The sequence below is a fragment of the Macrobrachium nipponense genome, chromosome 8, assembly GCF_015104395.2.
Source record: "Macrobrachium nipponense isolate FS-2020 chromosome 8, ASM1510439v2, whole genome shotgun sequence".
Classification (NCBI taxonomy): domain Eukaryota; kingdom Metazoa; phylum Arthropoda; class Malacostraca; order Decapoda; family Palaemonidae; genus Macrobrachium; species Macrobrachium nipponense.
This window is the reverse complement of record NC_087203.1, coordinates 44,576,310-44,720,488: the sequence shown is the minus strand read 5'-3', so window position 1 is coordinate 44,720,488 and position 144,179 is coordinate 44,576,310. Positions and strand designations below refer to the sequence as shown.

Sequence of the window (144,179 nt, the reverse complement as noted above, 5' to 3'; positions counted from 1 at the left end):
TGCCCTTTAATTAATTTAATTACTTACAAGATTACCTCACACCTGTTTTGATGAACTTAGTCTGATTTTCTGCAATACTGGTAAGTGTTAAGGGATCACTGTTGCCTTTAGAGTATTCAGTCATTTAAACGTGTTATGAGGGTTCAGGTGTCTGGCTTTTGGTGAGGTAATAATTGATAAATGGTAACCAGATACTTGGCACTTAGTACCTCTTGTTTAATGGTGCCCAGAGACCCGGGAAAGCAGATTTCATTATCACTCTAGAATATACTGGTGGTGTTAGGGATATATTTTGCTAGGAGAGTGACCATATAGTTTTTGTTTTGCATTTATTGTATTGAATTGTAAGTTGATAACTTAGAGGAAAATGGCTCAGTTCAATGTTCAGGAATTTTTAGCAGCCCCTTCCATCCAAGTTTTGTCTGAAACCACTCTGACTAGAGCACAGTGGAGCGCTTTAGCAGAGGCATGTGGTGGTTATGTGTCTACTAGTATGGTAAAGGCACAAATAAGATGTATTGCTATGGAATCATTGATAAACTCTGGTAGAATAACTGATGAAGATGAGTTAGAATTGGCTCAAGAGTTGTTGAACGTAGCACGTGCTGATCTCATAAATAAGCAAGCAGAAAAGAAAGAGAAAAATGATGCAGAGTTAGAGCTTAGATGCATTGAAGCAGAAGAGAATTTGATTAAGCTAAAAATGCTTGCTGAAAGAGAGAGAATGCAAGCTGAAAGAGTAAGAATAGACAGGGAAAAACAAGAAAGAAGAGAAAGAGAAGAAGAAAAAGCAGCAGAAGAGGAAAGAGAAAGGATAAAAGAGGAAAGAGAAATCGCAAGACATGAAAGGGAAATGGAATTAATAAAAGCTAGATCCACATTACCTGTAACACCGTTTAACCCTAACCAAGGTAATCAAGACCCTGTATTTGATGTAGTGAGAGTACAGAAGTTAATCCCTAAGTTTACTGAAGAAGCTCCAGATGAGTTTTTTTATCACTTTGAGAAAGTGGCTTCAGGTATGGGATGGCCAGAGGATAAATGGTCAGTTTTGCTACAAAGTGTCTTAATTGGTAAAGGGAGAAGTGCTTATCTAGCCTTAATAGCTGATCAGTGTAAAGATTACAAGGTACTTAAACACAGTGTGCTACAAGTTTACCAGATGACCCCAGAGTACTACAATGAAAGATTCAGAAATTTAAGAAAAGATGAGAAGGGAACATTCTTAGATTATGCTTACAAAGTGAGAAGGTGTTTCAAACGTTGGGTAGAAGCTGCTAAAGTAAAAACCTTTGATGAGTTAGAAGAGTTACTTGTTCTTGAACAGTATCTTAAGGGAATTCCTGAACATATAAGAGCCTATTTAAGAGAGAGAGAAGTGAAGAAACTTGACAAAGCTGCTACACTAAGTGAAGATTACAATATAATCAGTAGTAAACGTAATTACAATGTCAAGTACCAGAGTCAACAACGCCCAGGTTTTAAGTCTTATCCAAATAATAGGAACAAATTTAATGGGAAACCTTCAAGTGATAATACCAGAGTACAAGGTAATACACCTCAGCAAACTAATGTGAAATCCTCATCCAGTTTTTCAAGACAGTTACAGAAACCTAATGTTGTCTCTTTCAAGTGTGGAAGAGTAGGACACTACAGTCAAGAGTGTTACCGGAATCAACAGCAGTCAAAACCAGTTGGTCAAGTTGTAAAAGGCGACCAGGTGAAACAAACTACGAAGAGCAGTGTGGGAAAGAATCAGACTCCAGAGAAGAATGAAACTAAACAAGCTGAATGTTTAGCAACCAGTGGAAATGTTACCTCAAGCAGTGAGTGGCTTAGCAGTGTGGAGGCTTTTAAGCCATATATCTATGAGGGTATGCTGTCAACTCAAGAAGGAAGTATGCAGGTACCAGTCAAGATATTACGTGATACAGGGAGTAACCATAGTGTCGTAGTACGTGGTTCTCACCCTCAGTTGGAGAAGAGTCTCACAAGAGATTCAGTTATTTTGAAGGGTATAGGAGGAGAGGAAGTAACTCCTATATGCCGCTTACACCTGTCATGTGAATTGGTGACAGGGAATGTTGATTTTGCTGTAAAGGACTCACTGGCTGTGGAAGGTGTACATGTTCTGTTGGGGAATGAAGTTGGTGGTGTGCCATTTATTCCTTGTCCTGTAGTGACAGACAAACCATTGAGGATTACTCTACAGTAGAGTTGGAGAAGAATAACCAACCACCTGTTTCCTAGTTGTGTAAAACTACCAGAAGTATGAAGAGGACTACGACTGCAAGTGAAGAAACTGAGGATTTACACACCAAAGAAGGATCAAGTGAAGGATCTTTGCGCTTAGAAGAATTGTTCCAGGGAAGTGAAGTTTCCCATAGTGCTGACCAAGAAGAGATTTCCCAAGAAGATGAAGAATACGACGACGATGAAGAAGAAGAACCTGATGTTCCTGAAGAAACTCCGAGTAGTCAAAGTGTTACTGAAGACAGTAGTGAAACTACAGTAGCTGAGTTAGCAGATATTGAGAATTCAACCTTTGAAGTTGGTCAAGTGACAAGAGAGAAGCTGATGGACTTGCAGAAGAAGGATGCATCGTTAACTGATTTGTTCTTCAGAGTTGTTGATCGAGAAGAGATGCAACAAACTCCTACCTGTTACTATCTGAAGGAAGGTTTGCTGATGAGGAAGTATAGACCTACAGATATACCAGGAGATGCTGAATGGGGTGAATATCATCAAATTTTGATTCCATATCCATTGAGAAAGCAAGTGGTTGCAGTAGCTCATGAGTCTGGACATATGGGAATCAGGAAGACTGTGGAGAAGATCATGAAATATTTTTTCTGGCCTGGACTTCACAAAGATGTTAGCAGGTTCTGTCGTGAGTGTCATACCTGCCAGATAGCTGGAAAACTGAATGAAACCATCAAGAAAGCCCCCCTACAACCTATAGAAGTTAGAGGAGAACCCTTTAGCAAAGTGATTATAGATATGGTTGGACCATTGCCGAAGACAAAGAAGGGAAATGAGTATTTGTTAACATTAATGTGTCCTGTGACAAGGTATCCAGAAGCAATCCCTATTAGAAATATATCTGCCAAGATAGTTGCTGAAAAACTTGTGGAGTTTTTCTCAAAGTTTGGTATACCAGAGATAGTACAAAGTGACAGAGGAACAAACTTTACTTCAAAGTTATTCCAGGATGTGATGAATTTGTTAGGAGTGAAACAACAGTTATCCACTGCCTATCATCCAGAAACTCAAGGTGCCTTGGAAAGGTTCCACCAGACATTGAAAAGTATGCTGACAAAGTATTGTTCTGAGTCAGGAAGAGAATGGGATGTTGGTTTACCATTAATGTTGTTTGAGGTTAGGAATGCTTATCAAGAAAGTATGGGATGTTCACCTAATGAGATGATTTTTGGAAGAGAAGTGAGAGGACCGTTGAAGATTCTTGCAGAAAATTGGGAAGAAAATCAAGAGGAAAGCCAAGGAGAGTATGTGAAGAACTTAAGGAAAAGGTTGAAAGAGATTAGAAAATTCTCTTTAGAAAACTTGAAAATGAGTCAAGAGAAAATGAAAAGGAGATTTGATGCTAAGGCTAAGCTAAGAAATTTTAGTGTTGGTCAACAAGTGTTAGTGTTCTTACCTGTCAAGAGATTTCCCCTCACTAATAAATTTCAAGGTCCTTACAAGATAATTCAGAAGTTAAGTGATAGAACTTATGTGACTGAAACACCAGAAAGAAGAAGAAAACAAAGGAAGATACATGTGAACCTCTTGAAACCTTATTTCTCAGAAACTAAAACTGAAACTGTGTCAGTAACCCAAACAACTTTATCTACAGAAGACGATGATGGCTACGAATTGGGAGCTGCAAGCAAGATGAATAATTCTTCAATTTTGGAAAATTTGGAGGATAAACTGAAACATCTGAGTGTTGAACAAGGTGAAGACTTAAGTGAAGTAATTAGAAGTTTTCCAGAAATTTTTTCAGATGTGCCTAGACGTACTGATCTGACCAAGCATGAAATCAAGATTCAAGAAGATGGAAAACCTTTCAAGCAAAGAGCCTATCGCTTATCACCGTATTGTAAGGACAACGCTTATTCATAATTTTCTCTGTACATAATTCATCATTCGCGTTGTTCTTACTTCCCCCTGAGAGAGCATTCAGCGGGCTTTCCGTCAGTGTATAAAGCTTGTATAACCACATATTGTGTACTTTTTATATTTTGTATTTTATGTCTAAAGAAACACAAATCGGGTCTCGCCGACCCACTTTTACTCTCTCGCGGGCGGTCGACCACATTTCCGTCCGCATGCTGTATATTATATTTCCCTTGACTGTAATAAAAAATCAGTACAACTTCTACCTGCCTCTTTGTCCACCTCTCACAACTGGTGACTTGGGGGCGAGCATTCAGCGGGCTTCCGTCAGTGTATAAAGCTTGTATAACCACATATTGTGTACTTTTATATTTTGTATTTTATGTCTCTAAAGAAACACAAATCGGGTCTCGCCGACCCACTTTTACTCTCTCGCGGGTCGGTGACCACATTTCCGTCCGCATGCTGTATATTTATATTTCCCTTGACTGTAATAAAAATCAGTACACTTCTACCTGGCCTCTTTGTCCACCCTCTCACAACTGGTGACTTGGGGGCGAGCATTCAGCGGGCTTTCCGTCAGTGTATAAAGCTTGTATAACCAACCCATATTGTGTACTTTTATATTTTGTATTTTATGTCTCTAAAGAACACAAATCGGGGTCTCGCCGACCCACTTTTACTCTCTCGTCGGGTCGGTGACCACATTTCCGTCCGCATGCTGTATATTTATATTTCCCTTGACTGTAATAAAAATCAGTACACTTCTACCTGCCTCTTTGTCCACCTCTCACAACTGGTGACCCCGGAGTGACGGTGACCCAAGCGGTTTTGGCTCAGCCATTAAGGGACTCACTACCGCCGCTCACCTTCAGAGATCTTTAACGGACTCATACGGCGCCTCAGTATAGATCTCTGAAAGCTCCTACCGTGGAAATAACCAACGCCTCTAACGGACTAAATACGGCATACCTGCCCAAGGTGTGTTCAGGCGTTTCCTCAAACGGTTTGGCCCGCCATTCACGACTCTGTCGACCGTTTTTTGTGAGAGAGGACAATGGGCGCAAACAGTACCTCGCGGGAAACCTCGCGGGAAACCCGGGCCTCCCCCGCCCCAGCGACGGACTCTGACACAGCGGCCGCTCAAGCTGTCAAATTGCCCCCCTTCACAACGGCTGACCCGTCTTCCTGGTTCTTCCGAGCCGAAGGGCAATTCCGGATCGCGGGGCTCACAAACAAAGTGCTGCAGGCTGACCTCGTCGCAGTGGCTCTCCCGGACAGAGGTGCTCGGCCGAAGATCTAAACTGGACTGACCGGTTCGAGCACGAATCGGACTTGTCACGCTCGACGAGATAAAAGAAAGGCTCTTGACAGCCTATTCCGTGCCTATCGCTGAAAGGGCCGCCCGCGCCCTCGACCTAGTCGCGAACCCCATGCGCGGCGCCGACACCCAAGATGCCTGGGACACTGTGATGGGCCTCGTCCGTCTGCCCGAAATAGGCCCCGACGGAAAAAAGGTAGAGATCAGCCTGAGCCGCGAAATATTCCTGCGGCAACTCGAGCCGGACGTCCGAAAGCAGCTGACCGACGCGCACACCCTAGAGGACGACGAACTACTAGAGAAGGCAAAGAAGCTGACGTTGTCAAACAATGCCGCGAAGCTCGCCGCCCCCCCCCGATCCTCCGTGTGCCTGGCCGCAGAGAAGGAAGAAGACGACGACGACCCAACGCAAGAGATCGGCGCCGTATCCCAAGGGAAGTCCTCCCACACGCAGCGAGGTGAAAACTCCTGGTGCCGCTTCCACCGGAGGTTCGGGAGATTCGCCAGGAGGTGCGAAAGCCCTTGCACCTTCCAACAGTCAAAAAACGACGACGGCAAACAAAACCAAGGCCGCCCGTGGCAACGGCCGCGTCGGAACTACACACCGTAGGGTTCTACGTCCGCGACGCGATCTCCGGCCGGAGGATGTTGGTGGATACGGGGGCAATGCACTCGATATTCCCGCCGTCAGGAAAAGACCGTAGCTGCGAGCCCGACAAAACAACCTCCCTCGTCGCCGCAAACGGGACCCCCATCCGTTCCTACGGCACGAAGCCCCTCGAGATATCCATCTTGGGGCGAAACTACGTCTGGGAATTCACAATCGCGGACGTCAGGATCCCGCTACTGGGGGCAGACTTCCTGGCGCAGAACGGCCTCCTGGTGGACGTGGGCCGCAAACGCCTCCTCGACATGGGGACATGCCTTTCCCTTCCACTAGCAGCAGGCCCGGGCGCCCCTACAATTTGTACCATCGCCCCCCACAAATACGGCAACCTCCTGCAGGAGTTTCCCGAAGTCTTCAAGCCGGAACTTCGTCAGGCGGCAGGGACGCCGCCCAAGCACGGGATATTCCACCACATAGCCACCACAGGCCCCCCGACACACGCGAAGTTCCGACGACTCCCTCCAGGCCGCCTCCAGGAGGCGAAGCAGGCGTTCTCGGAGATGGAACTAATGGGCATCTGCAAGAAAGCATCGAGCCCTTGGGCGTCGCCCCTGCACATGGTACAGAAACCTGACGGCACCTGGAGGCCCTGCGGAGACTACAGAAGACTCAACCTCGCTACAATCCCCGACCAATACCCCTGTTGCCAAACATGCAGGATTTGACAGGGGCCCTTCATGGGGCGAAGGTCTTCACAAAAATGGACCTCTTAAAATCCTATTTCCAGGTTCCAGTGCACCCCGAGGATGTCCCCAAGACTGCCATCATCACGCCGTTTGGCTCCTTCGTTTTCCATTACTCAACCTTCGGCCTGAGGAATGCAGGGGCCACCTTCCAGCGCCTGATGGACAGCATCCTGGGGGACCTGCCCTTCTGCGTCTGCTACGTCGACGATATCTTGATTTTTTCCAGGTCCTTGGAGGAGCACCTACATCACGTCCGAGCGGTCCTGAAGCGCCTGCAGGAAAACGGGCTGGTCGTCCGTTTCGACAAATGCACCTTCGGCGCCGAGAAGGTGGACTTCCTCGGACACGAGATCTCCGCGACGGGCGTGCGCCCCATGGCCTCGAAGGTAGGCGTGGTGCAGAAGTTCCCAACACCAACCACGGTCAAGTCCCCCCTGCAGGAGTTCATCGGAATGGTCAATTACTACCGCCGATTCATCCCCGCCGCCGCCCGCACCATGTCTCCTCTAACACAGGTCCTGAAGGGGAAACCAAAGGCCCTAACGTGGGAGGCCGAACAAGAGAAGGCTTTCAACGAGACGAAGAGGGCCCTCGCCAGAGCGGTGACATTATGCCACCAAGACCCTGCTGCACCTTTACGCCTCACCACCGACGCCAGCAACGTCGCCTGCGGGGCTGTCCTCGAGAGGTGGTCCAGGGCGAGCCCCAGCCACTCGCCTTCTACAGCAAAAAACTATCAGCCGCCGAGACGAGGTACAGCACGTTCGACCGCGAACTCCTGGCAGTGTACCAAGCAGTGCGACATTTCCGCTACCTCCTCGAGGGCTCCCCCTTTACGATCAGGACGGACCACCTCCCTTTGGTACACGCCTTCACCAAGGCGGGCGACGCTTGGTCAGCGAGACAACAGAGGCACCTAGCAGCCATCGCAGAGTTCGGTTGCACCATCCAGTACGTGCCTGGCGAGAAGAAACCCCGTGGCAGACGCCCTATCGAGGATAGAAATCAACGCCGTGCGTCTCGGGGTCGACTACGAAGACCTCGCCCGGGAACAGGCTGCCGACCCGGAGACTGCCGCATACCGTACTGCTATCACCGCCCTCAAGTGGGAAGACGTGCCTTTCGGACCCGCAGGCATGACGCTCCTCTGCGACATCAGCACGGGCGCCCGCGCGCGTGATCCCAGCCTCCCGAAGGAAAGCCGTGTTCGACGTCATACACGGACTCTCGCACCCCTCGGGCCGGACGACGGTGCGCCTCCTGACGGAGAAGTTCGTCTGGCATGGAATTCGGAAGGACTCCCTCGAGTGGGCCAGGACCTGCGTGCCTTGCCAAACTAGCAAAATCAGTCGGCACACGGAATCAGGCGTGGGGAAATTTCCGCAGCCGAAACGAAGATTCGGCCACATCCACATAGACGTCGTTGGCCCCCTGCCCCCGTCGGAAGGCGCCAGGTACCTCCTGACGGTAATCGATCGCTCCACCAGATGGCCCGAGGCAACGCCGATGTCGGAGGCGACCACGAAAGCATGTGCCGAAGCACTCCTCGCCAGCTGGATCAGTCGATTCGGAACCAGTTTTCCTGTCGGAGTTGTGGACTGCCTTGGCCCGCCTAATGGGAACGTCGCTACATGCCACCACCGCCTACAACCCAGCAGCTAACGGCATGGTGGAGAGAGTCCACCGTTCGATCAAGGCTTCCCTGATGGCGCGCTGCACCGACGAAAATTGGAAGAGCCAACTACCGTGGGTCCTCCTCGGTCTCAGGACTGCCCCGCGGGCAAACGGCGAGGCATCACCCGCGGAGAAGGTATACGGGGAGCCATTAACAGTCCCTGGCGAGTTCTTCCCGACCAATGCCGACGACGCTGACGTCTCCATCGCCAGACTTCGGGAATCCGCCGGGAAGTTCACGCCCTGCGTCAAAACCTTCTCCGACAGAACCAAACGTTTCCTCCCGAAGGCCCTATCATCGTGCAAGCACGTCTTCGTCAGGGACGACGCCCGCCGCCCGCCTCTAACGAGACCCTACCGCGTCCTACGACGCACTGACAAGGCATATCTCTTATCCATCAACGGTCGCGAGGACTGGGTCACAATCGATCGCCTGAAACCAGCCTTCATCATGGACGAGGACCTCACAGACGCGGATTCCACAGGGCGCCTCAATCTTCCTCGGAAAAAAGCGACTCCTTCGATCGCCAAACCTCCTAGCCGTAGCCGCGGCCGCCCTCGAAAGACGGTCGAACCCCCCGAGGATCATCACCTCAGGGGAGGCATCCCGTCCCCGGAAAACCCCGAGGATCTAACACAACAACTAATATCACGCACCCGAGGGCGCCTCCGCCGTCCAGCTCGCTTCCGCGAGTGACTACCCGAAGTACAAAGAAGTCAGCCAACAATCATACCTAATTATTGTCTTAGGGGGGGAGTATTTGTAAGGACAACGCTTATTCATAATTTTCTCTGTACATAATTCATCATTCGCGTTGTTCTTACTTCCCCCTGAGAGAGCATTCAGCGGGCTTTCCGTCAGTGTATAAAGCTTGTATAACCACATATTGTGTACTTTTATATTTTGTATTTTATGTCTCTAAAGAAACACAAATCGGGTCTCGCCGACCCACTTTTACTCTCTCGCGGGTCGGTGACCACATTTCCGTCCGCATGCTGTATATTTATATTTCCCTTGACTGTAATAAAAATCAGTACACTTCTACCTGCCTCTTTGTCCACCTCTCACAGTATCATCGAGATGTTTTGAAGAAAGAAGTTGAGTATTTGCTGCAACATGGATTAGCAGAACCCAGTTCAAGTCACTTCAGTTCTCCGTGTGTGTTAGTGAAGAAACCGGATGGTTCATTTAGGATGTGTACTGATAATAGGAAACTGAATTCTATCAGTGTGGCTGATAATTATCCTTTGCCTCTTATAGATCAGTTACTTGATAATATTGGGCAAGCCAAGTTTGTTTCCAAGATAGACTTGTTGAAAGGATATTATCAAATTCCCTTAGATGAGAATGCAAAGTTGCTGTCAGCTTTTATTACTCCATTTGGACTATATCAGTATACTGTTCTGCCGTTTGGTCTGATGAATGCACCCGCAACATTTCAATGAGTGATGGATCAACTGCTAGGATCAATAGAAGGAGTAGTTGTATACCTAGATGACATCGTGATTCACTCTACAACGTGGGAAGAACATCTGAAGATTCTGAGGAAAGTTTTCAAGAAACTACAAGAAGCAGGATTAACAGTCAACTTAGAGAAGAGTGAGTTTGGCAAGGCAACTGTACAGTATCTTGGGTTTGAAGTTGGAAAGGCCTTCTTGCTCCAGTAAATGCTAATGTAGAAGGTATCCGTAAGGCTACCCCACCTACTACCAGGAAACAGCTACAGAGATTTTTGGGGATGGCTGGATTCTATCGTCGTTTTTGCCCAAATTTCTCAGCCGTAGTAGCTCCCTTGAACCCAGTTCAAGTCACTTCAGTTCTCCGTGTGTGTTAGTGAAGAAACCGGATGGTTCATTTAGGATGTGTACTGATAATAGGAAACTGAATTCTATCAGTGTGGCTGATAATTATCCTTTGCCTCTTATAGATCAGTTACTTGATAATATTGGGCAAGCCAAGTTTGTTTCCAAGATAGACTTGTTGAAAGGATATTATCAAATTCCCTTAGATGAGAATGCAAAGTTGCTGTCAGCTTTTATTACTCCATTTGGACTATATCAGTATACTGTTCTGCCGTTTGGTCTGATGAATGCACCCGCAACATTTCAATGAGTGATGGATCAACTGCTAGGATCAATAGAAGGAGTAGTTGTATACCTAGATGACATCGTGATTCACTCTACAACGTGGGAAGAACATCTGAAGATTCTGAGGAAAGTTTTCAAGAAACTACAAGAAGCAGGATTAACAGTCAACTTAGAGAAGAGTGAGTTTGGCAAGGCAACTGTACAGTATCTTGGGTTTGAAGTTGGGAAAGGCCTTCTTGCTCCAGTAAATGCTAATGTAGAAGGTATCCGTAAGGCTACCCCACCTACTACCAGGAAACAGCTACAGAGATTTTTGGGGATGGCTGGATTCTATCGTCCTTTTTGCCCAAATTTCTCAGCCGTAGTAGCTCCCTTGACAGACTTGACTAGTCCCAAAGCTAAGTTTATTTGGACTCCAGAGTGTCAAGAATCCTTTGAGAAGGTAAAAGCCATTTTAACTTCAAGACCAGTACTTCAAGCTCCAGACTTCGACAAGAAATTTGTGATACAAGTTGATGCGTCAGACTGTGGTGTTGGAGCTGTTCTACTTCAAGAAGATGAAAATAATATCTACCATCCTATGTGCTTCATGTCTACAAAACTGAAAAAACATCAGAAAGTATATTCAACAATCGAGAAGGAAACATTAGCCTTAATCACCGCATTGAAAAAATTTGAAGTGTATGTGAATAGACCTAGGAATGAAGAAATTTTACTGTTGTCTGATCACAATCCACTATCATTTATCCAGAGAATGAAAAACCATAATCAAAGACTGACCAGGTGGTCTTTGAGCCTGCAACAGTATAACTTAAGAGTGCAGCACATCAATGGCAAAAACAATGTAGTTGCTGATTATTTATCTCGTTGCGAATTGTTGGATTCAACACCGTGATAAAGAATCTACTGGGGGGAGGTATATTATATATTGCTACTTTCAAAATGCATATTTCCCCTCTTTGAAGTGTCATGTAGATTGTGTAACATTTTTTCAGATTCCTAGATAGTTTAGAATAGGATGTTTTAAAATGTGTGTTCAGATTTTGCATTACATAATGTAAAAGAATATATATATATATATTAACGTAGAATGTAAAAAGAGAGAGATTTACTTTGTCTTTTCGAAACTATGAATGTTTAACTTTTATGTCAACACTGTAAGATTAGAGGGTCTGCGAGATCCGTTTGCTTTCCTAAATCTGTCAACGCATGTAATAGCGAGAGAATTGAGTCTTGCGTTGTTATCAAAACATGTCAATCTTAATTGTCGCTCAGCCTCCGTTTCGATCGAGTAGAGTACGTCTTTTTTTTAACAGACTGGACTCGTACGCGTATTTCTTTGATCAAAACCACGTGCATGTTACACATTTCTTTATGAAGATTGCATCAGATTTCGAAGCTACTGGAAGCATTCGTGCCAAATACGTTTTTTGTCATCTCAGTCCAGTTTTTGCAAGGGAAGAAGATTTCATTAGATCATAGAACCTCAAGGTGGTTAGATCTCTCTCTCTCTCTCTCTCTCTCTCACTCGACATCATTGAGATTATATTAACGTAACGTAAATTGGTCACTTGTAACTTAGAATTTCATATTTGGTATTTCTTAGAGTTTATTTAGTGTTATTCAGTTTCTTTTGTGGAATCTGAACAAACATTATTTCGTAATGGCGCCTGGTTTCTGTGAAAGTGTGTAAGACAATACTGCAGCAGAGAAAGAAGTTGGTATACCAAAAAGATAAAGTGTTATATTTTTATTAGTTGCAACTAATAACGGTTAGGTAATAACTAATAACTAATAATTGATAGGAACTGTGGTTAACTAATAACAGGTGGTTGTGAAAGTTTGGTAAAAACTGTTGGTTACAGTGTTTTGAGTGAAAAAGATTTACACTTTTACACATTGCGTATTTTTTGTGTTTTGTGTTTGTTCCATTGTTTGTGCACTATTCGTTTTCTTGTTGAAGTGTGTCTTTTTATTTTATATTTTCATTTGCATTCACAATTTAATTGACTTAGTTATTTTCATTGCTTAATCATTGCACATTTAATTAAATTTAACATTTGTGAATTAATTTGCATTAACTTAAATTCTTTTCAAGTTTTGTTGTTGTTTAGCACTTGTGAATTAACTTCAAATTTTCAATTATTGCCTAACACTTTTGAATTTTGATTGAATTAGTTTTCTTGAATTTTGTGATAAATTAATTTTTATTTAATTTTACTTAATTTGATTCAAGAATTAATTAAACTTTACTTTGTTTTCAAGTAACAGTAATTTTCCCTGATATTGTGAATTTCACTTATAAATTTTGAGTTTAATAATAAATTTTTGTATTTAAAATTTTTATAAGTGTTTTCATTTATACCAATATATTTGATTTTGATTATATTTATGTTAGGTAGAAACATAGAGTGGTAATTGATTTGCTTTCCTTCAATTTACTTGAAGTGACTTAGAACCAGGGAAGTACTTAGACTTCTGAAATCAGGGAAATACTTAGACTTTTAAAGTTGTTGATGGAGTGATGCCCTTTAATTAATTTAATTACTTACAAGATTACCTCACACCTGTTTTGATGAACTTAGTCTGATTTTCTGCAATACTGGTAAGTGTTAAGGGATCACTGTTGCCTTTAGAGTATTCAGTCGTTTAAACGTGTTATGAGGGTTCAGGTGTCTGGCTTTTGGTGAGGTAATAATTGATAAATGGTAACCAGATACTTGCCACTTCATAACAAAAATATTTATATATATATATATATATATATATATATATAGAGATAGATATATATAATATGTTTATATATTATATATATCTATATATATATTATATATAACGATATGAGATGCAATTATCTCGTTATTCTAAAAGGTAGCGATAGGCCAAGAGCGGCAGGCAACCGGTATTGGCAATACATATCTCTCTCTCTTTCTCTCTCTCTCCTGATACCCAAAAACTTCTTTCCTCTCTCTCTCTCTCTCTCTATACTTCCCCTCCATTATCTAGGTCATCAAATCAGAGTCGAAGCTTACAAAAATATGCATTTATTTAAAAGCAAAATATTAACTGAATAATTCAGATTCTTAACAGAATGATTAAATGGAATGTTAGCTCAAAGTCCAAATAACTCAGATAACCCTCAGTAATTAACCTAACACCAATATTAGTTTAGCCATAACAGATAGGCATAGTCAATACAGTAATTAGTCAACACCATTTCTTTAATGAATAATCCTCACTCTTCTCCAGGAAATAGTTCCCTCTGCTAGAATCGCCTGTTAGGAGACAGGAGAACACTCTGATAAGCCCAAGAACATAATCAAAAGATCACATAAACAGGTTATCTCTGAAATAAATATTCAAATACAATCCAGCCGCACTTTGGCTAAAACAGGTATAATAACACTCACCCATTCCGGCACAATTTCACTTTTCACTAAACAGAAATACGTTGGCAGAGCCATCCCGGCTCTGCCTTCTCTCCCCGTAACAGTCTCTTCATGATAAGTCTACATTTCCTTAATATGTAGGAAAGAGGCTCACACGTACACACAAACTCACACCCATTGCCCAGAATATTCACACCCTCAAACTGCTTTAATCCGGTTTCAAAGTCACCTCTGCATGACTCTCATGGTGACAGGACGAAAGCACTGATTTGCTAAGCCAGCACTCTTGATCATACCACCTCGAAGAAAGCTGTGTAAGCATTCCTAAGCTGTCGCTCGGACCACTCTGCATCTAAGGAAGTTAAATTGCTGATTCTCCACATTCTACGAAACGTCACAGCATATCCATTATATTATTTAAAATATCTCATAGCAACTTCTCCCTTTTTATGTTACAGATATATATATATATATATATATATATATATCTATATATATATATATATATATATTATATATATATATATATATATATATGTGTGTGTGTGTGTGTGTGTGTGTGTGTGTGTGTAGAGAGCGAGAGAGAGAGAGAGAGAGAGAGAGAGAGAGAGAGAGACTAATGAAATCAATTGGGTTTCACTATTATTATGATGATGATGATTATTTTTTTTTTGCTCTATCACAGTCCTCCAATCCCATTGGGTGGTATTTATAGTGTGGGGTTCCTGGTTGCATCCTGCCTCCTTAGGAGTCCATCACTTTTCTTACTATGTGCGCCGTTTCTAGGATCACACTCTTCTGCATGAGTCCTGGAGCCACTTCAGCCTCTAGTTTTTCCAGATTCCTTTTCAGAGATCTTGGGATTGTGCCTAGTGCTCCTATGATTATGGGTACGATTTCCACTGGCATATCCCATATCCTTCTTATTTCTATTTTCAGATCTTGATACTTATCCATTTTTTCTCTCACTTTCTCTTCAACTCTGGTGTCCCATGGTATTGCGACATCAATGAGTGATACTTTCTTCTTGATTTTGTCAATCAACGTCACGTCTGGTCTATTTGCACGTATCACCCTATCTGTTCTGATATCATAGTCCCAGAGGATCTTAACCTGATCGTTTTCTATCACGCCTTCAGGTTGGTGCTCGTACCACTTATGACTGCAAGGTAGCTGGTGTTTCTTGCACAGACTCCAGTGGAGGGCTTTTGCTACTGAATCATGCCTCTTTTTGTACTGGTTCTGCGCAAGTGCCGGAATTTCACTTGCTATGTGGTTTATGGTTTCATTTTTCGTATTGCACTTCCTACATATCGGAGAGATGTAGTTTCCATCTATCGTTCTTTGAACATATCTGGTTTTAGGGCCTGATCTTTTGCCGCTGTTATCATTCCTTCAGTTTCCTTCTTGAGCTCTCCCCTTAGTAGCCATTGCCATGTGTCATTGCTGGCTAGTTCTTTAGTCTGTCTCATGCATTCTCCATGCATTGGATTGTTGTGCCAGTCCTCTGTTCTGTTTGTCATTCTCCTGTCTCTGTATATTTCTGGGTCTTCGACTGCTTTTATCTGTCATTCTTCCTATGCACTCTTGAGCCACTCGTCTTCACTGGTTTTCAGATATTGCCCCAGTGCTCTGTTCTCGATGTTGACGCAGTCCTCTATACTTAGCAGTCCTCTCCCTCCTTCCTTTCGTTTTATGTATAGTTTGTCCGTACGTGCTCTTGGGTTTAGTGCTTTGGGTATTGTCATAATGTTTCCTCGTTTTCTGGTCTATGCTGCGAAGTTCAGTCTTCGTCCATTCCACTATTCCTGCGCTATATCTGATTACTGGCACTGCCCATGTATTTATGGCTTTTATCACATTTCCGGCGTTGAGTTTTGACTTGAGTATCGCCTTGAGTCTCTGTATATATTCTTTCCTGATCGTGTCCTTCATCTCTTGGTGTTTTATATCCCCTCCTTCCATTATTCCCAGGTATTTGTATCCCGTCTCATCTATGTGTTTGATGTTGTTCCCATCTGGTAGCCTTATCCCTTCAGTTCTTGTTACTTTGCCCTTTTGTATGTTGACTAAGGCACATTTTTCTAATCCAAACTCCATCCTGATGTCCCCAGATACAATCCTTACAGTCTGGATTAGGGTATCTATTTCCTTGAGTCTCTTACCATACAGCTTGATGTCGTCCATGAACATCAGATGGTTAATTCTGTTGCCTCTTTCCTTGAGTTGGTACCCAGCATCCATCTTCTGTAGTACTTTTGTCATGGGAATCATGGCTACTAAGAAGAGTAGTGGGGACGGTGAGTCGCCCTGGAAGATCCCTCTCCTGATATTAACCTCTGCTAGTCTTATTCCAGAGCTTGTAAGTATTGTATTCCAGTTAAGCATTGTATTTTTTAGGAAGCTGGTGGTGTTTTCCTCTGCCCCATATATTTTCAGGCATTCTATTAGCCATGTGTGTGGTATCATGTCGAAGGCTTTCTTATAGTCTATCCATGCCATGCTTTGGTTGGTTTTCCTTCTCCTACTGTTCTTCATTACCATTTTGTCTATCAGGAGCCGGTCTTTTGTGCCCCTACACTTCCTTTTGCAGCCTTTCTGTTGGTGGAGGATGGTGTTTGTATCTTCTAGGTAGTTGTATAGCCTTTCACTGATGATACCTGTTAGTAACTTCCACATTATTTGTCATGGGAATCATGGTTACTATGAAGAGTAGTGGGGACAGTGAGTCGCCCTGGAAGATCCCTCTCCTGATATTAACCTCTGCTAGTCTTATTCCAGAGCTTGTAAGTTGCCCTGTTTCTTCTTCCTTAACTTCCTGGAGCCATGTTGTGTGATACCAGATTGCTCCATATGTTTTCCCAGAGTCTCTTACTTGGTACGTCTTCAGGAGTTTCTTGGTGGTTATCTTCCCCTCTTAGTTGGCTTTTCTTGTTGGTTTTACATCTTCTATTGTGTTGTTTAGTCCCCTCTCCTGTACTTTGTATTGCTTTTCCAAGGCGGTTGCTGTTTTCGTTTCTGTTGGGTTGGTTGTGCTGGTGGTGTTGGTGTTCGTATCTCCATCAGTTCTGCTACTAATCTGTGTTACTGGTGGTGTGTATTCTTCCCATTATTTAATTGACCTCACTTGTTTTTCCCTTAATTTTTTGGTGTTGTAGGCTTTCATGGAGGGGATCTTTGTTCTTTTCTGTATCTGGCTCCATCCATTGTCTGATCTTTTCTACCCATTCTGTCCTCTCTGTTACTTCGTCGGTGTTTCTTCGCATGTCGTTGTTTGATACCTCATCATCCCTGTCGTCTTCTGTGGCATCGTCTCTCAGTTCGTCTTCTTGTAATTCGTTGCCGTGTGTCATTTCCCTTTCCAGTTCTTCTCTTTCTGTTGGGGAGAGCCAATTCTTTTTCTTTAAGTTCCTTACTTGGTCTGCCAGCCTCTGCTCTGTTTGGGGGTGTTATTCCTCTCATTCCAGATGTTGACCAACCTTCTCCTATATCCTTCCTCCGTCAGGTTGCTTCTAATGTAGCATCTCCATATTTCCTTATTTTCTTCTCTTGTCCATTTCTTCCTTTGGTTTGCTTCTGTAGCTCCAGTCTCTGGATGTTGGTTACTGTCGTTGTGGTGGTCAGTTGCTGTATGACGACCTCCAAGTACCTGACCGTCTTCCCCTTCAATTAGGCTAAATACCTGGCTGCCGGACAAAGCTCCTCTGTTGCTAGAGGTTCCATTTACGTCGTTGTCGTTTAATTCTTCATTTCTTTCCATCACTGCAGAGTTTTGTTATTTAACCCATAGCTGGACCCTACCCGATCCAACGACTGACCAGCCCCAATGTTGCTTAACCAGTCCAGTGACGACCTAACCCACTCTGCCACGGCGCCACAATATTATTATTATTTTTTTTTTTTTTAACTCTATCTCAGTCCTCCAATTCGACTGGGTGGTATTTATAGTGTGGGGTTCCGGGTTGCATCCTGCCTCCGTAGGAGTCCATCACTTTTCTTACTATATGCGCCATTTCTAGGATCACACTCTTCTGCATGAGTCCTGGAGCTACTTCAGCCTCTAGTTTTTCTAGATTCCTTTTCAGGGATCTTGGGATTGTGCCTAATGCTCCTATGATTATGGGTACGATTTCCACTGGCATATCCCATATCCTTCTTATTTCTATTTTCAGATCTTGATACTTATCCATTTTTTCCTTTTCTTCTTTCTCTTCAGCTTGGTGTCCCATGGTATTGCGACATCAATGAGTGATACTTTCTTCTTGATTTTGTCAATCAACGTCACGTCTGGTCTATTTGCACGTATCACCCTATCTGTTCTGATACCATAGTCCCAGAAGATCTTTGCCTGATCGTTTTCTATCACGCCTTCAGGTTGGTGTTCGTACCACTTATTACTGCAAGGTAGCTGATGTTTCTTGCACAGGCTCCAGTGGAGGGCTTTTGCCACTGAATCATGTCTCTTTTTGTACTGGTTCTGTGCAAGTGCCGGACATTCGCTTGCTATGTGGTTTATGGTTTCATTTTTCGTATTGCACTTCCTACATATGGGAGTGATGTTATTTCCGTCTATCGTTCTTTGAACATATCTGGTTCTTAGGGCCTGATCTTTTGCCACTGTTATCATTCCTTCAGTTTCCTTCTTTAGCTCTCCCCTCTGTTGCCATTGCCACGTGTCATCGCTGGCTAGTTCTTTATTCTGTCTCATATATTGTCCGTGCATTGGTTTGTTGTGCCAGTCCTCTGTTCTGTTTGTCATTCTCCTGTCTCTGTATATTTCTGGGTCTTCGTCTACTTTTATTAGTCCTTCTTCCCATGCATTCTTTAGCCATTCGTCTTCACTGGTTTTCAGAAAATTGCCCCAGTGCTATGTTCTCAATGTTGACGCAGTCCTCTATGCTTAGTAGTCCTCTCCCTCCTTCCTTTCGTGTTATGTATAGTCTGTCCGTATTTTCTCTTGGGTGTAGTGCTTTGTGTATTGTCATATGTTTCCTGGTTTTCTGATCTCTGCTGCAGAGTTCTGCCTTCGTCCATTCCATTATTCCAGCGCTGTATCTGATTACTGGCACTGCCCATGTATTTATGGTTTTTATCATATTTCCGGCGTTGAATTTTGACTTGAGTATCGCCTTGAGTCTCTGCATATATTCTTTCCTGATCGTGTCCTTCATCTCTTGGTGTTTTATATCCCCTCCTTCCATTATTCCTAGGTATTTGTATCCAGTCTCATCTACGTGTTTGATGTAGCTCCCATCTGGTAGCTTTATCCCTTCAGTTCTCGTTACTTTGCCCTTTTGTATGTTGACTAAGGCGCATTTTTCTATTCCAAACTCCATCCTGATGTCCCCAGATACAATTCTTACAGTCTGGATTAGGGTATCTATTTCCTTGAGTCTCTTACCATACAGCTTGATGTCGTCCATGAACATCAGATGGTTAATTCTGTTGCCTCTTTTCTTGAGTTGGTACCCGGCATCCATCTTCTGTAGTACTTTTGTCATGGGAATCATGGCTACTACGAAGAGTAGTGGGGACAGTGTCTCCCTGGAAGTTCCCTCTCCTGATATTAACCTCTGCTAGTCTTATTCCAGAGCTTGTAAGTATTGTATTCCAGTTGCGCATTGTATTTTTAAGGAAGCTGATGTGTTTTCCTCTGCCCCATATATTTTCAGGCATCCTATTAGCCATGTGTGTGGTATCATGTCGAAGGCTTTCTTATAGTCTATCCATGCCATGCTCAGGTTGGTTTTCCTTCTCCTACTGTTCTTCATTACCATTTTGTTTATCAGGAGCTGGTCTTTTGTGCCCGTACACTTCCTTTTGCAGCCTTTCTGTTGGTGGGGGATGGTGTTTGTCTCCTCTAGGTAGTTGTATAGCCTTTCACTGATGATACCTGTTAGTAACTTCCACATTATTGGTAGGCAGGTGATAGGCCTGTAGTTACTGGCTATATTTCCCTTACTCTTGTCTTTTTGTACTAAGGATGTCCTTCCTGTGGTCATCCATTTGGGTGCATGGTGATTTGAGATACAATGCTGGAGTTGTTCTGCTATTCGTGGGTGTAGGGCTTGAAGTTTTGGCCAGATCCATGGCCGTCATCGGGACATGGGGACTTTACAGTTTGGCAGTTCTTTAGTTGGTGTCTGACTGTGTTTGTCGTGATCTCTGTGAATCTTTGTTTTATTCTCCCTGTTTCTTCTTCCTTGACTTCCTGGAGCCGTGTTGCATGTTTGTTGTGTGATACCGGATTGCTCCATATGTTTTCCCAGAGTCTCTTACTTGGTTCGGCTTCAGGAATTTCTTGGTGGTTGTCTTCCCCTCTTAGTTGGCTGTATAGTCTTTTCTGGTTAGTTCCGAATAGTTTCTTCTGTTGGTATCCCTTATTCCTGTTCATGTACCGTTGGATCTTATGTGCTTTGGCCTTAAGCCTCTGTTTTACATCTTCTATTGTGTTGTTTAGTCCCCTCTCTTGTACTTTGTATTTCTCGTTGAGTTCCTCCCTTGTTTTCTTGCTTCTTAGCCTTTTTTCTGCCATCTCTTTCAGTTTACTCAAGTCAGATCTCATCACCATGATTTGCTTTTCCAGGCGCCTTTTCCAAGGAGGTTGCTGTTTTGGTTTCTGTTGGGTTGGTTGTGCTGGTGGTGTTGGTGTTCGTATCCCCATCAGTTCTGCCACTAATCTTGCTCCTGCATATGCCAAGTTATTTGTTTTTGTGATACTGGTTGTGTGTATTATGCCCATTATTTCATTGACCTCACTTGTTTTCTCCCTTAATTTCTTGGCGTTGTAGGCTTTCATGGAGGGGATCTTTGTTCTCTCTGTATCTGGTTCCATCCATTGTCTAATCTTTTCTACCCATTCCGTCCTCTCTGTTACTTCGTCGGTGTTTCTTCGTGTGTCGTTGTTTGATACCTCATCATCCCTGTCGTCTTCTGTGGCATCGTCTCTCAGTTCGTCTTCGTGTAATTCGTTGTCGTGTGACATTCCCTTTCCAGTTCTTCTCTTTCTGTTGGGGAGAGCCAGTTCTTTTTCTTTATGTTTCTTACTTGGTCTGGCAGCCTCTGTTCTGTTCGGGGGGTGTTATTCCTCTCATTCCAGATGTTGACCAACCTTCTTCTATATCCTCTCAATATTATTATTATTATTATTATTATTATTATTATTATTTTGTTAAAAATAACTGCTGCTTCAGCACTATTAATCTTATAAAGAGTCTTCTCTATCTTTCTGATGACGGCTTTCTCGTTGTTGCTTAGACTGGCGAGCAACGCACCTAAGGGCATGGTAAAATTTGGTTGAGTCATTTGATTTATTATTGCTTATACAATTCTCTCTCTCTCTCTCTCTCTCTCTCTCTAACGCGACGTTTCCTCCTGATCGACAGGACATTATCAAGCGATAACTGCTGAGGGACTGAATTCCAGTGGCGAGTCCTTCTCCTTTTATCGTGGTGTTGCGAGCTCTCCAGTACGGTCAGAGCACTTCTCCGGTAGGTCGAGTTTTTATTGGTTCCCGGGAAGGTGACTCACTCATACGGCGGGCGTTGACTAGTCTTGCAGACCTTCTCAGGTGGGGGGTATCACCGGGAGCCTCTTGATTGGCTTCTACCTGCGTGACGTCACCCCTGGTATTATTCTCATGTCCGGTGTTCGTTCCATGCGAGCTGGTACTTTCGTTAGGGTAGAGGGGTGTGGTCCTCCTCACACACGTCGGTATCAGGAACGCTTCTTGGGTGGTATTGAGGGAGGCTTTTCTTCGAGGATGAGCAGCGCTTCTAGGAGACGCAGACGTCGTGGGTCAGGTGCTCTCCCGATTATCTTAGTATTCCTGACGATGTCGTCTCTCGTGATGTTTCTGCGGTGTACTGCAAGGGCGTGCTGCCTAATGGTGCCCTCCTGGGCGTGGCAGGAAATCCTTTTCGACAGGCGCATCGTCGTCATGCCGATGTAAGATTCGGTTGAGTCATTTGATTTATTATTGCTTATACAATTCTCTCTCTCTCTCTCTCTCTCTCTCTCTAACGCGACGTTTCCTCCTGATCGACAGGACATTATCAAGCGATAACTGCTGAGGGACTGAATTCCAGTGGCGAGTCCTTCTCCTTTTATCTTGGTGTTGAGAGCTCTCCAGTACGGTCAGGAATACTAAGATCATCGGGAGAGCACCTGACCCACGACGTCTGCGTCTCCTAGAAGCGCTGCTCATCCTCGAAGAAAAGCCTCCCCTCAATACCACCCAAGAAGCGTTCCTGATACCGACGTGTGTGAGGAGGACCACACCCCTCTACCCTAACGAAAGTACCAGCGCGCATGGAACGAACACCGGACATGAGAACAATACCAGGGGTGACGTCACGCAGGTAGAAGCCAATCAAGAGGCTCCCGGTGATACCCCCTACCTGAGAAGGTCTGCAAGACTAGTCAACGCCCGCCGTATGAGTCACCTTCCGGGAACCAATAAAAAACTCGACCTACCGGAGAAGTGCTCTGACCGTACTGGAGAGCTCGCAACACCCACGATAAAAGGAGAAGGACTCGCCACTGGAATTGGCACCATAAGAGCCAATGTCAGGCAAAGCAAGAGACCTGTGCAATATGCAGCAGGAAACATCCAACTGAAGACTGCATTGCCAAAAGGAAAGCAGGGGAGACCACAACACCGAAGTGCCCCAACTGCGGCAAAGCACACATCGCCATGGCCTGGGGATGCCCGGAGAGACTGGCAAGAGTAAAGGCCGCTCTGCCCAAAGAAACCAGAAGAGAGAGGAGCTTGTCAAGAGGAAGGGCGGCACCAAAACCTCAGCCCAGAAGAAGGTTCTATACCAGGGAGGAGCTGGAGGAATCCAGGAGGGAAGCAGGATTCAGCAGGAAACGGAACAGCTCCAGGTCTGCATCAAGAAGACCTTCCCCCCAGCAAACAAATCCACAGGCACCTAAGCCATTGCCAAGGTCTATATACATCAAAACAGTCGATCTCAGGGACAGATTGACAGACTTCTCCAAACGCATCATAAAGGGAGACATCAATGCAGAAACTATCCAAGAGTGCATAGATGTACTTCTTAAGAGCTTCATCAAAGGAGCTTCCAAGTCCCCCTCCCCCTCTACCACTATGCAGGAGGCAGCGACCCAAGCTGCACCAAAACCCACTCCTCAAACAAACCCCTCACCTCTACCTTCCACATCCGCCCTCAACCCCTCACCTTCCACATCCTTTGACCAAATAAACCACACCCTCAACTCATCCAACTCACCCTCATCATCACCATCAACCACTGAAGGCATGACAGAGGAAACTGGAATAACATTCGCACCAAGGGACCCCAGACAGTTCTCCTCAACGTACCAATCATGCTGAAAATCATCAATTGGAACGCTGGTGGAATAAGGACAAAGGCAGCTACACTAATTGCAGTCTGCAAAACAGAAAATGTGGACATCATTCTACTGCAAAATTCAGAATAACTGGATATAATGTCTACACAACCCCATGCGTAGGCACAGACAGAGGATTGGCAATTCTCGTCAAGAATTCAATCCCAACAGCAAGAACACACAACCCAATCCCCTGTGGCAACAATGTGGAAACCCTAGCCGTGAGAATCACACTGCTAAACCAGAGGATAGATATATACAACATATATAGAAAAATACATAGAGAAGAACCAGGAGAACTGCAGCTCACACAGCTCTTCGCACATGCAGCAGAATCACCAACAATTATATGTGGGGACTTCAACGCGCATCACCCTCTGCTATCATCCCCATCGGCCACAAACCAACCTGGAGAGCACATAGCCTTCTCTCTAGATGAGTTTGAAGGAGTCTCACTACTCAACTCAGGGCAACCTACACACATAAGAGGAGGCAGATTAGATTTGACATTTGCCACAACAACAATCAGACACCTAACAAGGTGGCAAGTACACACGACATTAGTGAGCGACCACTTTGCCACAGTAACAGAGCTGGAGATGCAGCAACTACCGCCAATACCGCCACCCCCTCCGACATGGAACCAAGACCTAGCAGATTGGGTTGTGTTTCGTCTAGCCCTCGAAGAGTGGGCAGCACAATACACACCTCCAGAAGACATAGATCAGCTAGAAAAAGATCTAGTTGAGGCTATACACAATGCTGCAAACAGGGCAATGCCCATGAGAGTAGGAAGAAGAGACCACACCTACAAAGACTCCTGGTACTACTGCCCAGAAGTAAGAAGACTGAAAACCCTACTGAACAGGGTAACAAAATTTATAGGAAAAGAAGGACAACAGAAAACAGGGAACTACTACAAGCAGTCAAAAATGATGTTCAACAGCAGCTGCAAGAGATAAGAATTGAAAAGTGGATGGAATGGTGTACAAAACTATCACAGTACACATCTCTCTCGGAGCTATGGAAGTGGCTGAACAGAGTAGCCGGAAAGAAGAGAACACCCGTAGCAACTCACCCTCACCCACTAGAAGAAGCGGAAAGACTGGCAACATCCTTCGCCAATAGGACTAGCTCAGGTAACCTCTCCCCTGAAACAAGAAGAATTCAGGATCAACTAGCACCGATTCGATGGGAGGAGATCGATGCGGCCTGCCACAGACCAGACGATACTGACATCCCTTACACAGTAGAGGAACTGAAAGCAGTTTTTAAAGTTGGCAGAGACACAGCACCAGGAGCAGACAGGATAACATACACCATGATCAGCAAAATGGGTCCTGCAGGAGAAACAGCCTTTCTGAGAATCCTGAACAAAACACACATCGAGCACACAAGACCACAAACCTGGCGGCAGCAAGACACGCAGCCAATCCCCAAACCTAAAGATCCAGAGAACCCAAGACCAATCGCATTGGTGTCATGCATTGAGAAAACTGGAGAAAAAATGGTACTAAATAGAATGAAGTACAAGATTGGTCCACTGCACAAGCAGCTATATGCATATCAGGAAGGAGTCGGAACTACAGAGTGCATAACAGATGTTCTCAGCTATATAAATCAGAAGAAGGCCACAGTAGTCTTCATAGATTTTGAAAAGGCTTTTGAACTAGCCAGTCCAGCAGCAATACTACAATCAGTAGTAAGGAAGGGAGTCCAAGGACACTTACTAGCCTGGACAAAAAACTACGTGCTGAGAAGGCAGGCCAGAGTAAAATTCCAAGGAGTGATGTCTACATTCCACGACTTGGAAAATGGCACCCCTCAGGGAGGAATTCTGAGTCCATTTTTATTTAATATACTAATGGAGAATATAGCCTCCCTGCAGCTTCCAGAAGGCGTAGAAATCTTCATCTATGCCGATGATGTGTGTGTAGTAGCAAGGGGAGCTGTTAGAGTACCCAGAATGCAAAGGGCACTCAATGACATCAACAATAAATCAAATGAGCTAGGCCTAAAAATAAACATAAATAAAACAAAGGCCATGACAATAAAAGCCCACAGACCGCTGCAACCACTAACAATAGGAGCTGAGCCCATAGAATGGGTAGACAGCTACATGTACCTAGGAGTTGTCATAGATCAGCAGCTAACTTTCAAGGAAGAAATCAAGTACTTGAGAGAAAGAGCAAATGCAAGACTTGCTGCCATGAGATACATGTCATCCCTGAAGGAGGGAGCAAATGAACACATACAAAGGAAGTACTACCTAGCCTGCACCAGAACATTGGTGACTATGCTGCCCCCACTCTGATAAGGCTGACAGAGGCTCAGAAAGAATCACTGGAGGTCATTCAAAACAATGCAATGAGACTCATGCTAGGAGCACCTACATGGACAAGGCTGTGCAACCTCAGGCTTGAAACTAACCTGCCAAAGCTAGAGGATAGGATTGCACAGCGAAATGTAAGCACAATGGCCAAGATGTTCCTCTCAGAAAGAGACTCCATCTCTAAGAAAAGAGCAAGAGAGGAACTTGCCAAACACCCACAGATTCAAACTTCGAGTTCCTATGGTAAGGACCAAAGTGACAACATCAAAAGTCTAGGCATGGCAGAAACACTGCTGCAACTAGGTCCAGACACACACAGGGCACACAACAACTACCACCCTGGAAGAAGGACACTACAATATACAAATACACAAGCCTGCCAAGAGCAAAAGAGGACTGCACAGGAGAAGAGCTAAGAGCGGCAGCCTATGAAGCAATCAGAAACACTGAGACCATAGGGGCACAAACATACTACACTGATGGCACTGTAGATCCTGAGAATCAAACTACGGGAGCTGCAGTATATTCAAGAAACTTCACAGCCTGCTGGAGGACCTCCAACCACGCCTCCACTATGCAGACAGAGTTAACAGCAATAAGACAGGCACTGCTGTACTCACTGGAGAATGAAGTAGGGCCTGTAATCATCCACACAGACTCAAAGTCCTCAATGCAAGCCCTGCAACAACAGAAAATTAAAGAAAATAAGGCACTGCTGGCTGGAATTAAAACACTGCTACTCCAGCACAGCGAAAGAGGAAGACCTGTCACCTTAAACTGGATACCCAGTCACATAGGAATTCCAGGCAATGAGAGGGCTGATGAGCTAGCCAAAAGTACAAAACACATTGACAGAGTGCAAGTACATATACAACCTCCACTGCAACAAGTCAAAAATGCAATGAAACCACTCTGCAAAGAAAAATTGATAAATGACCATCGTGAGTGGGTAGAAAAGAACTCACCGTCTGCCAGATGGTATAAGAAATCGACTGGTCTAGTGCCTCCTCCCATAGACAGGCACATACCAAGAAAACTTGCTGTGATCATCCACAGACTCAGGCTAGGATATAAAGCCTGCTGGGAAATTGTGGAAAACAGTGTCCGCCATCATGAACACTGTCAAGAAGAAACACAGCAACCACTCCTTCACTACCTGCTGGAATGCAGAGAAACAGCACAGCTAAGAGGTGCAGCACAAAATGCAATACCTGCACAAGATGCTGAGCATGCAGCTGCCACAGTCACAAAGACAATCATTGAAAACTTAGAAGAGCATGCCCAGGTGCTCTACAACCTACCTCCACCAAGGTAATCAAACTAATAAAATCAATCACCCTCATCACATCCCCTCATTGTAAGGCTCTATCCACATCATCCACTATCATTCTTTTAAACAACTTTACCTACAACTAAAATCCTCCCGCAGGGACCCAAGGGAGTAAAGGGTTGGACAACCCCACCTGCACCGCTTCTCCGATTTTCGAAAGCCTTACACTCATTCAAACTTCTTCTATAATATGACATGATGGCCCTCTCTTACTGACACCATCATCCTTCCCCTGTCCACTCCTATCTCTACAACTAAAGATATTTCCAATTTCAAAAAAAACTAACCATGTACCTAAAGAATCTTTTCAGATCACCTACGGGCCGAACAAGGGAAAGGCCCGTGCCAACAAGAAGTGTTGGCTTAATACAACAACAACAACAACCACTGGAATTCAGTCCCTCAGCAGTTATCGCTTGATAATGTCCTGTCGATCTGGAGGAAACGTCGCGTTAGAGAGAGAGAGAGAGAGAGAGAGAGAGAGAGAGAGAGAGAGAGAGAGAGAGAATTGTATAAGCAATAATAAATCAAATGACTCAACCGAATTTTACCATGCCCTTTGGTGCGTTGCTCGCCAGTCTAAGCAACAACGAGAAAGCCGTCATCAGAAAGATAGAGAAGACTCTTTATAAGATTAATAGTGCTGAAGCAGCAGTCATTTTTAACAAAACATGTCTACGAGAGGGTCTCCTTCCGAAATATTATTATTATTATTATTATTATTATTATTATTGTGAAGACCTTCTCTAAAGGCTGTAGCATTAAGAATAATGCTTTTTTGTACGGCATTCAATGAATACATTATGTGAGCATTTTCATAATTAAATCGTGCATTCTCATCTATGTTTCTTATAGGTAATCTAAGTATAGGCCCCTACCTAGACATTACTTAAGGGTCTTTGCAGCGTCCTTTTCTGCCCCTAGCTGCAACCTATAAAGTTCATATTCTCTTGCTTCCATCTGACTTTTCACCTTCTCCAACAATTGTTTCCTTGTGTAACTGCTCTGAGGATTTCCTCCTGTCACGCCTTTCAAACCTCCTCACTGTCAATGCCCCTTTCATCTTATTTTCTGGGTCCTCTGTTTTTCTGTCCAACCATTGCAGTTCCCTCTATTCACTTATTTCTAGCCGTAGAAGGCTCAAGAATGTCATTGCCGTTAGGGAATATCGACCCCTGGTCTATCTTCTCTTGTGTTTTTTTATACTCTTGACGCAATCATTGGTCTAGCGGCTCTAGCCAGTAAGATAGCAGTGTGCAGGGGTGATGTTTTACTCTCATTTCAGTTATTCCCTATTGTTTCTCTCCAGATCCTTTGCCAATTAATGGAAACTTAATTAGGCTTGCCTTGTGTGATTATATCTAACGCTGAGTAAATAATAAGTAGAAGGGAAAATGGTTCAGCGGGATATGCAAATCACGACAGACGCATCAATCGACACCAACATCTTAACATTTGTAAGATGTTTGTAGGAGCTAAAAATAGGGGGAGACAAAAAATCGATGAAATTGTTTAGAAAACTTTACGTTTTGCATACATACATATTTCAAAATAAACTAGAATTGCGTCGATCCTGAACACCTGTCCTTCAGGAAATTTGTTGCAAGGCCGTTTTTTTCTTCACAACATTGGCTTTTAGCAGCGTTACCATAAGCAGGTCTTCTGATTTTTTTACGCCGTATATGATTTAATGGTTAGAATGCTTATTTCCCGATGAATTATTTTCCGTGACTAAAAAAAACCACGTCACTAGCTTAACAAAAGTATTTTTGACGAAGAAAAATAAGGGATTTCAATAAAATTCATTTCTATAAATAAGCAGGATATGTTTTATAACTTTAATTTCATAATAAAAAATAAAAAGGCATAGTGAAGAATTATATTCCTCTACTGTGGCCTTTGGTCGGAAAAGCCACGGAAGGTTGCCAGATGTCACCAGAATGTCACACAAGTAGACGAAATTCCTCTAAACCGCAACCCTGCCGTGTGTACTTGCCGTTGGAGAAGTGAATATTGCTTCCTCACAAGCGAGTTTTTACGGTTGTATAGACTCGTCATACAGCTGCTGGAGGTATTCGATACTGTTGGACGTTAGTTTGAACATGAGTTTCTTTTCGATGAAAGGGGTGAAATATTTACCATACCAGTACCTGCCGAAGCGAGTTGTAAGAGAAATTAATGAGACGTAATAAAAATATAGCTTTTGCGGAGAGGTGGACAGTGGCTGTGTGTGTGTTCATCTGCCATCATCCAAAAAAAAAAAAAAGTTTGATTTACATTCACATACACACACACACACACCATTTACCAAATGTTCATTTATGGTTATACAGGAAATAAATTTTATTCACATTCAGAGAGAGAAATTAATGAGACGCATTAAAAATTGAGCTTTTTGTAGAGAGGTGAATAGTGGCTGTGTGTGTGCGTGTTTATCTGCCACCATCCAGAAAAAAAAAAGTTTGATTTACATTCACACACATCATTTACCAAATGTTCATTTATGGTATATACAGGAAATGAATTTTATTCACATTCAGAGAGAGAGAGAGAGAGAGAGAGACGTCTTCCCTGAATGTAACCAGTATAGCGCGACCCAAGGTATAGAATATACCTTGGCGCGACCTATCCCTGAAAAAGCGAGGGACGCCGTATCTTAAACAATCTAACTATAGAACTTTCTTGAAAATAGAGAGAGAGAGAGAAATGGGTCTGGTGCAATACTAGCATACATCTCAGGAATTTGCTCCCTGGCCATAATATGGCGTAACTTTCCATTCATTCATTTCTAAGTGACGTAATGTGTTAGGGGATTAGATGCCTGGTATGGTTCTCTGGTCTCTGCACCCAAACAGAGACCAGAGAGAGGTATAGATTCAACGTTAAATCGTTTCGTCGTCATTTTATGGAATTCTCGTCATAAGAAATAAAATATTTTAACTTCCATCTTTTTTAAAAGCCGATGTAAAACGCATTTTCTCGAAAAACAAGACGCAAAAATATATGAGCAGCTGGGGACCGATGAGACCCTGCAAAGAACCTTTGGTAATGCCTACAGTGCACCCCGTAAGGTGCACTGACGGCACTACCCACCACTTCGGGATGAAAGTCGCCGAGAGGCAAATACTCGAGATGTATAGTACTATAGTACTGCACCAGCCACGGTTTTTTTGCCATGACCCTGGGTACAGGTAACCTGAGGATATTTGAGTTTGGGAAACATAATGAAATTATTTTCAAGAAGATTCTATGGTTAGTTTATAAGATATGGTGTCCCGCTTTTTCTTCTTCTTCTTTTTTTCAGGGAAAGTCTAGGCAGTATTTGGTTACAGTATCGAGGGAGCATCTCGCGCGGAACATTTCCACGACGGAACGTTACAGTTTCTGCGCTTCCACCCCACCTGAGAGACCGAGAGAAGTGGGGGTAACTCAAATTGTCCTTGCCCTGCCGCAGCCCCCATAATTTGGCGATTTGGTAGTGGTCCCGAAAGCATACGATCATCTTGGACGTGTTCTCCATGGACAGCAGCGACGGGTTGCTGTTCGTGTCGGCTAGCAGTCGAAGGAGGAACTCCCAGAAGAAGGGACCGCGAGCTGTAGGAGAAAATGTAAAGATTACTTTAACAACATCTATAACTTTTTAAGGTTTCTCGTTGCAGAGAAGGTTAATGTTCGAGACGATTAAAATTTTAAACAACAAAGGAACTCAGTATTAGTTTAAATACGTGATAATAGTATACGAAAGAGAAAAGCTGTAAAGCGAAATTGTTTATAAAGTTAAATGGCTCTGCAACTATACAAACGAACACTGTAGCTGTGCCCGCAACTGTGTGTATGCACTGAAAGCCTATGAACCACGAACCATATGTGATATTTTCGTATTTCAGTTCGTTTGTTTTCTCTTGATTCCACTCCTCCCGACCCTTCTTTTTTTTTTCATAGATCCTCCACATGCCTTTGTATATTATATTGTTATCGGGATAAGAAGAGAAGTATACTCATACTCTATAGGGCTTTTTCAAAATATTTACATACTGCTCTTTCTCATCGTTATCCCTACATGAGTCGGCTGCCTGATGCGCCCATAGATATAGAGAGGATGCGCTAGTGTGTGTTGAAAGGACTGATTTGCAAATACCTGGCACGGGAAATTATGATTTCTCCCAAAACTTCTTCAAGAGGCGTGTTCTTCAAACGCTTTGAATCTACGTTTCGGAATATTCTAATTTTTTTCATTCCTGCAGGAAACCCGTTACCTAATGTAACTTTTTTTTTTTTTTCCTGACAGAACTTCCCTGTTGCTTTACTTTTCCCTTAGACTAGGCCAGTGCTGGTAATTTTTGTCTTGTAAGGAAGAAATTATGGAAGCAAAGTTAGTACATAATCGAAGTACTGGCTGTTGTTTTCCCTCCAAAACCGGTATTGGTCATTTCTCAAAAAATAAATAAATATATAAATAAATAAATAAAAATAAAATAAATATTTATATAAGGTTATTTAAAATATGCTCCGTAGCTGTTATTTAAATTTTCGATGTCCAAACAATATTTTTTTATCTTTACATGCCATTGTATCAATTTGTATGTTTCTTAAAATATATGGGTCTTCATGCTGACATTCCTCTATTAAACTCTTATTACTCCGTATGTGTATGTGTGAGTGGGTTTTTTTTTATCTATGTATTTATTTCTAAGGTCAGGTCACTCCTTCTTCCCCGAACAGAGCTTGCATTTTGATATGATTTTTTCCTACTGACAGAAGTCCATAGTTAGTGCTTCTTCAGCCTAAAAATAATAATTCTTGCTGTTTCTTTCAATTGCTCTTTGTGCCTTCACAGTTCACCCCCAAAGCAACTTTTACTTGGTGATTTTTTCCCCCTATAAAACTAACCCATTGCAGCTGTTTATTGGCCCTCAAATCGCAAAAAAAAAATAATAATAATAAATAAATAAATAAATAAATAAATAAATATTCCCTGTTTGTCATTACTGTTTATTTCCAAAACTAGACCATTAGATTTTTTTTTTTTCTCAATATGAAGACACCGAGGACTTTTTGTTCCACAAATAAGGTCATTATCATCCTTATCTTAATTACTTACAGTTTCTGCTTCCAGGAGCGTGTACGATTCGCAGAGGATCCATCCCAGTGGTAAAGGGTAAGGCCTTTAGTACCTCTAGAGACGGGAGTATCTCCGGCTCCGGATAGGCGGCGTTTCCTGCCGGATTTTCTAGAAGCGATCCCGTCTCTGTGTCTTGACGGAAAAAAAAAAAAAAAAAAGATTGAACACTAAACCCTAAACATTCACTAAACACGTACTCATAAACATTCACTGGACACTTACTCGCTAAACTCTTAAGATTCATTAAACATCCATAAATAAATAAAAAAAATCACAATCGCACCAATCCCCTGTTCAATTTGCTGGTTACCAGACCTTTATATATATATATATATATATATATATATATATATATATATATATATATATATATATATATATATATATAATGTGTCTGTGTATTTTTTGTACATTTACAATTCAAATTTAATAAATATATAAGGAATTGGAATCTCTGTGGATTTCGTATATATTTAAGGGGATATCGCAAAAGCTGTGGAAACTGGTGAAATCTCTTACCCAGTCTCTCGGGAATGTCGACCACTGCATCCGGCCGAGGATGACTATAAGAACAACTCTCCCTCTTCTTCTTCTTCTTCCCTCTCGTCGCTTTTGCGCCTGGAAACAGCCAGGGGGGAATGAAACAGTTACTGATCCTACCGACTCATTTTTTTAAATATTTCCGTGGGACGTTGGAATGGATTAAAGATCAATGCTAACTTAATCAGCAAAAATTCTTCAGTTTGTAATTTCAGTTATCAGCAAAGTTTCTTTTTTTTTCTTCTTCTTCTTTATAAAGGTGTGTTTTTTATACACGTTCATGCTGTGATCATGGTACGTACTACATTTTTTTCTTACCTTCGTGGCTGGACGTGCACGTGGCTCCCATATCTGGCAACGAGTACACTGTGAATGAACACGAAAGGATTAAACAGAAGAAAACAGAACTTTTTCTAGCAAGAAATGAACTCGAACCAAACGAACTGAATAATCTTGCATGATTTTGATTCGCGCAGGATTGAATTACTCGATCGCAATCGTTATTGTGGGTTTTGTACTTCAGGAAAAGTACAAGTTTCTGTTTAATCTGTCATTTTTTTTAATCGTAGACAATTCTGGTGTATACCTTCCGTAAGCGCTGCTCGGCTGAAGGGCTCGCATAGAGACAATTCGGGTGGCAGCTTATTTTGGTCGACTACATCGGAGTCTTCTACCTCGTCTTCAAACACCATGGGTGGGGTTTCTGTCGGGGCAAAATCGATTGGTATTTAGTAAACAGAGCAAGGAAAAGTGAATACATTAATCAAATCAATTTCGACTTTTAAATATTCCTACCTTCATAGAACAATACAGTATTACAAACTTTCTGTCTCTTTTGCAGGGTGGAATGTGCAGTAGGAGGGGTCTCTTTCAACATCGTATTTGTCACAATTAAAGCTATCGTTCTAAGAGAAGTAAGTGGCAGAACCAGAAGACGATTTCATAGGTAAAGTCATGTAGGCCTATTACTGTGCAGATTGTCCTTTCAAAACTGCGAGAGAGATTCCCTAACCAAGATATATTTTGACATTTAATTTACGGTGATACTACAGTTTATGGGTTCAGATTCACTGCATTAAGTAAAGTCAAGATCACCACACACATTTATCAAATATTTACTGAATCATTGAAAACGATAAAAAAAGAAATGGGCAGTTTATCTACTCACAGAAGCAGAGGCTGTAAAAGGCAAAGTTTCAGAATTAGTTCGGGTCTTACCTAGTGATGTCCCGATGCTTTCAGCGTAATGATCGTCATATTGTGGAATCCATGGACGAGCGGAATTGGTAAAATAATCCCCGCTTGTTCCTGGAATATACGCACCTAAAATGAGAGTAGTGCACTATATAGAAGGCGGGCGAGAGCGTCTGTTAGGAGGCCGTGGTCTAGAGAATTCTCTTAGGCCTTGTGTTATGGGAAAATGTCGTAAGAGCATTGGCCAGGGGGAGGGGGGTGGGAACATTTGTCACCGGGAGAAGCACAATTGAAAATTAAATTACCTCCTGAATAAGCAGCCGTCGTATTTACATCTGACGTTGGTGAGGCGCCGTAGGAAGAGGCCGTGTGTGACCACAGATCGCGAGAAACATTGTTGATCCAATCTTGTACGGATTCGTCTGCTGGACCTGCGACGGGAAGAAACTTAGTTGAAACTTAGGAAGAAATGAAGAAAGAAACACGAATACGTTCCATGAATAATCATCTTCTTCCAAGAAGAAAAGTAAGAAAACGACCAAACTGAAATGAACTAATAGGAAAAGAGAAAAACAAGAAAAATAAACGGTTATAAATGAACCCAACTCAGCTTCGTATCTTAGAAAAATGAAACGAGGTCAACTTTTTCATCATTTTTCATATGCATCTCACACAATGACGAAAATGACGAGCAAATGAGGGATATGTAAAATTCAAAGTATGGGAAACGGTGAACAATGAAGGGAATCAGCGAGACGTGCAAGAAGAAGAGTTTTGAGAGGAATGTCAGATTACTGTTGCATAAAAAGATAATGAACAAGAATTACGATAAACATTTTGAAGTACTATTAAATAAAGTAAGACTAATGACGATTAGAATTGAAAAAACAAAAAACAAAAAAAGGAATAAAACCCCACCTCGTGAGACTAGTGTAGTGTGCCCGCAACTGTGTTATGTGGTGTGAGCGCTTAGGAAACGGGTTAAAAAAAAAAATAAAAATTTAAGTGTTCAATTAGGCCTACTATAACGACTTTTCACACGGGTTTTGGGAACGTGAATCACAGGGGAGGGCTCACCGGTATACGTACGTTGGACTTGATGAAAAGGAACTTACAAATGGACTGCTGCAGATAGGACGTACTCTCAGACCTTTGGCTGCTCTTCTCCTGAGTCACTCTTGAACCCACAAATGTTTATTTGTTACTCTTGCATTTACGTAAGAGTCCGAGAAAACACATCACTGTTGCACATCTTGCAACAGTCCGACAATTTCTGGGCGCCATGATGATATCAGCTGATCAGTTTTGTTTACTTTTCCCTACTGCTCCCCGAAACCACAACTTCCACAAGGTCCTAGTGTGACACAACACTTTTGCTACCGAGCATCGGCTGGATGCTGGCTGTCAGGGTGCACTGTAGGCACTACTTAAGGATCTTTGTAGCTCCCTTCGGCCCGTGGCTGCAACCTCTTTCATTTCTTTATCAACTTAAATGTCCACCCATTTTGTGCTGTGTTTTTTTTATTATTATTCTTCATAAAGCACTGATAGTAGATCTCCATCTAATTGCCACCCCCCCCCCTCCCCCCAACACACAAAGTAGTTTTATTAGGGAATATTTAAGATCCCAGTTATGAGATAGGGTCATGAATCTAGATTATAAGAGAGAGAGGGAGAGAGAATTCAGATAACTTGAAATTAGCTAGACAATACATATCTCAACAAGTACACATACACGTACACATCCATAATTTAATGTATATCCGTATGATGACGTTCATTCAACATACAAGTGGCGCCGTTACAGCTATACTTACGTACCCAACCTATCTTGTGGGTGTCGACGATACTCCATCCTCGGCGTAGTCCAGGACAGCTAAGGGAGGACTTTGAAGTATCTATAAAGAAAGACGTTTTTATTTCACTCCATTTTCCTTGCCTCGGTTGTAATTTACTTCTTTTATTATATTGGTCATTCTTTCTTTTCTCGAACAATATATTTACTGTGAGGTATTGCATGCTGTGATTAACAGTAATGACGGCTCGAAGGTATATACAGGACCATGGGTATATATACATATTCTCGGTGTCGAAAGCTAAATGATCTCGATGACAACTTTACTTAGCGCCTAGGAAATTTAAAACCAAGGGAAACTCTTGCATTTGAGCGACTTCAAAATTGCTTTCAGCATTCGTTCAGATTGTTTTTCCCACGTGAGAATCCAGTTTTAATGGTATATACCTTTACCTTCCGAGATTTCGCCATCACAGAACGGAATCAAGACAGTGGACCAAAGTTGAGACTATACCCGCTTGGGACAGAGCTGATGAGAATAGGTCTAGAGCCAATCTCGAGATACTCATTATTTTTTTTTTTCTCGAAAATTGAACTGCTGGAACGTATTAATAGTTCTAAACCACCTTCGTGGAGTAGAAAGTGACTGAAGCAGGTAAAACAATAGTTGACTATGTGGATCATTTCAGTATCAAATCAGATAACGAAATACGATCGATATTCTTTGGAAGCTTGAATTCCAAATCAATGGCTAATGTGGGCTTGTTCCGTATGAATAGGTTTCATCTTCTGAATAATAATAATAATAATAATCAAGAAAGAATGCTACAATAATGATATACATTCGCCGGGCACTGACGGTAAAACATAAGTTACATCAAATATATTATATGTATTTTTATGACCTGGTCTTTATCTAGACCAGCGGTTACCAACCTTTTATTTGACCATGCCCCACCTAATCAGTTTTTGGGTATCCTCATGCCGCCCTTGTGGTTATATATACTTAATTATTAAAAAAAGTTAACTCTTATTCCCGTGGAGGAAGGATTAAAGACCATTAACTTGGTTTAAACATTCTCGAATTGCACCCCCCCCCCCTGAAAAAAAAGCAAATTGCCCGTACACCCCACATTGAGGACCACTGATTTAGACCAAGGAGGGTGCTTTTGAAGGGAACAATATCATATCGGCCGTTATTTCGGTGGACATTGTCGGAATTTGTCGCAATTGAAGATCTGCCGAAAAAGCTGGCGTTAGTACCACATTTGTCAGTAGCAGTAACCGCGCCAAAACAACGGGAAAGCATTCAAGTAATATGCCATACGGTGGCTGCAGAAAGACCACGCAAGATATTTCTGAGTAAAATTAGTTTGACTAAGAATAAACTTCTACGTTCTGTTAGAAATCGATCGGTAAGACAGCGAAATTATCTAAAAGAATAACGACCGGTAGCGTGTTATCCTCATTTCACTACAAATTTTAATATGGATATCGTTCAAAATAAGTCTCCTCTGTTTTTAAATATACTGGGAGCAAATATCGAGTCACTCATTTATAAACTTCGTAGGATCTTCGAAAGGAAAAAAGAAGAAAAAAAAAAACGGGGGGGGGGGGGGGGGGGGGGGGGGGGGGGGGGGGGGGGGGCGGGGGGGGGGTCGTTGGACTAACTTTCGAGTGCCACACTTCAAAGTTACGGTTGACGTCGGTTGGGTCTGTGTTGTGCTTGAGCCGCCCTTGAAGTTGAGCCTCGTACGTGGGATGCTGTCGTCAGAAGCACTGAACAAACGAAAGTGGACAATCCTCTTTTATTTGGTTAGCTTGCAAGGCGTGACGTAGGTCTTCAAGTGGTCAAGTTTTCAAACGCGAACCCTAATTATGACTGCGTCTCTTTCTGGCAGCCCGTAATGCGATATGGCCAGCTGAATCTAGATTCTAGACCGAGTTGACTTTTTGCATGGAGAGGGTATAAACAACACGGGCGTGTTCCTCTGAATTTCTATTACCCCTATATATTGGTCTAAGCAGTGATTTACCCGGGGAGGGGATACTGTTGGGAACAGAGCATGCCCGAAACGATAATAAGATGATGGTTATGGATTTTCACCACTGGTGTTCTTGTTTCAGAACAGAATTATATGTGTATAATTCTATTCAGAAACATGAACACTAGAGGTAAAGTCCATAACATATTTATTCTTATTATACAACAATACATAAAACATTAGGCAAAAAAAATCCTTTCAATATCGCAATTCGTTCTACCTGGGAAGTCACACGATGGACTTCTTCATCCACCTACGGTAAATATCTGAATTCAGTGACGGATTCCATAAAAGAATCGGAAACTTTCTGAACCAGTTTATTATTTATTTCCAATTTATAGCGCAAGACAAATGCGAAGGAAACATAAAACATGCATATAGTCAAACAGCCACCGGAGCAACTGGTTTGCTTTGTGAGAGTATATCGTATTTTTGTGTAAATTTCTGAAATATATATAGTTTAAGCAAGCTAAATTGCGCGATTTCTAAGCAATGCATTGTCATACATGCTCTTCCATTTTTGACATAGCATTTTTACATTGTATAGCCCACGATATAGTAATTGTTTCTGTATATTGCGGTATAGCCTCCACCTTGATAATTTTGGTCGTACTATACCTCACTTGCGCTACATTCCATTCCATAGGTGCACCGTGCATGTATATCTACCATTAATAATATATATAAAATTATCTATATATATATTATATATACAAAAATATATATATATCTATATATATATATATATATATGTGTGTGTGTGTGTGTGTGTGTGTGTGTGTGTGTGTGTGTGTGTACGTATAGTAGTTTTGTCGTAAAAGGGGGCGCGGGGGGTGGGGGGAGAAAATGACGTACCAGGTCTCGAACCACTTCCATATAATGCTCGCAGGACTCCCATGATCAAATTAACAGTTTATGTATTTGATATAGAAAAGATTTCAAACAGGAACTTCTGGGATTACATATGCCATCAGCAAGAAACAGACTTTTGAAAAGTATGCACTGGAAAAGCACTAGGGACTTCATAAAGCTTGCCATACGATGCAAAAAGATCTAGAAAGCACACAATGAATTTGAGTGAACAAAACAAAATACTGGAGGACAGACAAGAAAGCACTACAAAAACGATGAGTGTATGCAAAAGTAAAAGTCTCTTTGATATGCTAAAAAGTAAATAGAATGTGGCATCCATATTAACATACAGACGTAATCAAGATGGAGTGGAACATTACGTTTGGCTGTTTTAGACAAATGGGAATTTGCTATGATCTGCAGAAAGTGAAATTGTCTCTTCTTGGGGAAGAAATTTCTCTCTTTAGAAATAATTGCAATTCTAGTAATGTATGCCATGATTACAGTATGTCCAAAGGAGTGTTCACTTACATTGCTCAACATCCACTATGGAGATAGTTTAATTAAAACCAGGAAAGTAAGCAGTGTGGTTTTTGGCACTCCATATTGAAAACTAGTAGTACTATCAATCTCTAACTCCTGATGTCACCACATTTTTGTACGGTGTCGCATTTTTCAGAATAAAAGTTCTAAATAATGAAATCAAATATGACAGATCTAAATCAAATAAGATACTTAAATTATCAAAATGATGTTGTAGTCCTAAGTGACAAAAACAGTTTTGTAAAGGATTGGTTCTAACTTTAAAATTATATACTTTTCATGTCCTGTAAACTTTTATTTTTAGGTGTCTAGTAAATAAATGATAAATAGTTTTCTAAAAAAAAAGTGTTCCTTACTTTAAAAAATTACTTTTTGTGTCCTGTAACTTGTTTGTGTTATTCTTTAAACGAATTATGTAATTAGTCTCGTAAATAAATGTTGTAACTTGCAAAATACTGTAATTTTCTGTCTTGTAAACTTTATTAGGTTATGTAGAACGTTCATGAGTATGTAATATACATACATACATACATACATACATACATACATACATACATACATACATACATACATACATACATACATACATACATACATACATACTAAAAACAATAAGAACAAAAGTTAAAGTTTGTGTTTGGGCTGTCAACTAATACACAAAACGACAAAAATGAGTTTTATCCTATATAATGAACGTTATCCTTTTGTGCCATATTCTGTACAAGCATCAGAAACTTTTGTTATTTCAAAATATATTATAAGTCGTAAAGATGTATTCAAATAACATTAAAAAAGTAAAATCTCTATTAGCCATAAGACATCTATGATTTTCAATAAACAACATTTAAAACGCACGAGGTACTGGCGAATGTATTATTTATTAATTTATTTTAAGACGAGGCCAAGACTTTTTCTGATTTTTATTCGTTATTAAGTTTTAGTGATAGTATATAAATATTTTTTTAATTGAATATTTTTATATTTGTCTCCTGAATGCTGACAATAATTAAAAAACAATTGCAGGATGGCAACGACATTGTTGATACTGGTCTGTGCGCGCCAAATCGCTTCTCCAAAACCCAGTGCTATGTAAGTGTAAAATTATCGTTTGTGCGACTTATTATATATCGTTTTAATATCTTTTTCCCTTATTGAATGAGTGAGTGAACCTGTGAGATGAGAAATGAACCCAAACTATCGTCTGGGTCAGTTTAAATAGGCGGAAGATGTAACGGCAATTCCGGACTTAAGTTGGACCGACAAAAAAAGAAAAAAAAAGAAAAAAAAATCCCTTTGTCGATATTTTAATGGAGGACTCTTTATTTAAAGTCGTTTTCAGTAATATGGAGTATAGAATTATCTTTTCAAACCCTGCGTAAGCATGCAGCTTTGGAGGGAACGAGTGCTAGGCTAGATCCCCTGGTTCCCGCCCCCACCCCCATAGTCGCCGACCGGATCATTTAAAGCCTTTTGTTTATGTTATCGTTTATCCTTATTTTATTTTTATTTATATTACTCTCTTTTGCTAATTTTTTACGTTCATTCCCAAAGGGCTGGTGCCAAGCGCTGCCCTGGGCCACTGCGCTTGAACCGGTAGGCTACTTACTCGTAAAAGTATTTACTCGTAAAAGTATTTTAGTATTTGGTTAATTTCCATCAGTTTGCCAATCGGCAATTTTTCTCCAGATCTGTTTCTGACTTTCGGTGTTAATTTTGGGGTTCAGGGACTTGGCAAAAACCCTGGCCAGGTCAGAACACTACCCTAGCCTAAGTCAGGTTAGGAAGGTAAAGTCGGGTTAGGTGAGGAGGAATTAGGGTAATTTTACAGAATATAGTTCTGCACGGACTGCAAGGAACGTAACCGTGGATACGACATCCACTAGGGATTGGGGCATCCAATGTATTTCGCCGTGTTTAGTACTGGCCCCTGAGGGTTAATTACAGTCGTCCGAATAAATATTAATTAAAATTCTTGTTCAGCAGGTAAAACTGCATAGAAAAACTGCAACTGCCATAGTCTAGGCTGCCGTGGAATTGCTAGTACCCTAGATCTACTGGAATTAGCATTCCCGTCTTTTGCTACGGAAAATGTCTGGACGGTTTTCACTGTTGGGTTTCTCACGTCGACCTGTCCCCCTTTTCTTTGCTTCCACTCCATCAAATGTTTATTGCATTCCTGATTAGGGTTAATGACCAAACAGCAGCATAGTGGCCACTTCTCCCGGAACGCAGCCACCTTCCTGAAAAAGTACTTGAATTCACTGCCATGAACACCAGTCAAGAGTTGTGGCCCATCCAGGCAGCACACTGAGACCTTTACGCTCCTCTTGAAGGAAGTGTTTTCTCCTAAATTATAAAATAATGGCATAATTCAAATGCTTTTCTGGGAAGTGGGTGCGTTCCGAGAGAGGTGGCCGATATGTCGCTGCTCGGTTGTTTACCCTAGTCAGAAATGCAATAAACATTGATGGAGGTGGGCACACAAAGATGTCATCTGCTAATTTCTTGACTGAAGAATATAGGACAGGGTGTATAAAATGCAGTACAGAGTACAGGTAAGGATTTGAGAAGCTTCCTGAGATAATAGGAAAGTTGCCGACTGTTCCTGTGTGCTTATATATCCCCAAGGATATAAGTTTTCTATTATATAAGTTACTTTCTACAATTTTTCCATATTGTTCAGTAAAAAAATTATGATAATGAATATCTTTGTGTGGACGTCTGTTACATCTACCCTAATTATTATTTTTTATTTACACCTCTCAGTTACCTACAACAGATATGGTGGCTTGTGGTGTAGGGGAACTCTAAAAACCAGCGAACTGCACGGACAAGAATTATCCAAAATGCCAAAACCACAAGATGAGCAATTGAAATCTACACCATTCATGTTTATTCCATATTTAGTATCAATAAAAAAACACTAGGCTAGGCTATGCAGATGTCTCAAAACTAATTTCACCAGCGTATTCTTACCTTATCTAACCTACCATCTTCAACACTGATTTTGCCCCTTGGTGACTGGTCCTAATTATAGAATAGCTTGCAATGTTCGGTTAAGCTTGAGATCATTAACTTTGCATTAGTAGGATGGTATGGGGCTTTATGTATAATATGACCAATATATACCTCCTTTTGATTGCTTATCAACACAGTATTTTCCTTTTTGAGGTAGTACCACCCAATTTTTTGCTGTAGCTTGACAAAATTATGGTATGATCTTCATTTTGTTAAATCATTGCAAGTGTAATTAGATGCAAGTGCTTTTTTTTCAGTTGGCCCACTTGAGTTGAATTTCATTGTGTATTGTGTGTCATTTGCTTTTTCTTATTTCTCCAGTATAATTTATTTAATAAAAGTTTAATAGATCAATTGCTGTTTTGGTTCGACAGCTTAATAATTAAAGGGACTTCATTTATTTAACAATTAGTAAACACTATCCCGAAGCTTGATGGTTTAAATAGAGACCTTCAAAACAGCAGATGTTTTGTGATATTGCTGACTAGACGTGAAGCTGTCATGCTTAGTGAGTTGGTAATATTAGCATGTAATAAAGTATGATAAGGTGATAAATTGTTTACAACAGTACCTCTTAAGAAGTTGAGTTTGGAAGCCTGTGTAAACAATACATATCCAAAAGATAGTAGCAGCGCCTCACTGGCATGGTTGGTTTGGTGTTTGCTTCTCACCTCAGTGGTTGTGGGTTCGATTCTCGGCCATTCCATTGAGGAGTGAGAAATGTTTATTTCTGGTGATAGAAGTTCACTCTCGAGGTGGTTCAGAAGTCATGTAAAGCGGTTGGTCCCGTTGCTGAATAACCACTGGTTCCATGCAACGTGAAAACACCATACAAACCAAACCAAACCAAAAGATAGTAGCTATAAAATACGTGAGAATTGTTAAGTTAGTTATAATGAGGATAATTTGTTAGTGAGGCTTTTTTTTTCAAATTTTGTATGAACGTTATTTAAAATTAACTCTGTACAAGGTAACCATCTTGTTTTTGGCATAATGAGGGACTACACTTTCCAAGGTTATTTCAATTTGAAATGCATGTATAGTATAAGCTAGACCTTAGAAATTTTATATCAAAACAAGTCTCCATTCCCTAGTGATTTTGCCCCTCAAAGGTGGAAAGGGCCATCAGTGCGCCTCACGGGGTGCATTGTAGGCATAACTAAAGGGTCTTTGCGGTGTCCCTTCGGTCTCTAGCTACAACCCGTTTTGTTCCTTTTATTGTGCGTCCATTCGTATCATCTTTCTTCCATCTTGCTATCCACCCTCTCCTGACAATTATTTCATAGTGGAATTTTGAGGTTTCCTCCTATTACATCTTTCAAACCTAACTACTCAATTTCCATTCCATCCCAAGTGTTTTTGTAGTTGATTGTGTGAACACCACAATCAGCATATGTAACTCCATTTTTTGTACATGAACTTTCCTGTCAGATATATACTTAGCTATACGTCTCTGACGTCACGACAGAATTCAAAACTCGCGGCACACGCGACAGGTAGGTCAGGTGATCTACCTTACTCGCCGCTGGGTGGCGGCTGTAAGAACCAATCTCCCTTTCCAGCCAGAATTTTTCTGTCGCCGGTGACGACTACACCTGTGGTTGTTACCATCCGACAGCTTTATTCGATTCTCGTTGCCGTGGATTTATTTGGACTGACGTTTCGGTGAAGTACCTGATCTTGTTGGCTTGGCATACGCATTTGTGGATTGTTTTTGGATATTGATTTGGATTTTTCTTTGATTTCGAGATGTCTGAGTTAGAGGTTAAGAAATCTTCCATGTTTAGGGTGTGCTCTATGGATGAATGCAAGGTGAGACTACCGAAAGCTACGGTAGATCCTCACACAGTTTGCTTTAAATGTAGAGGGAAAGAATGTTCTTTTTGTTAAACCCGTGTAATGAGTGTGAGAAGTTGGATGAGGGTGAATGGAAGGCTCTTTCTCCTACTTGAGGAAGTTAGAGAAAGACAGGGTGAGAAAGGCTTCGTCTAGGAGTTCTAGTAAGTCTCGTAATTAGCGAGGTAGAAAACAAATCCTGTTGTAGCATTAGAACCTTCTCCAGTTTCAGCTCCTGCGCCCTGCATCGAACCTAAGGATACGACTACGGAAGTGGCAACCATGAGAGCCACGATCCTTAGCATGGAAAGAAGATCGTTCGTTGCAAGGTAAGAGTAGTGAAGGTGAATTGTGCAGTGACCCCAGTGCAGTGGAGGGTGCGTCTGATCGGCTCCTTAATGCTTCCAGGCCTAGACCTCTTCCAGACTCCCAGTCCCAGTGGAGGAGGAAAGTCAACAGCCGCAGGAAGGTTAGGGAGAACTCCCACCGATCAGGCGTCCCCTCGGTAGATCCTGATGCTCGTACCCAGGCTGCCCTTGTTCGCGCGAAGAAGGAGGTATTGCGCCAATGCTTCTCTTCTTCTTCCTCACCTTCGCCTAGAAGAGGATGGAGCTCCTCGGAGTCTTCGCGTCCGCTGAAGAGAGCCTGGAAGGCTCCTGGCGCCTTTCCTTCCAGCCCGGAAGTTTTTCCAGAAGAGCCGGAAGTAGAGATCAAGAAACCCAGGAGGGAGCAGGAGTTCTCACCTCATAGTAGGCTTCGAGCCTCTTCTCCGGTGGAGGATTTTGCAAGATCTCCAGCTCGAATTCTTGCTGGACTGCAAGCGCAGATTTCGGCTCTGGCGGGCTCCTTGGCAGGAGGAACGCGTCGGAAAGACGTCTCTCTCCCTGTCAAGAAGTCTAGGATTCCTTCGCCTGTGTTACCGTCTCAGTCAGAGTCGGTTCTCTCTCCTGTATCAGCGGATGGAAGGAGGCGCTCTTCCCTCGGCAGACGCTTGTCGTCTTCCAGGCGTCAATCGCCCAAGAAGCTTTCTCCTGGTGACTACATCTCTCCAGTAGGAAGGGATCTAGCGCCTAGTAGGCGTTCGTCTAAAGACAGGCGTACAGCCTCGTCTTCTCGCGCATTTCCGAAGATCCTTCATTCTCCGGATAAGAGAGCCTACTCTTTGATGGATTCGTCAAGAGACAGGATCTCGCCTTTTGTTTTTTTTAGGCGCCTTGAGCCTAGTAGGCGCTACTCCCAAGTAGACGCTCTCCCGCTCCCAAGCGTGGTGCGGAGGATAGGCGCTTTTCTCCTGATAGGCGCGGCTCTCCTTTTAGCCGCTCTGTTCAGGACAGGCGTGTAGAGCCTGGAAGATATGTCTCTTCTGGGAGACTACCTTTTGAAGAGACACACAAGTCTGGATCGAAGTTTGTGGAGCATGGTAGACGCCGGTCACCTAGTAGGCGACCTTCTCCAGGGCTTCGCTCTCCTGTAAGTAGGCGCCAAGAGCCTAGTAGGCGTTCGCCTCATGGTAGGCGCAGCTCGCCTAGCAGCCGCTCTCCTTTGAACATGCGCATGGATCCTGAGAAGCGCCTTGAACATAGTAGGCTCTCCTCTCCTAGCAGGCGCTCCCCTTTGGAAGCCCGGCTTTCTAGGAGTAGGATTAAGGATCAAAGAGCACGCACTCATCAGAGTAGGAAGGACTCATTTGAGAGGAGCTCTTCAGAAACTGTGGCTTCCCCTGATAGGCGCCAGTCTGCTACGAGGCACTCTCTGGACAGGCGCACTTCTTTAGAGAAGGCTAACTGCCCTCGTAAAGAAGCGGAGGGTTCTTCAGTGGATGAAGTCGAACCTTCAGAAGAGGACCTTGGTGAAGGACTCGTCAGTTTCGTCCTAGAAGATCCTTACAGATCTCCTTCTTCAAGGAGTTGGAGACTCCCTTACTCCCGTCGCTCCTCCGTCTCCTCTCTTTATTCTCGACTTCGAAGAAGACGAAAGTTTCCTCTTGTGTGAGGATGAAGCCAACCATCTCAATGAAGAAGGCTTTGAGAGGTTTTGGTGATTGGCTGCTTTCTAAAGGAAGAGAAAGGGAAGACGGTGTTTTCTTTTCCCTCCCTTTCCAAAGACTTACGGGCAGACTGGGGTTTTGGTACGAGTCTGGAGAACCCCAGGAGGCCTGGGTCTTCCTTCATCGGCGGATGCGGATTCTCTTCTCTGGTAGATGCAGCACGACGCTCGGCTCTTTTGTCTGCTAAGACTACCTGGGCTATGAACGAGCTTGACCACCTGCTGAAGGGAATGTTTAGAGTCTTGGAAGTCTTCAACTTCCTTGACTGGTCTTTGGGGGTCTTGGCTAAGAAGACTCAGAACCCGGATGCTATTTCGCCAGAAGATCTCAACAGTGTTCTAACGTGCATTGATAAAGCAGTTAGAGATGGATGCGACCGCGAAATAGCCTCCCTGTTTGGAGCAGGGATCCTTAAGAAGAGATCAGTCTTCTGCTCTTTTCTGACTAAGTCTGTTCGCATGCCCAAAGAGCCTCTCTTCTGTATTCGCAGCTCTCACCTCTGCTATTTCCGAAGAAGCTAATACAGGACATCTCAGGATCTATCTCTGCGAAGGCTACTCAGGACATGCTCGCACAGTCGGCACGGAAGCCTAGGACCTCCTTCCAGACGAAGACGAAGAAGGAGACTCCAGCTAGACAGGAGCCCTTTCGAGGGGGCCCTCCTTCTAGAGCCTCTACCTCGAGAGGTAATAGACCTTTCAAGAGAGGTAGATCCTTCTCACGCTCTGCCAGAGCTAAGAAGTAGGGAAGTAGTCCTCCAAACACCAGTAGGTGCCAGACTTCTAAGATTCTCGGAAGCCTGGGCAAAGAGAGGAGCGGACAACTGGTCCCTCTCGATTATCCGGAAAGGATATCTGATTTCCCTTTACGGAAAGACCACCGTTGACAACGACTCCGAGGGAGTTGGTGGCCAGGTACAGGGATCCCATCATGAACCTTGCTTTAACACAAGCAGTGGAACAAATGTTCGAGAAAGAGGCTATAGAGCTAGAGGAGCGACCCTTGCTCAGCGCGGGCTTTTACAACCGACTTTTTCTAGTTCCAAAAGCCTCAGGAGGATGGAGACCGGTTCTGGATGTAAGCGCCCTGAATTTCTGTTGTAGAAAAAAAAGAGGAAAGTTCGCCCATGGAGACGGACATCCTCAGTGTTGGCGGCCCTTCGGCCAGGGGACTGGATGGTGTCCCTAGATCTTCAGGACGCTTACTTCCATGTGCCTATCCATCCTTCTTCAAGGAAATACCTCAGGTTCATGATGGGAGGAAGGATATTCCAGTTCAGGGCTTTGTGCTTCGGCCTTTCAACAGCCCTCAGGTCTTCACAGGCCTAATGAAAAATGTAGCAAGATGGGCTACATTTGGAGGGAGTCAGAGTGTCCCTTTACTTGGACGACTGGCTAATCGAGCCAAGTCGCAGAAAAAATGTTTGGAGGACCTACAAAAGACCCTTTTCATGGCAAGTTCTCTGGGACTTTTGGTGAACTTTCAAAAGTCTCAGTTGATCCCCAGTCAAGATCATATCTATCTGGGGATTCGGATGGCTTCTCTGGATTTTCGGGGGCTTTTCCGTCTCCAGAAAGGATAGCCCGAGGGTCAGAGAAAGTCAAAGCCTTCCTAGAGAAAGAAGTATGCACAGCGAGGGAGTGGATTGAGTTTGTTGGGGACACTCTCCTCGTTGGAGCAATTCCTTTCTCTAGGAAGGTTGCACCTCAGACCTCTCCAGTTCTTTCTACATCGAAACTGGAGGTGTCGTTCGCAAAACCTAGAGTTCTCCTTCGAGATCTCAAGGGAAATCAAGAAGGACCTCTCTTGGTGGGCCAACCCTCTCAGGTTTGCAGAAGGGATGTCCCTTCACATTTCCGAACCCAACCAAGTGTTGTATTCCGACGCCTCGGAACAGGTTGGGGAGCAACGCTCGGCTCCAAGAGAAGTGTCAGGCACCTGGAAGAAGGAACAGGCGACCTGGCACATCAACAAGAAGGAGCTGATGGCGGTTTGGCTAGCTTTGAAAGCTTTCGAGCCCCACGTCCTAGCTTCAGCAGTACAGATCAACTCGGACAACACCACGGCCCTGGCTTACATCAGGAAGCACGGGGGGACTCACTCTTTCTCCCTGTACGAGACAGCAAAAGAACTTCTGCTTTGGGCAGAGCAAAGGAAGATTTGTCTCCTTACCAGGTTCGTACAGGGAGAAAAGAACGTCAGAGCAGACCTCCTAAGCAGGAAAGATCAAGTCCTGCCTGCAGAGTGGACTCTTCACCGAGGATGTTTGCCAGGACCTGTGGAAGCTTTGGGGCAAACCTCATATAGACCTCTTCGCCACAGCCAAGAATGCGAGGATAGCCAACTACTGCTCTCCGATATCGGACCCGAGGGCGCCAGTGTCGATAGACGCGTTTCTACTAGATTGGAAGGGTCTAGACATGTATGCTTTTCCTCCATTCAAGATACTGGGAGAGACTCTAAAGAAATTTGCAGAATCGGAGGCAGCAAGGATGACGCTGGTAGCCCCGTTCTGGCCCGCACAAGTATGGTTCACAGAGGTACTGAATGGTTAGTAGATCTTCCGAGAACATTACCACAGAGGATCGATCTGCTCAGACAACCCCACTTCGAGAGGTATCAACAAAACCTCCCCGCTCTAGATCTGACTGGCTTCAGACTGTCAAAAGTTTGGTCAGAACGAGAGGCTTTTCTGCAAGAGTTGCAACGGCTATCGCAGCAGCAAGAAGGCCTTCTACCCTTAGAGTCTACCAATCGAAGGTGGGAACGTCTTTCGGCGATGGTGTAGGAACCATCACTTTTCCTCTTCCAGTACCTCTGTGACCCCAAATAGCAGACTTCTTACTTTTCCTTATGAAGAAAGTGGATTGGCGGTATCAACCATTAAAGGCTATCGTAGCATGCGATCTGCAGTGGGTTTAGGCACAGAAACTTAAACATTTCAGAAGATAAGGACCTTCATGATCTAATAAGATCGTTTGAAACATCAAGCAAGGTTTCTCCAGGGATTCCGAGTTGGAATCTGGATGTAGTGCTACGTTACCTGAGGTCCAATAAGTTTGAACCGCCTCAGTCTGCCTCGTTTAGAGACCTCACGAAGAAGACAATTTTTTCTCATGGCATTGGCTTCCGCAAAGAGGGTTAGTGAACTCCATGCACTAGAAGGAAATGTGGGATTCAGAGGAGATGCAGCTATCTGTTCGTTCCTTCCTTCATTCTTGGCCAAGAACGAGAACCCTCAAATCCTTCCGGCCTAGGAGCTTTGCAGTACAAGGCTTGTCTGCATTAGTAGGCGAGGAAGCAGAGAGGTCGCTTTGCCCAGTACGAAGTTAAAATTCTATCTACAGAGAAAGAAACAAAAACTTAAGGGCAATGATGTCAACCTTTGGTGCTCTGTAAGAGATCCAAGGAGGACTCTTTCGAAGAATGCGCTTTCTTTCTTTATCAGAAGCCTGGTGAAAGAAGCGCATGCGATATGTGATGAAAGTCAATTCAAAGTTCTTAAGGTCAAAGCTCATGAGGTAAGAGCTATTGCCACGTCATTGGACTTTTAACAAAACATATCCCTGAGTAATATTATGAAGGCAACATTCTGGCGTTGCAACTCAGTCTTTGCAAACCACTATCTGAGAGACGTCAAAATTACGTATGAAAAGTGCTTCGGGTTAGGCCCGTACGTATCGGCGGATTCGGTGCTGTGGGGCAGGGAGCGAGACATATCCTTAGTAGTATATATTTTTCCCCTGTTAGGTTGTAAGTTTTTGGTTGTTTGAAAGAACATGCGGGTAGGCATGTTTTTCATTTCGTAGTCTAACAATGATTAGATTGGTTAGGTGATCGGTTTATGTTTGAGCTCCTTGCAATGATAGTGGTTAGGTTCTGTCATATAAGTGGGCGAATCCCCACCCCGTGACAGATCCTGCTCGGATTCTATCAAGTTAAGCGGATAACCAAATCCCTTTGATAGACCCAAAAGAGGTCTGTCAGCTGTAGGTCACGCCCTCGCTGAAGCTCTTAAGGCAACGCAGACTCATAGACAGTAACTACGAAGTCTTCTGCCTAAACAGGTAAGAACCAAGGTTGTATTTACATCCTACAACTAGTGTTGTTTTCCCCTTTTTTCCATATTTATATTGCTGTCTCTTTCCCTTTCCCCACCAAGGGTGTCAATCAGCTAAGTATATATCTGACAGGAAAGTTCATGTACACAAAAATGTTATTGTTAGTATACAATAAGGTTTTGTACATACTTACCTGGCAGATATATACGATTTGATGGCCCGCCCAGCCTCCCCTCAGGAGACCGGTGGAAGGAAAAATTCTGGCTGGAAAGGGAGATTGGTTCTTACAGCCGCCACCACCCAGCGGCGGGTAAGGTAGATCACCTGACCTACCTGTCGCGTGTGCCGCGAGTTTTTGAATTCTGTCGTGACGTCAGAGACGTATAGCTAAGTATATATCTGCCAGGTAAGTATGTACAAAACCTTATTGTATACTAACAATAACATTTTGTAGTTGTGGTCCCCGACTGTGGATCGGCTCTCTCAGGAGGGGGATTTTGGTGTAGGAGAATTCTAAATGGCAAGAGGTTCGTGGTAGTGGTCTCACTTGCTCCCCAGATACCAGAACCGAACACCCCCTCTTTTACTTTTAGGGGTGAAGACGAGTCAGTTAGATACTGACATCCTCCTGAAGTTTATTTTTTTCTCTGGTATATGTTAGTATCATTTACCTAGAAATAATGAATTTAAGGATTATTTCACTGGGTGACACGAACCCTTGCCCAGAAATAGATTTTTCCTTCGTCAAAATCCCTTTTTATTGCTCATTTGACCCTTAGAATTTCTTGCCTCAAAAAGGTAGAATTTTTAATTAGGCCCAGTGCGTTGTGGCTTTCAGACAGAATTAAACCAAAATGAAATGCATACAATATTCTTATTTTTGATAAAGACTGAAAGTTTATGAGCTTGAACTATGTAAGTAGTACTTAATTTTACTCCCCTGAAAAGTATCCATACTTTTCCTCATTGTCATGAGAAATATCAAGGAGAATAAACTTCCTTCATTTGAAAAGTAAATGGGTTTGTAAAGTTTTTATCAATTGCTTCATGTCTCGTGTTAACTCTACAGGTTTTAGTTGTATTAAACCTACAGGTTCGTTCCCAAAATTTCATATTTTTCTTTTGAAGTACTTTATATACTGTGTGCTGTTTCCTGTTTAAGAAATGGTAATGGTCAATTTTCTCAACAGGATAAATGAAAAGTAATATGCCATCAGAAAAGCAGAGCAAGGAGAAGAAGGAAAGGGGAAAAAGAAGAAGCAGGAATAAGGACAATGAAGACAGTGAAAAGGAAAAGGAAGCTCCACCTTCTGAATCAGAAAAGGATAAGGAAGAGGTAGAGAATGTTGAGTTGCACGACGAAGAGGAGGAAGAGGAAGGGGGAATTCGTATAGGAGATATATATCTCCCTCCTCCACCACCACCCGCTTGCACTTTTGATAGCACTGGCCCACGTTTAGTTATAACACACATTGAGAACGAGTTCTTTAAGAGTTATGCTGGTCGACAGGTGAGTTAAGTGTTGAAGTATTACAATTATGACAGGAAAATGTCAAAAGTTGTTTTTAGTGTATTGTACAGTATATTGTAGGAGATGCATGGTAAATTGTTATATATAACATCATTCAATATTTGGAAATTTATAGTTTATGGCACCAACCTAAAAGGCCAATTACTTGCCAAGCAGCTTTCCAAGTACAGAATGTCCATATATTAAAAAGAACTAAACTGAGAAGCAAGTAAACATTATCATCCAGCAAAGTATGGTAATTTAAGCGGGCCACTTAGTCTCATATCTAAACTCATAGGATTTGCTGTGAGATGAGATGGAGATTGGAGCAAGATGGGTAAAAAGAAATTGAGGTACTTCTTGTGAATGGCCAAGGAAGCGCATATGTATGTAGCAAAAGATAGGTCAGGGAGGAGTAGCCTTCTGTTGAAGTAACTCGACCCTTTCATTTTACCCATGAAGGTTTTATTAATACGTAATCTATAAACTCCAGTCCCTTTATTCAGTGAATGCAGGTAAATTTTAACAGTGGAACTCATTTTATGTGAATGTTCTAACTTCAAATAACACTGAAACTTATCAGTTAAGAAAAATTTGTGAATCCTCACGTTTCAGTGAAGTAATGAACATAAATATCTTCAAGTTTCATCAGAATCTTCAGCACTTACAGAATTTCTTATCAAAGTTTACAAAGCTGCAGCTTAGTAGATATTGTATGATATAGTTGGTGTTGTTCTTTTCATGAAGGCAAACTCATAGGACCAGCCTTGTGAAAGTTGAGATCTTTAATTGAGGCCTGATTAAGCTTACCTTCTGTAATAAATGTGTAAGAATTTTGTTTGATATCTCTTCTACCGTGCCACAAAGTGATTTTAGATGCTTGGAAAATATGATGTAGTGTAAGGTATACTTGGGAGAAACAGTTACTTGTAGACAAATAAAAATGGATCAAACCCAGTGTTGGAATGGGGACTTCATCATATGAAAAGGAAGGACACACTAAAGTAGTACTGGAATTTTTACTCCTTTTAGCATTGTCCCCTTGCCTTAGTGGGGTACATACATAGTGTCATCTTTGCACTTCATGCCGTGTGCTGCAGGCATTACCTAAGGTTCTTTGCAACGTCCCTTCGTCCCCTAGTTGCAATCCCTTCCATTCCTTTTACTGTACCTCCTGCTGGCCTAAATTCTATATTTTATTCTATTCTAGTATTGTTCTCGTTTGTCCCCGGGGTTATTTGACCACATAATAGTCCAATTTTTATGGACTGAATGTAAAGTACGTAAATGTTTTATGTCTGAAAGTCCAAAATATAATCAATAGTGAATGTCAAGTTATGGAAACATCGATAGAAGAGTTTTCAGAATCTATCAGTTGCACTTAAACCAGTAATAGAATTTTTTTTAAAAAGCTGTAATTTAATAGATAAAATATAAACAGTCTTTAATTCAGACAAATCCTTTGGGGCTGCCCATGAGATCTAAATTAATTCACTGTGGTCTGAGTATATTATATAATAATGTAAACAAGTGTCTGATCCAGGTGTCTTAAGTGCTGTATTAGTAGTATTTTCTGAATTTTATTTTATAATTATGGGGCTTTTAAGAACTTGCATCTTCCAACATAACTTAATTTGAAAACACGAGCTTCAGGCAGAGATAATTGTTTTGAATATTTTCTCATATTTCCAGGTTCTTGGACCATTCCACAAGAGTTTCACATCCATTGTTGGACCAAATGGAAGTGGAAAAAGTAACGTTATTGATTCCATGTTATTTGTGTTTGGGTATCGAGCTCAAAAAATTCGTTCGAAGAAGATATCCGTGCTTATACATAATTCTGAAGCACATCCAAATGTTGAGAGCTGCACAGTAGCTGTCCATTTTCAAAAGATTATTGATAAAGGAGATGACTTTGAAGTTGTTCCTGATACTCATTTTGTTGTGTCAAGGACAGCTTTTAGAGATAATTCTTCATTTTATCAAATGAATGGAAAGAGATGTCAATTCAAGCAGGTAGCCAAGGAGTTGCGAGCTTTTGGAATTGACCTTGACCATAACCGTTTTCTTATTCTTCAAGGAGAAGTTGAACAGATTGCTATGATGAGGCCTAAAGCACTCACTGAGCATGACACAGGTATGCTCGAGTTTTTAGAAGACATAGTTGGTTCTTCAAGATTCAAAGAGCCTATTGAAAAACTGTTTAAAAGGGTTGAGGAACTCAATGAAGCCAGGGGAGAAAAACTGAATCGTGTCAAACTTGTTGAAAAGGAAAAGGATGAACTGGAAGGTCCAAAAGATGCTGCAGTAGAGCACATTAAGATGGAAAATGATATGACCCGGAAAGTTCATGTTCTGTACCAGCATAATTCCCTCGATTGTGCTCGCATAAAACAAGAAGCAGAAGAAAAGAAAAAGGCCATTGATGAAGGTATGAGTGATGTGAAGAAAAAACTTGAGGAGATTGAAGCTATAAGAACTGAGAAAGCTGAAGAGATCAAGAAAATTGGTAAGAACTTGGAGAAAATCAGTAAAGTAAAGGAGGAATGCTCTGAAAAATTCAAGGGACTTGAAAGTGAAGATGTGAAGTTACAGGAAGATCTCAAGCATAAGAATCAGAAAAGAAAGAAGACAATTGCTTTGTTGAAAACGGAGAAGGACAAGCTGGAAGAACTGCTCCAAGTACCTGAGAAGAATGAAAAAGATATTACAGAGTGTGAGAAGCTTCGTGAGGATTTAGAAAAGCAAAGGAAGAAGGAAGAGGAGGCGTACCATAAAGCTATGACTACACTTAACTCAGAAACACAGCAGCTTCAGGATGAAAAAGCGAAGTTTGAGACAAAGCTCATCGATTTACGTAAAGTTGTGGATGAAACAAAGAGTGTTGTAGATATTGCGCAATCAGAGTTGGATATTTACTTGAGCACAGAGCGTAATGAGCAGAAGAAACTTGATCAGATCAATACCGGTTTGGAGAAGGCTAAGGAAACAATAGCAAGCAAGAGTGAAGAAATGAAGAGATTGGAGAAAGAAATTCCCCAGAAAGAAAAACAACTCAAAGAAAGTACACAACGACTTCAGCAACTGCTTCCCGAGCAGCAGAGGGTGGAAGAAGAATTGCGAACTCTCCGTTTAAAATTGGATGAAAAGAGAAGTGCGATGCAGTCGTGTCGTTCTCGTGGTAGAGTTTTAGATGCCATAATGGAGCAGAAAAGAAATGGAAACATTCCTGGTATATTTGGACGTCTCGGTGATTTAGGTGGCATCGATGAAAAGTATGATGTTGCAGTTAGTACAGCATGTGGAGCATTGGACAATATTGTTGTAGATTGTGTAGACAGTGCTCAGCAATGTATCAACTTTCTAAAGAAGAATGGTATAGGGACTGCTACTTTTATAGCTTTAGATAAGCAAGAAAGATGGAGGGCTCAGTGTGAAAGACGCATGCAGACTCCAGAAAATGTACCACGTTTATTTGAACTCATAAGAATGAATGATGAGAGAGTTAAAACTGCATTCTACTATGCATTGCGAGACACACTTGTTGCAAATGACATGGACCAGGCTTCTCGCATTGCCTATGGAAAAGTTCGTCACCGTGTAGTCACTTTGAAAGGAGAACTGATTGAAACGTCCGGCACGATGAGTGGTGGCGGCCGCTCGGTGAATCGTGGTCGCATGGGTAAGCAGGCTGCCATAGTTAATATTGATCCAAGAGAAATAGAAGGAGTAGAGACCACAGTTGATCAGCTTACTCAACAGTCTGGGCAGCTCCGGAAAGAAAGGGCTGAACTTGACAACTTGATCAGCCAGCTCTCAAGAGATATAAAGATGATGAAATCTGATCATGAAAGACATAAAATGGCTATTGAGGCTGCTGAACAACAGTTCAAATCTTTCAAAGAACAAATCAAAGTCCAAGAAGAAAAGGTCAAGTCTGTTAAATCAGATCCAGTTCAAGTGAAAAGCATGGAAAAAGATATCGGTGAGAAGGTCAAAGTTTACAAGAAAGCTGCATCATCTGCCCAGGAGGTAGAAACTGAAGTCTCAAAAATCCATGCACAGATTGTTGAAGTAACTGGTGGCAAGATGAAAGGTCTAAAGAAAGCTTTGGATACTGCTACGAAGAAGCTGGAGAAAGTCATTGCCGAAATTACTCGTCTTCAGGTGGGAAACATTTTAATTGTTGTATTTCTCTTTGATTCAGCTTTATTGTGGTATGCATTGTAGCCAGTGTGTTGAAACGTTTGCTCTCTACTACTTAGGGATTTTAGCATGTATATGAAGGAGTATTGTTCTGTCTCATAATTAGCAGCTTTTTGGCATGTAGTTTATTTCCCTATTACAGACACTACCCTACTTATGAACAAGTTACATTCGGAATGGCTGTTCATATCTTGAATTTGTTTGTAAGAGGTGCAGAAATTTTGTTCTTGGTTACATTCAAATTTTGATCTGGGCACCAATTCTGCTAGTAAGAATTTTTGCAAAGAACAGAAGAACATGAAGAAGAAGAACCTGTTCCTTTAACCCCTTCCCTGATTATCCCTAGTATTCTGGTGATTAACTATCGTGTTCTTACAGTCACGAGAATACTCGTTCATACTCTTAAAATATTCTTACTTGTTTCTGTCTTCCTGATTTAAATCGGCCTGTGATAAATATACCCATTTTATACATTCAACTTACCTGCCAGATATATACTTAGCTTTAGACTCCGTCGTCCCGACAGAAATTCAAATTTCGCGGCACACGCTACAGGTAGGTCAGGTGATCTACCGTCCCGCCACTGGGTGGCAGGAATAGGAACCATTCCCGTTTTCTATCAGAATTTTTCTGTCGGCCGTATTGTAAACAACGTTTGCGGTACCTCCTGACTTGATTTTCGTTTTTCATCGCCATCGATCTTCTGGGCTGTCTTTTGCAGGGAAGTACTGGGTCTTTGGTTCGGCATACGCTTTTAGTAACTTTTTAATGTATTTAGCTTCGAGTTTTCGAAGAAAAAATTTACGTGAAACTACCGAATTTGTCGGTAGACACTCACATATTTTGCAATAAAGGAAACTTTAATATCTATTCACTAGTACGTGTAAGAAGTGTTAAAAAAGCTTGGTTGAAGATTTTAAACACTCTAACTTCCTATTCAAGGAAGTCAGAAAGCATATTACTAAAAACGCTTCCTTTAGAAGCGTTAATATGTCTCGTATTAACGAGCAATTAGAGTATTAACAATACTAGTAGTTGTTGCATCCTCATCACCTTCTTACCTCACAGAAACTACAAAAAAAAAAAAAATTCATTTTGTGAAAATTTGAAGAATAAATCTAGAGAGCTCATAATGCGAGCTCTTAAAAAAGGTAAGAAGTGAATATAGTGTTTCCAGTGCAGTGGAGGGTGCGTTCTGTTCGGCTCCATCTCGCTCCCAGGCCTAGTCCTCTTCCAAGCTCCCAAGCCCAGAGGAGAAGGAATGTCGAAAGCCTTACGGAGGTTACGGAGAATCCCCACCGATCAGGCGTCCCCTCGGCAGGATCTGTAGAACGTCCCAGACTGCCAAGTTCGCCATTGGAAAGGCGTCCTAAAAAAAAAATAAAAAAAAATAAAGTGCGTCTCTTCATTCGATTCTTCATCTTGCATCCGAAAAGACAAAGAATGGACATTTTTGGAGTTCGGACGATCTAGCGTGTTCTTGGAAAGTTAAGAGAACACTAAGTGCCATCTGGGCTAGAAGCGGGAGCCGCGTTCCAGCAGTCTAGCGCGAGCCACGTTCCAACAGCGAGCCGCGTTCCTCCCTCCAAGCGAGAACCAGAGTTTGATCTCCTGTTTCGCTTTCTTCCATGAAGCGTGGAGTTGTGTCCGAGCTTCCTGAGAATGTTCCACCTTCTCCCAAGCATCTAGCTCCTATAGATGAGTGGTTTTCTTCAGCCCTAGAAGAACCATCTTAGCGAGAAGCGCCAGGCAGGACAGAAGCCCTTTCCAGGCAGGAGGAACTTTCCGGGAGAGATTAACAGAGAGGAGCTTTCTAGGCGCAAGGCGCCTTCAAAGCGAAAACAAATGTCCAAGAGCAAAGAGCCTTAGAATCAAGTGGACAAACAGAAGGATTTTTCCATGGATCGTTCCGAGCAAGAGGCACCTTCCAAGAGTGAGGAGCCTATTAGGCGCTCGGAACTATCCAGACACACGGAACCTTCCACAATAACAGAACGTTCCAAGCGCAAGTTTCCTTCCAGGCGCTCAGAACATTCCGAACTTTCCAAACAAGCGGAAGAATTTTCCAATCAGAAATCTTTTTCCAGACGCACGGAACCTTCCACAAGAATGGAACGTTCCAAGCGCGAGTTTCCTTCCAAGAGAACGGAAGCTTCTAGATACGAATCGCCTTCCAGGCGCTCGGAATTTTCCAAGCAGGAATCTTTTTCCAAACGCGCAGAACATTCCACACAAGCGGAATTTTGCAAGCGCTCTGAAACTTCCAGACGCACGGAACTTTCCAGGCGCAGATCGCCTTTCATACGCTCGGAACTTTCCAAGCAGGAATCTTTTTCCGGATGCGCGGAACTTTCCAGGCGCGCGGAACCTTCCGCACAAGAGAAACTTTCCAAGCGCGAAGAACTTTCCACCAAAGCGGAACGTTCCAGACATGCGGAATCCTCCAGGCTGGGGTCGCCTTCCAACAGTTCTTCTCCTCGGAAACGATCTTCCTCTTCGGGACTTCAGAAATCGGAAAGATCTGTTGTATCGTGCAAGAGAATAGAAAAGACTTCTAGTTCTCTTCCAAAGGAACAGAGAGAGTCTTTTTCTGCCAGTCTTTCACCGAATAGGGGCTCTTCTACTTCAGTATGTGAGTGACCTACAAAGGCGCAAGAGGTCCCACAGGCGGCCGTCGCGTTTGTCAGAATGATTCTGATACTGAGAGAAGCCCTTCTCCAATATTCAGAAGACTGCTGTAACAGGCAGTTCCTCTCAACGTGGACTCTCTCCTTCATTCATACTCATCGGCGTTAGGGAATGACTGCGGAAAGGGAACATCAATTTTTTCCTTTCGTAAACCCTAGATCTGAACTGGAATCCTGTCCCTTCCGTGATTTCTTTGGAAATCGTGAAGACTTAACGAGTGCCTGGATTTAATTCCCTATACTCTTTGTATCTTAATGGGTTAGTTCTCATTCACAAAGATCTCAATACTTAGCATATAGCTCTCTTGGAAAAGATTCGGAGGAGCTCTCATTTATTGATTAGAGGCTCTTCCAAGTTAGACGCGTAGAATATGTCCTTTTAGTCTTATGTCCAAGAGATTAGAAAGCTTAAGAGATTCTCTTTGATCCTCGGTTCTCACTTGGGATCTCCTTTGGATAATACTAGTTCGTTCTATTAACGAAAAGAACGAAGACAGTAAAATTTTCCATTCTCTCCTTGCCTCGGCAAGGAAAGAATGGAGTAGAGAATTTTCTGTATAGGAATACTGTATGGTCGAGTCATATGCGCATACCGTAATTACTATGGTTGCCAACTGAATTCCCTGTGTCCTTCCAGGGTTTTCCTAGGTAAGGATTACACTTAAAGGGTTTCTTATGACAACACCGACTCAGCTTCTATATTTAAAGAAGGATGTTTCGCTTAAATATGCATTATTGGATACTTCCTTAAGCTCGAGAATAATTTTACCATATTCCTTCATTGAATGGAATAACTGGCAACTCAGGAAGAATGTACTGAGACAGCGAAAGAAGACTGCTGTCTCTGTAAGCCAATACAGTACCATCTGGTTCTCGGTCATGGTCGGTTGGTTACATCTCTCTCTCCTTCGGCATTGATTGACTGTACGTTTCTCTCCCTTACAATCACGGACTTAGCCTCGAATGGAAGGGATATGTAGGCAAGCATGAATAACATTGTCTGAGTTTTTGCTAAGAAGTTTTCAATAGAAAGATTTCTTACAACCTTTCAATGCTGTTTACCGCAATGTAACAGAATTATAGATTATTCTACCGAGGTAGAGCACTATATTATATAATGCTTTCATGCCTACGAAAGCATAGCCTTATTAGAGAACGGAGCATACTCAGTGAGGAGATGGGTTAGTCTAATGGGAACCGTTTTCTTCGTGGCAGAAGTTTGTTTCCCTGAATGGACTATATTACGCCTATAGAGTTTTTTCCTACCAAGAAACGGAAATAACATATAAGATGGCGCCGGGTACCATGACGGAGGTACAGATGTTCTGGCACATAGTCTAAAAGAATTGCAAGCATTTTAGTGGACTTGATATTTTCTCGATATAGCGAGTTGCTAACCAAAGGGTTCAGTAGCCTTTTCGACAACAGGCTAAGTAAAGTCACGATTCGTTCCTGATTTCGTTCCCCGTCTAATTGAAAGGGGGTTCGATCCCAGGGAAGGACGAAAGGATTTTTTTTTTTAAATCAATTAGGCCAATTCCACAGCTCTCTCATATCTCAAGGAGAATCGGGAATCTTTTTTTCGCCACTGTTCGCATTAACAAGAGAGAACCTGTTTGGAACACAGACACGGAACGTAACGATCCTTTAGAGGTTCGCTGCACAAGGTTGCACGTCCGTGAGAATCTTTTCGATAATAACTATTAATGTCTGTCTACCCTTAGTTGGAAAGAGAGTTGTGGAAACTTGCGATATGTCTTCCTCATACATCTCTTCCCAATGTTGAAGACGAAGAAGCTTCCTCTAGAATGCTTCCTTATTCTCAAACCAAGAAAGGTAGCAATATACGCCATCCAGTTTGAAAGGGGAATAAACATTAGTCTTTTTTCCCCTATATATATATATAAATTCTTAACAGATATTTTAAGATTAATAATGGAGTCAGAGGAAGAGAGGATGATGCTTTTCGCCCCATGTTGGCCTTCGAGAGGTTGGATTCACGGAGGTCACGTTCTTCTCACAGCATGTTTCGGAAGGCTTTTCCAAGAGTCTGAATATTCTATCAGTATCTATTATAAATGGACCTTAACAACCTCTCCACTCTGAGTCTGTCTACGTGCAGACTGACCAGAAGTGGATATGAATGAGAGGATTTTTTCAAGGTAAATGACATGAGTCATAGCCAAGGCATAGAATTGCTGTAGATCGTGCTAGATGGAATGAGGAAACTGTCCTCTTCCGATACCTCTGTGAACCACATAGCGGTTTTTCTTCCCTTTCAGAGGGAAGAATCACCTCTGTATTTATCTGCTATCAAAGAACGCAGTAATAGGCTATACTCTGTCTCTTCAAAGGGAATTAGAGATAGCAGAGGATTAAGATCTTTGGGATCATATACGATACCTCAATACGACAAGAATAGGATATCATGTGCTTCGAATGGGATCTTTTCGTGGCCACAGATTCCATGTTCCGACAAGACGGAACTGCTCCTCATCAATCTTCTTTAAGAAGTTTTATGAAGGAATTCTTTGTTTCTCTGGGTCCTAAACTACCAAGAAGACAAGTGAATTTTTTTTTGTGCATTGGAATCTCGCATCAGATTCAATGGAGACTCGGCAATGGGTTCTTGCCAGCATAGTATGTCTGGGAAAAGAACTAAAACCCTCTATTCCTGACTCAACGCTTTCAGATAGAATTTTCGTTGTCCAGGAAGGGTCCTTATGTTTTCATCTACAGAAGAAGAGATGGTTTTAAAACGTTTGCCTACAGAGTCTTTGGGATGCGATGAGGGCTCGGAAGGCTTCCCAGAAGGTGTTCAGAATGATATAATAAGAGCTAAGAAATCAGGGGTCAGCCCACTTTCAGCTCTGAGTCTCCTTCGACTTAAGGCTCCTTCCCTTCCTTCGAGCAAGGAGAGGGAAGATTCGGCAACAAGAAACTTCATCAACATGTAAGAAGAGATCTTGTTAGCAACGGAAGTACTCATGAAGGATCCTCCCCAGAGGAAGAATCTTCTCTCTCGTACTGTTAGATATCCTATCGTCTACTGGATGGAGCTGACTACAATCACCTCCCCTGGCTAGAGGCCAAAAGCTCAAAGTGGAAGAATTTCTTCCACCCTTCTCCAGTCTCCTGATAAACTATTGTGGTTGTTCAGGACTTTCGGACAAAGTAGTGCCAACCAGGCGCCAAATGCCAAAACAGGCGCAATTGCGCCAGAGGCGAACAAATCAGACGGATAAGAGTGTCCGAGATGGACATCGCCAGGCAGCCTCGAGACTCTACCAAGCTTGAAGCTCCAGCAAGTGGGGAGGAGCCAGCCAGGCGCAAGGCACCAAATAAGTGCCAGCCTAGCACAGGGCGCCAGAAGCGCCAGCCTGGCGCAATGCGCCAAAAGCTCCATAAGAACTAGCCTGGCGCATTCGCCAGGCTAGAAGCGCCAGACAGGCGCGAGGAGCCAGCCAGGCACGGGGCGCCAGACAGGCTTCAGGCTTCATCCAGAAGAGATCCATGTCAAAGAACACTTTAGTCTTCTTTGAGACAAGTGTGATCTCTAAAGCACTTCATAAGTGACTTGATGATTCCTTCAAACAGCTGAGAATTAAAGCGCATGAAGTACAAGCTTTTGCGAATTCTTGTTCTTTCCATAACAATATGTCATAAAGGACATATTAGCTGTAAAATACGGGAGATGCAACTCTTTGTTGACTTCCCATTACACGGAGGATGTCAAGTTAACCTAAGAGAGATCCTTCTCTCTTGGTTTATACGTGTCCGCGGATACGTTGCTGGGAGAGGGAGCCAACACTGATCCTTAACTAGTGAGTTAATTTTATTTAACGTAGTGTGTTTTCTTGGGGTTGTTTGAAAGGAGTTAGGGGATAACTCTTCTCAAATTAAGCACTAACCCTCGTGTTAGGATCAGGTGATCGGGATCGGTGTTGTGCTCCTTAATTATGCCACTAGGCATAGGTGTATTGTCATATAAGTGGATAAGACCCCCATTGACAAAGGCCATTAGGTTCTGTCGAGTAAGTGGATAAGACCCCATTGACAGACCTACAAGAACTCTTAGCCATAGGTCACATCCTCGCTGAGGCTCTTGAGACGGAGTAGACTCCTAAGCAATAGCTAGGTAGTCAACCCTCCGTCTAAACAGATAGGAACCAAGGTTTTATTTATTTATTACCTACAACGTTTGTTGTTTACCTGTCTACTCAGTATTTAGCTGTCTCTTACCCACCACCGAGGGTGCCAATCAGCTAAGTATATATCTGGCAGGTAAGTTGAATGTATAAAAATGATATTGTTATGATACAATAAAGTTTTATACATACTTACCTGCAGATATATACGATTAATGGCCCACCCAGCCTCCCCGCAGGAGACAGGTGGTAGAGAGAAAAATTCTGATAGAAAACAGGAATGGTTCCTATTCCTGCCACCCAGCGGCGGGATGGTAGATCACCTGACCTACCTGTAGCGTGTGCCGCGAAATTTGAATTTCTGTCGGGACGACGGAGTCTAAAGCTAAGTATATATCTGCAGGTAAGTATGTATAAAACTCTATTGTATCATAACAATATCATTTTTCTATATTTAGTGTGTATTTTTGTAAATCATGGAGTATGTAAGGAATTACTTTGGATGCTAGAAAGGTAAAAAGAATTTTATTGTTACTTGAATCTCAATATTTCATTCTTATTAAATATTTTTTTCTTTTTACCTTTCTAATTTGCATGATTAGCAAAAATATATAATAAATTTAGAAAATGTTTATTCATTACAGTTAAATCAGGAAAATATGCCAAAGTTTTAATCAATTTGTATTTTTCATAACTAACAAACGTGAGGGCTTTACGTAAGGGGATTTTCTTCAGCGCGTTGCTGGAGTCCAGTTTAAAAATAGCACAAGGTTTGATGGGAACGGGAGATAGCCTATGATATTTTAAGAGCATGATTAAATAATCTTGTGATTGTAAGAAGAATACACGGTAGTTAATCAAGAGAATACTAGGGATAATCAAGGAAGGGATTAAAGGAACAGGTTTTTCTTCCGCATGATGTTCTGTCCTTTGAAAAATTCTTACTAGCAGAATAAGTATCTGTAGGAAAATTTGAACTTAAGGGTGACAAATGGGAGTGCTCCAAACACAATTTTAACTTGTGACCCTGCCTGTTTGTATCTGAAAATTCGTAAGTAGGGTAGTGTCTGCTGAAGTAAACCTAAGATATTTATAAGTGTGAAACAAAAGTAATTAAAAATTTATTTTTATTATATCAGTATTTACAAAACATTCATAGTAGTAAAGAATAACTGTACTCTTAAAACTGGTTGACTTGTCAGGCTGTTAGTTTTGTGACTCATCACTTGCAGGTAGCTATTGAGCGCTACTGGTTGAGGGAATTTTACACTGAGGATTAATGATCTGTTGTTAAATTGTTGTTCGTGACAGTGTAACCATCTGAGAGTTCAATTAGGATTTGTTGAGCAAAGAATTCCTCAAATAGATTGTATAAGGTGAACTGCCAATGGAGTAGTGCCTACAGGGCACTTCATGCGGTGCGCTGTAGGCATTACTTAAGGTTCTTTGCAGCATTCCTTCAGCCCCTAGCTGCTGCAACCCCTTTCATTTCTTATTCTGTACCTCTGTTCATATTCTCTTTCGTCCATCTTACTTTCCACCCTCTCCTTACAATTGTTTCATAGTGCAACTGTGAGGGTTCCCTCCTGTTACACCCTTTAAATTCTTTGGGCTATCAATTTCCCTTCCAGCGCCGAATGACCTCACAGGTCCGAGCGCTTGGCTGTAGGTCAAAATTCTATATTCCATTCCTATAAGGTGAGCTGTGATGGCCACACTCATAGTGAGGACTCTGTAGACAGACTTATGGTCTAGAAAATAAATGTAAGGTCTGTGACATTTTGGTTATTTTTAGGTCAACAAAGGAAGAAAATAAGTTGGAAGGTACAGAGAGAAAATGCAGAATTAGAGAAAGTAAGAATACCAGTGCTAGTATGGATGAGAATAGGTTCATTTTGGATCCTATATCAGTTAACCCTCCATTCTCTCTTATCCCATTCCTTCTCCAGACTCCCTTAAGGTTTAACCCTTAGGAACCGGGATAAAAAAAATCAATGTGCAGCATCTTAGGCTGGGGAAACCTTGGGGTTGGCCAATTCAAGAAAAAACACGTCAATGGAAATTAAACAAATTTTCCTACCTTCCACGAGAAATTGAAAAATGGCTTTTGTTCATGAAACTTACCTGACAGATATATATATAGCTGTATTTTCTGAAGTCCGACAGAATTTAAAAATTCGCGGCACACGCAGTGGGCGGCCAGGTGGGTAGTACCCATTCCCGCCGTGGGAGGCGGATATCAGGAACTATTCCCATTTGGCTATTCATATTTTTTCTGTCGCCGGTCGGTAAACAACTGTTTACAGACCTCCGCCTAGGATTTTGAAAACTTCATTAGCCGCTTAAGTATCCTAATTATTCTTTCGATATCTTGGATTTGTGGCTAGGCATACGCTATCGTAAATTTTTTCATTGCATTTGATGTCTGAAGCTAGTTAGCCTAGTTTCAGACTTTGTTGTCTGCATGGTAAGGTGAGGCTACCGGAACTTTCGGTAGACACTCACTTAGTAGATATGACGTTTACATGTTTTCTTTGCATAAGTTCAATGTAATTAGTGTAATGTGTGACTGATTACGGAAGAAGGAGGTTTCATGTACGCATTTTAGAGCGTGTTAGAATCAGGAGTTTTCCTCCACAGTAAACAGAAGTTAGAAATAATGAACCTTCTAACCTCCTGTAGTTTTTATTTTGCCTAACCCTGTGGTAGGCTTACGGGCCTAGAAGAAGTGTCTGCTAGAGGATTACATCAAGTAATCTTAGACTAAAGTGCTCGCTCTCCAATCAGTGTTGTGAAAGTGTAGTGCCCCTTGTGTTGGAGGGGGCGTCAGATCGGCCCCATAATGCCTCTAGGCCTGGACCTCTGTCGGACTCCCAGGACTCAGGGAGAGGGCATGTCGAAAGCCGCAAGAGGGTTACGGGGGCTCCCCACCGATCTGGCGTCCCTTCGGCAGAAACCTGTTGACGCTTCCCAGGCTGCTAAAGATCGTGCACGTGCACGAATCTTGAAGGATTGCTTCTCGTCCTCCGAGGCCGTCCTTCCCCGCGCAAGGGTTGGGTTGGAGCTCTCGGAAGGACTCGCGCCCTCTAGAAGCTTTAGAGAAGAGGGACGCTTCACGTCCTCTCTCTCGTTAGGCAGGGAACGTCAGATCGGCCCCATAACGCCTCTAGGCCTAGACCTCTGTCGGACTCCCAGGAAACCAGGGAGAGGGCATGTCAAAAGCCGAAGGAGGGTTACGGGTTTTTCATGCTGATCTGGCTTCCTTTCGGCAGGTTCCTGTTGTCGCTTCCCTGGCTGCCGAAGATCGAGCACGTGCACGAATCTTGAAGGATTGCTTCTCTTCCTCCGAGGCGTCCTCCCCACACAGGGGTTGGAGTTCTCGGAAGGACTCGCGCCCCCTAAAGAAGCTTTAGAGAAGAGGACGCTTCACGTCCTCTCTCTCGTCACGAGAGACCACATTTTCCCTTTTGTTCATGAAACTTACCTGTCAGATATATATATAGCTGTATTTTCCGAAGTCCGACAGAAATTAAAAAACTTACGACACACGTAGTGGGAGTCAGGTGGTTAGTACCCATTCCCGCCGCTGGGAGGCGGGTATCAGGAATCATTCCCATTTTCTATTCATAATTTTTCTGTCGCCGGTGTTGTAAACACAGTTTTCAGCACCTCCGTCTTGAATTTAGGAAACTTGGCTACTATAAGTACCCTTTTTGATTTTTTGGTATCTTGACTTTTGGATCGGTGGCTAGGCACACGTTAATTTGTGGATTGGATTGATTTTGGCTTGATTTCTCTTTTAAATAAGATGTCTGGTTCTAGTTCGGCTAGCGCCAGGTTTTGTACCAAGAGTGATTGTCGAGGTAGGCTACTGAAAGCATCAGTAGACCCTCATACTTTGTGTAAGAATTGCAGAGAGCATGATTGCATGTATGAAAGTCGCTGCAAGGAATGTGAGTGTCTTTCTGATTCTGGATGGAGAGCGTATGAGTCCTATCTGCGTAAGCTTGAACGGGATAGGTTAAGGAGGTCTTCCTCCAGGAGCGTTTCAGGTAAACGGCAGGAAGTTCATGTTTCTCCTACTAACCCTCCTTTAATCACTACTCCTAACCCTGTAGTGTTGCCTTCGGGCCCTGAAACAGTGTTCCTTTAAAGTAAGAGGGTTAATACCACTTACACTTATCTTAGAGTCGATTCGTAATTTAGAATCGAAAGTGCTCGCCTTAGAAGGCAAAAGTGAAGGTGCAAAGTTGCCAGTGACAGTGCTCCTTCGTTGGTGGAGGGTGCGTCAGATCGGCCCATTTCGCCTCTAGGCCTAGACCGCTGCCGGACTCCCAGGTTTCAGGGAGAGGGCATGTCGAAAAGCCGCAGGAGGGTTACGGGGAACGCCCACGATCTGACGTGCCTTCGGCAGTTTATCTGTTGACGTTACACAGACTGCCGAAGGAGCGTGCGCGTGCACGCCTCCTGAAAGAGTGTTTTCTCTTCCTCAGAGGCTTCCTCCCCATTCTATTTCACGCCCGCTGAAAAGGAGCGTTGGTGATCGTGACGCTTCACGTCCAGTTTTGGCTCTCGAGAGGCGATCATCGCCTGAGAGTGTGTTCGCAGCCTTCCCGCCACAGAAGAAGCGTAAGAGTCATCGGATGGATGACTTTGTTGAGCGCCCCAGTCGCTCTCGAGCGCGTGCTACGGCAGTTTTTCTGGGAGAAGGAAGAAGGCGTCGCCCCTCGCCCCTCGCCTTCTCACAGGATCAGCCCGTCACCTGACAAGGAATCCTCTCCTACTGAGAAGATCCTGCGCTCTTTGCAGCAACAGCTTGCTGATGCTCTTGCTAAGAAAGGGACGCAACCAGTCCCAGGAGAAAGGATGACCGTCTGCCTGTGAAGAGATCTAGAAGGTCTCCCTCTCCCTCTCCTCGCTCGTCTATCTCTCCATTTTCTTCGCCTGCTAGAGTTCGTGCGACTCCCAGCGGCTCTCTGGAGGACGTGAAGAGGATTTTTGCTCGCTTGGCGCATGAAGGCGGTATTGCCCACCCGTCGTAAGCTTGCGGTGCGAGAGCTCGATACTTGCGTGAACGCTTCGGTTTGGGGCAAGTTCACGTTCCTGACGCTCGGTCGGAAGCCAAGCGAACGCCAGTGGCATCTAAGAGTGCACCAGCAGAAGCAGAGCGAGCACGAGATGTTAAGCGCGCCTTAGTAAATGTCATTCGCACGCCAGTGGACGCCAAGCGTGCGCCAGCGGACGCCAGCAGCGCGCGAGTGGACGCCAATCCCGCGCTAGTTGCAGCCAGGCGTGCGCCAGTTGGACGCCAGGTATGCGCCAGTGGACGCCAGGTGTGCGCCAGTGGACGACCAGGGGTGCGCCAGCGGACGCTCGGTGGACGAAGATGTGGAGTTTTCGTCGCCTCCCACCTGTTTGTGATGAGACTTTGCAAGTTGCTCCGGGTCTTAGAGATACGACCGGAGTTTCTTTTAATGAGTCAGCTTTACCTTCCACTTCACAGCAACGCGCCTCGTGGAAACTTAGACCAGATAGTCTTGGTCCAGCCTTATTTGCCTCCAACTTCACCTGTGTCGGAAGCAGAGGTTAGTGACGCTTCGGTTGAAATTGGATGAATGAGGAAACCTTTTGGCGGCAGTCTCTTCCGACTACCAGGTTTTGACCCGCCTTCTTCAATCAGAGTTTGGAGAGACGTTTCACCCGGAAGCTCCTCGCTCTCCTCCTTCACAACTTTCTTCGTCCAAGATCAACAAGGTCTCGGCATTCGTCAGGATGAAGAAGTCACTTTCAACTAAGAGGGCTCTTCGTAAGGTCCATGACTGGATGGAGAAAAGGAAGTCTCAGGGAAAGACTTCTTTTGCCCTGCCGCTTCGAGACTTAGTGGGAAGGCTGGCATTTGGTATGAGACGGGAGAAGACGTAGGTTTCCCCCATTAGACTTCCCTCGTCAGCCCAAGGAGACTTCGCCAGCATTGTGGATGCCTCGAGGAGGTCTCACCTGTCCTCTTCGAAAGTGTCATGGTCTACTACGGAAAATGGACTACCACCTTAAAGGCCTCTTTCGGACGTTAGAGGTCTTCAACTTTCTAGATTGGTGTTTGGGAGTTCTGGATGCCAAGTCTAGGAGTTCCGACTCGATTAGTCTGGGGAGCTGTCCAGCGTAATGTCGTGCATGGACAAGGCCGTCAGAGATGGTTCGGAGGAGCTTACAGCTCACTTTTTGCACAGGGCTCTTGAAGAAGAGATCCCTGTTTTTGCAATTTTACAGCGAAATCTGTTTCTCCGTCACAGAAAGCAGACTTGCTCTTCGCTCCTTTTTCGGATCATCTCTTCCCCCAGGCTATGGTAAAAGACATTGCGACCAGTCTACAGGAGAAGGCCACGCAAGATCTCCTCGCACAATCTTCAAGGAGACCTGCGGTTCCTTTGTCCTTCGGGAGTTTCGATTCTCAAGAAATCGAAGCCCTTTCGAGGTAGTTCTTCCTCGAGACCAGCCCCTCGAGGAAGAGGCACTTCCAGAGGCAGAGCCACGGCGCTGGCCAAGAACAAGAAGTGAAGCAGAAGTCCTTCGTCAGTCACCGGTTGGAGCCAGGCTTCAGCTTTTTGCGCAAGCCTGGGAAGAGAGAGGTGCGGACAAATGGTCCGTGGACATCTTAAAGAAGGGTACCGGATCCCGTTCCTGAAACCACCCCCGCTGTCTACGACACCCAGGGACATGTCTCCTTCCTATCGGGGAGAAAAAGCAACAAGTGCTTTACGATCTGTTAGATCAGATGATCGTGAAACACGCCGTAGAACAGGTCTCCGACTTGAATTCCCCCGGATTTTACAACAGACTGTTCCTGGTGCCAAAGCAGTCGGGGGAATGGCGACCGGTACTCGATGTCAGCAACCTGAACCTCTTTGTCATCAAGCAGAGGTTCAGATGGAGACACCTCAGTCAGTGATGGGAGCCTTGAGACCGGGGGATTGGATGGCTTCACTAGATCTCCAGGACGCGTATTTCCACGTCCCCATCCACCCCCAGTCCAGGAAATACCTGCGGTTTGTCCTGAAAGGAAAAGTGTTTCAATTCAGGGCTCTCTGCTTTGGACTCAGCACTGCTCCCATGGTATTCACCCTACTGATGAAGAACATTGCGAGGTGGCTTCAATCTTTCCAATGTCAGGATCTCTCTCTACCTGGACGACTGGCTCGTACGAGCCTCCTCGAAAGACCGTGTCTGGAGGACCTTCACACGACTTTGTCGTTAACGAAGTCCCTGGGGCTTCTGGTGAACCTCGAAAAGTCACATCTGACCCCTTCTCAGTCTTTAGTCTATCTGGGGATTCAGATGGACTCAGTGGCTTTTCGGGCTTTTCCGTCCCAGGGGCGACAACTAGATTGCCTAAGCAAAGTGTCAACCTTTCTGGGGAAGGAATCATGCTCGGTGAGGGAATGGATGAGTCCCCCCCCTGCTGGGGACCATTTCCTCACTGGAGAAGTTTGTTTCCCTAGGGAGGTTGCACCTCAGACCTCTTCAATTCTTCCTTGCCGACAATTGGAAGCACCAAAACACTTTGGATTCGATTCTGGTGTTATCAGAAGAGGTAAAGGAACACCTAAGATGGTGGACCGACCCTTTGAAGCTCGCAGAGGGTCTTTCCCTCAAGCTTCAGAACCCCGACCTAGTGTTGTTTTCCGACGCGTCTTCTACGGGGTGGGGAGCAACACTGGGGGGGAAGGAAGTGTCAGGCACCTGGAGAGGGGAACAGGTGTCCTGGCACATAAACCTCAAGGAGCTGGCAGCAGTTCATCTTGGCGCTCCAGTTCTTTCAGAACGAAGTCTCCGGCAATGTGGTGCAGATCAACTCGGACAACACCACAGCCCTGGCATACCTCAAGAAACAGGGAGGAACCCACTCTCGATCCCTGTTCTTCCTTGCAAAGGAGATCCTGTTATGGGCGAAGGCACACGACGTCTCTATACTGACGAGATTCATATCGGGTAGAAAACGTCCGTGCAGATCTGCTCAGTCGACAAGGTCAACTTCTGCCGACGGAGTGGACCCTTCATCAGGAAATATGCCAGAGGTTGTGGAAGTTATGGGGGATGTCCTCTCGTAGACATCTTCGCAACTTCCAGGACAACGAGACTCCCGCTGTACTGCTCACCAGTTCTAGAACCAGGAGCAGTAGCAGTAGACGCCCTTCTTTGGGACTGGACGGGACTAGACGTATATGCCTTCCCCCGTTCAAGATCCTAGGGGAAGTAATAAGAAAAAAAAATTCGCGCATCAGAGGGAACGAGGATGACTCTCATCGCCCCCTTCTGGCCAGCGACCGACTGGTTCACAGAGGTCATGTCCTTTCTTGTAGACTTTCCGAGGACTCTGCCTCCAAGGATAGATCTACTCAAACAGCCCCACTTCGAGAGGTATCACAAAAACCTCCCCGCTCTGAGTCTGACTGCGTTCAGACTATCCAGAAGTTGGCCAGAGCGAGGGGTTTTTCAAGACCAGTGGCGAAAGCAATCGCAACGGCAAGAAGACCTTCTTCTATTGCCGTATACCAATCCAAGTGGGCTGTTTTCCGGAGCTGGTGCAGGAAGAAAGACATTTCCTCCACCTCTACCTCTGTGAGCCAGATCGCAGACTTCCTTCTCCACTTGAGAAATGAAGTTCGCTTAGCGGTGCCTACGATAAAAGGCTACAGAAGTGTGCTTTCTGTAGTCTTTAGGCATAGAGGACTGGACTTAGCCAACAACAGAGACCTTCATGATCTTCTTTAAGTCTTTCGAGACTTCGAAGGTACCTCAACCAAGAGTCCCTTCTTGGAATTTAGACATTGTTCTAAAGTTTTTGATGTCCAGTAATTTTGAACCTCTCAACTTAGCTTCGCTTAGAAACCTTACAAGGAAGACACTTTTTCTAACTGCTCTGACGGCGAAGAGAGTTAGTGAGATCCAGGCTATAAGCAAGCATGTGGGGTTTAAGAACTCTGATGCGGTTTGTTCTTTAAGCCCTATGTTCTTAGCAAAGAACGAAAACCCGTCCAACCCTTGGCCCAAGACATTTGAAATCAAGGGTTTGACAGAGATCGTGGGTAATGAGCCAGAGAGAGTCCTGTGCCCTGTCAGGGCTCTCAAATTCTATTTAGACAGAACGAAGGACTGTAGAGGACCTTCGGGTAACTTGTGGTGCTCGGTTAAGAAGCCCGATCTTCCCATGTCAAAGAACGCGCTTTCTTTCTTCTTGAGAGACACCATTAAGGAAGCTCATTCCACATGTAGTGATAGTGACATGAAGCTTTTGAAAGTGAATGCCCACGAGGTGAGGGCTATTTCGACCTCGATAGCCTTTCACAGAAATATGGCACTCAGTGACATTTTGAGTGCCACATATTGGCGGAGCAAACTCGGTGTTCGCTTCACACTACCTGCGGGAGGTGAAAGCGACATACGAACATTGCTCGTCGCTTGGACCATACGTCGCTGCAGACACTGTTTTGGGGGCAGGAGGTAGCACTCATCCTTTCCTTTAGTGGTTAGATGAGCTTTTAATTGTGTATGTTTTTTGGTTGTGGGGTTGACCGCCCGAGGCGGATCTCCCTTCTTTAGTCTAGTTTAGTGGTATACCTTTGGTAGACTAGGCCAGGTGGTTTTTTACTTCGTTGCCCTCATTGTATGGTCAATGGTCTAGTCACATCGTGGTCACGCCGCCCCCCCGTTGACAGATCATCTGAGTGCACCAGCTATATAGGTCTCTACCTCGCTGGCAACTCTAATAGCACAAGCAGACTTACGCGGCAGTAACCACGAAGTCAGCTATGCTAACAGGTAAGGAATCAAGATAGCATTTATCTGCATATATATGTTTCCTAAAATCTTCTATTCTGTCTACTCCCACCACCAAAGGTGGGATTCAGCTATATATATATCTGACAGGTAAGTTTCATGAACAAAATGATATTGTAATGATACAATTAAGTTTGTTCATACTTACCTGGCAGATATATATAATTAAGTACCCACCCACCTCCCCTCAGGAGACAGTGGAAATAAAAATTATGAATAGAAAATGGGAATGATTCCTGATACCCGCCTCCCAGCGGCGGGAATGGGTACTAACCACCTGACTCCCACTACGTGTGTCGTAAGTTTTTTAATTTCTTGTCGGACTTCGGAAAATACAGCATATATATATCTGCCAGGTAAAGTATGAACAAACTTAATTGTATCATTACAATATCATTTTAGAAGAATGCACTGGCTCTTTTCCTAAGGGACATTTAAGGAGGCTCATTCATCTTTCCAGAAGAGTGATTTGAGCCTCCTGCGAGTGAAACGCTCATGTATACATCATTTATACATTATTAAGGAGGCTCATTCATCTTGCCAGAAGAGTGATTTGAGCTCCCGTGAGTTGAACGCTCATGTATACATCATTTATACATTATTAAGGAGGCCTCATTCATCTTGCCAGAAGAGTGATTTGAGCCTCCTGCGAGTGAACGCTCATGAAGTTTAGAGCTGTTTCAACCTCGCTAGCATTTTTTTTTTTTTTTTTTCCTTCCAAAAAAAGAATGTGTAATCAAGGACATTCTTGATTCCACCTTTTGGAGGAGCAACTCAGTATTCGTCTCCTCTCCTCATGGCGCTCCGTATACGTTATGTAACGTTCGCTTTACTTCGAAAAAGCAAGCTGATAAGTTTGACGGCCGGCAAGCTGCTTTGCACAGTCAAACAACTTATGTCTCTGGTCTGCATAAGAAGGGCATTTAGACGTGAGGAAGCTTTTGGAGGTGCTCGACGTCCTATAAGGTAGAGACATTCTCCAGGACGCTCGGCAAGCACCTTGCGGAAGACGAAAGCCATACGTCTTCCTTTAGTGTTCACACTCTTCAGGAGCAGCGTGCGGCTCTCCATGGAGACGCATGAGGACGTCCCTTAAAAATATTCAACGTCATACGCAAAACGCGGTTCGTCATAACATTGAGATGTTGGCAAGGTCGCTCGCCAGGACGCCTCTTGGCGGGCCTTGCATGCATCAAGGCCGCTCAACGAGTTCCTCCTCTGGAACGTCGTTCGAAGACTTGGTGTTCTCTGCTCAGACACGCTCGTAGCTAAGCAGGACGTTTTTTGAGGAACGCAAAAATAAAAAAAAAGGGGAAAAAACGCTTTTTGGGGACGCTCGGCAGGACGCTTTTTGAGGACGCTCGGCAGGACGCTTTTGAGGACGCTCAGCAGGACGCTTTCCAGGACGCTTTTGAGGACGCTCAGCAGGACGCTTATGAGGTGGACGCTTTTGTGGACCCATTCGCCAGGACGCTTCGGTGGAAGCTCGGCAGGACGCTTTGCGAGAGAAAAGACTTGTTGAAGGCGTCTTATTTGCTGTTGAGGACATTTCTTTACAGAAATTTTTAAAAAGGATTCGGAGTTAGCGGAGAGACATACCCGAATTTTTTCTTCGATCCCTCTTTCCTCTTCATCGATTTCTTTGAGAATCGGGAAGATTATATACTCGGATTCCTGGGTGACTTTCGGCCATGTTAAAGGGTTTTCCCCTATTAGCAAAGTGCTAATAGTTTTGTCAAGTCATTTAAGTGGGGGACCCCTCATAAATGGGGTAGTTCTCATTGTCATAGATTTTAACGTTTTTATCGTTTAAGCGGATAAACTCATTAACAAATTTCGGAAGAGCTCTCATTCATTTTCAGAGGCTCATCCGGGGAGTAAGAAAAAGACTTGTAGACTAGATCCAGGAAGTCTTATGTCCAATATCATAAGAACATTGAACGGTCCTTTTCGATCCTCGGTTCTCTTGATGATCTCTATTCGAATATTACTCCCTTTTCTTGGCAAAGAGTCTTGGCAAAGAGTCAAGGAGTTCTTTTAAAAAGTCTCATTCATTAGAACGTGGACAGTCGGTTTCCCTTTCTTTCTCTCTTCCTCGTCGAGGAAAGATGTAGTAGAGAATTTGATGTTCAAATTACTACAATACTTATGTAGTTTATCTTTGCGTCATTTTGCTAACGCATGGGTCAAGTCATTTACGCATATCGTATTTACCTCCGCGGATAGAAGCCGAAAGAACTGTTGTTCTAATGTATTTATTTGGCACTCCCTTCCACCTTCCAAGAGTTTTCGGAGTAAGAACAACTCTTCAGGTATTGTTACGACAACACCAACTCAGCTTCTGTATTTAGCGAATTCTGTTTCGTTTAAATACGCCTGCTTGAGAAGGTTTCCTTTTGCTCCGATAATATCATACCTATTCCTTCGTAAAGGGAGTAGCTGGCAACTCAGGCAGTTAGTATTCTGTTCACCATTGAAGCTTTCCTTCGAGGAAGACTTCTCTTCACGTCTCTTTGATAGAGATCGAAGGTGGTCGATCTCCAAGTCCTTATTTTGTTTTCTTGAAGGAAAGAATTTAGGATGGAGATCGTTGTTCAGAATCCTATAAATATACTACGTATATTAACCTCGCGACATGATTCTACTAAGCAGTTGAATTGTCCGAGGGGTGGGGTAGGCGCATATCCTAGTTTTTCTACGGATTGCGACTTAGACGAGAAGTATTCTAATTGAACTGCAACTCGGGGTTGCCTGCAACCTCCCAGGAGTTTGTTTCAATTTTATATACTTATGGTTTTGTCACGACAACACCATTTCAACTTTTATATTTACCGAAATTCGTTTCGCCTAAATATAATTGCTCGAGCATATCTTTTATGCTCGGTGGTTCTAGCCGAACGCATTCCTTTGTGGAATATGGATTACCTGGCAACTCAGGATGACGAGTCAGCGGGAGCTCAGGCTCTGCTACTGCGTATTGAAATGCCTGTGCCTGATAGCCGCTCAGTATCAGCTGGGCCTCCGAGATGCACGGTTGTTTATGTCTCTCTCTCTCCCCTGCCTTGATTGACTACCGAACCGTATCTCTGCCCAACAATCTTGGACTTAGGTCTCTGATTAAAGGGGATTCTCGCAATTATGAAGGACCATCTACTGCTGTGACGATAGATTCCATCGCCTTCGATATTGCGAGAATTTTCAACAGAGATATCTCTTAGACTTATTCATTTTACTGTTTACCGCACGGTACAGAAGTCTGTACAAGTCTCCCGCTGCATGGCACTGATAATGCGAATGATTTTGCAGACATCTGAGTTTGTCTTTAAAATATCTCATATTCGTAGGTGTACAATTGTTCATTGTTCATCCCGAATTAACAGATATGTCATAAAGACATTGCCTACTCTCCGACCTGACAGCTCTACTTCCAAATGTTCAGCCCATGTGAAGCAGTCCTTCAGGCGGCTTTCCCCTGTGTTTTCATTACTGAAGAACGCCCCGCTTTCATTGCAACTACGACTTCTCACCGGACAGCAATGAAATAGCGGTTAGCGTTTTCAGTCATTTGTAAGCACAGGTTCAGAATCTTGAGAATCCTTCTCTCGATTCGTCTGTGAAGACGTAGGTTGCATTCAATATCTACCTTCGTCTTCAACGGTACATAGCGATAAGATCTTCAAGAGATGGCAGTCTCTTGGCCAAGGCAAAGCAGTGCTGCCTATTTTCAGTGTTCAATCGGAGGAGGCCGTTTCTGGAGTAAGTGAAGGGAAATGAATATTCCTCCAACTCGACCTCTGTGAATTTCCTTATGGTTCTATCTTTCCGTCTGAAGTATGAGATAAGCTAGAAGTCCTAACTATTGTAGAATATGCAAATATGTTGTTGACGGCCTCTAGGCTCAGAGATGCGGTTCTGTCAAACAACAAAGCTTCACGATCTTTGAGGTCTGTGGAGATCTTGAAATTCTCTGGATCAAAGGTTCCGGCATGGAACTTAGACGTAGTCTGAGTTTCTGATGCCAAAAGCATTTCGAACCTATCCTTTCTGCGAACTTAATACACGTGACAGAAAGGCTAATATTCTAACCGCTCTAGCCACGGCAAAGAGGGTTAGTGAGGTTTTAGCCATCTTCAGAGGTTTTGGCTTTAAAGGACATAATGCGGTCTGTCCTCTAAGCCTTCCGTTCTTGATAAGAACGAAAACCTGTCTAACCCTTGACCCGAAGGCTTGGAGACCAAGGGTATGGCACAAATTATTGGGCAAGGGCATTAGAGTCCTGTGCCCTGTAGGGTCTCTCAAGTTTTATCTTGATAAAACTATAGAAAGTCAAGGTCAACGGACAATCTGCGGTGCTCCGTAAAAAGACCAGACTGGTTCATGTCCAAGAACACCCTGGCATTATAGCCAAGGAGTTCTTTTAAGAGGTCTCATTCATTATGTTGACATAAAGATTTGAGATTTTTTTCTTAATAGAATGCTCAAGAAGTGAGGGCGCGGCCTCGGAAGCATTTCAACAGAACATGACACTCAGTAACATCCTGAGTGCCACGCTTTAGCGAAGCAACTCTGTGTTCGCTTCACACTCCCGACAATCTGCGGTGTTCCGTAAAAGACCAGACTGGTTCATGTCCAAGAAAACCCTGGCATTATAGCCAAGGAGTTCTTTTAAGAGGTCTCATTCATTATGTTTGCATAAAGATTTGAGATTTTTTCTTAATATGAATGCTCAAGAGGTGAGGGCGCGGCCTCGGAAGCATTTCAACAGAGCATGACACTCAGTAACATCCTGAGTGCCACGCTTTAGCGAAGCAACTCTGTGTTCGCTTCACACTCCCGACGGGATGTGAAGACGACATTTGAGATCTGTAAGTCGCTAGGACCATACATTTCCGTAGATATATTATTGGGGGCAGGAAGCAACACGAATCCTATCCTATAGAAAAGGGATAGGTGTGCTTTTAACTTTGAAGGGTTGGTCGCTTGAGGAGCGTTCCTTTTCATTAGCCTAGAAGTTATGGAACTAACTTTGATAGGTTAGGTCAGGTGGTGGTTTTAGCTTCGGTGCCCTCAGAAGTATGGTCATATGGTCTAGTCACATTGTGGTCACGCCCCCGTTGACGGATCATCTAGAGCGCACCAGCATTACAGGTCTCTACCTCGCTGGCAACTCTAGTAACGCAAAAGCAGACTTTGGTGACAGTAATCACGAAGTCGGCTATGCTAACAGGTGAGGAACCAAGATGTATATCATCTACTTAATTTAGTTTCCCAAAAAATCCTATTCTGTCTCTTCCCACCATCCGAAGGTGGGATTCAGCTATATATATCTGTCAGGTAAGTTTCATGAACAAAATGTTATTGTTATAATACAATTAAGTTTGTTCATACTTACCTGGCAGATATATATAATTAAAGTGCCCACCCACCTCCCCTCAGGAGACAGTGGCACTGATAAAATATGAATAGAAAATGGGAATAGTTCCTGATATCCGCCTCCCACGGCGGGAATGGGTACTACCACCTGGCCGCCCACTGCGTGTGCCGCGAATTTTTAAATTCTGTCGGACTTCAGAAAATACAGCTATATATATATCTGCCAGGTAAGTATGAACAAACTTAATTGTATTATAACAATAACATATTTACAACCCCTCGCAAGGCCTCTTAAAAGACAGTCGTCAGTTTTATCAAGTTACTATATACGTATATGTTTTACTAATAAACAATTTTGTTATTTTGTAAAATTATAAATATAGCTTACACAATATCAAAACAGATAAGAACTAAAAGCAAGAACAAGTTCAGAGCATATTTGTTGTAAATATTTATGTAAATTTATTGAGATCGAAGATGCAGTAACATTTTTGGATTATACACGTCTTTTCTATTATTTCTTTGCACTTTTATTTGCAAAATTACAATTATAGCCGACATACTGTCATAAAAGATACGAACTAAAACCAACAGCAATCCCTGTTTATATTTATGAGTAAACATATAATAAGACATCATGTGAGAGAAAGAAGCAATACATCTGTCTTTGAAGTCAAGTACACAACTAGCTCTGTCATGCTTTTAGTGAATTTATGGGCTATAAAAGTAATGGCATCCCTTTCCTGCCCAATTCCCGAAATCAATGGTGCGTGATATTATTACTCACCATGAGTAAACCTGTCAACCACCCAAAACCTGTTATTTCTATGCATGTGAGTATGTCCATCCATTAAGGATTAAGGTACTGTAAGAAAATCATGGTAGAAATACCTAGTATGATGAAAGAAATACTTATTGGAGAAGCCCAGTGAGGCAGTTCCCTCCATGATAAGCCGAGTTTCACAATCCCCTTTGCGGTCAGATGTGAGTGGGCCCTCTAATGGTCTGGTAGATTCCTCAAGACTTTTTTTGCCCACAGAACCAAATGTTCGTGGAGTGTTTGTGCATCTTTCTCATGCACTTCATCTTGTGTTGCCCAACTCTCCCTCTTATGTTTAGTTGAAAGCTGCTGCTATGCGAATATTTAACAATTATTTCCGTGCCTGAACCTTCAGGCTTTTCTCATTCAGGGTAGAACATTGGCTAAGGAGTTGGAAAATCCTTTAGTTACATTTTCCTCAGAGACTAATGTGATTGTTGCACTTTTTTATTTTTTAAAAAATAAGCTTAGTCAGATATTCCTGAGCTAGACAGTAACCGTTGAGTCAGAACATAAATATTCATGTCTGCATATAGACAAATTACTAGCAAGCTTTATCAAAGCAATAATAATTTCCTTAATGAAATTATTTAATTCATTACCTAGCGAACATTCATGGTCCCTCCCTCCCCCTTCCCAACTTCCCCACAATATGGTGGGTAAAGAAAAGAATGACTGAAAAATCATGTGAGAAGGTAGAAAACAGACTGCCCTCAAGACCAACCTTGTATACATAATGTGAAAATCTTTCTTTTTTGCATCGGTGAAGTTATTTGTAATTAGATAAGTTTATGGTAAACATTGAAATCTGTTATTATATTAAGAATGGTCACATTTCATGATAAATGTACAATTTGAGAAGTGTGGTGGTTTTTATTTTAGCATTACTGTAGCCATCTAGGATTGCTATTTTAAAGTAATTTTTTTTTATTAAAGGGAAGGATAATTCCCTATAGGTTTCAGGTAACAACTTTTAACTTGTCCCTTTGGTGGAATTTTGTCTTTATGGTAAATGTTTTAGCTTGTAATCAAGTAGTCAAAACGTGATTTCAATTTGATAAGTTATTGTATAGTACATTTTCTTTTGCTTAAAGGTAATCTATTTATTATATTTGCGTAAATTATAACCACCGGTTCCATACAACGGAAAAACACCATACAAACAAATCCTCCATTAGTCTGGGTTAATGAGTTGACATCATACGGTTATGTTATTTCCAGTTTTCCATCCTTACAATAAATTTCAGGTAGCGATTAAGACGGCTAAACGTAACACCAAGAAGACAGAGGAGAAGATCGCTACCTTGGAATCAGAAATTAAGGAATTAGAAGATGAACTTAAGGGAATGCAAGAAAAAAGGCAAGCAATTGAAGATGCAGCAAGTTTGGTTTTAAAGAATTTGCAGGAAGTAACTGTAAGTTATAGATTTTTATTTAGTATATAGTATTACATAGGTTTAAGGTTTTTTATAGTCATTATTATTGTGTAGTTATCTTCCTTAACTATGTGTACTGATGAGGAAATTTGACTGCCAGTGGTGTTTGAAATGCAGTTCTTGATACCAACCCTTGAAAGTGTGATAGTCTGGGAAAAAAATGTTAGATGGAAGAGGTGTTGGATTGGAAGGCCTTTAGTATCCAGGAAGAGAGAGCGTGAAAGATAGCAGTTTGTAGGAGGGCTTGATACGTAAATGATGAACTTTCCTTATAGGTACTGTATGTAATGTGGCATATGATTGGGAAATTTTCTTTACGGGTTTTGCTGTTATAGAGTGGATTTGGCTGTTGAACATTTATTTTCTCAGTGCTGTAATGAAAAAAATTCAGCTTGCAATGTTTGTGATTGAGTTGTCTGTATAATTCTCAATTAATATTTGTTTTCAACAGCAAGAAGAGTTGGAGCTTAACGAACATTTAAGCGAACTGAAAGGTGAGCATGAAGAGATTGTCAAAAAAGAAAACAAAATTAAGGCAAGCCGAATTGAAATTGACCAAGAATTGGAAAAGTATGATGGTATTATCAAGGAAAACAAAGCAAAAATGGCACATTGGAAGAAATTGGTAAGTATTTGAAAAAGTTTTAAATTGTAATTGAGATTATGGAGGGGTTGTGAAATTCATTTGGCAAATCGCACATGGACACATTATGGGCATAGCATTGCTTTTGTTTTATTTCTTGCTGTGAATATGTTTAGCTTTGCATTTCTTTTCTTGTTTACTGTGAATTCATGTATTGTTATTGTGGTATTAAAGTTGTTTTTTGTATCACTGAAGCTGAATATCTAGTTTATTAAAGTATGTTCATACATGGAAAACAGAGGAGAAGGGAAAGGGGCTCAAATTTAGCAGAAAATTATGTAGAGAACCACAGTTGAAGGAACAGGATGATGTCATTGTAGTTTCAAATGGTCAATATTTTTTTTCCTTACATCTTAAAATTTTTTGCAATACTTGACTGTCCAGTCCTAATTGGTTTCCTATCCCAGAAAAAAATTAACCCTCTACATGGGGGTAGTGCCCTCAGTGCACCTCACACATTGAACAGTAGGCATTACTTGAGGTTCTTTGCAATCCCTTTGGCCCCAAGTGGCCCCTCATATTCTCTTCAATCTTACTTTCCATCCTCTCCTAACTTGTTTCATGGCACAACTGAAAGGTTTTTTCTCCTGTTTACACCTTTTAAACCTTTTTACTCTTAATTTCACTTTCAGCTCTGAATAACCTCATTCAATGCATGGCCCTTTGCTTAAATTTTACATTCCATACCATAGAAATAATTTTTTTATTTATTACTGTGGACACGCTATAACAGTGAAGGGGTGTTTGAGAAATGACTGAGGGATTCCCTGCTGCCTTTTCTGTCATTACATGTACCCATGACTTGGTCTGGTCATGAACAGTCATATCTATTTGTGTCCTTTACCTAACCCTGTGTATCATTTGTTTAACTTTATTTGACAAACTTGAGGTTACCCATACTCATAAAGGGGAGGTACTACTTTGATGATCTTTGTTCAACTTATGTCCCCTTACTTGGAAACAGTAAGTAAAAATGCACTCTCAGGTCCTACAAATGAGTTCATAGTACACCCTGTTATCTATAGTACTTACCCCTTGACATGGCCATCTTCATATTGGAGTTATTTGTATTTTGTGTCTCGCCAACAGATGAATCGCTTACAACTATCTGAGATTCCCCTTGAAAAGGATAAAGAGGAAGGGGAATTGGCAATATTAGATGAAGCTGCCCTTGATGAAGTTGATATAAAGCAGTTGAAATATCAAATAACTGTCTTGGAAGACAAACTTGCTCAATCCAAACCTAATTTAGCAGCTGTTCAAGAGTACCACAAAAAGGTAAGATATTTTTCTTATTTTATATTTGATTGACAGCCATTCTCCATCATTTAGGCTTACACCTCCCCAAGATCTTTAAATTTGATTTTTGTACATGAACTTCCCTGCCAGATATATACTTAGCTATAGTCTCCGACGTTCCGACAGAATTTCAAATCTCGCGGCACACGCGACAGGTAGGTCAGGTGGTCTACCTTACCGCCGCTGGGTGGCGGGCGTATGAACCAATCTATCTCTCCAGCCAGATTTTTTTCTGTCGCTGAAGCGATAACAAAAACTGTTGTCGTTTCTTCCGATATATTCTTCATTTCTCGCTTGCCTGGAGATTGATTTGAACATTTTGGTGACGTATTCGCTCTATGTTGGCTTGGCATACGCTGATTGTGGACCGTTATTGACTTGCGCTGGATTTTCCTGTAGAATGTCTGATTTTGATTCTGTTTCCAAAACTCCGGTTTGTTTAGAGTATGTGTGACCGATGGATGTAAGGTGAGGTTACCGAAAGCTGCGGTGGACCCTCACACTTCTGTGTTAAATGTAGGGGGAATGAATGTTCGTTTAGTAACCCGTGTCAAGAGTGTGAGGTTTTGAACGAAGATGAATATAAGGCTCTTTCTTCTTATATTAGGAAACTTGAAAGGGATAGGGTACGTAAAGCTTCTTCAAGGAGCTCGAGCAGGTCGAGAATGAGTGAGAATGGAAACTAACATTAATGTAGTTTTAGAACCTTCCTCCCAGGTCTCAGCTCCTGCTCCCCGCACCGAAGCCGTAGATTCGTCTTCGGAGGCGGCGGCCTCAAAAGCTTTCCTTGTGTTTCTAAGGAAGACAAGAATCTTCGTACTGAGCAAGGTAAGAGTGTCAGTGATGATAAGTGCAGTGTACCCAGTGATGTGGAGGGTGCGTCTGACCGGCTCCTTAGTGCCTCCAGGCCTAGACCTCTTCCAGACTCCCAGTTCCAGTGGAGGAGGAAAGTCGAAAGCCGCAGGAGGGCTAGGGAGAGCCCCCACCGGTCAGGCGTCCCCTCGGCAGATCCTGAAGTTCGCTCCCAGGCTGCCTTGGATCGTAAGAAGAAGAATATTCTTCGCCAGTGTTTTTCGTCATCCTCTTCTCCTTCGCCGAAGCGTGGGTGGAGCTCTAAGGAGGCGTCACGCCCGTTGAAGAGGGCTGCGGAGGCTCCCTTCAGTACGTTTAGCGTCCAGCCCAGAAGACTTTTCTGATGTAGCTTCCTTGCAAGCAAAGAAGCCTAGGAGATCAGGTGATCGCCCTCCTTCTCGCGCCTCGCGCTGAGCTTGCTTCGGAAGAAGATCCTGGGGACTCTCCTTCTCGAGTACTAGCGGGCCTACAAGCTCAGATCACAGCCTTGGCGGACTCCTTGGCATCGAGATCGCGTAGAAGGAAGGATTTGTCTCTCCCGATCAAGAGATCGAGACGCGTTTCGTCGGAAGAGCGCTCTCCTTGTAATCGGCGTTCTCCTTCTTTTGAGGATTCTTCTACTCATCGTAACATTTCACGAGAGGAACACCACTCCCGCTCGGAGGTGTCGAGACGCCATTCGACGGATAGGCGCTCCTTGGATTATGAAGATATTTCCTCAAATCGGATTCCTGCCTCGGGTAGACGCTCAGCCCCTTCTGTTTCTCCTTCTTCTAGAGTTCGTGCAAGAAGAGAGAGTCGCTCAGGTCATAGAAGACTTGGTTCGTCGTCTCCGTCTCTTCTTTATTCTCCTCGTCTTCTCAGAGAACCTAGGGAATGCCCTTCTGAAAGTAGGCGCACTTCTCCTTCCGACTACTGTAGTCGGGCGTCGGATAACGTGACTGGTAGGCGCTCATCGCACGGAGTTCGCTCCTCCCCTGTAAGACATCAAGAGTCTAGTAGGAGCCCTGCTCCTGGTAAGCGTCATTCGTTTAGTAGCTGTTCTCCTGGAGAAAGACACCTTGATTCTCGTTTGCTTCGTTCTCCTAGTAGGCGCTCTTCGTTCTCGAGACTCCCTACTCCTGATCGGTCTCCTCTTGCTAGAAGTCAAGAACGCCTCAAGCGCCCTGATTCTGTTAGGCGCTCGGAGCCTTACAGACGTTCTCCCCTTGGTAAGGACCAAGATCTCGCAGAACGCCTGTTTCGTTTAAGCGCTCGGAGCGTAGCAGCCGCTCTCCGCTTCGTAGGCATCAAAGACCTCTAAAGCGCCCAGCCTCTAAAGCGCCCTGCTCCTGAAAGGCGCCCTATTTTTAGCAACGTTTCGCCGCTTGGTAGGCGCCAGGATTCCACTAAGCGCCCTGTGACAGATAGGCGCTCGGCGCCTAATAGCTGCTCTCCTCACGATCGGCGACAGGATCTTAGCAGGCGCTCTCCCTCTCGTAGTTTCCCTAGGGATAGGACGTGGTCTTTCTAGAGAATGCGAGTTTAGACCAAGAATTTTCGGATAAGCGCCCTTCTTTTACAACTCGTCGTTCTCCTGTACGCCTTTCTACTTTGGAATCTTCTCCTCATTCAAGACGTTTTGTCTCCTTCATCGCACTGTACCCCAGCTAGGAAATCATCTAAGGATTCTCATAAGGATCCTCATCCCCGTTCTCCTCCTCAAGAAGACCAGGAAGCCTCTGAGGAAGAAACTAATACATCGGCAACAGTTTCTTCGTACAAGAAGCTCACAGAACTTCTCCTTCAGGAGTTCGGAGAGTCTTTGAGCCCTACTGCTCCTCCTTCCTCCCACACTCGTTGTTCTCCACAGCGAAAGCAACGAAAGGATCTTCGTGTGTGAGAATGAAGCCGACTCTTTCTATGAAAGAAAGCGCTCAAGAGTTTCGGTTCATGGATGCGTACTAAAGAGGAAGCGGGGAAAAACAATGTTTGCCTTCCCTCCGTTCGAAGCTTTCAGGAAGGGACAGGATTTTGGTATGAGACAGGATTGTGGTATGAGACAGGAGAACCCTTGGGACTGGGCCTTCCATCTTCAGCTGACGCAGATTTTTCGGCACTAGTAGACGCCACTAGAAGATCAGCTTTGAATTCGGCCAGAACAACGTGGGCAATGAATGAAATGGATCACATTCTAAAAGGCATTTTTAGAGTCTTGGAAGTTTTCAACTTTCTCGATTGGTCCCTCGGAGTCCTAGCCAAGAAAACTCAAGGACCGGACACGTTTTCTCCGGAGGATTTGAATTGTGTCTTATCCTGTATGGATAAATCGTGAGAGATGGGGCCAGCGAAATAGCTTCACTGTTTGGAGCAGGGGTCTTGAAGAAAAGATCAGTATTTTGCTCATTTTTAACAAAATCGGTCTCACATGCTCAGAGATCGTCTTTGTTTTCTTTTTGCCCCTCTCTCTACACAGCTGTTTCCTAAACACCTGGTTCAAGACATTCGAAGGCTTCTTCTCCTGCCAAAGCTACGCAGGACCTTCTAGCAACAGTCTGCAAGGAAGCCGCGCCCATACCTTCCAGACTAAGACAAAGAAAGCTAAGCCGACCTCTCAGGAAAACCCTTTTTCGAGGGGCATCTACCTCTAGATCCTCTTCGTTCAGAGGTCGGAAACCAAACAGAAGAGGGAGGACTTTTACGAAGTCAATCAAACTCCCAAGTAAGACTCAAGTCCTTCAGACAACTGTAGGCGCCAGGCTTTTACAGTTTGCAGAAGTCTGGGCCCACAGAAAGACGCAGATGCCTGGACCCTGTCAATTTTGAGGAAGGGCTATCTAATCCCGTTCTTTTCGAGGCCTCCCTTGACGAATACCCCGAGGGAGTTTGACGGCCAGATACAGGGACCCCATCATGAATCAAGCCCTCCGACTAGCGGTAGACCAGATGCTGGAAAAGGAGGCGATCGAACTAGTGGCAGATCATCTTTCGGCAGGCTTTTACAACCGCCTGTTCCTAGTTCCAAAATCCTCAGGGGGATGGAGACCGGTGTTGGATGTAAGCGCCCTGAACTTCTTCGTCGAAAAGAAGAAGTTCACGATGGAGACCACTGCCTCGGTGTTAGCAGCACTCCGTCCAGGGGACTGGATGGTGTCCTTGGACTTACAGGACGCTTACTTCCACGTACCAATCCATCCTTCCTCGAGGAAGTTTCTAAGATTCATGATGGGGGGAAGAATCTTCCAATTCAGGGCCCTGTGTTTTGGCCTCTCCACGGCCCCCCAAGTCTTTACGGCCATCATGAGGAATGTGGCACAATGGCTTCACCTGGAAGGGGTGAGGATTTCGCTCTATCTCGACGATTGGCTTATAAGGGCCAATCCAGAGATCGTTGTCTGAAGGACTTGAAGAAAACCCTGGATTTGACTTATTCCTTAGGACTTCTGGTCAATCTGCAGAAGTCAAGTCTGATTCCGCTCAAGAGTGCGTTTATCTGGGGATCCAGATGAACTCTCTGAGTTTTTCGGGCTTTTCCGTCACAGGAGAGGATAGCCCGGGGACTCGAAAAAAGTAACAACCTTCTTAGGGAAAGAAGTATGCACAGTGAGGAGTGGATGAGTCTGCTGGGGACGCTCTCCTCACTGGAGCAATTTGTTTCCCTAGGAAGGTTGCACCTGAGACCGCTCCAATTCTTTCTTCATCGGAATTGGATTGTCGTCCTTCTCAGGATTTGAAGTTCTCCCTGTCAATTACTCTTCAAATCAAGAAGGAGTTAGCATGGTGGGCGGATCCCGACAAGTTCTCGCAGGGACTGCCTCTTCAATCCCAGAAACCCAGCCTGGTGTTGTTCTCCCGATGCGTCGGAAACAGGTTGGGGGGCGACTCTGGGAACCAAGGAGGTGTCAGGAACCTGGATGGGGGACCAGTCTTCCTGGCACATCAACAGGAAAGAACTAATAGCCGTGTGGCTTGCTCTGAAGGAGTTCGAGTCAGATGTGACAGGAGCAGTTGTGCAATTAAACTCGGACAACACCACGGCTCTGGCATACATCAGGAAAAACAGGGGGGGACGCATTCCTTCTCTCTGTACGAAACAGCAAGAGATCTTCTTCTGTGGACAGAAAAAGAAAAGGGGGATAAAACTTCTCACCAGATTCGTACAGGGAGAAAGGAATGTAAGGGCAGATCTCCTCAGCAGGAAAGATCAGGTCCTTCCCACAGAGTGGACTCTGCACCAAGATGTTTGCCAGAGCCTTTGGAAGTTGTGGGGCAGGCCTCTCTTAGACCTGTTTGCAACTGCAAAGAACAAAAGACTGGATCTGTATTGCTCTCCCATCTCGGATCCAGGAGCAATAGGGATAGACGCCCTCCTACTCGATTGGAAAGGACTCGATGTATACCGCGTTTCCCCCCTTCAAAGATTCGGGTTGACTTTAAAAAAGTTCGCAGAGTCAGATTCCGCGAGGATGACTTTGATAGCTCCCTTTTGGCCAGCACAAGATTGGTTCACAGAGGTGCTGGAATGGCTAGTGGATTTTCCAAGATCGCTTCCTCTAAGGAGCGATCTACTCAGACAGCCCCACTTCGACAGGTACCACAAAAACCTCCCCGCTCTCAGTCTGACTGGCTTCAGACTGTCCAGAAACTGGTCAGAGCGAAAGGCTTTTCGTCAGCAGCTGCTAAGGCAATCGCTAGAGCGAGAAGGTCTTCCACATTACGAGTGTACCAATCGAAGTGGGATGTCTTCAGAAGATGGTGCAAGAGGAATAACGTTTCCTCTTCCAGTACCTCTGTGAATCAAATTGCAGACTTCTTTTTTATTCTTAAGACAAGAATGTGGCTTAGTCGTTTCGACGATTAAAGGCTATCGTAGTATGTTGGCGAATGTCTTCAGGCACAGGGGCCTCAACTTATCGGAAGATAAGGACCTACAGGACCTTATTAGGTCGTTTAATACAACGAAAATGCAGTATCCTAAGACACCTAGCTGGAATTTGGATGTAGTCCTTCAATTCCTTGGGTCCTCTAGGTTTAACCCCCTAATTCAGCCTCATTCAGAGACCTTACCAGGAAGACTCTGTTTTTGATGGCTCTAGCTTCCGCCAGAAAGAGTGAGTGAGCTTCAGGCGATTGATGGTAATGTGGGTTTTAAGGAGGACTCTCTCATTTGCTCTTTCCTTCCTGGTTTTCTTGCAAAGAATGAGAACCCATCAAGTCCATGGCCCAAGAACTTCGAGATTCGTGGGTTATCTTCTTTGGTAGGAGAAGAACCCGAGAGAACTCTTTGCCCAGTGAGAATGGTGAAATACTACCTTAGAAGAAAAGAGCAACTGAAAGCCAACCGAGAGGTCTGTGGTGGTTCAGTAAAAGAGCCTACTCGTCCATTGTCGAAGAACGCATTGTCCTTCTTCTTGAGAAGCCTCATCAAAGAAGCACACGGATCCTGCAGAGAAGAACATCTTAGGCTTCTTTAAAGTGAAAGCACACGAAGTAAGAGCCATAGCAACTTCTCTTGCTTTCAACAAGAATATGTCCGTGCGAAATCTGATGGAGACAACATTCTGGAGATGTCAGTCAGTGTTCGCGAACCACTACTTACGTGATGTGAGAATCACTTACGAAAATGCTTCGCCTTGGGCCCCGTACGTATCTGCGGATTCAGTGCTGGGGCAGGGAGCTGGAACTCATCCTGTTTAGTAGTATAAATTTTTCCCCCTTGTATTTGTTGTTTGTTGGTTGCCTTAAAAGAGGATGCATGAAGGCATCTCTTTAGGTCGTAATACTAATCTTTAGTAGTTTGGTTAGGTGGTCTGATGAGTGTGGCTCCTTGCAGTAGTAGTGGTTAGGACCTGTTAAGATAGGGACGAACTCCCTTTAACAGGATCCGACTTGGATTCTACACACAAAGGGATCACATATCCCAGTGGTAGATCCGAGAGTCTTTCAGCATCAGGTCACGTCCTAGCTGTAGCTCTCCAGGCAACGCAGACTCAGAGATAATATCAATGAAGTCTTCTGCCTGAACAGGTAAGAACCAAGGTTATTTATATCCTACAACATCAGTTGTTTCTTATCTCTCCTTATTACTTTAGCTGTCTCTTACCCTCCACCAAGGGTGCCAATCAGCTAAGTATATATCTGGCAGGGAAGTTCATGTACAAAAATGATATTGTTAAACTACAATAAAGTTTTGTACATACTTACCTGGCAGATATATACGTCTAATGGCCCACCCAGCCTCCCCTCAGGAGACAGGTGAAAGAGAAAAAATCTGGCTGGAGAGATAGATTGGTTCATACGCCCGCCACCCAGCGGCGGGTAAGGTAGACCACCTGACCTACCTGTCGCGTGTGCCGCGAGATTTGAAATTCTGTCGGAACGTCGGAGACTATAGCTAAGTATATATCTGCCAGGTAAGTATGTACAAAACTTTATTGTAGTTTAACAATATCATTTTAAGAAGGTAGTACTAAAACTATCGCGATAGTGTAGTAATATATTTATCATCTTCAGCCTGTTTTGTGTTTGTATGCTTGATATTTGCAGCTGTATGATGAATTGCTTACTCTTGTATTGTTCTAATGATCTCCTGTATTAATCTTTTCTTGTCCTTTCCATTCTGTTTTATGTATTTTATGTGTTTTATGCTTTGCTTTCTTATATCATATAGGAATGTGTAGTTATCTTATATGAATGTGAAGTTATAGTTAGAAGGAGAGAGATTTATTTATCTCCATGCTTTTATGTATATAATAACCAAATATATGTGAAGAGTGGTTGTTAAAATGCACACATTTTAACATCTTTTACAGGAAGAAATTTACTTACTACGTGTAGCAGAGTTAGATGAAATCACAAGAAAGAGAGATGAGCAGCGAAAATACCACGAAGATCTACGAAAACAGCGTTTAAATGAATTCATGGCTGGTTTTACAATTATTTCTAACAAGTTGAAAGAAATGTATCAGATGATCACTCTAGGAGGTGATGCAGAGCTGGAATTGGTTGACTCTTTAGATCCATTCAGTGAGGGAATAGTTTTCAGGTAAGACAAGGTTTACAGTAAATTGTGAGTCAGTGAGATTTTTCATCTCAATTTTGATATCATTTCCAAAGTTTCATTTTTAGCTTCAAGCTTACCCATTGTTTTGATGCATTTTTCATAATGGTGGTGAGTATAAACAGTGAATAACTATTCAGATTATGCTAGTAATCAACTTTGTTTTCCTCAGTGTTCGTCCTCCTAAAAAATCATGGAAAAACATCACAAATCTATCTGGGGGTGAGAAAACCTTGTCATCACTTGCACTGGTATTTGCACTTCATTACTATAAGCCAACACCACTCTATGTTATGGATGAAATTGATGCTGCGTTGGACTTCAAAAACGTATCCATTGTTGGCAATTATATCAAGGTGAGCTTTTTGGGTTTTTACACATATTTGTGTAAAGTTATGCATTGCTTTACATCTGGGGTACTTTCCAGTCACTAGGATGGTAAGAGAATGTTGTATTACAATACTTTACAGAACAAGACTGATTTGACATATGTATTGTACTGACACTGTACTTTAATATTTCATATAATTTGTACTGTTTTAATACAATATCACATAGAATATACAAAGTACATCATGTCGAGCTGTATAGCTCATGCATAACCAAGGCTTGTGGAAACACTAATTTTGCTTTAACAAAATTTGCATAGTATTTTAATAAGACAATACATTAACCCTCTTACGCCGAAGCGGTAAAAAAAAAAATTGTCTCCCGTGTGCCGGAGGTGTTTCAGAGTGAGCGCGGAAGCGGAAAAAATGTTTTTTCAAAAAAATCACAGCGCGCTTAGTTTTCAAGATAGAGTTCATTTTTGGCTCCTTTTTTTGTCATTGATTGAAGTTTAGTATGCAACCATCAGAAATGAAAAAAATTATTATTATCATATATAAATAATGCGATATATGATAGCGCAAAAACGAAATTTCATATATAATTGTATTCAAATCGCGCTGTGCGCAAAACGGTTAAAGGTAACAAGTTACTTTTTTTTTCGTTGTAATGTACACTAAATTGCGATCATTTTGGTATATAACACATTGTAAAACGATAAAAGCAACACAGAGAAAATATTATCACAAAATAATGCATGAATTCGTAACGCGCGGACGTAAACAAATATTTTTTTCAAAAATTCACCATAAATCTAAATATTGTCCTAGAGACTTCCAATTTCTTTCAAAATGAAGACAAATGATTGAATATTACTATACTGTAAGAGTATTAGCTTACAATTGCAGTTTTCGACCATATCTGACAAGTTAAAGTTGACCGAATGTCGAATTTTTGTATATACAGTGGGGCCTCGTTATCCACGGGGGATAGGGCCCAGAACCCCCCGTGATAAGTAAATACCCGTGTTATCCTGATACCCCCCTCAAAAATTGCTTAAAACTGCCTACTTTAATAGTTAACCCACCCAAGACCACTATTCCAATGTTTATAACTGCCTACTTTAGTTCAAACACCAAATATGTTTTCAACTATCACCTAAAACTAAATTCAAGACAGTTTTAAAGTTATTGTACAAAATTAGCCTTAAAAAATAAATGTAGTATATGTACTACTGTACATATGTAGCCTACTAGCCTAGGGATTACAGCTAGAAGCCTACATACGCATGGTGGGCCTCTTTTTTTTTTTTTTTACAAGGAAAGAGAGGATGAGTGGTAAGAGAACTATCAAAATTATGTAAATCATATGGGTACTCACCAACAATCATGTTGATAAAAGATGGCGATGATTTTGCAGTGCAATCCAGTAATATAATAACGATAATGCTACCAACAGTATGCAGCGAAACATCTCTTCCCTTCGTCACAACACGTTAATAGTATATTCCACGTAAAAACCTTCATCTGACCTTTAGGCGTCTTTCCCATAAGAGTAAAAGAATCAGGGCTTTTGGATGCCACATAATTAACTTGTTTATATGGGTACAATTTAAAGAACGCGCCGCACACCACATTTCACAACAACAACAAACCAACCTTGGACAAACGCGAGTAGGCCAGTGTTGCCAACTGGGAATGGCAATTTCTTGCTAGATTTTGTTCCATAAAAGGCTAAAAAAAATCACATACCATATATACTCGAATAACGTGCAATCTCCCATATCGTGCGACCCCCAAATTTTCACCAATAAACAGTGGTTTTGTGTTTTGTCATGTATCTCATGTATCATGCAAGTTCATAAGGTTGGTGGTTTAGCCTGCTAATGGCCGAGTCATTCAGATGTGTGCTGATGCTAGTCAAGTTACGTTAATTTTCTTATTAATCTCGAGAATTGAATAGAAAATCTCAAGATTAAAAAAAAAATCCCAAGATAATAAAATAATTGTAAAAATAACACGCCTTGGAGTCCTTAATCATTCTCTCTCTCTCTCTCTCTCTCTCTCTCTCTCTCTCTCTCTCTCTCTCTCTCTCTCTCTCTCTCTCTCTCTCTCTCTCTCTCTCAGGAATAAATACGTACGTACTGTAATTTACTGATACCAACGGGTATCAGTAAATGTGTAGACATTGTGTGCGTGTTTAAAAAATGTGCAGTACACACACATTCCGATGTTTCGGTTTTTGGAATTTTTCAGATTTCGGAAATGTGAGGTCAGATGCATAATCAAACAAACACCACTACTGCAGCAAAAACATTTTTTCCCTTTATGTTTTTCATTATTGTTATTTATTAATTACAGTTTATTTAAATAAATATTAATATAATACTGTTAAATGAATGTGAGATAATTAAGATCACCTATAATAAAATAGTGGGACAATTAATACCATATGTTCACTAATAGGTATTATTTTCAAAACAACCAAAAAAATTCCGTTAAAACACAAAAATATATGTACATAACAATCAAAATATAATAATGTTTTGCAGTTCAACTTGTGAATTTTAACAATAAGTATGACTATATAATATATTTCACCATATCGATCTTGAAGTTGAAGAGTCGTAAAATTCTGAGGATGGTCCGGGGAAAGGATTTGTACTTTGTGATAACGTATCGCTACAACACCATGTGGTATTTTCATACCACTATATTGATGACGCATCGCTACGACACACTGGTGTTTTTCATACCACTATACGTTAAAGTTAAAAACATGACATAGAATCGACTTTGCGACTTCGTTCACTTTGATATTTTTAACGATACAATAACTATCATTTGTACTACTAAAACTTCTTCACATAAGTAATTTTTTCGTAAGATATGTGTTGTTGCAAAAGCTAGCTTATACATAAAAGGCTTTTATAATTTAAGTCATCTTAGATATACATATGCACCCAAACTCATTGTGGGGAAATTTACTACTGTTTCCTCGGATATTGAAATACTTTAGCATCATTCAAACACTTTAATAATATAATGCATAAATACTAGGCTATACATATTTACATCGTATACAAATACTACATACAGTTATATACACATACTTTTATATACAAAGTTAACAGTTATATAAACACTACTTTTTATATACAAAGTTAATCATATGAGTAGTGATCAGACGACAGCTGTGCACTGGACTACGTACGTACTACTTGGAAGATAAAACAAAAAAAAATTTTGTTGTTGTTAGTCTAGTCGCCGGGATAGATTAACATTTTTCCAGAGATTAAAGAGCTGAATTTTGTTTTGAAGGTATGTCAACCGCGTTATTATATTATTGTTTTCACGAAGGAATAATTATATAAAGAAAATTATTGAGTAATTTTTGCCATCAGGAGTCAGAAAATCACGAACATGGTAACGTTCAAACCTAGTGCCATCCATGCCATATGTCTATAAATAGAACAGAAGCAGAGGGCAGTCATTGGATAACAGATCTCCATGGCTACCAACCAACCAATCAGGTGTTAGTTATACTACTCTGTAATTTTTTAGAATGAACGTTTACACACACGAAGCTAACGATGATGTATGTGTTTTGCATACAGTACGTAGTTTTAGTTTTTATTATTAGTGTAAGTATTTTACTGATTTCATGAAGAATAGAATGATTCCTTCTCATTACTTTGAATGCAAAATGGCTTGAAGATTCTTTGGCAAAGAGAAGAGAGAAAAAAAAAATTTCCTTAGAAGATGATACCTATTTACTAACGCGGTTGACATACCTTCAAAACAAAATTCAGCTCTTTAATCTCTGGAAAAATGTTAATCTATCCCGGCGACTAACAACAAAACAAAAAATTTTTTGTTTGTTTTATCTTCCAAGTAGTACATACGTAGTCCAGTGCACAGCTGTCGTCTGATCACTACTCATATGATTAACTTTGTATATAGTATGTGTATATAACTGTTAACTTTGTATATAAAAGTATGTGTATATAACTGTATGTAGTATTTGTATACGATGTAAATATGTATAGCCTAGTATTTATGCATTATATTATTAAAGTGTTTGAATGATGCTAAAGTATTTCAATATCCGAGGAAACAGTAGTAAATTTCCCCACAATGAGTTTGGGTACATATGTATATCTAAGATGACTTAAATTATAAAAGCCTTTTATGTATAAGCTAGCTTTTGCAACAACACATATCTTACGAAAAATTACTTATGTGAAGATGGTTTTAGTAGTACAAATGATAGTTATTGTATCGTTAAAAATATCAAAGTGAACGAAGTCGCAAAGTCGATTCTATGTCATGTTTTTCCTAAACGCGTTGACTTAAAGGAGAACGTTATTTTGGTTGTTTTATCACTGCCATAAACCCATAACAATGCAGTGTATGTATGATAATTCTAAACTATTATTCACTACCAAAATAACGATGATATTTTGTATTGAAAATTAATGTTACATATATTCCAACATTATTACTACGTAGCATGAATAGTACTATAAATATTTCGAAAGATAATCTTGCTGTGAACGCTACCATAATTTGATTTTCATATACGTACTTACATTTTGTCAGCTGGCTGGTCTCGCATAGATAAAATTGATTTCACTGATATGGAATTACTCCACGAATAGCCTTTTTATTATGAAGATATGACGACTTAAAGGAGAACGTTATTTTGGTTGTTTTATCACTGCCGCAAACCCATAAATGCAGTGTATGTATGATAATTCTAAACTATTATTCACTACCAAAATAACGATGATATTTTGTATTGAAAATTAATGTTACGTATATTCCAAACATTATTACTACGTAGCATGAATAGTACTATAAAAATTTCGAAAGATAATCTTGCTGTGAACGCTACCATAATTTGATTTTCATATACGTACGTATATTTTGTCAGCTGGCTGGCCTCGCATAGATCAAATTGATTTCACTGATATGGAATTACTCAACGAATAGCCTTTTTATTATGAAGATATGACGATAATATATAAGTAAAAAATGCTTTTATGTATTTCGTTTACGCTTCGTCGCCAATAACAAACAGCAATACTTACGATAATCTATGACAAATAGCGTTTGTATGACTTCATTGTTCAGACAAGTTATATACGAATACTGCCAAAATAATAATGAAGTTCGAATTAATTTTAGCCTTAATGTTATTACTACTGTAATTACACTACCACTACTATTAAAATTTCTAAAAGTTTATCAAACAAAAAATGTCGCTTTGAACGCAACCGTATACATAAACCATTTTCGTACGTAAAGGTATATGCTTACATTTTGTGGCTGGCCACTCCGACGATAAGTTGAGTGCAATGATGTGGAATTATTCTTTGAATAGGGTATTTATTATGAAGATATGACTATAATATATATGGTAAGAATGGTTTTATTACCTTTATTGTCAGTTAATATCATAATGTGAATGTTTGTGTACGTTGGTGGTTATCGCACTGCAACTACGCTTAGCCTACCAATGAATGTCGTACATAAACCTTGAATAGGCTATTTATTTCGAAGATAGGACAATAATATATTAGGTGAGAATGGTTTTATTACCTTTATTGTCAGTTAATATCATTATATGAGTCTTTAAATGAATGTTGGTAGTTATCGGACCACGGCCGAGGGTTAGCCTACCGAAAAACATCGCATATGCAACACAACAAACCCGTGATGCACCGATTCATACCAGTGATGTAACATGAGAAACGGTCCAAGAAAAAACCCGTGATTAACTGGATCCGTGAATACTGATCCGTGAATAAGCGATGCCCCACTGTATATATTTTTTATATGCAATTATTTCGGAAATAAGAAAAGCTACAACCTTCAAATATTTTTCGTTTTATTCTAAATGAAATTGCACACATTTTCATATATAAAACTCTATGAAATGCCTAATATGAAAAGGAGCAAATATTCCGAGAATGGTACGTACGCATTTCGAAGATTTGTGGCGGAGAATCCGCGCGCGGAGGGAAGGAAAGATTTTTTTTTAAATTCACCATAAATCTAAATATTTTGCTAGAGACTGTAATTTGTGCAAGATGAAGATAAATGACTGAATATTACTAGGACTGTTTAGGAGGTTTTAGCTTACAATTGCGTTTTTGCCGGACCCATTTCGGTAGAGTCAAAGTTGACCGAACGTGGTTTTTTTTCTATTTATCGTGATTTATATGCAAATATTTCAAAAATGAGAAAAGCTACAACCTTCAATTATATTTTGTTGTATTCTACTTGAAATTGCGCAAATTTTCATATATAAAACTTTATGTAACGGCTAATTTAAAATGGTGCAAACATTACCACAATCGCACGTATGATTTTTTCAGAAGAGTTACCGCGCGGACGTAAAGAAAATGTTATTTTTTTCATAAATTCACCATAAATCGAAATATTGTGCTAGAGACTTCCAATTTGTTGCAAAATGAAGGTAAATGCTTGAATATTACTAGAATATAAGCGTTTTAGCTAACAATTGCGTTTTTCGACCATTTCGGTAGAGTCAAAGTTGACCGAAGGTTGAAATTTTGGCAATTATCGTTATTTATATGAAAATATCTCAAAACTGATAAAAGCTACAACCATGGGTTGTTTATAGTTGTATTGTGCATGAAATTGCGCACATTTCCATATATAAAACTTTATATAATGGCTAATTTTAAAATGGTGCAAACATTACCACAATCGCATGTATGATTTTTTTCGGAAGAGTTACCGCGCGGACGCAAGGAAAAAGTTTTTTCATAAATTCACCATAAATCAAAATATTGTGCTAAAGACTTCCAATTAGTTGCATAATGAAGGTAAATAATTGAATATTACTAAAAATAAGAGTTTTAGCTTACAATTGTGTTTTTCGACCATTTCGGTAGAGTCAAAGTTGACCGAAGGTTGAAATTTTGGCAATTATCGTTATTTATATGAAAATATCTCAAAACTAATAAAAGCTACAATCGTGCGTATTTTATTGTTGTATTTTACATAAAAATGCGCACATTTTCATATATAATACTTCATGTAACGGCTAATTTACAATGGTACAAAAATTATGTCAAAGTGACGAAATAATTTCTGAGATGTGTCACAGATACTTTTTAGTGCGGCAAGTAAGAAATTCGCGCTTGCGCGCCTGCATAACGATTGTAAACAAAACAACACCTTGATCCGTGAACTCCCAGCATCCCCCAAGGCGCGTGATTCAAAAGTTTTAGGCTGGTAGGCCTATAAGTATTTTTCCGCGAATTTTAAAAAAAACTTTTGTAAGTCGACGTAAAATACGTCCAGTCGGCGTAAGAGGGTTAAGGAAATGATAACGATAAGCAAATGTGCGCAGCGATAGATGGGCATCGATAAGATTAGTATAGATATAAACCTTAGCACTGTAATATGCAGGTATATTAGATGCAGCAGCTCAGTTGATTCACCCCAGTTTCACAGGTTGATTTTTAAGAATAAAACTATTTTGAGAAAAAATCAAATTTAATGGTGGTGGAGAAAAAAGAAAAAGAAGTTACCTCATCGTCATGTTCTATTGCCTAGGACATGACAGCTGGAATTTAATATCACTGCGCCATCTGTTTGGACTCTGAAGAAATTATGTGGTGAAATGTCCAAGGAGTAAATCAGTTACTAAGGTGTTACCCATGATAAACAACTTGGGCCCCTGCAGTGAGCTCAGAGTGCACTTGACAAACATTTAGAGCAGTATTTTTTAAACTGGGGCACACACCCCCTAGGGGGGCATCAGCAATTTTGAAGGGATGAGCTAGCCCTAGGGAAAAATAAAAAATGCTATAATTTATTTTTATTCTCTTAACAAGAGCAAGGAACTTAATATTCAGAAGTTTAATTCAAAATGTGAAAGAATCGCCTTATAACATTAGTTTCCTATAGTCTACTACTCTAATAGTTAGGCGCTTTGGTCTTACCATGTTTTGTAATTATTTACCTCCCTCCCTATCCGTGGTAACCTCTTCTCTTTCTCTCTTTTTCATTTTCCTTTAAATCTGGGAGGGAATTTCACTCATAGATGCAAGGGTGGCCATGGGGGAACAACCAACTCTTAGAGGGGTCATAGTCATAAAAGGTTTAAGAACTAGTGATTTAGAGTATCTATAATGTTAGCAAAAAAAGAAAAACAATAGTTCCTAGATATTCAAGAAAAATGTTCATGTTATTTCTTTAAATGTATTCATACATATATTTATATGACAAAAAAAAACTTATTTCAGTAATTTTTAAAAGCACATGCCTGGTCAGGTGGAGAGTTAGGTTATCTTTATTTCTCAAGTTGTTTTTCTTTATACCATTTATGTTAATTAATATGTATACTGTTTACCTTTTGTATGCATGTGTGAACTCATCTTACAAACTTAACATGATAATAAAGGTTTATAGGCAGCTCAGGTTAGGCTTTTCAGGACTAGGGCTCAGTCTAAGCTAGGAAGTTCTCCAGAGCTCAGAAAAACTGCTCGGCCAAAGTGGCGGATCAGGTCCAAAATGTTCCTTCTAATGCTTCCTTCAAAGATATTTGATTATCAACTGACACTCCAGTCACAACCCTCCCCCTCTGTAAGATTTTCTTGGCATAAGGAGAAGAGTCTACTTAAAACTCAGTGGTCTGGGAAAACTTAGCCCTATTAATAATAATAATAATATTAATCACATCAAAGCCAGTGTGATTGCCAGATCAAGATGCCATCCTGTCACTTTGTGTTTATATTTAACCCTGCATTGTAATGAATGTCATAAATTGTGCTTAGTATTCCAGGAATGTACCATGTTACTTCCAATACTTCTTGTCATTGTTGTATTGTTTTGGTATTATGATTATGGCTGTTGTTAAATTTTGTAATTTTTCTTACTATGTGCGCCGTTTCTAGGATCACACACTTCTGCATGAGTCCTGGGGCTACTTCAGCCTCTAGTTTTTCTAGATTCCTTTTCAGGGATCTTGGGATCGTGCCTAGTGCTCCTATGATTGTGGGTACAATTTCCACTGGCATATCCCGTATCCTTCTTATTTCTATTTTCAGATCTTGATACTTATCCATTTTTTCCCTCTTTCTCTTCAACTCTGGTGTCCCATGGTATTGCGACATAATGAGTGATACTTTCTTCTTGATTTTGTCAATCAACGTCACGTCTGGTCTATTTGCATGTATCACCCTGTCTGTTCTGATACCATAGTCCCAGAGGATCTTTGCCTGATCGTTTTCTATCACTCCTTCAGGTTGGTGCTCGTACCACTTATTACTGCAAGGTAGCTGATCTGATGTTTCTTGCACAGGCTCCAGTGGAGGGCTTTTGCTACTGAATCATGCCTCTTTTTGTACTGGTTCTGTGCAAATGCCGGACATTCGCTTGCTATGTGGTTTATGGTTTCATTTTTCGTATTACACTTCCTACATATGGGAGAGATGTTATTTCCGTCTATCGTTATTATTATTATTATCATTGACACTGATGGATGAAAAAATATACATATTGCAATAAACCTCAACAACTTTAATGGAAGGAAACAAGATGAAAATTTTGCTGTGAGTTCCTAGTAACATTAACTTCTTCTTTCTCTACAAGCTTGTCCCTATTTGAGGTCGCTGTAATGGTTCTTCAGCACACTCTTCCGTCTCCCTCGGTATAGTGCATCCCCCTCGCTCAATCCCAACTCCCTCATATCTCTCCACGCAATCAATCCCTCTCAATTTTGGTCTACCTAACCTTCCTCTTAGTAACATTAACTACTAATCTAAAAAGTTTATCATATTGTTCTGTACCTAAAAATGACAAAAACTACAGCTCCAAATTTACAATGAATCTGCTTTAATCTAAAAGACTGCTTTCCTATAGTGCGTTTACTTTTCTAAGATCGCTCTGGTGGGGCCAGGTAGAAAAGGCAGAGTTGTCATATCTATGGGTATGCAAGTCCCATTAAATGCTTCCCGCAGATATAATCCTTCTTAGGAGGATTCGCTTTAGACCTTGGGAGTCGAGGGAAAGGGTTTGCTTCTTCCTTCTTATCTTTTTTTTTCATTCCTGATTCTATTTAGCTATTCCTTCTTTCTCTTTCTATAATCATAGATACGCTGAATGGCCTGTTGGCTCCGGCGTTTGGCCTTCACTATCTTGTTTTGTTTGGTTCATTTTCTAAGAAAAGACATCCACTCATTCCTTCCTTGCAAACTTTTTTTTATCAAAATCATCCAAGTCAGTACAGGACTCACTTTCTCTCCCTTTTTTGGGGGGGGGAAACACTGGAGATTCCACTATATTTCCCGTCTCTTGCTTCCTTGTTAAGTCAGCGAATAGTCATTTCTGACACTTTCGTTGCTTCAGATGTTCTCTGGATAGCCTTTGAAGCATCAGTTACAGGACCTTCATGTTGTTTTTATAAAATGAAGTATTTCAGGACGTTATAGACTATTTCCTTGGCCTCAGATGGTGGGTGAAGGCATTATTGGGAGTCACTTGAGCTGTCCATCCATACATACCACAGTGGGTGATCGAGAGCGAGTATCCTTTAATGATATTGACCATAACCTTTTAAATCTTCTTAAAAATCATAGGTCCCCTAAACTCAGATCTGGCATTGCCGGGGGAAAAATATGACATATCTTCATTTTCATTAATGAAACTGCGGTTTTAACGAAGAATATACGAAATAAGATATATTCAAAATATCTGATGGAAACAAAGAACTACAGTTTAAGAAATGAAAACTATTTCAATAGACTCCATGAAGCTAATATGATTACCATAACATGAAAATTGGTAACGTATGATATCTGTATGAGCCACATCACAGCGATCTTAAAAAAGTAAACGCACCATAGAAAGTTTTAATTTGGCGTTAGTATACTGTCTTTTGGTGGATGCATCAGATTAAATAATTTAATATATATTTAATCAGTGAAATCTAAGATATTGATACAGACAAATCCTGCAGGCCCTCCCCTTTCAGCATGAAAAAACCCAAGGCATTATCCTCTCAAGATCTCATGGTAAGTCTTATCCGATTCCAGATAATGGCAGGACATAGCCAATCTTTGGGTATGATGGTCTGTAATACCAACTGCTCTTGAGCTATTGCTATTTTACTCCTCGAAAGATGGCGAGCTTCCACCTGGTCATATTTACCTGTCAAGTTCCTTTTTTAGGAGTCTAAAAGGTAATAGTAGCCTATTTAATGTTAAAAGTAATAATTTTGGCATTTCAAGTCTTTATCTTGGGGTTATCAGACAGAATTCTTAGCATAATGTCAGACAGTTTTTACCTCCATAGTTTAATGGACAATGATTTTATAGTCCTGTAGGATAAACTGGAGATGTGTCCCTTCCTTCCTTTTCTCTCTTACAAACCAGTTACCAATATAGTTGCAGTTGTCTAGTAACATAACCATTACTGTCACAGTTCTTTGGCCTCAGCTTTCTTGGTTTCCAAACCCCATGAATTTCATAGTAGACCTTTCAAGGGTCCTATTGTGGCAGGAAGAACTTTGCTTCAGCCATTCTTCCATTGCTGCCATCAAAACTTGTAGTTCCTCCAGTTACAGATATGAAGAGACAATCAAGCCTTCCTGTGATATAGGATTTTCAGCCAAACAATTAAGTCATTACTAGCTCAAGGAAATTTTTCAACTTTTATTCGCTAGGTTAAGTGATGCTTGTTTTGTAGATACAGCAATGTGGGGAGGACGAACCTCAATGCATGTCAATTATCTTCCATTGGCAGGTTCCTTACTGTACCTCTGTAAATTGAGGAGGAGCTGAGATTGATTGTAGATTGTGGAACTTTAAAAAGTTTCCAGCATTTTTCTTCACAGAACAATATGGTTTACTATAGAGGATCAATAGGTCAGCTTTTTACAGTTCGGTGGTTAATTTTATTGGAGCTTTCAGGAAATATTCATCTTGTTCCCTTTGAGCCCTTAGGCATTAATTTTGGTTCATCTGATGTTTACATGTGCCAAAGTTTTTTAAAGGGTTTCCCAAAATCCGTGAAGCCCTTGTACTTTTAGTGATGCATTTGATCCTTTTGGGTTATCATTTTAAGGAACTTAAGACTTGAAGACAGCTATCCTTTTAACTTTAGCATCTGTTCAGAGTTTGAGTAAGCCCTATACCTAATCCAACAGATTCTTACTCGTACTAAATATTGGTTTATCTGTGGGGTTTCATGGCATATTCATGCAAGTGTCACATTATTTGATGTACCAACAATACATGTGCAGCTATCTAGCAAGGAAAATCATTCTTTTTACCCCTTGAGGGCCATAAGGTGTTACCTTGAAAGGACTTTAAGAGTATAGAAAGAAGTTCTCTTAATTTTCATCATTTGGTGCAGATTAGCACTACGTATTCAGGATCGCTGTATTTGGCTGAGGACAGTAATAATTGGCGCTTATCTATCCTCCTTTGATTTTCGTGCATCCAGATTAAAATTGATGTGGTCATAGGCCTTTGCGACTTCTTTTGCTTTTAAAGTTAACACAGGTGTTAATTCAGTTCTAAACATAGCTACATGGAAGTCCCCCACATCTGCATTTATTATGTTTGTGTTTAAGGACAATTTATAGATTCATATTTATTTGATTCTGTAGTGGCAGCAGGTCATATCTTAGCCTGGAAAGGAAAGAGGGGGAAGTGGCTACATTCATCACCCTTTTCGTCCTCATAAACCATCCTTTGACCTTTAGGAAATTATCTGGGGGTTTTCTGTGACTCTGCCTGACAACTTATTGCTGTACTTCAACATGGTTTGAATGTAACCCATGACTGCTATCAAGATCCTGCCTGTATCCTGACCTCTTGTAAAGGTAGCATCAAAACACGTTACATTTAAAACTTTTACTTGACACAATTCATTGGTCCAAGGCCTCTGCAAATACTATGATTTCAAGTGATTTTTTTTTAGCATGAGTTTAATCCCACTTTTGGGGTTAGTGCCATTAGTGCACTTTCCGTGGTGCACTGTAGGCATTACTTCAAGTTCTTTGCAACGTCCCTTCAGCTCCTAGCTGCAACCCCTCTCATTCATTTTATTGTGCCTCCATTCATATTATCTTCCATCATACTCTCCACCCTCTCCAAAAACTTGTCTCATAGTGCAGCTGTGAAGGTTTCCTTCTGTTGCACTTAAAACTTTCAGTCTCGGTCTCAATTTCCCTTTCAGCACTGAATGACCACAAAGGTCCCAGCCCTTGCCATTTGGGATAAATTTTGTACAGTATTCCAGTTCCTATTTCCACTCAGTAGTTATCCAGGCTAACATTTAACAATGGGTTTTGTGTTAAATATAATTTTTGGAAAAAAAAATGGTATGTTCATATAAAAAACCCATTATCATACAACTCTTTCAAGCATCAGATGGTTCAGACTTCTTGGCCAAAGACCAGTCTTCACTGGAAAGTACTCAGAATCCTGATGCACACTCAAGTGGAAAGGGGAACTTGTCTTTCTCTGGGACATTTGGATACTGCTGCTGCCACAGACCAGGCTAATATAAAGTATTGAATTTGTATAAAAACATCAGTTTTATTTCAGTCTCATGCCTGTCAGGGTTGCCTTGTTAATCATCTGAGTGTAGAATGTGTTCATATATTTATCATTTAAGTATACAATTATTTAAATATCAGCAAGTTAGGTATTCTTGATTCTTTCAATTTATTCAAACATTTTAATTTATGTGTTCTGTTTATTTTTATTATTATTTATTTTTTTACTCATATATTTCCTCTCTTTTAGGAGCGTACCAGGAATGCCCAATTCATCATCATCTCCTTGCGTTCACAAATGTTTGAGCTGGCAGATAGACTGGTAGGAATTTACAAGACATATAATGCCACTAAGTCTGTCACTATTAACCCTAATAAGTATGTAAATGCAGGACCAACTACTGAGAAAACAAATGGTGCCTTGAATCAGACAGCAATTATTCCTCCTGTGTTAACTGAAAGTAGAGGCTAATTAGAAAGATAAAATTTAATTGTATAGTTTTATGACTGAATTTTCTTTATAGTGTATAGTTTTGTAGCTTTTCATTTTCATGGTGTATAGACATAATAAATATATGACTTTTATCTTCGTGTAATTTTTTTAGAACATGGTTTTCATGTTAATTTTATCTTCGTATTACTGTATATACCATATGAATTTAGATTCCATTTTAGTTCCACCGAGTACAAATTTGTAGTTTGCATGTAGTAGAATGGTGATTATAGAAAAGGTGCAATATAGTGTGGGTAAATTGTATCAGTTTAACAGTAGACTTGAGGACATGTTTACTTTTTCCTGTTCTTTGTTGAAATGGATAAATTAGACTTACTAAGGGTTAGTTTTCTTGCTGTCTTCAAATTCAGGAAATATCTTTTGCTTAATTTTCTGAGTATTGTGTACAGTAATGTAGCTAGCCTTTGGAACTATGTACACCAACTGTTAGTACTGTTATTTTCATCATATAGAGAGCTTCATACTTCCTTGTTAACTATTGTAGGGCTTTCCTAAATTAAACTTTTAGTTACAGGTTTAGGTCAAAGTTGTCTAGTTACAGAACTGAAATGATAAAAATATGGCTAGACTGTCCTGATGTTTATCAGTTCATTACCAGCCCGAGAAGAGCCTTTATTAGGTTCAGAGGTCTGGATAAACTAATCCTTTATAATAATCATTATTTCATTAGAATTTTCATCTTGATGTAGTTTTCACTGCTTGAATGCTGGTTAACCAGCTTAATCATTGCTCTCCTCTGACAATTATGCTAAATTGTTTTATGGAATATGCATCATGGTGTGAACTTTTGCATTGTAGTTAATTTGAAATCCCCTTATATTTTTATATTGTGTATTTTGCTCTTATAAAGGGTGTTTTGATACATAAATACATACACTGTTTCACATGTTCTTTTATTTGCAGAAAAGCAAAGAATATAAAGTATGAAATTGTTAGAACAACAGTCCTTTAGGGAACGAGTTTAAATTTGATCTTGGTGGTCACATTAACTGTAACTGAAAATTTTTGGTTACCAGAGTGAATGGGCCAGCTAATCCACTTCTTCATCTTTTGTGTGTTGCTGGATAGCAGTCAAGCTGATTGGTGGCATCACTTGTGATGTGTTCTTTAATTTCTTCACCTGTTGTGTACACAAATTGATAACTGTTGTTAGGTGTGATTGAAGGTAGTTATCATCTTCATGTAGTTTAACCTAACCACTCGTTGTGAACAATGAAAACTGGCAAGCTATAAACCATAGCCTTGTACTCTTGTTGATCCAGGCTGACTCATAGATTTTTATTCATTTCTAGTGTACAAATACCTAGATCAGATGTTTCTTTTAACAGTGTTCGTCTTGACCATGAATGTGGACTTAGGAATCATGGGAGGCCCATAAAAAGTACATCTGATGTGTCCAGTGTAAGGAAAAACTTTATTTTGACCTGTGTCAATTAAATTATCAGATTTTTACATTCCAAGAGGTAGTGTGAATGGTTGTTTTATGTTTGAAGTTTTCCGGTTATTGGAAAATTGACCACACAATTCAAAACATTGCATAAATGAGAATGAACCAGAAGCAGAACAGGGGAAAAACAGTTGGAGTAATAATGTGCAGAGAAAAATACTGAAAAATAATGGTTAAGTACAAGACCAATATTGCTGCTTTCATAGGAGAAGTGTCAATATCATCACTAACTAGCATTTTACAAAATATGTACACCTTAATTTTCACTACAAGTGCTCCTGAATCACAGAGCCAAGAGGAGATGGGTGTTCTTGGACACTTTCTTGTTCCAGCCAATGCTAACAAGAAATCTTCAACACCTGGTCTGAGATGTTGGGTCCACTTTAGGGATCGATAAGGACTTGTAAGAAAGTGAGATTTTACTCTTTGTTGAGGGTCAAATTTCTGTCTGATGAACTTTGTAGGGTTCTTATGGTGCACGAATGAGGCTGCTAAAGACTTGGGTCAAATCTTAGTTAAGGGGCTCAAGTTCTTTTTGGATGGATGTATGAGATTTAGGTCTAAGACCTGGGATTCAGCCCAAAGTTCTTTTTGGGAACAATATTTTTCAAAACTTCAAAGGACCATAGAGAACAAGTAAAGTAGCCCTGTAACCCTTAGTGGCTGAAACAGAAAGCGTCTCCCTACAGAGGATTATGAGGAAGTCAACGACTTGCTGAATAGAAGTTCTGGCTGGAGAACCCTACACCAATCACAGGAGAGGCCCCATTTCCCCTGGCTGTATAGATTTCCCAAGATAGCCAGGCATCTCTGTTGCTGCTCTGAAAAAAGCCTCTCACTTGCAAAAGACACAATAGTCTTCAACCTTGAAGAAACAGGGACCCTACAAATCGGTGGAGCCTTTTAATGTGCGGTTGGCAAGGATTGTGCCAGGGAGAATATCTCTCAGTGCCTCGGTCAGAAGGGCCAGCAGGTCGGGATAACAGTTGGCGTGAGTCCACAAGGTAGCCACCAGGGTCTTTCTGAGGTTCCAAATGGTCTCAAGAATGTTGCAGAGCACCTTCTGCTGCGATCCAGGGATCCAGGACAACCAAACAAATTGCCTGCAGTTTCTTGTTGTATCGGGTTGTAAAAAGATCTATTATTGGCCTTCCCCTACAAATTGAACAATTTTTCTGCTACCTTCAGGTGTAGTGACCACTGTTCCTAATATTTTACCCTGATTACTCGTGCTTGTCTGCCACAAGTGCATTCCTCTTGCCTGGAATGTATCTGGCTGGAAGATTCACTGCGTGAGTCACCACTCACTCGTTTGTTGACATATGCCACCACCATGTTATTGTCAGACATTAGAACCACGGAGTGGCCTGTCACTGAAACAACTGAAAGGCTAAAGAAGCCTCCTATGGTCAGGCTCCTGTAATCCAGCCACCATGCCAAGTCCTGTCTCACTTCCTTTTGAGATAGTAACTCTGAAGGTGAAGGAAAAATCCTTTGATGGGGACCAAAACTTTCAATCTTCATAGAAGAGATCAAGGGTTAGACATCTGTGAGGAACAAGCTTCTCCAGGGATGATAGGCGACCTAGAACCATCTACCGCGGATGTGCGGGTTGTCTGGAAGAAGATTTGAACAATGGTCTTGAAGAATTCTAACCTCTTACATCCTTGGTGTCAGATTAATGGATTAATTTAACTGGTCCTGCTGCATTGCTAATGGATTAATTTAATCAGTTATGCTGCACTAATTTTTATATCCTCCTCGAGTGGTTCCCATAAAAAGCTACTGTAGAGGGGTTGAACAAAGTTTTTATCCTTTCTCACGGTAGCATTGCCACGTTATGTACATAGTACAGTATTATCTGGTCCCTCTATTCTACCACTGGGACCTTGCCATTGTTGAAACTGGTGAATTGGAACAGTGTGCTCAATTGGAGAACATTTCCATCATTCCATACACCCCACCTGCTGTCTGTAACAACTTAATGTTTAAGTCCACCAGATAATCAACCAGTGGTTTCACTATATGCCTTCAGGATTAAATTATACTAAATTCTTAACACCTATTTTATTACAAAAAAAGAGGTATGTCTACAACTATATATTTTTTTTAAATTTTAATATTTTGTAAGAAAGAAATTCCTTTAGTTTCTGTAAATGTAGTGATGATGGATGATCTTTTCAAGTCACAGATAAGGCATGAGAGAAAAAGTCTAGCTATGTATCCATTCTTTTAGTAGTAAATATAAAACCTGGAACTTTTCCCCTAATGCAAACCACTAGAGTGGAATCATAGCTAGTTAAAATTTAATATAGGAACAAAGTCTACATAAACATCCAACACCATGTCTGGAAGTTTCAAGACAAGCAAGATTACCATCATTGACTAAGCCATGAAACAAATGTGACTTCCCACCATTCTTATTCACTATATAAAGCTGGTGAAAAATAGCCAGCCATCTTTACATAAAATATAAAGTAAACTTTAAACCTCCAAGAGAGCTCAATAAGAGCAAACTTGATACATTTATGTACATGTATTATGAAATAATTTAATGGGGTTATCACAGAATTTTACAGACACCCTTTGCATGTTCTTTGAAAATCTTCTCTACATTTTTCATTACTTGATGTAAGTAGGTGCTGTTTTTTAACCTGCAATACAGACATGACCCCACCTATAGTCTATTTTCTTTTTATGGCAAAATTGCACTACGAAGTATCCAGCAGTTTGACAATTGTTGAGTGTTCTATGTCAAGACACTGTCTTATGCTAAATATAATTTACTGGGTAATCTCAATGAAAGCTGCTTTTAACCAATTTTACCATTAATTATGTTGTGACTGTTGATACTCCGAATTGTAAAACTATAGAAAATGTTGACTCATGAATTGTGAAACCATGAAAAAATGTGATACTTGTTCCCAAGTCAAAGATTTTAAATGGGTTTTGGATAAAAAATATTAATTACAGAATATTTTTATGCTATATAACAAAGTTACTCTATGTTAAATCAGTCAACCATCATCATCAAGCTGCAGACCGCTTCTAAGTGCATTTTTTACACTAAAAAAAGTAGAGTATAGGCTTCACAGCTGATAAACCATATTAATTGGGGTAGTAAGCAAAATTTATTGAGTCTTTTACAACAGTACTTGAAAAACAACAAAATTCTATGTGGTTCATCACCTTCATTTCACTTTCAGGCATTTGATAGGCTTTGGCCAAAAACTTTGGGAGATGCAAAGGTCTTGAGTGTAAAGCTTGTACAAATTGAGAGAAAACATAAGAGGGTGTGGGTGACTTCAGAGGCAATGGAGCTCGCATTCAACAGAGCTAAGCAACATTTCCCTATGCAAATAAGACAACCTCCTGAAACAAGCTTAAAACAAATGCAAGAGGTTCACCTCTGCTTCTAAGCAAAAAAAAAAATAATAATAAAAAATCATTGCATGTGGAACTACTGCAATAACTTCTTATAAATTCCTTATCAAACTACTATACTACAAAATCCTTACTGCATCATGTTCCATATGCTATGACTTTTGAGATAAAAGTTTATTAGGTGCTCACCTTTATTCCTTTGATTTACAATTTTCTAACCCACCTTCCTATACACTACTTGACAACCATAGAATTCTGTCTCACTTTGAAAGCCAACAAACTTCCAGTAGCAAGTTCCATGATAACAGCCATATCATTAGTGGTGAACATAATTGTGTAATGCTACACAAATGTTTTCCTGTGGGTATGCAGAGGCATTCACTTATTGTGTAATTAGATACATATTAGACACACAATGTCAAGCTAAAGTTCACTTTCTAATACACCACAATTCATAAATTATATACAAAAATACCCAATGATTAATAGAAATAGTGATTTATTTCAGGGAATTGGAAAATTTTTGCTAAATGAATATTTGCTGTAGAGAATTCCAGCATTAATTTTTTTTTTCTTTTTACTTTAGCAACAATATTCCTCCCAAGCTTAAATAAAAGTAACAAGCAACATTGTAAATAAATTAACTACAAAAACAAATAGGCTATTTTCAATTTACATACTGTACTCTCCTGTATTATGTAATTTTAAATGGATAAGTAAAACAAAAACTCTGGCTATAACTATACTCCATACAATGCAAGATACTGTTTAGTCTTTAAAAATTTGATCAAACGTTTCACATGAATAACAAACCAACAGAGAAATCACTGAATTGCTTGTAAAGCATTATCCCTTTCCTTAGAACTGTTATCGAAAATCAATAAATACATGAAAAATGTTATTAGTACTCAAAATTTTTGTTTTACTTGTCCAGATCAACTTTCATTTACACTAACCACAAAACTGGATTGCTCAACATGTAGTCTTCTTCAGTCCATAACTGGAAAATGCTGCATTTAACTAGTTAAAGTAATGCATACTCTTACTAATTCTCCAAGGTATCAAGTTTTTCCTGACTGCAACAAAGTACATACATATATATATAGGAATCAAGAAACATATGAACATAAAAAAGGCTAACTGTTGCATCTCCACAATGTAAATAAGGGAAACTATAATTAACTGCAGTTGTCAGACAGTAAATCTGTTCTTAGCAGTTGATCCAGATTTAACCATTGTATCTGTGTGAGCCTGAAAGCCAATGTTGATCATTCGTGGGATGCATAGACGTTCTTTCAGTGTGTGCCTGAAAAGCAGAGAAAACCATTTCTTGACAAAATTTAGTCACCCTGAAGATATCACACAATACAAGAACTATAGTGTAATTGCTTTATGATATATTAGCAAGCAAGATCAAATTTCTGATTTTATTTTTGATATTCCAAAATTGCAAAGTTCAAAAGTTCTGTGGGCCCCACAGTGGCGTGGTCGGTTTTGGTCTTGGCCTGGCCACCATCTTGTGGCGAGGAGGTTTCAATTCTCGGGCATTCCACTGAGGGGTCAGAGATGTGTGTTTCTGGTGATAAAAAGTTCACTCTCGACATGGTTTGGAAGTTATGTAAAGCTGTTGGTCCCGTTGCTGAATAACCACTGGACCCATGCAACGTAAAAAACCATACAACCAAAGGTCAAAGTCAATCATAAGCTTCACATCATTTCCCTTTGTGGGATTAGCTGTGCAACAGGCCCTCTCTACTCTATTCCATGGAATCCTATCTATTGTCTTTCCCATACCCTTTTTTGAGGATTTCCTATGCCTTCCAAAAGTTCATCCTGATGCTTTAACTGCTTTCCTGACCTAACTGTTCTTCCTCACCCCTTCTCACCACTTGTCCAAACCATGTCTACTTGTAATATGATCCTTCCACTATAACTGGTAATCTTTTCTGCTGCATAGAACTTGTGTACCAGTGGTAGACAACCTGGATGTGTCAAATAGGACCTAAAAAGAGGATCAAATATAATAGCTAACTTTTTCCTTAAGCTTGCTGGTTGTCAGCAACCAAAGGTCATTATTGAAGTCACATCATGTTCTAGGTCCAAGTGTTCAAGAAAATTAATGTCTTTGGAAATAAAATTGTTTTGTTAAAAGAAAAATTATAAAAGGAGAAACCACAGTACTGTATACAAAACCTAGTGTTAAGTTCAGGTCTCCCTGCACTCAAAAGTTTGTATAGCTTTAGCTCTTGCTACCTTTATATAATTTATGAAATTTCTGTTAACATAATAATTCAGCTCGTTCTCTGGTTCAAACTTCTTTTACTATAAATAATTCTGCTTGAAGTGTTAATTCTTGTAACTTTTTACTTTCTTAAGCACCTTTCGTTACTTTCATAAATATTTACAGGGGATCTTTAATGTATGAATTAGGAAAAGTTCTGTATAAAATATCCTTATGGGTCTATTACCAGGAGTCGACTGTGGTTAATTACTACAGCAGTGATAACAATACATGGCAACATATCTGTTAATCTGAAATTGATATAAAATTAGGCCAAGGGCTAAGCACTGGGACCTATGAAGTCAAGAGTGCTGAAACTGAAATTGACAATAAAAGGTTCGAAAGGTAGTGTAAAGGAGGAAAACCACGCAGAGCCCAACCTTCAGCTAAATTAATGTTGAACCTCTTTAACTTTGAATTCTGTGGTTCTGCACATTGTTGAACCTGTAACAGTGGTGCTACCCCTCCAATACCTGTTTATACTACAGCCAAACATCTTGGTGACCTAGTCCTGTTATTTTCACATATTCAGCTGTACTTTAACTCATGATATCATCCAAGCCTATTTCTGACATTACAAGTTGGTTCTATGCACACGCTACCTTATTTAATATGATTTCAGATCATATTATTTTGTGTATACGTATTTTTAGTTTCCAGTCATAGTACGACATCAAGGGCTTAAAAAAAAAAAAAAAAAAAAAAAAAAAAAAAAAAAAAAAAACTTATGGGCAAAATTAATTACTATTTTCTCCCAAGAATGGTCAGACTGGAGATGTTAACGAAACTAACAAAACGATGAACAAATCTAAGATTTTCAATGAAATTCTCATCCTCTAATTATTTATCAATAACAGACTCGAATATCACAAATAACTTTTCTGTGACTAGTCTAAAAAGTGGCTACAGGTTATTTCCAGCTTTCTAAAATGATTTTCTGCTAATTTAACGTACGTATTACCTTCCTTTAAATAATTTTGAGCTGTTTACAATAACCTGATTATCAATGCAACTAAGAGAAAACAGCTTATTAAAAACAATTCAACACAAAAAAGCTCTGCATTTGATGGCAAAATGAAGAATAATTTCTGGTGGGATTTGCATTTTGTATTGAATGATTACATCTCTCTCATATAAGCACCAAGGAGTTTCAGCCAACAACGTCTGATCTAAGCACATATATATATATATATATAGGCAAAAAATTATGAACAGGTTAAAACATTTCACCAGTAAAACCATCATCTATTATAATTGTCAACTGAGCATTAGAGAGAGATAAAAAAGGGGGGGTCCCACTCATTCAGTGTTAACATTAAGTGACTGGTCAGATGATAGATAAAACTAAAGAAAAGCACCATGATGGAACATAATGAGGTAAGGCTATGCAGAAAGTTGGCAACAATAATTCAATTGCAGGCATTCATCACAGTGGCAAATTAAGTGTTGTCGACAGTGAAAAGTGCTTATAATGTGGTTTGAGCTCTGACCTAATGAAGGTGTTGGCAATTCTTGGAAGATGCTTGTTGAGCAGGCCAAAAAATGCCTTTTTCTGAAGCATTAATGTTAGTATTGCATCCCATCTTAAGCTTGGTTCTACCTAGCGAACACAACAATATATATGTGGAATAAGCATTAGGTTAATATAGGTTCCCCTAAAGGTCTCAAATGGTAATTTCTGTAGTGCAGCAATGGCCAGGTCCAAATGTTGCTAAATTACAAAGGTCCAACTTGTAATAGCATGCATGCTGTGTCAGCTTCTCAACTCTTCTAGCTATGGAAAATTGGTTCCTATTTCTATTGGTTTTACTTAACAGCTGTATGGTCCATTTGTAAAGACAAATTTTCAAAAAAGAAAATCATAAGGAACCATTTACCTGTAGATAACATGACTAAATCCATAAAAACTTACCCAATCTTCAAAATGCTTTCGCTTTTCTTGGCGTCAGCTGTCCACACACCTATTTTGTCACCTTTGCTCCGAACATTTACCACGGCACCACAGACCTCATCACTGTGATCTTCAAAAGCTTCACCAATCAAAAGCAAGAGCTGTAAATAGTTTTTTTTTTTTAAATTTAAGAGGACAAACACCTGACACTCCAACCACTTAAAATGTTGAATAGTGCTGAAATCTGTCACTGAACATGTCCACAGCAATATGATTGAACTACCAAGAGTGAATCTATGAGAAGTTTAAAGGATGAAATTTAGAGATGTCAAAAGTCAAGGCTGAATCTTTCAGAGATCTGCTTTCGATCAATCACGAAATGGCGATAGGTGCAACTATGGAAGTGTCTGGCCAAGAAAAAATCCTGGTGCCAAGGATCTCCTCTTAACTTGAAACATGAAAGCTCCACAAATATAAATAAAAGAAAGCTCCATAAAAATATAAATAATTGGCTTTAAATAGTTATCAGGGCCAGATGTGGTAGGAGGGACAATTTCAAGTCCAAATTTAACACAGCTAATTGTGATCATAAGATAGATTGCCTATAACCCATGATCTGACACTGAATAATATAAAAAATTTACTTGTTACTGTAGTTGCAACACTAAGATTTACGAGTTGAACCCTTTTTTTTTTTTTTTTTTTTCTGGTTAAGTGATCCTCGGTTACAAATTATAAGTTCTTCCATGATATGGTAATAACTATTATTGCCAGATACCAGTAAATCTCTCTATTTTTTTTTTATTTTTTTTTTTTACTATTATTTTTCACCTTATTTTCCATTTGACTTCTATTAGCATGACACAAATACAAACATGGTGAAAATTATATTATTCTATTTCAAAATGCTCAAATATCCTTAGGTCTGCTGGACATACTTCTATAGACTTCAGTTACTGGTAATTCCAGAATATTTCATGATTTAAACAAATTTATAAAGTACTCACCACTTCCATCCAGAAATTGTCCAGTTCTGTTGATCTCTGCTGCTTGTTTAGGTTTATTAGCCACCTTCCGCCACTTTTATTGTGACTGTCTTCCCACATAGGTTTTATACCATGCTTAAACATTGAATAATCACAGCCTACTTTAAGTCGTGATGCAGGTTCTATATGATTATAAAGCCTGAAAAAAATAAATTCATTTCATAAGCCTTTTGTGGTTTAGGGTGGTGGCCACTAAAGCAAAATAAACTGAAATATTTTGAGGTTTTTTAAAATGGTCGGTAGAAAATAACCCACATTTGTATAAATAGTAGGATGCATAGGGTAAGGGGCCCACTGGGGACACGCAGCCTGGTGGATACATATTTTTCTTAACGATAACTTTGAGAATCCCAGAGATATGTTCAATGTTGGAAAATTGAAACTAAGAATCCCAGAGAGATGTTCAATGTTGGAAAATTAAGTCTTAAACATATACTATTTACACTGAAAACAAAAAAATAATACTTAGAGCCATACCTTTTTCATATCTAATTTTCTTTACAGATTATAAATACAGGTTATAACCAACAATTTTAATATAAAAGAAGAGATAAATTAAAATCATGCCTAAATCTCTTTCCCTTCTTCGGCAAGGGGTTGTTGAGCTATATATTTGCAGTCGGCAACAGCCACAGAAAATTTGTTTCAACTTCACAAAAGTATTAAATCTGCAATACTGTATGACCTAATTCAGTAATCCCTGTGCACAATCCTTTATCCAAAATCATTGGGCCAGATGTGTTACGATTTTTGGAATTTTTCTGAATTTGGAGCTCTAGAAAATTTTTTTTTTTTTGTTTTTTCATTATAGTACTGATTCATTATGCTTATTATTTATATTAATGCGAGATACTAATTAAGATCAATAATAAAATAGTTGGACAATTACGACCATATGTTCACTAACACGTTACTATTATTTTCAACAAAAACATTCCGTTGAAAGTAAAGTGTTAGATTCTTGTTCTCATAAAAAAAATAATTATATAAAGCAAATTTATTGAGTTATCTTCACCAGCAGCCGTCAATCATGATCATGAAAGCTTTTAAACTTGGTACCATACACATTATTTGTGATCGAAATGTCTATAAATAGAACAGAAGTAAATGGCTATCATTGGCTAACACCCCTCCATGGTAACCAGCCAGTCAATCAGATTTTTTAGCTGTACGTACAGTACGTATTCTGTCCGAGAAAGAAAGTTTTGCATGTTTGAAGCTGACAATGACGCAAGTGCATGTTTTAAATACAGCGCACAGTTTTTAATAGTAAAGATGCATTACCCGTCCTACACTTTAATACGTTATGAATACACAGTGTGTGCATGAGTTAATACCCATTGAAAGAGTTATTTAGGCCTGTGAGGTTTGGCAGTTCTACAATTATTTTATCTACTTGGGATTTTGTAAGAAAAGGCATTTCAGTAGCAGTAAACAACCAAATGCCTAGGGTCAGCCGTTAGCGTGCCGAACCACCCACCTTATGAATTGATACGTTACTCTAAAAATAAAAAACCTTATGAATTGATACGTTACTCTCCAAACAAAGGTTTTTAAAGCTTTTTAGCTTTTAGAATATCAGATAAAGGATTGTGAAGTATAATTAGCTAATATACATAAATATTTGCCTCTTAAGTCATTTACATTGTACAGAGTAGATTTTAATTTTGTAAAAACCGTAATTTTTTTAATGACATAAGCTCCAGGAAGTACCTAGACAGGGTCTATTCAGTATTAATTCTATGAAAATAATGTTTTGAAATATAAATTTTTCATTTTATATGGTTAGTCAAATATATACATACCTTTTTCCATCAGGCAATGTAAGAAAGTATTCATATTTTTCCATTAGATCAATGACTACTAATATGTAGTCTGTTTTTGTATTTAGTAATGTTTTTTGCTCTCAATTTACTTATTAAAAGTTAAACTTTCATTTTATGTAATTATTTCTTCTTTGATAAAGGTGTACCCAACATGAAGTTGAAAATTTTGCGTCTCCACTAAGCCATGTGCATAATGCAGCCGAACCAAATTCATCAATAACTCATTGACTATTAATGATAATCCAATTTTGACTGAAACACGAAATACAAAAACTTACGAATACATACCTAAATCACAACTTAGAACTTGAATAAATATGGAAAATCAAGAGAGCTATAAGCGATGAAAGAAAAACTCCAAGCGAAATGCATGTCCATTGGCCCCTTTACCCTATTTGGTCATAACTTTCATTAAAAAGTTTATATACTAAATTGATTGTTGGCTCCTTTTCCCCAAACTAAAGTAGATGACATCACCAAAGCAACATATGTCACCTTGAAACCTTAGCCAAAGACACAAAAGCACAGAGTCAAAACGTCCCAACTTCGGCAAGCCTTTTTAAGTTCCCAGTTCCAACTGCCAAATGTCCATTTTTCTGCCAATTTATTAAAATTTTATAAAAAAAATTCTTTACTTGCATGAAAAAAATTTCATAATACCTAAAATGAATTCATTATATTTTCACTATGCATACCAAAAACTTTCGCTAAGACTTCTTAACTTCTATTTGTTGTCTACACAGGGACTTGTATCATATTAGTAATTTCATACCATTTGAGTATCTAGTACTGTAGTATAGAGTAGGCGTTAATTTTTCTTTTTAATTACTGAAAGGGGCAAAAAATTACTGCTCACAAGATGGGTTTTTGGGCTAAATTCAATGCATCATGTCTTTATTCAATACGAAAAAGCACAATCATACCTCGTTAAAAGATTTTCCTTCCTAAATACTATTTCATCATGCTTTTATAAAAAGAATTGACGATATTTACGAATCAAAACCCAACATTAAGACAAACACATGGTCAATATGTAATTAAAAACGAAGCAAGTGACTGAGATAAGCATTGACCTTTAAAAACACATTTGAAAATTCCCTAACCCTAAAATAACAATTTTGAAAAAGTTGCCAAAAATCAAGCTATCTGTTTACACCTCAACTTTTAATTTCTGTATGTATAATCAAAAGAAACGGCAAATTGCAACAATAATAAAACTTACGCCCAAAAGTCCTCAACAGTAGTGAAACTAGCAATTTCAACTTGGCAATCCTCCCAGGAACGATTTGTCTCTATCTTGAAGAACCATAGAGTCCATGTATTTTGTAGAGGATGCTTAATTACAAGCTCTGGAGAAGCATCTTGCTGTTCTGCACCTTCTTCTCCAGTTTTTGGTGGGGCCTTGTCATTCTGAAAGATTAAAATCAGAACAATCATTACACAATGTGTACAACTTTTTAACAATTAGAGCATCTGAAGTTCATTAACAGTAAATGGAAAGAATAGGAACTGAAAACCCTGTAATGACTGGTGAGCAAAGATTATTCGTAGAGCATTTCTGTTACCTTCAGAGAATTCTAATGCAGCACTTGAGAAGCAGCAAGAGACCAAGCAGATGCAACAAGGATGAAATGTGCCAAAATATGCAGATAAAAATGAACCATTACTAGAGAGCAAAAACTTAAAAAAGGCCTGTACTATTCGAAACAGTAAAAACATGGGCACTAACAAGGAAAAGTGAAGAGATTTTGAAAAGGTGCGACTACAGATGTCTCATGGCTGTTGTAAGGTGGGAAAATTGTAGTAAGAATGGAGAACCCTTGTAGAAATGTGGCATCAAGAGAGGACAAATTAAAAGACTGAGATAGTTTGGACATGTGATGAGATAAGGGACAGTAGGACAAAAAATCACTAACTATTAAAGTAGCAAAGGAGAGACCTAAAGGAAGTCCTGAGAATTCAAGGCAAAATGGAGCAGATGGGAAATAAAGATGAAAGAGCACATAAAAGAAACAAGTGCAGAGACCTTATTTTCATACATTTAACCTTAAAACAAGTGAAAAACTTTTAGAAAAAGATGATGATGATGAATGATTATTAGAGAGAGAAGGAAAAGTGGTGAAATATCATGTGATATAACAACATATGATACTAAGCTTGGCTCTTTGCCAAAAGGCATAGTATAACAGTATAAGAGATATCTTAACCATTTTATATATGCTACTATGACAAGATTACATGAATATTTGTTCTGTATATTCCACATGCAAACCACCATAGGCCTTCCCATTAACTACTACTCAGAAGTAATTGGGATCCCTGTAGTTGTTCTTGTTTTTATTATATTAAAAGTGTAAACTTGTTAACTTACAACAGGTGATTACTAAATAACCATATTCTCAAACCTTGTACTTGGCCATAACTTTCCAGACTGAGTGAAGTGTACCTCAAGTAAAGAACTCAAACTCAAAACGTGAAAATTTATGGTATGTGAAAATTTATGGTACACAGGATACACCAAAGACTAAGGTTAAAGAATACTAACCATAAGACCTCAAATGACTCCACTCCCACAATACCTTGAAAAGAGACTTGAAAAGACGGTGTCCTGACTCATTAAGAAGCCATACAAAATGTGAATTAATGCAAGTATCTGCAATAAATGTGCAACATTTGACATAGGCCATGTCAGAGCAAATACAGCACACTGTTTTTGACCTACCAAATCAAAATTGCTTTAAAAGCAAGAGCTTTACCTCTGGTCTCAAAGTTTTCATAGATAACTTCAATCTTCAATTATGGTATTTTTCTTTTTTTAAGAAATCAACATTCCAAACTTTACCATAAGTGCAATGCATACCATAATGACATACAGAAAATCATTTCTAGTCAACTCTCTAATCCATCCAGCAATAAAGCAGTGGCTAATAAAAGGCTTCACAACTACTGACGACAGCACACTTCTCATTTTCACAGCACCTAAAGTGCTTCTTTCTTTCAAGAACACTGGTGCTGGCAGAAGTACTTCCCACTTCAAGGCTAAGATTTACTTTTACTATCACTACTATTCAAAATGAAAAAAAACATGGTAACAGTATAATTAGCTTACATACTTTACAGTACAGTATATTAGTTTACAGTACAGTATATTTTGTTACAAACTTTCACTGTACATGTGCCGATTTTACTATTCACAAACAACTTTAAAGCTGCATGATGAAATTCTAAAAAATTATTTTTTCTCCAAATTATAATTCACATTAATCTTTGTTGGATAAAACTTGTCTTAAAAGACAAAGATCCAGAAAGTTGTTGACATCTGAACATATGAATCATACAAATACCTATAAAAGCACATTTCTGCAGCAGCATGTGGCATTAATCCAATAATTTCTGGATACGAAGCTTAAAAACATTGGATAATTTCTAACATAAAACAGATAGCTTAGAATTAATGGTAACTGTTCACGACTGGCTATTTGTTAAGACTAACACCAACTTCAATTCATACTCTACCTGGGGTTTCATTAATTGGCATACAACTGCAAATTCCTGATGTCTACAAAACCAGTCTGTACAGCAAATATATTACCTGAACAGACTCAGGATGTTCCTAACACTACATCAACCATGAGTGTGTTCTACCCTCTTAAATACAAACTCTTGTTTGATATGTACTACAGAAAAAACTATAAATTTTAGTACATTATATATGTAATGTTATGCAATGAGAAAGGCACAAAATACTTCACAATTTACTAAAAAAAAAAAAAAAAAAAAAAAAAAAAAAAAAAAAAATTAATAAGCAGATAAATGCACTTGAACTGGTTAGCAAAAATTAGTTCAACCCCACTGTTCTCTATCCATTGCTCTTTCTGCCCAAAGATCAATGTCTCACCTCACTATAACTTCATGGGTCATCTACAGGTCTTCGTCCTTTCTCATCATATGTCTGAACCATCTAAATCCTTAAGGTCTTCAGCCTCTTTTTAACCTCTTGATAGCACATCTCACCCAATTTCTTTGTTCGGAATACAGTCTTCCCACCATATTGTGTCCAGGAATCTGACATTCTACATTCACAAATTTCCAGTGTTTCAGTAGCATTATTCTACTCTAATAGCAATTCTCAAAATTGGCATTTCTTGGTATTTTTCCTCAGTTCTCCTTAATAAGCTTACTACAAATTGCCCACAAAAACCTGTCACAAGTTAACAAAAACCAAGATACTTATTAACCATCCTTATGTTTCAACTGCCATACCTGCAGGGCTGGTGTTAATGCAAGTGGGCCTAATATTCAATTGGCAATTAACCATTTCTGCTGTGTAAGTATAGTAGGGTACAGTACACGGCTTATGTAACTTTGGTCTCATTCATCAAACTGTGACACTATACATTTTGGATGGCTTGCACATCTTCTCTAGTTTGTGTTGTTCTGCACATTTCGATCTACTTGGTGGATTAAATGAACGAAAATGTCAGGCCCCCAAAAACCCAATAACACTCGATACCTAGGTATACGAAAGATACAAAATGACAAATTTTCCAAGACAATTTGTATTTTTCATAGCTACAAACTTAATAAGATAAAGCTCCTTTGATCACTCTCCAAAACCCCTCATACTAGGGTAGAACACCACGGCAGGCCAACCCTCATCACGGTGGACGGGTCTTATTCACTCTATATTTAATTGGTGAAACAAGAATACAATTGCAATTCTAAGCATACCATTTAAAAGACTGAAGTTTCGTCAACATAATGTGATATATGAAAGCCCCATACGAACTAAAATAAGCATGTGAGCTCTTCGTAAAATATGTTTTCAAGGCAGTTTTGAAATCCAATATGGCGGCAACGTTTTGCATGGAAGGTTCTCATCAGTGACGGCCACCATCTTTCCCCAGCCTTCCCAGCACTCATTTGAACAATGTTAGCGTATATATGTAACGTTTATTGATCTTACTCAAGATTGCAGTTGTAATCAGCACAATAAAACAACATTTTGTTGCCTATATTAGTGAAAGTATGAAACTTGTTATTCCCGGGGTACGGGAGTCTTTAGGTATGGTTGGAAAACTGAATTCATTTTCTGAAACTTGTTATTCCCGGGGTATGGTTGGAACTGAAATTCATTCTTACCTTGTAATCGGTGGTTTTTATCCTTACTGCCATCACAACTGAAACTCCAGTGCTTATTTGATTGTAATTATACACATTTTGGTCTTAATTCACTCCACAGTGCACTTGAACCACGCTGTGGTTCCTGGTTCCTAAGCACTCACTCCGCAAACCCAGTACTAGCAGCAGACAACAACACTGATTATGAGATACAAAGCTTTATTCCCTTAATTGTTTACTTTACTCAATATTTAGTTTAACTTTACTTCAAAATGTTTATTTAATTCATGTCTATTATCCCTTTTTTGCAACCAAATTAACCCCAAAAATTACAAATGTTTCGGATGTATACTTACGAGCAGACGACGTGAGGAAAAATTACTCATCGTTGCCAATCTAGTGGAGCGTCACACATACGCCGATGCACTTACAAACTGTTTAGATGAATTCTAGTTGTCATAGTAATGCAGTAATGATAAAATTGCTGTAATATGTACGTATATAAAATACAAATAGATACGCTAATTTCACTTATTTCCCCAGTTTTGTGTAAGTCTTATACCTAGTTTGGAGGGTAAACACATACCAATTGACAACACTGATAAACAATTGAAGAGCGCAAAACGCCGCAAAGAATGCCGTAGTCCCCTTGAATAAGTGCTGGTAAGAGGTTGGTTTACGATTGTTGTGATGAAAGTGCCCCAGCGTCTATGGGTACAAGTGGTGTGCAGATTTAGCACAGGAAATGGGAAGTTTGTTGACACAAGTGACTCCGTAAACATCAAGATGGCGTCAATCTTCAAAAAATTTTTAGTTGCAAGTAAAAATTTCTAAAGCGTTTTGGTGAGATTTCCACTGCCGTAGCCACCCTTTTCACTACCCTCTGTTTAAATCTTAAAATTTGGCCTTAATTTCTAACTTTGGAGAAAATACTTACTTCGAAAGGAGAGTAGAGGTCTTTAGCTCCATTTCTCACCAACAAGTCGCGACTGATGCCCATCTCCGGGGTCAGGACGCGTTATAATGTACTTTTTCGGAGGGTGGCAAGCGTTGATTGTAGGTGGCCTGTTTGGCCTGCTGTGATGTTTTACCCTACTCCCTGCGCTAGTTTTCCCGCAAGCCTTCCACATGAGACTGAACCACATATCCTCGAGTATAGGGGGAAACATCACGACAGGCCAACCCTCATCACGGTAGACGGGTCTTATTCACTCGATATTTAATTGGTGAAACATGAATACAATTGCAACTCTAAGCATACCATTTAAAAGACTGAAGTTTCGTCAACATAGTGATATATGAAAGCCCCATACGAACTAAAATAAGCATGTGAGCTCTTCGTAAAATATGTTTTCAAGGCAGTTTTGAAATCCAATATGGCGGCTACGTTTTGCATGGACGGTTCTCATCAGTGACGGCCACCATCTTTCCCCAGCCTTCCCAGCACTCATTTGAACAATGTTAGCGTATGTATGTAACGTTTATTGATCTTACTCAAGATTGCAGTTGTAATCAGCACAATAAAACAACATTTTGTTGCCTATATTAGTGAAAGGATGAAACTTGTTATTCCCGGGGTTATGGTTGGAACTGAAATCATTCTTACCTTGTAATCGGCGGTTTTTATCCTTACTGCCATCACAACTGAAACTCCACAGTGCTTATTTGATTGTTATTATACACATTTTGGTCTCAGTTCACTCCACATTGCACTTTAAACCCGTTGCTGTTCCTGGTTTCTAAGCGCGCGCGCCATAAACACAATTTCGAACAGCAGACGACGACAGACGACGAAACTGCAAAGTTTTATTCCCTAAACTGTTTACTTTACTCGTTATTTAGTTTAAATTTACTATTTAAAATTTTGATTTAATTCATGTATATTATCCCTTTTTTGCAACCAAATTACCCCGAAAAATTACAGATATTTCTAAAGTAGATAAAATCAAATGTTTCTAACGTTTCCGTACATCTGGCTGCCGAAAACCATAGAGGAACGAATAGGTTTTTTTTTTTTTTTTGCTTTTTTGTTTTTGCTAGCACTTTTCATTGATTTCAGTCTTTATTAGTATTTTGAATTTCTTTAATAATCGTATGCCAGAAATAAATGTAACCTTTAATGTTTGCATGCTAAGAATGGCAAAATCATCGTTGCCACATTAGTGGAGGCTTCACACATACGCCGTTCCATTATTATCCTGTTAAGCGTCCGCCCCTGATGAGCTCGCTGCTAACGTACCGTCACGCTTTTTTTGTAATCAGCGATCATAGCACTGATGATAGTTTTTCAAAGTTAATATTGATTTTTATGCTTGTTATTCATACTGTAATTAACTATTAACTGTAGGAAATTCTCTCTCTCTCTCTCGGAGTCCAGTCACTCGGCAAAGAAAAGTCATCTTCACTCCCGCAATTGGAAGAAAATTTTGTATCATCACTGGAGGATTCAGAACTAGAGCTCTCATCATCAAATAGGTTATCAATATCACACTCCTCATCTAGTATTTGATTGATCTCACCTGAAGAAATATGCCTCCTCTTTGGGACATTCATTGTGAAAGACGCGAATCCAATTTGTCTCGATAAACGCCCGAAGCGTATTGAAAGAAAACCAACAGGGACAGGCAGTTTTCTAGCATAAGCGACCACCAGGAAAGAGTTGCCAGGCTGGAAATAAGTTTCCCATGTGCTGAGTGTGTTACCAAATGATGTTCCTACACTTTCTATACGAGTAAACGTATTATTACGGGGCTGACGGCTTGACAAGCACAGTTAAAGTCTTGAACGTAATATCCCGTTGAAGGCGCTACCGAGTAGATCGCGGTAAACGTATTATTACGTGGGTGACGCTTAACAGGTTATAAACTGTTTCCATGAATTCTAGTTGTCATAGTAATGCAATAATGATAAAATTGCTTTAATATTTATGTATATATACTTCCAATACATAGCCTAATTTCACCAATTTCAACGTTTTGTGTGTAGTCTTATACCCAGTTTGGAGGGTCAACACATACCGAATGCAACAGAGAGAGAGAGAGAGAGAGAGAGAGAGAGAGAGAGAGAGAGAGAGAGAGAGAGAGAGAGAAAGGAAGGCGGAGGAACGAAGAAGAAAAGGGATGGCGGTGGAGGGGGGGGGGGTTGGGGTGGGAGAGGGTAGGTGGAGCTTTATATGCGTGTTCGTATCCATTTTCTGCATAATGGAGTTTTTGTCTCTTGGTACAAGGACAAGTGTCGTTATTCTTTACGATTAGTGATTCACGATACCCTTATAAATTAAGGCACTGGGTGTAATGCACTATAGCAAAATCTCGTTCTGTTAAGAGTGTTCGTTACAGAAATAGGTATTGCCCAAAAACGTGCTTGCACTGTCTCTGAAACCCATAGTAGACATGCTGCTTAGTTGTCAATCAAGTTTTTATAACCAAGTATTTTTTACAAGCTAGCTATTGAATAAATTTGTATTTTTCTCAGTCAAAACATATGCCCCTCAATGCTAACTTTCCTCTTTTAACGACTTTCTGGTCATTGCAAATTCGGCCCCATAATTTCTTATGGTGCGAAAACAGACAGAGGCCCATGGACCGAAAACGATTGCGTCACACTACGGCGATAATCCAGCAGTAAAACATCTTCATATATCCAAAAACTAAATAATAAAGATATATATGCGCATTACGATTATAACAATTACATGTATAGCTGATAACAATCTGCATGAATAACTGGTAAACTGTTCTGCAATGACAGTTGAGTATAGCAATTATTTACAATAGGTACGAAAGTCAAGATGTCGTGACGTCATAATACAGAACTTGAAAGAACGTTCTAATTCAGAAAAATAATTACTTAAATTTGAGTCAGAGTCGAGTTACTTTTTCAATAACAAATATTTTCAAATTAATCATCATAAATATGTAAAATATTGATGTTTTACTACTTATTTAAAAATTAGCCAAGAGCACGCTTCTCGTCATCTTCTACCCAAATAGCTGTTTACGCCTGGCTTGTTGTTGGTGAGAAATCGTGTTTCGATTGTTGTGATAAAAGTGCTCCAGCGTCTGTGGGTACAAGTGGTGTGCGGATTTATCACAGGAAATGGAAAGTTTGTTGACACAAGCGACTCCGTAAACATCGAGATGGCGTCAATCTTCGAAACATTTTTAGTTGTAAGTAAAAATTTCTAAAGCGTTTTGGTGAGATTTCCACTGCCGTGGGCGCCATTTTCAGTACCCTCTGTTTAAATCTTAAAATTTGCCCTTAATTTCTAACTTTGGAGAAAATACTTACTTCGAAAGGAGAGTAGAGGTCTTTAGCTCCGTTTCTCACCAACAACAAGTCGCGACTGATGCCCATCTCGGGTGTCAGGACGCGTTATAATGTACTTTTTCGGAGGGTGGCTTGCATTGATTGTAGGTGGCCTGCTTGGCCTGCTGTGATGTTCTACCCTAGTCACCTGTAGCCTACACAGCCTATAACCAGGGGGCAAAACCTAACATACATCAACGTATCAGCTATCAGGCTTGTTTGTCCCAAAGTCTGGCTGTGGCGATCATAAAATGGATAGAGTTCTGCGACAGTCTAGAAACCTAACCTAGCCTGGCCTTCGGGAATCAGAGCTCCGCAGAAGCGGTAGTTGGGGACCAACCTAAAAAAAAACGAACTGGATATAGGTACGGCAGCCGTATCCCTGATTGCGATGGATATTGGTACGGCAGTGTATTGCGCATGCGCGAACCCTTGTTTACCGACTGAGGCATATCAGTGACAGCAAGAATATGAAGGCAAAACATGTTTTCAGGTTTCAACAAGCTGAAAAAGACAATAGACGTCTATGAGGAGGCAAAGTTCCAGAAATGGTATATCCGCAGGTTACGAACGATCGAATCGGCCCTGAAAAGAGCTCTGAAGAGAAGATTCAAAGATTTGAAGCTTAGCTAGTAAGGTAGTGCAGCAGTCAGTAGTGCGTCCAATATGGGAAACATGCTGTTAAAATGGATCTGATTTGGATGATTGCTTAAGATTGATTAGGCCGTTTACCAGAGGATTGACTTTGGTAGTTTTCCCTACTACCATGAATACAGCAGAGCACGGTTTCTGTGTACTTCAAGACCCCTGAATCTCCTCTTCGGAGCTCTTTTCGGGGCCGATTCGATCGTTCATGACCTACGGATATACAATTTCTGGAAATTTGACTCTTCGTAGACATCTATTGCTTTTTCAGCTTGTTGAAACCTGAAAACATCTGTTTTTCGGCTAAAACCGATGTATTATTACACGGTTCAGAGAGATTAAAAGAAGATATGAAGTACACAGATAGATTAGTTTTATTTTTCATGTATATAGTCAAAATGTAAGTATATTTCAGTATTATTGTGATTTTTCATATTTTCCTTTACTGTCAAAATGTTTTGGTACTTTGGTGATGACAGTATGTTGCTTCACTTTGACATTTCGAATTGAACATGTTCAGCGAAACAATTCAGTTCGACTATTATTACTAATGTCACTTACCTTCTAGTGCTGTACCTATAGCTCTTAGCAACACTGCACGGTAACTGTTGCATGATTAGCTAACTACCATATCTGCAGAAAGTCAATAACACAATACGGCACCACTGACAGAATCTGACGTACCCCTACTATACACAATGTTATTAGTACGGCAGGAAGTCTGAAATTGACGCATGCGCAATTCACTGCCGTACCAATATCTATCGCAGTCAGGGATACGGCTGCCGTACCTATATCCTGTGCCAAAAAAAAAACATGCCCTTCCTGCCCTAGGCCAGGCCTTGCTGGCTAGGCTGTAGGGCTTCGTCCCTAACAGGTTAATCTATCCGTAGGGGACGGTGGTCAGGCTAGCCTACGATACGGGAGAGACTAGTGAGGAATAGCCTGGCATAGGCTACGACCCTGTAATAAAAAAAAAAGTTAGGAAAGATATTAGATGGATAGGACAATGTCAAATTAAAGACAGTCTTAAGAAAAACATCTGCTGAGTGACTTAAAAGCACTCCAAGAAGGGGACACGTAACAATTCGTTACGAGGCAAAAAAAAAAAAATGACTGATAGGTAGCCAGACTGACAGGTCAGTCAGTCAGTCCCCTACCGATCATATTTCCCTCGGCATTCTTCTCCTCGACTCAACAACATCAAATTAACCGTCAGAAAAGCATCGAGGGAAACCGGGCAGCGTGAGCGTAGCAGCCTGACAGGGAGGGAAATAAAGGTCGTCAACTTTTCCCTTAAATAATCCAGACCGGTCGCAAGTCGATCGTGAGGAAGACACTCCGTCCTCCGAGCAAACCGAGGGCGCTGCAGGGCATCACATGAATGAAAAATACACCGAAATGAACTCTTCCGTTGCCCAAATCCCGCACGGAAACCCCCCATGGGGTAGTAATACAATAAAATGGCAAACATCTGCCTCCCACATACCTCCATCACGTCTAATCCATCAGCAGCCATATTGAAATGAAGTGAGACACATACGACTCGAGTTTCCGAGACATTAGGCCACATGCTTCGGACTTCGAGTTCGTCTCTCCCGTTTGAGACTGCATTCGGCGATGCCGCTCTTATTTATAAATTGGAATATTTATTCGTCAGGAAATATTTCAGTAGTCTAAAATATGATACTAGCATCTCATTAAGATGTTGAAATAAATTAAAATTACACGAAGACTGGAATAATTTCAATAAGACTATCTGATCGCAATGCGACTCCGATGCTTCGAACAGCGTCGAACTTCCTCGAAATGTCGTTCAATCTCTCCGATGTGAAAAATATGCCTCACTGTACAAATGAATGTTTGCGTGCGTATTAATTGGGTTAATTCAAGTTCGTGAAGACTGATCTGCACAGATTCACTTCCTGTCTGAATGTGCGTGCATTCGTTAATGCTATTAAACCAACCTACAATTTCCTGCTCTAAATCACCACCAAAAATCTCTCAAAAGGCCACAAATATATTTAGAAAGCGACGAAAATATTTTCCTCGGCAAAATCGCGGAAGTGAACAAAACATACGAAAAAGTGGAAAGCTTTCTTTTTGGTTTTACTGATTTTTGTCACTTTAAAAATGAACTGCTGTGTAAATATATGTTCATAGCATAATGTATTGTATATTTTGTCAATGAACTGACTAACTAGGGTAGTCGATCTCGCAAATTGTTACCTAACAGGTGGATAACGGGATTCGTGGACTCGACAGCTTCCTTGTAATTCAGGTCGCTTCACTCAAGGAAGTAGGAAGTGCAGAGGTATCATTATTACCAGCCGATCTTTCACATTATGGCGAGATTCTAATGATCAGTTAGTTTAAAATAAAGAGAAGTAGCTTATATGCCACAGATCTGCGCAGTTCTGGTTCGGGTTTAGTGGGTTTATAGGGAGATTCCTCCTAATTTTATTTCTTATATAAAACATTAGGCGAATCAACAATAGATGCAGTTTTTGCGAAAAAAAAAAGTAAAATAATACTGGCAGTTCCTAGACCTGGTGACCTCATGCACATCGGCTGCAAAAGTATGCCAATTACTTTGCTTGTTTGTTTTCTTCGAGGCCAAGTACTTGTATAAAGAATACATGTACCTATTTCTTTGGCTGAATTCGGCTGATCAAATATTTCATCCAGGTTTTTCCAATGCCTTTTCCATCTTGGCTCTATGACGTACATTTATGTACGTCATTTATTTCACACTGATTTTGTTATGCTTATTAAAACAAACGAATATGCCCTGTTCCTGCTTGAAACGAGGAGAAAGTGAAAAGCCGGGTGGAAGTAAGCCTGCCAAGTGGTTCAATGTCCATTATAAATTTCTAAATTGTCTTGGGCCCAATAACTTTTAGCCTGAGATTAGTACTACGATTACTTCATGTAAAGCATTTTCAACCATCCAAATTTCGGATCATTATATAATTTCTAAATCCATATTCCAGATGATAGGTCCATGTCTAACCTTTCATGCAAGTTTCAAACAGCAATATTTATAGTTTGCCCGCCACTACAACAAATACTACCACTTCTTTTTCTTTTTTTAATTAATTTTTTTTTCTGTCGGCTTTTTACCTCCGCCACACTGAACTTTATTTTGGTCAAGGTAACGTCAGTTGCTAGTTAAACGACAAGCTGAACTTAACTTTCTTTGCAAATTGCAAATCCTCATTAAATATAGAACCCTGTAAAAAGAGAAGTACCATAACGTAGTGTTCTCAGGCCTTCACTCGGTGTGTACTTTATGGAATTATCATGGATTACAAAATCCAAGGTATATGACCCATTCTATATACCTTGACAAAATCATTTAGAAACTTAACAGATCACGTAGTTCTGCCTTGTCAGCGGCCTTAAACTATCAAGAAATCTACCAGTCTAATTGTTGCTATACTCATGAGTAATTTATAGAGGTTAGTCCTGATGTAATAACGACAAAGGAATGTTACCGACTGCATTGGTCAGCATTTTGAGGTGATTCGGTCAACTAAAAAGAATGGAGGACGATAGCTCAATTAATGTATATATACCGAGCTTGGCTTGTTTAGAAAAAAAAAAAAAAAAAAAAAAAAAAAAAAAAAAAAAAAAAAAAAAAAAAAAAAAAAAAAAAAAAAAAGTAGCACAAACCACAGCCCGAAGTGTGGAAAGTTAGAGGGTTGTAAGATGCTTGGTGAGGACCTTTGAATTCCGACCGACGGTGACGATATTTTTGAAATTGGGGAAGAGAATGGGGACTGTCAGAGGTGTTGGAATAAAAAGAAAGAAAAACAAAAAAACTTGCATGGCTAAGTAATTTCGGGCGTCGTTTGTTTGCTAATAACTACCTCGCTTTCTGAACCTAGCCATGCCTAGACCAACGACCTCCTCCTCTCGTCCATTGTATTACTTTCTTTACCTTTATTAATCGTAATTACCTTAAGCTGTTGACGTACACACACACTAACTAAGGAGACGCCTGTTGCATCTATAACGGGCTCCCCTCCTGTTAAGACATAGGCCTATCTCATATTTGCGAATTTTGACCTTTATATCCCACAATTGCATTTGTTCTCAAAAAGGTAAATGTAAGGGAGATGGCAGCACGAATATTTCTTTTTCTTCATATAATGCATGGCTATACAATGTAGGAAATGGTGTATATAATCCTATACAAGTGAGTAACCTTGAGACTACCTAGCTAATGAGAAACTCCTCGTATGTTCTATATTTTCACTTTATTCCCGAGGGGCTGGTACTAAGCACGGTGCCCTGTGGAAATTCAGCCATGTTCAGCACCAGCCACCCGAGTCTCGAGGACTGACTTAAAAATAAACAAAAGACGGCAGATTCCTTATTATCTCTTGATTAACTTACAAGTACTGCATGATATAAACCATTTTTTCTATTGTTCAGCCCCCAAAATTGTATGAATGCCGGATATCCCAAAGAAGCCCTCTCCTTTACATTTACCCTCATAAAATACCAACATTAATAAATAAAAATTTAACTTGTGCAAAGTACTCTGGGCCGCCATTACACCAAAGAATCTTGGGGGAACTTGAGGAGCTGCAAAATATCCAAACTTGAGACGTGCATCTTAACGCCTATAGGTATCTAACGATTATTATCTTTCATTAGAGAAAATATACAATATCTTACAATCTTAATAGTATTACATGCAGAATTTTATTAAAGTTGACTTAAATTTACCATCAATTTATCTTCCGAATTAGGCACATGGTTCAGAACTAGACTAATTGGCATTCGGTGAAATACATGTGTCAATGAGCTCCAATTCAAGCTAAATCTTTGATACAGACCTTTCGTCTTTTCAGTCTAATACGAATTACCAGAATTTGGTCAGAATTAAAATTCGAGAAAATATACAACCCGATAATTATGAAAATGCTCCCTTACAAAAGAAAACTAGGCCTAACGCCAAAACATAACAGCGATAACTAAACAATTGTAGTACTGTCAAACAAAATCAACTGGAATACTTACTCTTCGAGCTTTTGGGATTGCACCTGTGCATCTCACAGCAGCTTTTAACATTTTTTTCAGCATGTGAGGAACCTTCGCTTCCGATCTGACGAGGACGACACTCCTTAGCGAACTATCGCGTCAGTAGTTCAACTGGACCACTGACGAAGTTCGAACTATAACCTCCTAATTCTCCTTGGGTTGACCCATAGTCTTAACGTCGACGTCACAAATGAGTCACTCTTCACGAGATTCGAATTTCAAAAGCACTCTTGATATATCACTAGATCTAGTCGTGTTTCGGCGAACGGTGAAGGTCACAATAATTATAATGTTGCAATTTATGGTAATATGAAACAATGTTAACTAGAGTATATCTGCAAAAAACAACATTTCGTAAATCCGTTAGTACTACGGCATCGTAAATTACTTGGATATCACCAAGGTTTAAAGTATAACTATATAGAGCTCCGCACCATCGCAGTCACTTTCGTCACAAAGTTTTTCCCTAAACAATGGCTCACTTCTCCCGAGCCAAAATCTGATCACAAAATGGAAATGGAACCGTACATGAGCCACGTGGTGTTCGGTGGTCTTTGTAAATAGCTGAAGAAAGACCCTAACAACCAGGAGCCACCAAGACTCGTCTACCTATAGCATGTTTGGTTGTTAAGCAACTAAATTTCGTTTGATAAAATGTAGTCAGCGTTACTGCATATTTTACGTATTCGAGGGTCCCATGCTATCGCAAACAGATGGTACCTCCCTAAGGTCTTATAACAAAAGCTGCAGTGAAATTTGATCTGAGCAGCAAGTAAAATACTAATAATTATACTTGCTTCACCAATTGGTAACAAGGCACCTTGACAATTTCGCGAAAGTATAGCGTATTCATTTTTACACTCCCTTTTTGAAGTACATAGGTACAAACTTCCGTTTTCATCAAATATTAGAAATCATATTACACCAATCTCTAAACTTAATCCTAGATCCCAATAAAAATAATAATGCCTGCTGTTGCTTCCACCCAAGAGTTTGTACCTAAGGCTTTTTATTTATTTATTTTTAACAATGATAGGCCTACATACTGTCAATTATAGGCTGGCACAGGACATGCCACTGATGGGAAAGTCTATTCGGCAAGACAAGAATGGAGCGAAACATTTTAATAAAAGGAAGTACAGAAGGTAAAAGAATAGGAAATAACTATGTCAATAACACCATGACTTCGTTCCCCCTGACCATAACTATTCTAGCCGTCAAAACATCCCAAAATGTTGGTTTTAGGTACCCGTAAACTGTGGATGGGTCTAGTACAAGTATGTCTTAAGTTTTTCACTATACCTATATATATATATATATATATATATATATATATATATATATATATATATATATATATATATATATATATATATATATATATATATATATATATATATATATATATATATATATATATATAGTATAGTGAAAAACTTAAGACATACTTGTACGCTTCAGTTAACATATATGAAAATATATTAATTCCGAGATAGTGAATTGGATATTAAAGACATTTGTAGTTCGGTGAATGTATATATATATATATATATATATATATATATATATATATATATATATATATACATATATATATATATATATATATATATATATATATATATATATATATATATAGATTCACCGAATTACAAATATCCTTTAATATCCAATTCGCTATCTCGGCATTGATATATTTTCGTATATGTTAACCGAACCAGCGCCCAGAGAGCTGAGGAGAAAATCAAGACTCCAGTGACATTATCGAGAGAGAGAGAGGAGAAGAGAAGAGAGAGAGAGAGAGAGAGAGACGAGAGAAGAGAGAGATTGAGAGAGAGAGTATTCTTTTTTAAAATTCATGTTCATTTTTTTGGGGTGGTGTCCTTCGAGTTCTGAATTGCATGCCCGTTTTCTACGTTCTGCTCTGCAATGGAATCTTCCGTCTACCGTACGGGTATAACGTCAACGTCACAATCACAATAGAGAAAAATGATGGAACAAAATCATTAAGGAATCCGCACCTGTTATAGACTGAACACTTGCATGACTTCAGATGTGAGAATGGAAAGTTCAATTTTCCTTAGTCTCTCTTGTTGACGTAAAAAATTAAAATTGAGTTATGGAAGGGTAAGTATAGACACACACACACACACACATATATATATTATATATATATATATATATATATCTATATATATAGTTATTCGAATACCACACGAAAAACAGGAAATGATAGTCAAATCCAAGCGCTTTCGTCTTTACTATGACAATGTCTTAGTAAAGACGAAAGCGCTTGGATTTCTGACTATCATTTTCCTGTGGTATTCGCTTATTTAATGAAGTCACGTGCATCTACTGTGATTTTGTATATATATATACAACAACATACCTACATACATACATATATATATTATATATAATATTAAGATAATATATATATATATATATGTGTGTGTGTGTGTGTGTGTGTGTGTGTGTGTGTGTACACCGAGCGCGCATGCCTGTTACATCCGATTCCGATACACGAAAGTTTTTTTTTTTTTTTTTTTTTCATTTTGCCGCCTATTATAAAATGTCCGGAATAGACTACAATCAGTCCATTTGTCCCAGTGCCAGAGGTGATGACGGCGGTAATTGTCAGGGAGTCAAGTGTATTATTCCCGCCGGCCGCCCTAAAGTTCAAAGTGTCACGGGGGCCAAAAGAGGAGAGGTATTTTGCGGCGCAGAAATTATGAATTTGCCATGGATCAAAGAGGCAGGCGACTTTGTTTGTACCGGACACGTTCTATTTATGGAGGAGAGCGGCGATTTCTCACCGTCCGGGAAGCGAGCGATCGCATTCGTCCCCAAAATCTGGATAATGGCGATGACGCCGCTCGTGGTTCGAGCCCGAGATCATCTGAAGAGAATGAATAAAGATCTTTAAGCGCCGTGGAGGAGTCGGTGACGTCATGCCCACCTCCTCATCACATCACTGTAACATCAAGGTGAGGAAATTTTCTGTATATAGTATACGCCTCTTCGTCTATCTACTACAGGGTATGTGTCCTATAGTGATGATCGGTAAGGGCGAGTATTGGGTAGATACGCTTCGTGCACGTTTGTGTTTGTATAGGTGAGAGAGAGAGTGTGTAGGTGTGTGTGTAGGAGAGAAAGAGCGTATGGTGTGTATGTGTGTGTAGAGAGAGAGAGAGAGAGAGAGGGCGTATATGTGTGTAGGTGGGTGAGAGAGAGTGTGTGTGTGTGTGTGTGTAGGAGAGAGAGAGTGAGTACGTGTGTGTGTGTGTAGGTGAGAGAGAGAGTGAGTACGTGTGTGTAGGTGAGAGAGGGGGTGTGGGTTGGAGAGAGAGAGAGAGGTGGAGTGGTGAGAGCTTGAGCCTGTAGTACCGGTAGCGATAGTCAAGCTTAATCAAACAACAACAACAATTAAGAGGCCAACACTATTCCAACAACAACAACAACGCACTATTCCCATAGCTATAATCTTAGGCTTAAGATAGATATGAAATTTGCTCTATCATATAAATCAGGACCCAGACGATTGGAAAGTGTGTTTGCGTTTGGATATCAGGTTAATACGATGAATAAGCTTCACACTACCTGAAAAAATAACAATTTAACGGTCCTATCCATCCTCTGCCTCAATTTACTAATTTTTTTATAATATAACTGGTGAACAACTTATCGACAGAATATATAAAGTACTATAACAACAACAACCATCTACTCTCGGTGCAACATTGAACTCAACATTGTTCAGTTTCTGATCAAAAGGACGTGCTACAATTAGCGTCATATTCATATAGTATTGTAAACGTGTTAAAAAAAACCTACTCACTTCAAAACGACAATAGCAACGTGTAAACAATCGATAATTGCTTATGGTACTACGTGGCCTATAACAAGGTATCAAGGGTACCTAGGCCTATAAAGGACAAAGATCTGTTAGTTAAATCCAGTACTGTGATCTTTCTATCTTTAATTTCCGTTTACGTGTAGTATTTAATTATATAATAGAGAATGGGGTGTGGATCTGGAGCAAATTGGTCAGGTTGTGTACAGATGCATACCTAAATCTATTAAATCCATGATTTCAGAGCTACGTTTCTTAACACAAAGCATTACAATTTAGGGGGGGGGGGGTGATTGGATGTCTACAAAGTGAAACAAATCGGCAATTACAAACAAAACTCATTAACATTGTAGACGCAATGATCCCAGAATAATAACGTTACGACTCAAGGTTTGCATAACATTTGGTAATTGAGTAATGACTAAAGGCGATGTGCTTATATAAGCACCTGGTTGGTATACTACTCTTTCATCAGTGCAGAAGTGAGACGGTGCATGCACGGTTCAGTAACATCACACATTAAGTCAAAGTGACTTCAGCTTTACCGCATATTAAGGCGGCGATTCTCAAAACTGGGTCTCTGGGTTTCGTCCTTAATCAGGTTAAACGAAGGACAGTAATATACTTATTTTTTTTCTTCACAGCGACTAACCACCCTTTTTTTTCGGCTAAACCAGCTAATGTCTGGTATTGCATTTCCCGCTATTGTAGAGTTTTTTGAACCTTTAATTATTCCTGACGTTAATCAAGTTGAAGATTTCTACTAGTATTAAATAATTTGAGCATTTTTTTTTTTTTGTCTCCTAAACTTACTCCATGGTTACCCAATCCTAAATTAAAAATGGCCACAGGCTGCCTGGAATTACTTTAATCTTGTTTACACGCAGCGCCATATTTTAACATTTTACTTCGTGTACCAATTTTCTAATATATATCCATTGCTCATTTTACTTTCATAGTGATAAAACAATGTTGACCCTAACCTTATCCATCCCAGGTCACCACGGCATACTCTAGTAAGGGTTGAGTTGAATATAGAATTTAGGCCAATGGCCAAGCACTGGGACATATGTGGTCATTCAGAGCTGGAACGAATTGATAGTACAAGGTAAAAGGAACGAAAGTGGTTGCAGCTAGGGGCCGAAGGCACGCTGCAAAAACCTTAAGGAATGCCTACAGTGCACCATAGTACACTGCTCTCTAATCTGTTATAATTACTTAAGCCTGCATCTTGGATAGGCCACCAACAATTAAAATTTCAATTATAAATTCAGGCGGAAAACCGGTGACGAATGACAATAGCTGTCGCAAAATTAGTTTTTTTTTCCCCCACAAACTCTATAGTCTTCGAATTCGGCCATAAAAAGAGAGCAGAAGGTTGAATTTCGAATCTCCACGAGAATATATTTCATAAGCTAATAGCTACCCATATACTCTTGAATTGTGCTTCCGTTTTTAATAACGACGAAGTAGCAAAGAATACCGTTGTCATCACAAAACCAGGCTCAACGAAAACTTCACAGAACAAAACAAAACTACGAAGTTCCGTAACCTATGGTGTCAGTTCAAGTCACTGAAGTGTCACTGTCACCCTCACTCTGTTCGTAGTCTGTAATATTACTGGGTGGTCGTTTACGGTCATAGACTGATAAGGTGATGGGCGAAGGTAATGTTTCATTTTGCACCCCCGCCCCCCAGTTGAAATGACCTTAAAACCTCACTCCGTCAAGAACTATGGGTATTATTAAATTTTAAGTAACAGAAGTACGATGTGATGTTGCGCAATGCATACATTTTTATGTGAAACACTTCGATCTCCAATGCCCAGATACGAGAAACATTACAATTACTTAAGCGTTCTGTGGTCGCCCATCAGCTAGGATTAATGACCAAAGAGATTCACGAAAAGGATTTACCCTTGGTACGGGAGGAATCATAATCGCCATTGCACAATGCGACATAAGACGTATAGGCACCATTACTCGTAAACTTTCTGATGGATGAAACACGTGCGACTGCAGATATGAATAGACCATTGAAGTAATTCATGCTGATTAGCGCTTAATGTCATTAGTCCCAAGTAATTATGGTTGGCTTGCCAATGTTGTCAGCGATCTTAACGAATAGAGGATGATGAGGGTAGATTGAATTAACACACACACACACACACACACACACACACACACACACACACAGCGCAGCTGCAATTTCTTTCGGTCTTGTAAGTGTACGGAGAATGGGACTGAAATCACGTGATCACTCACTGATCTTGCTGGTTTGCTTATTAGGACACTAGGGTGGAAATTAAGCTTTCAATACAGAGATAAAATGGGAACAATAGACTCTTTTATGCAATCCAATAAGCTTTAGTTCGAAATATAAGACGAAAGCATAAAATAAGCCGTTTCCTTGAGTCATGTTAGTTTTAGTGATGGATCAAATGAGATCCGACAGTAGCCTATTCTTTACAGACAATAAAGATGATGGAAATTCGTGAAAAATTTAATTGAGTCTTCTAATTTATTGGTGATTGGCACCTTTTGAACTAATTAAACCTGTGCTATATAGTATCTATATAATGAGAAATTAATTAACTTGAAGCAGTCTTAATGAGAATCCTTCCATAGACCGAGTATTTGTAATCTCTCCCTCCGTGGAAAACATGCAGTGGTAATAATAATGTCTGTTGTTATGTTAATAGAAACTCAGATTCATGGAGATTAGGAATCGCCAGACAAGAGATTCCTAATTCTGTAAGTTGGCAGGTTATACAGGAATCATTGAGGAGGGGGGGACGGGGGATTAAGGGAGAGAATTCCCATGTAACCGGGAGGGGCTGAACCGCCGTGGATAGATTAGACTGTTTTTTTCGTATTTGTACCGACGACCTTAGTTCCTGATGGTGTTTCATAATCACTTCCTGCAATTTTATGTAATGAGGATGAGAGTATTGTTTCCACATTAGGAATGCATTCAGGAGACAACGCTGTGCCATTAACCTTATAAATATGGCTTCGCGCTAAGTGACGGTTGCAAATTCATTTGGTAAATGGACCTCCATGTAAAATATCAATGCGATTTCATACAATTTCTGTTTTGATTCGTTTTGCAGAAGGACAAGGAGAGTGTGGCTCATTATTATTATTATTATTATTATTATTATTATTTTTTTTTTTTTTTTTTTTTTACTCTATCACAGTCCTCCAATTCGACTGGGTGGTATTTATAGTGTGGGGTTCCGGGTTGCATCCTGCCTCCTTAGAGTCCATCACTTTCCTTACTATGTGTGCTGTTTCTAGGATCACTCTTCTGCATGAGTCCTGGAGCTACTTCAGCCTCTAGTTTTTCTAGATTCCTTTTCAGGGATCTTGGGATCGTGCCTAGTGCTCCTATGATTATGGTACGATTTCCACTGGCATATCCCATATCCTTCTTATTTCTATTTTCAGATCTTGATACTTATCCATTTTTTCCCTTTCTTTCTCTTCAACTCTGGTGTCCCATGGTATTGCGACATCAATGAGTGATACTTTCTTCTTGACTTTGTCAATCAACGTCACGTCAGGTCTGTTTGCACGTATCACCCTATCCGTTCTGATACTATAGTCCCAGAGGATCTTTGCGTGATCGTTTTCTATCACTCTCTCAGGTTGGTGCTCGTACCACTTATTACTGCAAGGTAGCTGATGTTTCTTGCACAGGCTCCAGTGGAGGGCTTTTGCCACTGAATCATGCCTCTTTTTGTACTGGTTCTGTGCAAGTGCCGAGCATTCACTTGCTATGTGGTTTATGGTTTCATTTTTCATATTGCACTTCCTACATATGGGAGAGATGTTATTTCCGTCTATCGTTCTTTGAACATATCTGGTTCTTAGGGCCTGATCTTGTGCCGCTGTTATCATTCCTTCAGTTTCCTTCTTTAGCTCTCCCCTCTGTAGCCATTGCCAATTGTCATCGCTGGCTAGTTCTTTAGTCTGTCTCATGTATTGTCCGTGCATTGGTTTGTTGTGCCAGTCCTCTGTTCTGTCTGTCTTTCTCCTGTCTCTGTATATTTCTGGGTCTTCGTCTACTTTTATTAGTCCTTCTTCCCATGCACTCTTTAGCCACTCGTCTTCACTGGTTTTCAGATATTGCCGCCAGTGCTCTGTTCTCAATGTTGACGCAGTCCTCTATACTTAGTAGTCCTCTCCCTCCTTCCTTTCGTGTTATGTATAGTCTGTCCGTATTTTCTCTTGGGTGTAGTGCTTTGTGTATTGTCATATGTTTCCTGGTTTTCTGATCTATGCTGCGGAGTTCTGCCTTCGTCCATTCCACTATTCCTGCGCTGTATCTGATTACTGGCACTGCCCATGTGTTTATGGCTTTTATCATATTTCCGGCGTTGAGTTTTGACTTGAGTATCGCCTTGAGTCTCTGCATATATTCTTTCCTGATCGTGTCCTTCATCTCTTGGTGTTTTATATCCCCTCCTTCCATTATTCCCAGGTATGTTTGTATCCTGTCTCATCTATGTGTTTGATGTTGCTCCCATCTGGTAGCTTTATCCCTTCAGTTCTCGTTACTTTGCCTTTTTGTATGTTGACTAAGGCGCATTTTTCTATTCCAAACTCCATCCTGATGTCCCCAGATACAATCCTTACAGTCTGGATTAGGGTATCTATTTCCTTGATGCTCTTACCATACAGCTTGATGTCGTCCATGAACATCAGATGGTTGATTCTGTTGCCTCTTTACTTGAGTTGGTACCCGGCATCCATCTTCTGTAGTACTTTTGTCATGGGAATCATGGCTACTACGAAGAGTAGTGGGGACAGTGAGTCGCCCTGGAAGATCCCTCTCCTGATATTAACCTCTGCTAGTCTTATTCCAGAGCTTGTAAGTATTGTATTCCAGTTGCGCATTGTATTTTTGAGGAAGCTGATGGTGTTTTCCTCTGCCCCATATATTTTCAGGCATTCTATTAGCCATGTGTGTGGTATCATGTCGAAGGCTTTCTTATAGTCTATCCATGCCATGCTTAGGTTGGTTTTCCTTCTCCTACTGTTCTTCATTACCATTTTGTCTATCAGGAGCTGGTCTTTTGTGCCCCTACACTTCCTTCTGCAGCCTTTCTGTTGGTGGGGGATGGTGTTTGTCTCCTCTAGGTAGTTATATAGCCTTTCATTGATGATACCTGTTAGTAACTTCCACATTATTGGTAGGCAGGTGATAGGCCTGTAGTTACTGGCTATATTTCCCTTACTCTTGTCTTTTTGTACTAAGGATGTTCTTCCTGTGGTCATCCATTTGGGTGCTTGGTGATTTGAGGTACAATGCTGGAGTTGTTCTGCTATTCGTGGGTGTAGGGCCTTGAAGTTTTACAGCCAGTATCCATGGACTTCATCGGGACCTGGGGCTTTCCAGTTTGGCATTTTCTTTAGTTGGTGTCTGACTGTGTCTGTCGTGATCTCTGTGAATCTTTGTTTTATTCTCCCTGTTTCTTCTTCCTTGACTTCCTGGAGCCATGTTGCATGTTTGTTGTGTGATACCGGATTGCTCCATATGTTTTCCCAGAGTCTCTTACTTGGTTCGGCTTCAGGAATTTCTGGGTGGTTGTCTTCCCCTCTTAGTTGGCTGTATAGTCTTTTCTGGTTGGTTCCGAATAGTTTGTTCTGTTGGTATCCCTTATTCCTGTTCGTGTACCGTTGGATCTTATGTGCTTTGGCCTTAAGCCTCTGTTTTACATCTTCTATTGTGTTGTTTAGTCCCCTCTCTTGTACTTTGTATTTCTCGTTGAGTTCCTCCCTTGTTTTCTTGCTTCTTATTATTATTATTATTATTATTATTATTATTATTATTATTATTATTATTATTATTATTATTATTATTATTATTATTATTATTATTATTATTCATAGGTCTAAAATACCCAATGTTTAGGCCTATGTGTCTAAGGAGAAACTTGAAATTAGTCCAGACCATTTGCTCTGTTTCGTACTAAAGAAAAACGGGAAGACTGCGATATAGACTAACCAAAATTTTTCCATTAGAGAAAATTCTGTTTACGAAGAACTTGCGTCTAGAAGACTATCGTCTTGGAGAAAAGCTTCTTTTATTACAAAATGTAAATCACAAGAAGACCAGCGAGCATTAAGATTTTATGTAGCTTTCTGTATTTGTTGAATAATGTCTTATTCAGTGAAGTAGCTGATTCCAAATAAGAATTTTGTACGAAGATTAATAAGAATTTTGTACTTTAATTGAATCACTTGTTGTTAGCCTATATCGGGATTTTTAACAGAACGGGCCAAAAACGTCCCAGCTAGGTTCAGGAATCGAATCCCAGACCTCCCACTTGTGAGGTGTTTGTCTCAACCACTGAACTAATTAATGTTTCCATACTTGGCCTTGGATATCGTTTTAATCTCAGTAGGTTAAATAAGCTTTTGTATTGTCGTCAGATTAGCAGTTTTAATCTTATCCCAGGGAGCCAATACTGTATATACTTGTGTTCTGGATACGCGCAGACAAATATTTGAGTATGTGCGAGCGTTTCGTATTGGTCTATATATGCAAGGTCCTTTAAATATAATCTGTATCAAAGTGTTCGAGGGCGTATCTCCATACTCAATGAAAAGTTCATGCAGTATTTTATAAGTCATAGAGTGTCTAGGAAACGTTTGTATATTGACGCCTTAAAAAATGTGGGATTTCATTGATTTTCATGATTAAGGTATATGATCCCTTCTGCATGGCTTGATGTTTTTCCTTGATCCAGGTCGGGGCTGTAATAGGAAATAGCATTGCTTGTCTAGCTTGATTTAGCTCTTTAAGGCCCGTTTACGGCTACTTTACTGGCCACTTTCCGGACACTTAAGCTACTTGCGCCAGTAACTAAGCCCGTGCAAAAGCAAACTTTCCCAGTTGTCACTTGCCTTCAGAAGAATCATCATGTCAGAGAAGTGGAATACAGAGGAATCCTATAATATAGTTTTTGGATAAATACGAGGAATTTGAATGTTTGTAGAACATTAGACATAACGATTAGATGAATCGTAATAAGCGGGATGTAGCTCTTCAAGAAATAAGAGATGCTCTGATTGAATTGGAAGTAAACATTCCCAACCTTGATTTTCTAAGAAAGAAAATAAAAAAATCTGAAATGTGTTTATAGGCAAGAGTTGATAAAAGTGGTAAAATCTAAGAAAAGTGGAGCAGGAGTAGAAGATATTTATCATCCTCAACTGTTTTGGTTTGAGAGAGCCGATTCATTCTTGCGGGATGTAACAATAAGCCGAGCCTCATCAACAATTTTTGTTTATTGCGAGTCTGAAAATCATACTCTATAAAATACACATATGAAGCAACAAATAACTTGGAGTGAAATGAAATATCAATGTTTTGATCAGTAATTTAATAAGCCTTCATCACTAAATATACGCTACTTGACAATGGTTCTGTTGACTTACAAGAACCGTAATGTTATTTCAAGTTTTAATTTGGCTGGTAATGCATTCCTCATCGTGGCATCCTTCTTAGATATGGTAGGCTCTACTAGAAGTAGCAGTTCCTCAAATTTCTCTTGGCTCATTCTCATATGCTTAACCTCTATTCTGAAGGATCTTCGTTTACTAATTCACGAACTAAAGTACTAGAGCCTTCTAATATATCCCCTCTTTGAATCCATTTTCTCGCCCACATTTTGGGCTCCCTCCTTTTCTTTTTGATGAGCAACTGTACTTCTCTAGCGAGTATACATAAGCAGCATCAATTGCTTCATCTATGTCAGAAGACATCTTGCTCGCTACTGGCGCCTGGCGGCAACTTCTACCCAAAACACTGTCCTCGTGCAAACGCTTACTATCCTGGAAAGTTTACTTGCCGCTAGTTACTGGCGACAGTGAACTTATCCCCGTGTCAACCGGCCTTTAGTAAAGTATGACTCAACGATAGATCATCAAGAGAAACCACTGACGTTTATCGTATCCCATGGCGCAAATCTAAAAAATAATTTGTAATATATTTTTGTCTGTCATAATTTGTGTTTTGTTCTAATGATTATTACTCAAGAGTTCAGTGGTCTTAATACAAGAGTACTTTGGGTTCGTTATCTCTCTCTCTCTCTCTCTCTCTCTCTCTCTCTCTCTCTCTCTCTTGACGCAATATCACCACTCTTTGTTCTCACAAGCGAGAAACCGGGGTTCGACCCCGAAGCCAGGCTAGAGAAAGCAAATTTCCTTCATATTCCATCGTGCCTCTGTTAATGCAAGCAGTGAATTATGCAAAATCTGTTTTGGTTCGCAGCTTGGGTGAATAAAGAGGGGAAAGAAATATACAGAAAGGAGTGGTCAGTGCTCCGTGCTTGAACAGGAAAGCCTCAACGAGGTCTCTATATATAATCCTTATACTCTCCCACTCTCTCCTAGGCTATTGACAAATTCTTTTCCGTAAGACTGAAACTACGTCTAAATTGTGATACTTTGGCTGTTTATCGTTCAGGCACAAATGATTTGTCAATACACATCTTCAGAAATAAGGTCGGTTTGACAGCGCTTGTAAATGCATATCGAGATGACTTTGCTTGATTTAAGTTAGATCTAGTGCTGGCATGGGTTCCTGATACCTGCAAAGAGATTGGCTTGACCAGAACTATGCACAGATTCTGGCTTTACGTAAGCCTAAGTCTTCATTACATGTGGAAGGAAGAGAGAATCCTTTAAATAGTTGCAAGCAAATGACCTTATTTACGCCAAGGTCTAGAGAATTTTTGTATTTACGCCATCAAGAAAACAGCGCTGTGGATAATACGGTCACTGGCGTCCGCTCCCAATCGACTGCGCAAGACACAATTATCATTACTGTTCTGTCTGGCACAAAACTAATCATTTTCTTTCAGTCGTTGAAACGCTCGCACAGGGTCATTATCGATTGGCCTTGAGCATGACCGCAGAACAAAATACCAGGTGCGTTTCGTCACTTATTTTCGCTTTCTTTCTCTGTTTCCCTCGAGAGAGAGAAAAAACTAAAATGGAAAAGTTTCAATACAAAGCCAGACACTTCAGATCTATCAACCCCTGTT

General features: G+C 40.7%; 3 protein-coding genes across 7 annotated transcripts; 1 reads left to right on the top strand and 2 right to left on the bottom strand.

Moving 5' to 3' along the window:
• Nucleotides 1–28,805: 28,805 nt before the first annotated feature.
• On the bottom strand, nucleotides 28,806–37,905 carry LOC135222725 (DNA-binding protein D-ETS-4-like). 4 transcript variants are annotated; one of them, XM_064260935.1, is made up of 10 exons: nucleotides 37,304–37,905; nucleotides 35,659–35,735; nucleotides 34,143–34,268; nucleotides 33,862–33,966; nucleotides 33,230–33,346; nucleotides 32,962–33,009; nucleotides 32,623–32,721; nucleotides 32,083–32,235; nucleotides 30,383–30,575; nucleotides 28,806–29,131 (listed from the first exon to the last, which is right to left on the bottom strand). In XM_064260935.1, the coding sequence occupies exons 2-10, from the start codon at nucleotides 35,690–35,692 to the stop codon at nucleotides 29,017–29,019; spliced, it is 990 nt and encodes a 329-aa protein (XP_064117005.1). In that variant the 5' UTR covers nucleotides 35,693–35,735; nucleotides 37,304–37,905; the 3' UTR covers nucleotides 28,806–29,016. The 4 variants fall into 4 exon arrangements, with proteins under 4 accessions (XP_064117005.1, XP_064117002.1, XP_064117004.1 ...); XM_064260932.1 differs by lacking the exon at nucleotides 28,806–29,131 and having other exon boundaries at nucleotides 29,165–30,575; XM_064260934.1 differs by lacking the exon at nucleotides 28,806–29,131 and having other exon boundaries at nucleotides 29,165–30,575; nucleotides 33,862–33,951.
• A 2,190-nt stretch (nucleotides 37,906–40,095) lies between these two features.
• On the top strand, nucleotides 40,096–104,338 carry LOC135222721 (structural maintenance of chromosomes protein 4-like). The gene is made up of 9 exons (XM_064260927.1): nucleotides 40,096–40,161; nucleotides 51,225–51,544; nucleotides 53,237–55,711; nucleotides 79,860–80,027; nucleotides 80,500–80,673; nucleotides 81,781–81,969; nucleotides 89,634–89,866; nucleotides 90,054–90,237; nucleotides 104,004–104,338. Exons 2-9 carry the CDS (start codon nucleotides 51,230–51,232, stop codon nucleotides 104,223–104,225), a joined length of 3,960 nt encoding a protein of 1,319 aa, XP_064116997.1. The 5' UTR covers nucleotides 40,096–40,161; nucleotides 51,225–51,229; the 3' UTR covers nucleotides 104,226–104,338.
• Nucleotides 104,339–107,766: 3,428 nt separating this feature from the next.
• Nucleotides 107,767–136,730, bottom strand: LOC135222728 (eukaryotic translation initiation factor 4E-like). 2 transcript variants are annotated; one of them, XM_064260941.1, is made up of 6 exons: nucleotides 136,605–136,730; nucleotides 131,248–131,603; nucleotides 117,365–117,552; nucleotides 114,278–114,455; nucleotides 113,292–113,431; nucleotides 107,767–110,404 (listed from the first exon to the last, which is right to left on the bottom strand). In XM_064260941.1, exons 2-6 carry the CDS (start codon nucleotides 131,308–131,310, stop codon nucleotides 110,290–110,292), a joined length of 684 nt encoding a protein of 227 aa, XP_064117011.1. In that variant the 5' UTR covers nucleotides 131,311–131,603; nucleotides 136,605–136,730; the 3' UTR covers nucleotides 107,767–110,289. The 2 variants fall into 2 exon arrangements, with proteins under 2 accessions (XP_064117011.1, XP_064117010.1); XM_064260940.1 differs by lacking the exons at nucleotides 131,248–131,603; nucleotides 136,605–136,730 and adding an exon at nucleotides 127,706–127,860.
• Between the last annotated feature and the right edge of the window lie 7,449 nt (nucleotides 136,731–144,179).

What these genes read in the sequence shown, in the direction of transcription:
- LOC135222721 (XM_064260927.1), top strand. Translation starts at nt 51,230, where the DNA reads ATGAAAAGTAATATGCCATCAGAAAAGCAGAGCAAGGAGAAGAAGGAA. An exon ending in AGTGAGGGAATAGTTTTCAG is followed by an intron (nt 89,867 to 90,053) that starts GTAAGACAAGGT and finishes TGTTTTCCTCAG; the next exon opens with TGTTCGTCCTCCTAAAAAAT. An exon ending in TTGTTGGCAATTATATCAAG is followed by an intron (nt 90,238 to 104,003) that starts GTGAGCTTTTTG and finishes CCTCTCTTTTAG; the next exon opens with GAGCGTACCAGGAATGCCCA.
- LOC135222725 (XM_064260932.1), bottom strand. Translation starts at nt 35,692, where the DNA reads ATGGAGTATCGTCGACACCCACAAGATAGGTTGG. An exon ending in GACGGCTGCTTATTCAGGAG is followed by an intron (nt 33,967 to 34,142) that starts GTAATTTAATTT and finishes CTCTCATTTTAG; the next exon opens with GTGCGTATATTCCAGGAACA. An exon ending in GTGCACGTCCAGCCACGAAG is followed by an intron (nt 32,722 to 32,961) that starts GTAAGAAAAAAA and finishes GGCTGTTTCCAG; the next exon opens with GCGCAAAAGCGACGAGAGGG.
- LOC135222728 (XM_064260940.1), bottom strand. Translation starts at nt 127,789, where the DNA reads ATGTGGCCTAATGTCTCGGAAACTCGAGTCGTATGTGTCTCACTTCAT. An exon ending in ATGGATTAGACGTGATGGAG is followed by an intron (nt 117,553 to 127,705) that starts GTATGTGGGAGG and finishes TTAATCTTTCAG; the next exon opens with AATGACAAGGCCCCACCAAA. An exon ending in ACAATTTCTGGATGGAAGTG is followed by an intron (nt 113,432 to 114,277) that starts GTGAGTACTTTA and finishes AACTATTTACAG; the next exon opens with CTCTTGCTTTTGATTGGTGA.